Source organism: Periplaneta americana, chromosome 1, assembly GCF_040183065.1.
Source record: "Periplaneta americana isolate PAMFEO1 chromosome 1, P.americana_PAMFEO1_priV1, whole genome shotgun sequence".
NCBI classification, from domain to species: domain Eukaryota; kingdom Metazoa; phylum Arthropoda; class Insecta; order Blattodea; family Blattidae; genus Periplaneta; species Periplaneta americana.
The window spans coordinates 175,063,727-175,186,123 of record NC_091117.1 but is presented as its reverse complement, the minus strand read 5'-3'; the positions used below and the strand labels follow the sequence as shown (position 1 = coordinate 175,186,123).

The 122,397-nt window shown below is 35.6% G+C and overlaps 3 protein-coding genes across 3 annotated transcripts; 1 reads left to right on the top strand and 2 right to left on the bottom strand.

Moving 5' to 3' along the window:
* Positions 1 to 4,395: 4,395 nt before the first annotated feature.
* On the bottom strand, positions 4,396 to 22,642 carry LOC138704434 (uncharacterized). The gene is made up of 6 exons (XM_069832306.1): positions 22,537 to 22,642; positions 22,008 to 22,203; positions 12,922 to 18,272; positions 11,011 to 11,209; positions 7,816 to 8,693; positions 4,396 to 4,592 (listed from the first exon to the last, which is right to left on the bottom strand). Exons 1-3 carry the CDS (start codon positions 22,567 to 22,569, stop codon positions 18,172 to 18,174), a joined length of 330 nt encoding a protein of 109 aa, XP_069688407.1. The 5' UTR covers positions 22,570 to 22,642; the 3' UTR covers positions 4,396 to 4,592; positions 7,816 to 8,693; positions 11,011 to 11,209; positions 12,922 to 18,171.
* An 11,799-nt stretch (positions 22,643 to 34,441) lies between these two features.
* On the top strand, positions 34,442 to 57,686 carry LOC138694842 (glutamate receptor U1-like). Its single transcript, XM_069819001.1, has 8 exons — positions 34,442 to 34,462; positions 35,162 to 35,473; positions 36,986 to 37,089; positions 39,729 to 39,905; positions 42,022 to 42,248; positions 42,547 to 42,764; positions 46,623 to 46,885; positions 57,376 to 57,686. The coding sequence occupies exons 1-8, from the start codon at positions 34,442 to 34,444 to the stop codon at positions 57,581 to 57,583; spliced, it is 1,530 nt and encodes a 509-aa protein (XP_069675102.1). The 3' UTR covers positions 57,584 to 57,686.
* Positions 57,687 to 78,208: 20,522 nt separating this feature from the next.
* On the bottom strand, positions 78,209 to 112,050 carry LOC138694775 (probable glutamate receptor). The gene is made up of 8 exons (XM_069818875.1): positions 111,961 to 112,050; positions 97,074 to 97,376; positions 93,839 to 93,942; positions 91,606 to 91,782; positions 88,628 to 88,857; positions 86,329 to 86,546; positions 80,438 to 80,685; positions 78,209 to 78,592 (listed from the first exon to the last, which is right to left on the bottom strand). The coding sequence occupies exons 1-8, from the start codon at positions 112,048 to 112,050 to the stop codon at positions 78,382 to 78,384; spliced, it is 1,581 nt and encodes a 526-aa protein (XP_069674976.1). The 3' UTR covers positions 78,209 to 78,381.
* Positions 112,051 to 122,397: the final 10,347 nt, after the last annotated feature.

Here is a 122,397-nt window from a genome sequence, read left to right as displayed (position 1 = left end):
ATCAAACACGAATGTTCCCTGGATCAAATGTCCTATTTTAATTATGTAATTACTTTATATTTATTTCTAACGGGTGCAGCGGAGCGCACGGGTATACGGCTAGTAAAAGTAATAAAACACTACAGTATAAACCCCACTATTATTTTCACAAAGTCGCAAAGATTCATAGACACGTGCAGTAGATGTTTGTGAAACAGGAATATTGCAGTGAACAGCGCGGTGCGCATGCGCGACTGTTTCCCCTCCGCCCCGTCTAAGTACTTCAGCCGCCTTCTCCTGGCGTGACAACAGTACGCTGGCCCACCACAATATGCTAGTGGACTCTCTCAAACCAAAGTCTCAGGATACGTTTCTTTTTCAGTATATTGTATGTTTCGTGCCGAAACTTTCGTCTTTTCGTTGTCGTTTGTCTAGTAAATTCTGTTCATTAGTGTCACTGGTTATAGTTTAACTGCACAATGGACTAGTACAGGCATAAGTCGGGAGCTAAGAAGCACAAGGAGAGACAGAAAAAATTGGAATATATTAATATGGATGCTAGACTGGGTGGAAAATATTATGAAGACATTAAAAAAAAAGATCAGTAATGAGCCGAAATATTTAAAACCAATTCATGCCTCTAATTTAGGGCCAACCCCTGTGAAATTTCCTAAATAGCCTGAGGGAATTAAAACTGGACAGTTTATTTCCAAATATTTGGATAGCCATTAGAATATTCTATACAATTCCTGTGACAGTTGCTGATGCTAAAAGATCCTTCAGCAAAATGAAGGAAATAAAAAATGTATTCAGATAAACAATGTGTCAAGAACGACTGAGTAACCTTGGCCTCCTTAGTCTGGAGAGCGATCTTGCTAGGTCTTTAAATTTTGATGATATAATTGATGATTTTGCATCAATGAAGTCAAGGAGAGTTGTTTGTTGATGTTAGACTGCAAGTTAGAAATTACAGGTGTTTAGGAATAATGTTTTATGAATATAATATATTGTGCTAATGTGAAGTTTTGCTAAAAGTTTCCAATGTAATAAAAGTGAATATTTTTTTAAGTTTGTATCTGTGTATGGGATTATCTTTTATTTATTTTGCAAATAATTATTATGGTTAGAATAACTAGTAACTTGTAATTGCTAGTTTTTCAACGGGGATCCGAATACTGTATTGCATAGGGGCCGGCATGCAATGCTGCTTGCGTCAGGTCTGCTGTTCAGTGAAGATACGGAAACGAAACAAAACTAGGCGGTTGGAGATGAGTGCTATAATAGAAGAATTTTGTAGCGAGCAATTCATTAGGAAAGCAGGAAATATATTTTAACAGAAAGAACAACAAATTGTGCATTTGAAACACTTAAAATATTTACAGCCTATGATTGTAATTTGTAGAGATTCGCAAAGCACGCACTCATAAAGTGTTTAATTTTAATTTTGTGCTGAAATTTATATTTTTTCATTTGTTAATTCCAAACTTTAATTAGATCCAAAAGAGCTAGGTTCGTTTTACTTATTGTAAAAATCAGTGGTAGACAAATTCCAGACGCCAGGTAGTCATGGCGATAAAAAATTGTATATGGTGTCTGAATTATTTATTGAGTTCAAAATTTTCTTAAGACTTCGATTTCTTTCACGTAACTACGACGGTTATAGGAATAAATTCGAATGTGCTTTTTAAATTAATATCGTTACATTTGTTACACGTCTCATAGTTCCAGAGTGTCTCTGAGAAGCGTGTGTTGGTATTGCATAGATATTTAATATATTTCAGTAAAAGCATCTTTATCTTAGCTCAAATGGTTTTCTCATTACAGTTTTGGACAAAATGTGGTGGCTCCTGAAAATAAAGGGGCTGACTCCGGATTTTTTTTTTTTTTTTTAGTTTCGTCTATTCTTAGTGAAACTAATCTTTTATTGCACATAAGCTGCCTGTATGTACAGGGACATCATTTTATTTTTATTAACATTTCTAATATTAACCTGGCTATACCTTTGGATCAACGATTAAGAACCGGAAACACCGTTTGCTATCCCCTTCCACGACTGGAGTTCGATGATACTGGCGTAAAATACAAACAAATCACTTTACTAGGTATAGGAGGGAAGAAAAGTAGTTCATCCATTTACGTAAACTAGGAAATATCGCGATTTTGAGTTTGATAATTTTCATTAGGCTTTTGTTTAATCAAAATACAGTACAGTATTAACAATGAGTGTTTTTACTCACGAACTGAGCTTTCCATGCGGACGTATTCATTATGCAGTGTATATTATACTGTCTACGACACATTAGCGTACAATATAGAGAATGAAGTTACATTGAAAAATAATCATAATATGGATATTTAAACACATTTTTGAAAATGGTGGCCGTTCATTTCGATACAGGCTTCAGTTCTAATGTGCATATTATCGCACTATAGACTATAGTACGCAATTCCATTTACCAGGTTCGTACTTCGTATCAGTAACTCATGTTGAAATAATTCTGTATCTACTCTATAAAAGAGTACCTTACGTTCTATAAATTCAATCTTCACTTCTGCCCGATCCGAAAACATAAAAGTACTCAGACATGCTATCTACTGTCCGTCCAGTGGTTACGTCGGAGCGTCGTTAAAAGGGAGGAAATCACATGACAGTTAATTACTTAACGAGGTCCTTTTATTTAAGATATTTTAAACAATTATATGGGTATAATATTACGTAGACGTCCAATTCCTAACAGAAATTAATGTTCTCAGAAAAGAGCTAAGACAGCCCAGCCACTAGCATTTACAGAGAGGCGAATGGAAGCAGGTGGGGGAAACCGGGATGCGACGTAGGCAAATGGAAAATGATGCATTATTGAAAGCTCTCTCGTCACTGGAAAACGCGAACATATTTTTGGAACGTAGTGTTTACTATGACCGTAAGGCTACTATGACTGTATATGCGGTCTTGGTTCTGTGTGGAGGACAGTTTAACTTCATTAGTAGAAGGGGTGGGAGTGAAGTTCATTCAAAACTCAGGTACAATAAAAATTGAAGTAAAAATAAAATGACTGCTTGTCTGTTGGTCAGCATGCTGGCTTCCAGATCAGGAGGTCCCGGGTTCGATTCCCGGGCTAGGCTCTCGGTGAATTTTTATTGAAGAAGAGGAATTCCCTGAGTGTCTAGAGTCTGGAAATTTGTATGAATGTTAGTGTGCCGGGTTAATATAAATTAACCAATCATCACAATATAAAAAAAATACGTCAGGACTGTCGCTGGGCAGTAACCTGAACACACGTTTCAGCGTCACATTGTTGACAAGTAACTCCATCTGTTAACACAACCATAAAGCATCTAATAGATGCTGTAGAGTTACCAACAACGAAAAAAGAAATAAAAGAAAAAATAAAATGATGTCCCTGTATATAATTCGTTACTATTGTTATTAAATCCAAGTGAAATTCCTGTTGTTCATCGACTTGCACACACAGTATCGGTGCATGCTGGAAGATGCTTGGCTCACTGAAGCGTGAATTGTTGACTCACAAGTTGTTCTCCGTACGAAGGTAATATGATCGATGTACACCTAATTTGTATTCCAACTTACTAAACTCAGGACTCTAGTCATCAGCTTTATACCATAAAAACTGAACATACACTATCTACCAAAAAGTAATTGGGCACTGTTTTTGCCCCTTTAGAACCTCGTGGTACCACCTCTTGTTGCTATAACAGCAGCCACCCTGTCAGGCATGCTCTCCACTAGTTTGTGTAGGATATCCACTGGAATGCGTCGCCATTCCTCTTGCAACATGGCACTCAGTTGGACAATGGAAGTTAGCCCCATGTTTCGGAGGCTACTATGCAGTGGTATGCAGACAATAATGTTCACCGGTTGGACTGGCCTGCACAGAGTCCTGATCTCAATCCCATTGAGCACCTTTGGAAGATGCGGCCAACTTCCATTGTCCAACTGAGTGCTATGTTGCAAGAGGAATGGCGACGCATTCCAGTGGATATCCTACACAAACTAGTGGAGATCATGCCTGACAGGGTGGCTGCTGTTATAACAACAAGTGGTGGTACCAAGAGGTTCTAAAGGGGCAAAAACAGTGCCCAATTACTACAGGCCTACTTATATTTTTTAAGGGTCCTCCATTACAGCTCTCGATGGTTCCATAAGATATCAGTCTGATGTATATAGGAACGTAGAAAATTGAAATCGACGAGGTACAGCCTGCTAATGAGTTTTTCCTATTGCCTCCACTTTACTTTCATTCCGAAAAAATTTTTGTTGAGGATTAATATAATTCCTTAAAATTCCAATCAATAATTTGACATCTGATGTCAATCACAGAAACCATGAGACCATCGAGGGCGGTATAATGCTTCTTCATAAAGTATAGAGAAAGCTTATTGTGATTCTACTTACTCTTTGTGACGACACATCTGTTGCAACATATGTCATCCTGCGGCCTTGCTGGAGTGAATGCTCCTGGACAGTTTTCCTGGGCGATGTTTACACAGAAAACGTGCGCACAGAGTCCGAGGTTCGGATAGTGATCCGGCGGCTGAGCCGTAACCATGGCAACGAGGGTACTGGCGAGTAACAGGAAGACAACGCGTTCCATCTGCGACATGATGAATCTCAATTACCTATAATATCACATATGCGAACATCTTAAATAATATATCAAAAACATATTTCTTTTTCAATGACAAGTCTGTTAAATGAGAAAATTATGAGAGAGAGAGAGAGATAGAGAGAGACAGAGATAGGGGGGAGAGGGGAGAGTTGAACAGGGGGATAGGCGGAGATGGCTAGGGAGGGAGGGGAAAGAGGAGAAAGAGAGGGGAAGAGGGGGTGTGGGAGAAGGGGAGTAGGTTGGGGAGGACGAGATGAGGAAGGCCGTGGGAGGGAGTGGAAGAGGAAGGGAGAGGGGGAGTGGGGAGGAGGTTGGGGAGTGTGAAGTGGTGAGGAGATGGATGGACGGGGAGTGGTAGAGAATGGGAGAGTAGGGGAGGGTGGGAGAGATGTAGAGAGGGAGAGGGGAAGGAGAGCGAGAAGAAGGCAGGGAGAGGGGCTGGTAGAACAGAAGCGTCTTCTGTAAATATGCACCACATTGTCCAATACAGATTGTCAGAAGTGAAACCCACGCCTTTCTTTCAACACTGATTAACAGAAGAGAAACCCACACCTTTCTTTCAACACAGATTAACAGAAGAGAAACCCACACATTTCTTTCAACACAGATTGACAGAAGTGAAACTCACACCTTTCTTTTCAATACAGATTGACAGAAGTGAAACCCACACCTTTCTTTCAACACAGATTGACAGGTGTGAAACCCACACTTTTCTTTCAACACAGATTGACAGAAGTGAAACCCACAATTATTTTTCAACACAGATTGACAGAAGTGAAACCCACACCTTTCTTTCAACACAGATTGCCAGAAGTGAAACCCACAATTTTTTTTCAACAAAGATTGACAAAAGTGAAACCCACACCTTTCTTTCAACACAGATTGCCAGAAGTGAAACCCACAATTATTTTTCAACACAGATTGACAGAAGTGAAACCCACACCTTTCTTTCAACACAGATTGCCAGAAGTGAAACCCACAATTTTTTCCAACAAAGATTGACAAAAGTGAAACCCACACCTTTCTTTCAACACAGATTGCCAGAAGTGAAACCCACAATTATTTTTCAACACAGATTGACAGAAGTGAAACCCACACTTTTCTTTCAACACAGATTAACAGAAGTGAAACCCACACCTTTCTTTCAACACAGTTTAACAGAACTGAAACCCACACCTTTCTTTCAACACAGATTGACAAAAGTGAAACCCACAATTTTTTTTCAACACAGATTGACAGAAGTGAAACCCACATCTTTCTTTCAACACAGATTGACAGAAGTGAAACCCACAGCTTTCTTTCAACACAGATTAACAGAAGTGAAACCCACACCTTTCTTCAACACAGATTGACAGAAGTGAAACCCACACCTTTCTTTCAACACAGTTTAACAGAACTGAAACCCACACCTTTCTTTAACACAGTTTAACAGAAGTGAAACCCACACCTTTCTCTCAGCACAGACTGACAGAAGTGAAACCCACACCTTTCTTTCAACACAGTTTAACAGAAATGAAACCCACACTTTTCTTTCAACACAGTTTAACAGAACTGAAACCCACACCTTTCTTTCAGCACAGATTGACAGAAGTGAAACCCACACCTTTCTGTCAACACAGATTGACAGAAGTGAAACCCACACCTTTCTGTCAACACAGATTGACAGAAGTGAAACCCACACTTTTCTTTCAACACAGATTGACAGAAGTGAAACCCACACCTTTCTTTCAACACAGTTTAACAGAAGTGAAACCCACACCTTTCTTTCAGCACAGATTGACAGAAGTGAAACCCACACCTTTCTTTCAACACAGATTGACAGAAGTGAAACCCACAATTTTTTGTCAACACAGATTGACTGAAGTGAAACCCACAATTTTTTTTTCAACACAGATTGACGGAAGTGAAACCCACACCTTTCTTCCAACTCAGATTGACAGAAGTGAAACCCATACTTTTTTTTTACAAAAAATTGCAACTAATGTTATGATATTTGTAAATAATAAATAATTAGCCTACATATGGAAATAGGTATTAGGTCGTAATAATAACAATAATAATAATAATAATAATAATAATAATAATAATAATAATGATAATAATATCAGTCGTGCAACAGCTCATGAAGAGGCAAGGCCGGACTCACGTCCACATGTTCCGACAGAAGTGAACGATCATCCTCAGTACGAGGGTAACGTGTGGTCAGCACAATAATCCCTCTAGACATTACAGCTAGTTTTAGAAACCGGATTTCGCTATCTCTCCTAGCGCCCCAAATTCGTCACAATGCTGGCCGAAATTTCATGAGGATATTCCTTCCCCATGAGGACTGGAACTAGCACTATCTCCCTACCAATGTAAGTGGGGGCATGATATCTTAGGACTTAGCCCATGATGCTGCAGAGCGAGATTACATACAGATTATTATAATATAGAATTAAATATTAATAGTTGGCTAAACTGAAGGATGATTACGAAGTTTGGAAAGTACCTGTCTGCAGATCTTTTATTTTATCTCTGTCTCTGTGCAACGTCACATTTTGTGGCGAGATGGAAAAAGAGATAAAATGTTGTAATGGTTTTTAATACGCCGAAATCCACGATTAATATAGGCAAACCACTTGAAATATAACGGTCACTGCCCGGCAGAGATATAAAGAAATATCTGTATAAGAAAGGTTGTTTGAGGAGAAAGACGACTGATATTATTACATTGTTATTGAATAATTGTCAAATAGGTCCCAAGTCTTATAAGTGCTTATTAAAAATTAAAAAGTGGTAATAATAACAATAAAACAATTCATACTACAAAACAAGAACTAGACCTACTTGTGGAATTAGGAGGAGGAAATTAAAGAATAAGGAAAAAGAGAAAGAATGAATGAAGAAAAATAAGGAAAAGAATGATTAGAGAGACGACAACAAAACATTGAGAAATAAAATAATGAGAAACATGCAGGAAATGGATCAAAAAGCGATAAGAAGGAAGAGGGAAAAAGAGGGAAAATATGTATTTATTAATACTACAATTGGGTATACACCCGGTGGCAGTGATATATGATATACAATAATTACAATTACATGAAATGAAATGAAATAAACGTAAATCTATAAATAGTAGATGCAATAAACCTAGGACTATAAATAAAAACTATTCTATAATAAAAAGAAACATCAAAGACAAAATAAGTTTAATAAGAATGCTTACCTTGCTGCTATTTGAACTCAATTACTATTGTCACTCCGATGATGGTTGCAGAGATCTTGGTGTGGATATCGAAACGTTAGCTTGCCTTGACGTAGCACGAGTAGTGTTGTGGTACTGAGATGATGACAGGAGGAGAACTGAATGCTCGTTTCTAACCTTGACCAGACAACTGGGGGAATAACTATGACTGTGAGATAATTACAGACCCCTTGGGTGTTGGGCGTCCTTGTGCTACAGGTGACGCAAGAAGAGAATCTTTTAATTCAAGAATCACGCTTTATCAACAAAGCGGTCAAAAATCGAAAGATGAATTGCATGCTGAAGTCAACATTTAAACAAATTTGTTATCTAATCGCTTTAATCAGAATTAGTACCAACAGCTGAATACATGCAGGATGGAATCTTTTCGAAAGGAGAATTCATGTTTATTATATTTCTTTTTCTTTGTTGTCCACCACTTTGGCACTGTGGCTAGTGTACATGCATCCCATCCAAGCGGTTGCTGGTTCTGTCCCTGGTATGGGTAGTAGAAGAGATTTATGTTCCGTCTACAGGACCAGGTGTTTATTCCCTTATCGTGTGTCTCAACGGAGGTCCATGATGACCACACGACCAGGGAAGACAGCAGTATGTACCTCTTTAGTGTAGGCCGAAGATAATTTTATTCTCCCCTGCACCGTATTGGATTGTAAGTAGATATCATAGGAAGGGATAAAAAAAAAGGAGAAGAAAGAAAGAATTTCACTTTATTAACTACATTTCTTCATACAGTTGTATGGTCCCATCTCACTCGGAACATATGTCGTTCTTGCACGTATATGGCTTCTCGCACTCCACGATGATGGGAAATTTAAGCCCGGCACAGGATTCACCCTTTCCTGTTGAGACAAGAAGACAGCGTAGCCTATTAATTAGCTTTTATGGATTCAAGAAGCTCCTCTATTAAAGGAAATGTTTATATTATATTATTTAAAATGAAAAAGAAAATTAAAAAAGAAAAACTTTCATATCATTGGTTAAATTATGTGCGTTCAGAATAATTCTGAGTTTTCATTTTCTCTGCACTGCAGACATAGAGACAGAATAGTGATTACTATAATATTTTTCATTTTAAACTTGTGCAAGTATAGATGATCCGGAGTTACGCTCGGGCGTGATTATCGAGCATGAGCATTATTTTATAAATGGAACTTGGAAAATTCAGGTGACTCAAATTTTGTTTGTGGATATCTACGCCAATGAAAGCATATGAATCAGAATTATTTTAACACGATATTTATGACTTTTATTAAACCATCACCTGATCAGTTTTTGGGAACCCTATTCATTTTAAATACCATTTATATACTTTTCTGAAAATTACAGTTCTAGACGATAGAGTAATTTTAGTGTATACATTTAGAATGTAAAAACCGTTAAAATGCAAGAATCCAACATAATTTACTCAAGGCATGTACAGTTTTGGGACGCACCTGAATTCTTCAGTGAGAATGAATGATGTAATTAATTTTGACACTGATAGCTCGCTTGGGAAATAATTTAAACATACAGTACGATTACTTAGTCCTGACAGTCGCCGGCGATCTGCGCCTGGGTCAGGCGAGTCCATTAAGTTACGCCAAGGGATGTTCAGGTTAGTCTGTTGCCTGCAGTCAGAGAGATCGGATGTCTCGTATGCGGTATAGCGTTGTGTTTCCAGTACAGTTGAGCTGTACTGCAGTCCTTTAGCGACCGCTCGCCTTTATCTCTACTCCGAACTCTCCCCACTACTCCTATTACTTCCCCTCTTTCGCGTCGCTGAGCTGTCAGGACTAAATAATCGGGCTGTACGTTACGTCTCTGTTTAAAGAGGCATATAATTATACAACATTGTAGCTCACTCACACTATTTAGCTCTTTCTTCTTTAATAGAAAAATAAGCCTTAAACTTGTCTCCAGCCTCCAAAGCTAAATGATTCAGCAGAATTATTGCCTCCAAACTTAGTTAGTGCTATCTAGTTTTGTAATGGTATAGGCTCTAATACTTTCCATAGGAAAGACGACGGTGTTCGCTGTAATGAAAACAGCTCAGCTTACGTTATTCGCTCGGCGATGTTCGGCAACGTTGTACGCTGGGTGATGATCCTCATAGTGGAACCATAGCTTAAGATTAGCCACTAGAAATTTAACGGTCACTGACCGCCAGAGATATAATGAAAAATCTGTTCGAAATCTTCGATAGAAAGGGACATTATTTGTAGATGATATTTTGAGCATTTTGCATTTATATTTTTTTATTTCATATAAATGTGTGACTAAACTTATACGGCGTATATTAATTACTTTATACTCGACCATGCCGAAATGTAGTAATTATACACCTGGTAGCAGCCCTTTAATGGACCTCATTAAAGTACACCTATTCATTAAAGTTCAGGTGTTCCACCAATCAGAAAATACCATTGTAGCAATATGAAAGCGCAAGTATCGATTATTCTCGGATATGCAATCGAAAGACAACTAGTTCTGTTACTATAATAATTAGCGTTAATTGTAAATAATATTCAAATAAATTCAATTTGTCATCTCGTTTTTCAATGTCTAATTAAATTTCAAGGTTATATCAAGATTAATGTTTATTTTACTCTCTAGATTATATCAAGGTCAATGTCGACATTTGTTTCTCGGAAAAAATCAATACTTTCGCGTCTGCGCATATCTCACAATTTACGAGGTATTGCACAAGGTCAGTTCCGCTCCTCAGTCAGATAGGAATAATATGAATAATTTCAAGTTAGAAATATGGTCGAGCATAAAAAGTCGTATGAAACTATAATGGTAATTAAGACGCTCGTATGAAAATTATGAAACTCTCTTTCGCTCGTTTCATAAACTACTCGCGTCTTAATTACTACCATTATAGGCTCGTTGCATAATGTACTACTATAGATATATCAATTGATCATTAAACTATTCCCTTTAAGAATTTGTACCGCTATTTTAAATTTCTGGTATAACATTCAGATGAAAGGATTTTTCAAAAAGTCCAAAAGCAACAGATTCTACATTCGATAACATGCTGAATGACTGGGCATTATTGAAGTCTTATTACGGTACACTAAAACTCTGCAGTGTTGGATATGGAAGTGAAAAGTCGCGGAAAGATATGTGCTTACATACATAATAGGGGAGATAAAATGTTGAAACGTTACTCACTCTTTGTGACAACACAGCCATTGCAGCACAAGTCTATTTCCGGCTGTGCGGGAGTGAACTTCCCCGGGCAGTCTTCCTGAGGGATATTTGCGCATCCCACGCGTGCACAGAGTCCGAGATATGAGTTATAATCAGGCGCCTGCTCCGTAACCATGACTCCGAGGAGACTGACGAGCAGTAACAAAGCAATGCGTTCCATCTGCGAAATATGGATCTAGCTATTAATTAATCTAAAACTTCAATGAGATATATTTATAATTTTTTGTTCAGTCCAGGCGACGGAAATAATGAGAATACAGATATGAATGTTAATTTTTACAATATAAGTATATTTATTAGAGATACAATTGTGGTTATCTAGGTAACGATAATTACATGAACAACAAAGATTTAAATATATTTTCCACTTTAATTGGCCTGGGAAAATAAAATTAGTATGGAAATATATACAAAGTGGAATATAGGAAATGTTATTAATATCAGTTTGTTATTCTTTGAGATATTTCAGACAAAACTGTATGATGCAATTTTATTCGTTTTTTCTTTCTTTTCGAGATAATTTTTTTTATTATTAGTCCATTTTTTAATTGTGTATATTTTATTCAATTGTCGGTTTCCGGTTTAATTATGTGAATCCTACTTACTTGTAATTAATACTAATATGTATTCCAATGTGTTTATTTTGTATTTTTTATTGTGTACATTTTTTATTGAATTATCGACTTCTGTTTTTGTACGATTCATATTTGATTCTAACAACATTAATATGTATTCCACTATGTTTATTTTTATTTTATGAAGTACATTTTTATGTAACTACCTCTTTTGATCTCATTATGTACCTAAATCGTATCAGTATGTAATTACTTAAATCCTATTCAGCTGTATGTTCAACCCTGTAAGCAAGTTTTAATCCTGGTTGAGTGTAAGAGAAGACCTTACGGCCTTAACTCTGCTAGGTTAAATAAAGCCATTATTATTATTATTATTATTATTATTATTATTATTATTATTATTATTATTATAAAATTTGTTTCACATGAAATATTTCATGGCGTGTTTTGGGAAAACCATTGATTTAATTCTCAATATGATCAATTAATTTAAGAGAATAATATATTATGATAGTAAGTGATTGAAATAATTTTATTTTTGTTCTTTAAATGTTCGGAAATTTGATCCGAACAAATGTAACTTTTTACTGTGCAGAGGAATTTTACAATGTTACATTTGTTCAGATCAATTTTCTGCACATTTAAAGCACACAACTTAAATTAGTCAATGATTTGTTATCAGAATATACTGCTCTCTTAAATTGACTGATCACATTGGTAATTAAATCAATTGCTTTCCCAAATCACGGAATGAAATGTTTCGTATAAAACAATTTTATCTCGAAAGGTAAGCAAAAATGAGCAAAATTGTATTAAAACTCTTTTTTTAAATATCTCATAGAATAATCCCTTGAAATTAATGAGATTATTTATGATTCACTCTGTATAGAAGTAGGTTAAGTTAATGTATAAATAATAATAATAATAATAATAATAATAATAATAATCTAAAATTATATTATATTTATATATAGAAAATCGATGTTATATCGAGATTAAATTAATGTAAATAACTTTGAAATTTGATGTTACTAACCAATAACAAAAATGATAAATGTGAAAGAAACGTAAAATATCGAGAAGATGGGAACGACGAAGTAAATAATAAGGGAAATAAAAGAATGAAGAAGAGAAGGGAAGTAATTAGTAAAACAAGAAAAGAGGAAAAGGAAAAGTAAAAATAACAGAAACCTGAATGATATGAATTATGGAAAGTAAAGATTAGTGAGAAATAAGAAAGAGACGGAGAAGAAGAAGTAAAATTAAAGCGAAGATTAGAAAATGAAGGATGTCTTACCCTATTGCTTTCTGAACTTTTCTGCTACTCCTGTACGTCGAATTATTATAGGAGACTTCAATGCCGGTACAGGACTTAAGCTTTACCTTGGTGAAGTGTTAGCGTGACCGCTATTGTCACTCTTATAACGAAACGTGTAGCGGACCTTGAGCAGGGAATTCACGTGATTGGTTACTCCGTTGCAAACAAATTACAGACATTTATGTTAATGAGAGTTCTTCTGCTGTAGCTTACGTTGGAAGTTAATCTCTTAAATTCGAGATAATCCGCTTCATTAACAGTAGGAAGCATTCTTCCGAAATTAACAACTATTTGTTTATTTAGTGTTTCACTAAATTTAAGCAAATATACTTATTCATACAGTTTCATCGCTTCAGCTTTCTTGAGACATAAGACATTATTGCACACATCACTTACGTTTTCTTGTATTAAAACACGATTTTGTTTTTCTTAGTTTAGGATTCGTCCGGTTCTGCGGACAAAAGAGAAGAGAGATGAAATGCATGATTGCTTTTCAGTCTGGGATATACCGAGTAGATGTCTTAACGATCACCAGATAACACAACCGCTTCCAGAACTTCAGCATGGCGTTATCCAGCGATCCTCAACGCCATGATACTAGTGAGGGACGACAGCAATCGTTCCTCCCCGATAGATTCTATTAACAGTCCTTTGTATGTATGTATTTATTTATACTGCAAGTGGGCAAGCACCCGGTGGCAGTGGTATACACAATATAAACAATACACAATAAAATTACAATACACAATACAATTATACAACACAAAATACAATTATACAATACACAGTACAATAAGAATACAAAATACAATTTAACACAATAATTACAATTAATAATAAAACATCAAATAACTGATTTTACAATACAACCTACATATGTATAGTCCCTACATAAGTTTCTCATTGGTACTTATAATAATCTTTCACTTTACTCTCATCTCACTCACTGTAGTGGCACTATGACGCATTTTACTGACATTTTAGGAGACATTTCACTGACTCTTTATAACACATTTCACTGACACTATAGAACACATTTCATTGACGCTATAAATTATCACTGATCGGAACTATTCACTGCACTGTAAAATCGTAACTTCACTGACTCACCTCGCTTCACTAATACACAACAGCTCAAATAAGACAAATAATTACACCCTTATGCATACTTATAAACAGAACTACATTTAAGGTAAACATTTCTAGTCTAAGGCCCTCTTACACGCCATTTTTAAATAATTTACAATTAAAACCAAGGGAGTAACTCGTCAGGCTAAATAAATACATGTCACGTTAAAAAATTAAATGTTAATGTCACCTTAATTTTATTTTTTATTTTTTATTATTTTTTTTTATTTACACAATTTAATAACAAATTTTCTATCATATAATTATTCAACTTATGTTGGTTTAACTTACACTTACTTCTGGTTTTAGTGCAAGTTTTCACCCTATCGCATTTATTTTTTACACATTCAAAACTTGCTAATTTTAATTTGCACTTTATACGAAACTTTTAAAGTTATTTTTGAATCTCCTTAAGGAAGGACAGCCCTCAAAGACCGCTGCAGGTAGGTCATTCCAATCATTTATATTTCTATTTAAAAATGAGAATTTACCTACATCCGTTTTCTGTTTCCTAAATTTGATTTTAAAATCATGATCGTTCCTACCATAGTACGTTGGCTTTTCTAACCGAACCGTTATGCCTACCCATGCTTTCTGACCTAGATGTGCTCTATACAATGATGTAATTCTAGTTTTCCTACGTCTGTTTTCCAAAGTTTCCCATTTAAGTTCTTTTATCGTATCGTTTCCATCTTCTCTTTTACCTTTAACAAATTTAGCTGCCCTATACTGGATTCTTTCTAAGGAATTTACCTGATATATTTTATAGTGATCCCAACATGTAGTTCCGTATTCTATTAACGGCCGCAACAACGTTAGATATGCTATTTCCCTCGATTTGGGGCTAGCCTTTCTCAAGATTCTCATAATAAAGTGAAGTGCCCTCCATGCTTTACCCGTGACATTATCAACATGCTCTCCCCAAGAAAGTTTGGAGTTTAAATACACTCCTAGGTATTTACAACATTGTTCTTGCGGAATTACAACACCACTGAATTCGTAATTAAGACTAGTTTCCTCTCGGGTAGGGGAAGAAAGCGATCGTCTCCTATTCAGACCAGGAATGACTCTTGATCTACCATTAGGTACTGACCATCAGGCGGTGATAGAGTAGTAAACATTGTAGGTACAGAAAAACAGTAATTAATTATCCGTCTTAACTTGGTATCACCGAAGCTCGAACATCTCACTCTGAAACATATTTTTTATTTCATGAAATTAAGAGTAGAGTGAAATATAATGTTAGTGGAATGAAGTGTGTAATGTGGTGAGAATCGTAAGAACTCTGAGAGAAACCGTCGTTTTCTGATCTTGTCCCCACTAACATCACTCACCCGAACACACGGAATGAGAAACTCTCTCGTTCTAGCTTAAGGCTTCGGAGGGGTAATTATTTATTATGATATACTATTAAATGTGTGGGTACGGCCACACGAGCAGAAAATCTGCGACAAATGTAGCTGGAATTATAGACTGCGTTGAGTTAAATGCAAGCGGCCACATGGAGCAATGTAGCTGTAGCTAGTTTGGCGCATTCCAAGGTCGTGTCGCAACTCGAATGGGTCTGGGTCCATTTCTTCTGCGACATTTGCTGCTGCTGGGTACCCACACGTAGCGACACTGGGTGGCTACACGTGTCGCTGCAAATGTCGCTGCAATGTGCTGTATATCAGTATGTTTGTCATTTCGTTTAAATATTACATCCAGGTCATCATTTCTTGTAAACCCGAAGTATATGACTTCTTTGCCTTTGATTTTCTTCACATAATTGTTGCATCCGAACGTGGCACAGTCTGAAGTTTTTAAATCACATGTAGGAGTATAAACTTTTTTTTTATATACATTTCTTAATTTTACAATAATAATAATAATAATAATAATAATAATAATAATAATAATAATAATAATAATAATAATAATAATAGCAAGCAATGAGCAGTTTCTCAGATTATTAAATTTCGGGGGAGGGTGAAACTGGAAGGTGAATCTTTAGGGTATGTTACAGTCTCAATGTCTCATAAAATTTTTGACAAACAAAAGATATTCTAACGCTATAAGATAAGCGTGGTGGTACAAATTGCGATATCTTATAGCTAATTCGAGAGATAACCATTGCGCTTTCTGTACATAATACAACATGAAGACGATGTCAATACTTACACAACTATCCAATCCAATGCACCTACATAAATAGGGTCATAGTGATGACCAGACTTGTAGGAAATGTGATGTAAGTTGAGTCATCACCTCATATTTTGCTGGATAGTCCAGGTCTAAGCCAAATCAGGCATCGTTATCTCGGGAAACATTTGTGTCCCAAGGAATTTCAGCAAATGAAACTCAGTAGCATCGCAAGGCTGGTGTCGCATTACGATCTTCTGGGTTGATTTCTAGGTCAAGGGGTACACAGCGGGCCATTTGTGTTTAGGTACTACAGTTGAAATATACAATCTTGAATCGTAAGAAGTAGAAGAAGAAGAAGAATAAGAAGAAACAGGCACAACTGTGTCTATTGGGATTATGAGAATCCACATTTGACCATGTAGACAGAATTAAGAGCTTCTGTGTGACTCTTTAGGAGGAAATGTTTGCTGGTGGGCTTATCGGACCATATTTTTTTTTAATCCGGCTATAAAATTTGAAATTATCTCGGATTGCTTGATGAAGTGTTGATAAGAACGCAAAACAGTCCACTCTTTGAACATTTGCAGCCAGTTCGGAAGAAGTTAATTCGGTTGATCGACTTGTGACTAAAACATAAATAGTAACGATGGTGAAAATGAATTGAAGGTTCAGAGCCATACTGGGCCAAGCGCCATTTATCAAAAACGGACAAAGCAAGGGTTAAAGTTAAGTGAATACCATAGTTTAATGAAGATCGACATATCTTTTAATTTGAATGTGTGTACTTTATATACTTGCTATATGTTTCCATTGAATTATGGTGATAACTTCATTTTAACTTCTGTTTTATATGGTTTTAGTGAATGACGGTTGGCCCACTATGGTTCTGCACCCTTCAATTTGATTAAACCTTCATAATAAGTTATGACGTTCTTGGGAAAAATGCGTCACTCATATCTACAATCTGTTTTTGATAGATTGATGCACCTATTTAGGTCAGAAAGCAGAAAAAAAGACGATGTGCTTTTGTTTTTGACAGAGATTGTTTCGTTGTTTTCTTGAGAGCTTTCTATTAGAAAATAAAATTGTTCCCGTAATATCATTTTTTATGCTTGCCATAACATGTGTTAAGAAGTGCGAATTCAATTTACAGAAAATGAGCTTGGAATTTTAAAAAGATTTCTGAAACAACAGTTGAGTGCATTTTCCTTTACACTTGAAGCACTCTGAAGTGTTTAGCAACTTACTCCAGTTCTTTTCATACGAGGAGAGTGCATGGAAGTCTGCAAATACAACAGCAAACACTTCAATGTAGCGAAGAATATTCTAAAATAAGCTATCTTAAAATCAATAAGACTACAACTACCGAAGTTTTTACATTGTTTTTAATTGTAAGATCGTACAAAAATTCAGTTACATAGTTTTTAGTTTTGGGTAACATAATTCATAACCGTTTCCATAAGTTAAGTTTTCTTCAGTCAGTATATCGGAAATTGAACACAATATCCCAGATCACATAAATAGATTGCTCATTCCTATGCTAAAATCGGTTGCACTTTGAAGAGAACAACCGCCAGGATCGCCACCCATCTGCCATAAACGAACACGAGATGGCAGTACAGTCGCTAATGCAATTCAAATGGGAGTAATGACGTGACTCCTTATGTAACAACTAGATGGCAGCATAGTAAACCTGACAAAAGTTGTTACAGTCAAAGCCTATAACGCCGAGCAATCTGGGTATATATGATCTAGATTCTAGGACAATATCCTCTAATCAAAATTTCCCCCAGAATTCTACCGAAATTTTCTTTTAGTTCCTTTCCAACTGCTAGAAAATTTTATGAACACAATTTATTAATTAGTTTCAGTTTTAAAGGAATGGAAGATTGTTAATTAACAAGTTGTAATAAGCTTCTGTAAGGTTAACATTTCGTATGTAACTGGAAAAATTGTATATTGGCCACGATTACTCTTTCAGCAGTCCTCTACGCATGTCCCATTTTTGCAGACGAATGGCTGCTTACACTCCACATAAGTTGCAAAATTAGTAGAAGGTGCACAACTCTCATTGAAATCTGGAACAGAAAAAAAGTCCATTAATAAACAACGATATTTGTTAAGTGTCAGTATCAGACAAATAATGTCTTCATTCATACGCTTGCGTATCAGTCCCCGAATTAAGTTTAGTCTAAACTAGTGCATACGTTATATGTAATTCAACTCGCTATACTGGGTCGGCAGTTGGTTCTGATTAGTTTGGTAGAGGTGTAAAATGAAAGGCAGTTTAAGGGCACCCCTCCATAAGTAATGTTTCACTCCTGTTCTTATATTTATGTGAAACCAACTGATGTTTATACACGGACCAAATGCCTGTGCAAAGTTTAGTTATTATTGCAAACCCAATCTGTCTATCTTCCGAACTGTGAATTATATAACAATTGTATGTTATGAATAGATAACGAAAAAAAAGTCAAATAAAAGCCATGTTTACGGTTTACAAGTACTGTACGCATAGACTATGGCATGAGGTGTGCACACTTCCCAAGTAAGTACAACACGGTACCGTCCACAGAGAACACCACTCGAACACCGAAAACAACTATTGTCATTCTTCTCAGTCAGTCCTCATCCTGAACAGAGAATATTGAGATACGTGAACATATTCTTCATTTGTGTTCAGTGAAGTGATCATAATGCCGAAGACAGATGTTAAAAAACATAGGATGTATTCTTTAATACAAGAATATGGTGTCCACAATTTTAGTAGTGATACTGGTGAAACAATTAAGTGTCGGCTATGTATGTGTGCATTAAAAAGATAACAAAACAATCGATAGAATATCAATGTAATACACAGAAACACATGAAAAGTGTTGCCCGTATGTTAGAAGAAAATAAGGGTTCAAGTTCAAATTCCGCCTCAAATATGAAATATGACTTTTGCCAGGATTTGTGTCGAATGATGATAAGTTGCAATATTCCATTCAAAACGTTGAACAATCCTCACTTTAAAGGGTTTATAGAAAAGTACACAAAATATGCCATTACTATAGTTATATCAACGTACAACCAATATTCGGTGATTATTCCGTGTGTCAATTTACATTTCCCCCGGCCTATACCTGCACGCGCCTTTAGTGTAACTGCTGTGCTTACGTAAACAACAACCCTCTGACGAGACAAATTAGTCGCGTTGTAGTTACCTTCACATCCGGATGACTTTTTTTCCGCTGTCTAGTTATGAAACTTATTGAAACATTATGTATTTTGTAGGTAAAAAAGTAATTGCTCGAGAATGGGTTGACTTAGATCTGTGAATTTTGGGATAGAGTTAAACATATCTGAAAGACTTTTTGTGCAAATATTGCTTTTTGTTTAAAAAAATTGTGACAGTTCGTGCAGGAAGTGTATTCCAGACTGTGTTGTTTTTCCTTTAGAAAAAAAAATTGCCATTTTATAAAATTCTCTTGAGCTTGAAATTTGCGGTAAATAGACCCTGTTCTGCCACTGCCATTTACATCATAACACTGGGAGTTGGTAACACTGGTAAATCAGCTTATTCCCCCCCCCCCCTATTTTTAGTAATCAGCTGTGGAGTTTGCTACAAGTGTGGGAAGGCTAGATTTCTTTATTGAAAAAAATTAAAATATGTCGACTTTCAGTGAGTGTGGACGTGAAGTCGCAGATTATTGGGATGTGGAAGAATGACCTAAGAATATATAACAAATTTATATTTAAATATCCTAATCTTGTCAATTCTAATAGTTATAGTATTAAATTTAAAAAAGTTATGCATGGATTATATAAAAATTGAAAAATTGTTAATTTTAATTTATTATACTATAATTGCACAGTAGACATAAGACAAATTGTATTGTATAATTATTAATTTCAATTCAGGAATCCGCCCCTGAGCACGAGTTCTACTCTTTCAGGGGAGAGCTAAAGTTTTTTCTGTGTATATTATATTTTATGTTACAATTATTAGCAAATAATGAACGAATGAATAAATAAATAAATAAGTAAGTAAGTAAGTAAGTAAGTAAAGAAGTAAGTAAGTAAATAAATAAGTAAGTAAGTAAATAAATAAGTAAATAAAGAAATAAATAAATAAAACTCCATTCCAAAATGCATTGATCAAAGTCAACCCACTGTAGAGTAATTAATTTTTTTTTGCTACAAATTGTGTAATTTTTAACAAGTTTCACAGCAGACAAAATTGTTACATAATCCACAGATAGACAGATTGCGTTTGCAGTAAAAACTTCACTTTTCACAGGAATTTGGTCCCTGTATAAACATCAGGTGGTTTCAAATAAATATAACAGGAATAAAACATCACTTTTGAAGGGGTATTCTTAAACGTTTCGTAAGAGCTGTATATGAAGAAATTGTATAACATGTCGGGAAGAACATGGTCTATTTCCCAGTATTGATCCCCATATGGACTGTATTGGTGCCACGTAAAATATTAAACGAATTTTTGTAATAATTAATACATGTATGCTACAGTTTCATTATAAATCATAACCTTTGCAAAAGCACTGTAAACTAAAATGGCTTACGTAATTTAAATCTTCATATGACATATTTCCTATTTGAAACAACATACCGAACTGAAATCTGCTACCGACAGCACCTCTGACTCTCTGAGTTTGTTGTCTTCCAGAAACAGATTTGAATGGACAGGTGGTAGAAATTGCATGAATAATTAGCTCTCTTATTCAGTTTACATCTTAATTGAAATACCGGTTCAGATATACAGTCTGATCCGTTTGGGTATTGATAATATTAATTTATTATTATAAAGGTATTATGATAGTAGGAAAAACTTCTTGTTGGTTATATTATGATTAAAATATGGGAGTTTCCATATATGACAATCAACAATGCATGATCTGAAAGGACAAATGAAAATCGTAGATTTTTAAAATGGCTGCTACAAATCAACAGCGGGCACAATGTGTTCTTTGGCATGCTAAATTTGAATGTTAAAAGAGTTCGAAGGGAATTTCGACGTGAGTATGGTGTGCGTAATGTACCTAAGTACGATTCCATAATGTTGTGGTATCGAACATTTGTAGAAACAGGTTCTGTGTTAAAAAAAATACATGCAGGAGATCGCAGGCGAAACCCAGTACGAGAAGCAGCTCTTTCTTGGCTTAGTCCCCAAACTCTCCAGATCTCATCCCTCCTGACTTCTTCGTGTGGGGTTTTGTTAAAGACATTGTCTATTCACAGAAATCCAGGAACAATGATGATCTGAGAGTAAAAATTACTCAAGCTTTTCAACAAATCACCCCTCTTATGTTACAACGGACATGGGCTGAATTGCATCGCCATTATGAGCTGTGCAGAGTGCGCAATGGGGATCATGTTGAGCTCTGAGGAATCCCCCATCTTTCAGTGTTGTGTGCACAAAGTTTCAACAAATAAAGTTCAGTAGTAAATGCTTTACGGTGTTTTTATTTTATCCATACCCAAACGGATCACCATGTATTTATATATTTCCTGATATTAAGAGTCCACAAAAATTCCACGACTTATAAGTTCCCATGTAAGAATGTGACACATATAAATTTGCCATGCCTTAAATCAATACATTGTTTTAATTTATGATATTATACAGTGTATTATACAGTGTATAATATCATAAATGAAAACAGTATACACTTTTAATCGCTTACGTCATTCCTGATAACTGCGCACTGTTCTCTACTATCAGGTTCTCCTCTTACCTCTACCTGCTCCCAAGGTTAAACTAGACTGTATACCTGCGCATCAGCCACACTATATTGTTAGCACTGTACCTTTGTATATCACGCAGCGAGTGCAGCATCTGAGGCGATCGACTTTCGGATAATAAACTCCTTCACACTCGCTCTTCTCGATCCAAGGACACTTGGAGTAGAGGCACGGGTTGTCGGTTATGCACTCCGAGGTGACCTGCGTCCTGAGGAGTGTTGCCATGAAGGCGACTGATAAGAATACAGCTGGCAGCTTCATCTGTGGCAGACATTTAAGAATGCACGAACATTTGTCCAAATAATACGCTTAACTCAATCTTTCTCACAGCAAATTAAATTTTAAATCATACTAACTATGACTATTAGAGAATTTAAGTGTAAAATGAACAACCTTAGATATTCCAAATCAATCTTTTCATATACACCAAGAGGTCGTCGGCTTCATTATTGTCACAGGTGAGACACAACAAAAATTGATGTCCAGTGGCGTGACACCTTAAAAAAATGATTTAGGATAAATGCAAACCATTGCCTAGTTTCTCTCTTAGGAATATGTATGATAAGAACTTTCTTGTGTTAAATTTTAACGTACCTTGTTAACATGTTTCGACCTATTTTGGGTCATCTTCAGAACTGGTCGTTGTTGGTCTTGGCGCGTCTTGTTTGCTGTGAGGGTGCGTTCGTAGTGTAGAGTCAAAGATAACAATTTCTCTAAGTGAAGTATTATTACTAGTGAAATGTACAGTAGTGGCAAAAAAAAAACCGGACCGACCCTTGTAGCTGATTTCAGAGCCTTGTTCACTCCAGAGCACGATAGACTGGTAACTAAGACTTTCGTGGTTCGAATCCTGACTGGGAAAGAAACTTTTTTTTGTTCCTTATTCAAATTTATTCCCAATACTTTACGATTGCAGCGATATTTTACTACTTAATTAACTTATTATTCCCAGAACATGAATTTTACCAGCAATCGAAAAGTATTGGGAATAAATCTGAATAAGGAACAAAAGAAAAGTTTTCTTCCCAGGCAGGATTCGAACTACGAAAGTCTTAGTTGCCAGTCTATCGTGCTCTGGAGTGAACAAGGTCGGTCCGGTTTTCTTTTGCCACTACTGTACACTGAAGTGTAAAATTTAGTTTCTCGTGAAACTAGTCAAGTAATGTAATAGCAGTATTGGAGTGCATTTAGTATTTACATGTAAAAGTAAAGATGTTATTACTGCAATTACTTAGAATCAAATTATAAACATCTGGCTGCTACTTTTGTAAACTCGTGTAGCAGTCATCTTGTCACATACTGTACAGCAGTGGTTTTCAAATGGCGGTCCGCGGCGAAAATTAATAGATTTGAATTTTAGTATTAGTTTCTTCCGTAATAATTATACAAAAAGCACTGTTTCTATTTATCTTTAATATCATTTTACAATATTATCTGAACTTACTATGGGGATGGGAAGCTAAACTTGCATATTTAACTGACATGTTCTCTCTTCTTAATGACAAACTTATCCGTTCAGAGAAGTATGGCAAACGTATTTACTCTCTGGAGTAAAATAGATGCATTTATGAAGAAATTAGCTCTTTGGAGACATTTGCAGGAAAATAACTTGGAAATGTTTTCCCGTCTCCAAGAATTTCTAACTGTGGCTGACATAAATGAAGAAGGTATATTTAATATCATAATCCAACATCTCAGCAACGATACTATCCTAAGGGTCATGAAGAAGGTCCTCGGCAAGGGAATGTTTGGATAATTGATCATTTCACTGAGGACGTGGACTTTCATAGACTCATTCTTCAGGAGAAAGAAAATTTACCTGAACTCTCATCTGATATAACTCTTAACTCCAGATTCAAAAACAAGTAAATAGCAACAAAAGGCTCATTGAATCCATAAGAATAACTTTCCAGAGAAACGTGTGATTGTAAACTTTCAAACTTCAAATTACAATGCTGATGTGACTATTCAATTTGTAATTTTAAATGAAGGATTCAGAACCATAGTGGGCCAAGCGCCATTTACTAAAACAGTAGAAAACATGGGTTAAAATGAAGTTATCAACATAATTCAATGGAAATATATAGAAAGTAGTATAAAGTATACACATTAAAACTAAATGATATGTATATCTTCATTAAACTATGGTATTCACTTAACTTTAACTCTTGCTTTCTCCGTTTTTAATAAATGGCGCTTGGCCCACTATAGCTCTGAACCCTTCAAATATAGTTCTATTAACAAATATATGTTGAATTTGTCATTTAAAAAAATCTTCGCCGATTCTACTTACCTTTACAAAATATCTCTGTTCCTAGGCACCAATAATCTAAGTGGAGATGTACAAACTGAACAAACAACTAATGCCACATATAATTTTTTCCTACAGTCCTATCTCCTACTACACAACCGGCTTCATAACGCGTTAGAAATGCCGCTTATCAACTGTCTGCCGTCATCAAACAAGTTTCAGAGTAGCTTCAACCTGTATTATCCGGCCTTGGTTTACACAATCATTAAGACGGAGCGTTGACGTCACATGGAAACTACGTCATGGGTTGGATCCTCGTGTTTGTAACGGATATTGTTTTTGTTCTGTCTGGGATTTCCTGTGATGTCCGAGGTGAAGCACAGACGATGTATTGATCTCACTTCATGGTAGTCCCGTCACGAGTTTGTTTAATTTGTAAGATTAAATGCAAAATTGAAACCTCGTCACAGCAAGAATAAGTAGTAGAAAATAATGTCACTTAGATAACACAATAACACAAACTCTCTCACTATAGGCAACTTTACAGAATTATAGGTGCTTCGCTACAATTAATTTTTTTATACTTACCTATAAAGTTGGTGTTTAATAACAGAAATCTCTTTGCTAAAGCAACGCAAGAACGGATACAAATTTACTTTAATCACTGGTCAATAAAGTAGCTAATTCTTCCAACACAAATTCTTTACAGTTATTTATATTATACGTGCGCAAGAACAGGTCTATGCACCCCGTCGCATATTCACATCGAGAAACACCGTCACACGATCACATGACAGAAGTACGCAAATCCGCCTGCTAACAAGAATAGCATAAATAACTATAAATTTACTTCACAATCAACATGTGCACCATACCAAATTTTAATATAATCTATATATTAAAATAATTGGTAAATCTGTTCACTTTTAACTTGAGCTGAAATATTTCGTGATCTAATGGAGCTACGATAACGTACGTGGGCTAAAACACTCGCTCGGAACGTTACGCTTTATCGATTGAGCTCTAACTTACTTGATTCAGACAATTTGGACCAAAGTTATGGTCTAACTTGTGTTTGAGTAATGTTCCCCTTATTTTCCTTGTCTTCTGCTTATTCTCCTTGTCTTCCCCTTATTTTCATGTCTCCTTATTCTCCTTGTCTCCTTATTCTCCTTGTCTTCCCCTTATTTATATTGTCTTCTCTTTGTATTACTCTTATTCTCTTTGTCTTCTCCTTATTCTCCTTGTCTTCTCCTTATTCTCCTCGTCTTCTCCTTATTTTCCTTGTCGTCCCATTATTTTTCTTATCTTCACCTTATTCTCCCTGTCTTATACTAATCTTTTCCTTATTTTCCTCGTCATCCTCTTGTTCTCCTTGCTCTAATTCTATTCGTCTTGTATTCCTCTTCTTCTCACTGTATTTCCCATGTTTTCATTATATTCTTGTTGTTTTCCTCGCATTCCCCTTGTCCTCCTCTTATTCTCGTTCTCATTGTCTCCGTCTTGTTTTCCTCGTACTGTTTCCATTCTCATTGCATTCTCCATATTCTACTTGCATTTCCTTTGTTATTCTTCTATTATCCTCTTTTTCTTATCTTCCCCTCGTTCTCCTTGTATTAGTCTTGTTATCCTTGTATTCCCTTAGCCCTGTTCTTGGTTCACCTTGTATTTTCCTTGTTCGCCTTGTATTCCTAATTTTCTCTTAGTATTCGTCTTGTTCTCCTAGTATTCCTCTTATGTGATCACACCAACACGTATGGCCCGTTCCAGGAATTTGTAGAGTAATTCACGTATATGGGGGCGGAGTCTATCTGTGCCGGAGTGTATTGCGGGCAGCATCAGCTCGCGCCCGCTAAGGGGTAAGATGCTCGTGGTAGAAGGCAGAGTTCAGATAGAAATGATCCACCAACACGTATGGTCCGTGCCAGGAATTTGTAGAGTAATTCCCGCATATGGGGGCGGAGTCTATCTGTGCCCGAGTGTATTCCGGACAGCATCAGCTCGCGCCCGCTAAGGGGTAAGATGCTCGTGGTAGAAGGCAGAGTTCAGATAGAAATGATCCATTCCCTGCAAGCGATTGCTAGCTTCGTTCAACCAACACCTCCCCCCAGAGCGATCATAGGCCCTAGCCCTCACACATACCACTTGTGCAGAGGTATTGTTTCGTCTTTCTACTCTACAGAATCCTGGGACGGACCATAGTTCTGCGTAAAGATATGCAGCACGGTAAAACTATGCATCTGTGGTTATCCCTTAAATTGGCAAAACTTCATTTCTCACACTAGTTTATTAAACCGTGTCGGACTGTAAAGAAAACAACTATCGCAATGTTCATATTTTATATGTTGTGCAATATTAGAGTATTGTGAAATTTTAATTTTCCTACCATTTTTATTGTACTATTAAAGTAGCCTATTAACCTGTTGTATCCTATAGAATACGTTGCCAATTTAAGGGTTATATATAGTCTATATATATATTTTTTTCAAGACGCAGGTGATAACGAAAGGAGAATTGCGGACAGCGTTGATGGAATGACGAAGGAAACACGGTAGGACCCTGAGGAAAATCATTACAGTCTTGGCTTTGTAAACCAGAAGTTCAACTCTTCACTAAATTTTGAACTCAGGTCCGAGGTCATGGTTAAGTCAACGCTCTATCGACAGAACTGCCGATGCAGTTACTGTGTTGTGGTAGATGAAGACTTGCATCGAACTAATCCCATATATCACGAGAGCCTCACCATGTGTATATCTATTATGAAGTCTAAACGATTCGGAATCTTATTAGTGACATAAAAACCCTTTTAAAGGAATTAAGTTTCGTAATCATAATATGAGGTACTTTGCTGCAGTACAGGTTATCAGATTCTTAACAAACAATAGAGATGCATAATGAGAGGGACTCTCTGATTATGTGGCTAGCATGATGCAATGGTATCGTACCGCTCGTGACAACATAGCACAAACACAGGGAAGTAATTGGAATTAGATCTTATAGAAAGGATGTAGATATGTTTTTACTTTCATACTCAGAATCAACGCGAATCCGTCAAATTGAGACAGGGAGATCAAAAACCCACTAACTCCAATTTTTTTAGAAAATTGAGTTATGGGCTGGATGATGCTTTTCAGTTTGTCCCGCATGCGTGGAAGGCAAGAATACACAAATTTCGACATTCATCTGCATTCGGTGGCTGTTTTAAAACTCGTGAAGGTCAAAACTCCATTTACTCCATGGAATAAGAGAGTTTTTGCATTCCAAGCTTAATTTCCCGGTAGGTGGCAGCACTATCGCTCAACCAGCTGAGTAAAGTGATACGATACGGTATTCAGAATGTCACAAAAATCTATGAAATCCATGTGAGTAAGACTATTAAAGGCACAATATCGAGTCGATTAATTTCCACAAACCCAATAAAGATGCATCATTCCCCAGTCAACTAAAGTACAATTCAGCATTGCCATTGAAAGAAGAAAGCAAAAGGACTTGCAAAATTTACTGCAGGAAAGTAGGATGTATTACCAAACTCTGTTTTCGGACAGTAATAATCTAGATGCACAGGAAGAACATGAGAGTGAGAGAAAAAAACAGAATCTGTAACATGAATGAGACTGTGTTAACATTTTAATATTGTTTGTGGTTTAGTTGTGTGTTTTGATGTGCTTTATGGTAATTTGTGATTTTCCGTCTAATATATTTGAAATTTAAGAAAATGTAGCAATGTTAATCTTAATAATAAACTTCCATTTTATCGTATATTCAAACGTTTCATAAGGGATTTATGATATACTTATCTTTTTTTCTTCACATGGCTCATATTTATTCACTTTTCTTAATTCATACACTGTGGAAGTCAGAAAACCACTAACTCCAGCAGTGTTTATTTCAAATTGTAGCGTAAGATAATTTAGGTTTAAGTGTTTAATGGATAAAGAATGTAATTTTACACAATGTAAATAGATAAATGTGTAATATTTAAAGTTAGCAAGAGAAATAATAAGTTTTTTTCTCTGTCCTCTAAAATTTGGTTTATTGGAGTTAGGGAGTTTTTGATTTCCCTATCTCAATTTGTAACTGTAAATGCCATCTCTAGAACTAAGAGCATCAAAAAGATACAGTTTTATCGGAGAATATTTCGTTTCCAACACAATTTGTGATTTATTGTCCTCAGACCTAATAGTAACACGGAACATTTCATTGTAGCAATAACATTACACATCAGAATAATGTTTCCATCTTGCACATAATTGAATTCAACTAGGATTATATACTGCAGTGGAATTCATCATAATAAAGGAAAATGTGTTCTCATACTCGTACAATATGTTCATAATAGTCTAAACAGAAGCTCTTCATATGCATTACTTTGCGTGAATATACAGTAACAATAAAAGTTATTGTTTCCACTTGTGACAAATGTAAGTATGTTGTTAGGTTAGAAGAAGGCTGCATATGGAACATTGTGTTTATTCGTAAGAAAGTACCACATGTGTACAATATATTAATTTAACTAAAAACAAAGTACATTTATTTTATAATTTAAGTATCGATGTACTGTATGTTACGTATACTTTGTAAACATTAGACCTACAATTCAACTACAAAAATAATATGGGCCAACGAGTACTGATTAATATGAAATATATTTTATTTTATTAAACTTGATATAACATCAAATTAATTCACTTGGTTTCAACTATAGTTAACTTACATTATCTTATATTTCATGTCTTAAGTTGATAGCTCTTCTAAAATTCAACAAAAATATATCATACATAGTTTTGGCTTAATGAACATCGATTCTCTTTACTAGTAACAATTTCTGGAAACTGTTTCATTTCATAAAACCGAAAATCAACAAGCATGTAGAGTTATATTGCACAGTGGAGTAAATTATATATCGGAACTTGAACATCAAAGGTTACAAAACTATTTCGGTTCTTTGTTCTGTAATAGTGATTAAGATTTTTACACGTTTAACCTAGTAGAAGAAGTTGAATTCTACTGTTAATTAAAGCATCTTTATCGTCATGAATTTACTGCTCGTGGTATTTGATACCGTAACATTGATCTTGTTGACGTGCAAAGATATAGAATGCAGTAGATTATCAGCTCAATCAATATCCGCGTTATCTTTACACGTAGAACAGCAATACCGATCACAATGTGTGTATCTATTAAAATCAGAGAACGAAAGTAAGTTTGTAATTATTATTATTATTATTATTATTATTATTATTATTATTATTATTATTATTATTATACAACGTTTATCTGTTGAAATTTCCAATAATGTCATACAAATGTTCTTTATGTAGAACTTCATGAAACTGAAGTGATTATGAAGTTTATGATGAAAGAATCCGTTCCAATGGGAGTTATTGACTTTGGAAGGTTTGCATTAACATATGACTCGAATAGATGCAAACAAAATCTTATGGTAATTTCATTGTATTCGTCGTCCGTACATCATTTAACTAAGAAGGTATTATTATTATTATTATTATTATTATTATTATTACTACTATACTGTTTCGCCTATTTACTATAATGTGTTTGAGTTTAAGAAAAGCAGCAAAACAGTACAACGTGGTCTGTTGTTCTGACTAGAATCCAAGCCCCTGCACACTAGTATGATACAATGTATGAAACACGTTCACGTCTGAGTATTTATGACAAAGTAAATATTATTCAACGCCTTGAAAACGGCGAAAATATTAAGGATATTGCTGGAGAATTTAAGGTCATATTTATTTTTGAAATTATTTATTTATTTATCTATTAATTTTTGATAAATATAGTCCAGGAAATAAAATTAATTTGTGTTAACGTTGTATCAGATTCAATTTTTATAGTGAATTAACAACTCTTAAATATCCATTCCCACATGAAGGATTTTTTACTGTCCATAATATTCCTTGACGTTCAAGCTCTACCTAAATTTAAGATGCTTTCCGATTCCAGGGGCCTTGCACCGCGTGTTATATCTAAGTAGGCAAACATTGGCTTCATCCTATATTGACGGAACAGTGTATTATTATTATTATTATTATTATTATTATTATTATAAAAACAATAACAATAAATTGCTCTATTATTATTTACACAACGCAAAACTGCATGCATTGTACTCTTCACCTGACATAATTAGGAATATTAAATCTAGACGTTTGAGATGAGCAGGGCATGTAGCACGTATGGAAGAATCCAAAAATGCATATAGAGTGTTAGTTGGGAGCAAGGAGGGAAAAATACCTTTGGGGAGGCCGAGGCCGAGATGTAGATGGAAGGATAATATTAAAATGGATTTGAGGGAGATGGGATATGATGATAGAGAATAGATTGATCTTGCTTAGGATAGGGACCAATGGCGGGCTTATGTGAGGGCGGCAGTGAATCTCCGGGTTCTCTAAAAGCCATATGTAAGTGTCATTATCATCATCATCATCATCATCATCATCACTGTCCCGCTACGTAGCCGCTTGTTGTAAGGCGATACGGATTGAGCACTAATTTGAGTTCCCTGAAAGAAGAAATTTGTTTTAGGGTCTAAAGAAATTTTGACCAATGTAGGGTACTGATGCCCACCCATCATAGTGGTGAATGCATTAGGGAAACTACATGAGAAGTGAAATGCAGTTTCGGAAGCCAGCTGTAATGACTTGGGAGAGCATCGTGCTGGCCACACGTTATTCTCGAACTAGTTGAATGACCATTCACCTCTGCTGAAGCTTATGGACGTGAGACCAGCAGTCGGCTGGTCGAACTTAACCCTCCATGGGCTGTCGCGCAACAGATTTGTTATAATTTTTACAATTGTCATCCTGCTCATCCTCTATGGTTCAGCGGTCATAATGCTACCATTGGTCCGATGTTAGCGGGTTCATATCCAGCCGAGGGTGATGGGATTTAAAAAGTGATAAAATCCTAAAGATGGGAAGAGAGGGAAGGGAGGAAATTAAGACAGGGATCTAATATAGTAAATTTACGGAATGCTTAAACACCCTCTCTCCGAGAGGGACTCCAGGTCATATTTTCGTTCATTTGCCACTTGCGACATTGTTACCCGTTGTAAAATTTTTAAGAACATTGAGAAAAATAAGATAGAAAAATCTATAGTTTAATATTTTCAGTTTACTCTTTTAGTGTAGTTCTGTATTTTATGTTCATACATTCCTTTAATTGAACTTGTTTTTGTAAACTTAGCTTTGTAACGTCATATACAAGAGACTTGTCTCCAAGTCTAATAGTTCTAACAGTAAATTAAAAAAGTTATGTATGGATTTTATAACTAATGAAAAATTATAAATTTAAATGTATATATTCTTATTGTGTGGTAGACATAAGAGAAATTGTATTATATAAGAATATATGAATAAATAAATAAATAGATAATTGAATGAATGAATAAAGTGGAGATGGTCAGACCGTTCGAAATTTCAGCGGAAAGTTTCCTTCTGTATAAGAAGAGAGTACAAGGTCATTCCATATCAAATCAACAAGGCGCTCAACCCGACCGACTCAGATTTCTTTCAAATTTTGAGGGTTTGTTTTACCTGCCGAGCTAACTAAAACTGCCGCGTTTCATATGTCCTGTGCTTTTCGTTTTCTGTCAGTGGCGTTTCAAACATGAAGAAAAATCATATTTTTGTAAGCACGCCGCTTCAATTAAAATTATATATCTCAACAACGTCTCCAGATAAATTTACAAAAATTGGGTGATACATTCTTAATATGTGATAGTTTTTATTGCTTATATTATTTTCTGCATGTATTCAATTACACTAAAAAAAACATGGTGAAACAATTTTCATATATTCATATTTAAAAATGCGGGGGTTTTATTTTAAGGAAAAAAAATATATATAGTACGGCTCAATTAGTGATATAATGAACTGATAAGTTTCAACTTGGAATCATCATAGGTTACAAAGATAAAAATTATTATGTCACTACAAGCGTAAGCTAACCGTGTAAGTCGCGATAATTATGTCCCACACATTCGTTATATTTAATTATATTTGATCATATTCTTGAATGTCGCTATGTAAATTTAACATGTATAACATAATTCGAATTTTTAAAATTATTACTTGAAATAAATTATTGTTACATAGATTTTGTTAAACCTGAAGTTCTGTAAGAAATGCTTACCTTTCATTGCTGAGATGAAATAGCCTGGTCATCTTTCCAGACAGGATGCTGCTTTGTTTCAGCTGCATTTTAAAACTGCTTAGCAAATATAATACCCATCCTAAACAGCAGGACTGTATGAAACTTGTGTTCCAGACACTGCGGTGGATTTTGCAAATCGAAGGGCAAGCATTTTTTCCTCTTCAGTATAGCTTTTTTCAGTCACATAAACGGAATTAATGTTTGGGAGATGATCCGTTGTCCAGTCATACAATTCCCTAGGTGTAGTTATTTGTTTGTCGGATGGTCTCTGCAAACTAGCACAAACCGCAAACCTTTTAAGTGTCCCACCTACAACGTAGCATGCTCTTTTGCCATGCGATATGCAAAAATAATGTAATTCTGTTGGAAATCCAAAATCTTCTTCATGTAATGTGAGGTTCAGGAAATTTTTCCTATTTTTATACTGAGCAGAGAATCCTTCGGAGAAATACATCATTTTTGTGGTGAATTACAGATGTTAGTTTTAATGACTCCATTAGATATTTTTTAAACAGATGTACAGCTGTAGTGTCATATTTCGGGCAGTGTGAAATTATTACCACATTTTTAATAGAGGCTGTATCGGGTGATGATTCGTTATAATATATTACGAAAGTATGAATCGTTGTCTGCACATTAGTCCTGTGATATGACTGAATTTCGTCTTGGATTACGAAATAATAGTTTTCAGCGAAGTCGCATAACACAACAAGCTGGCATGGCTGTAGAAATGATTTCATATCACGTAGAAACTTACTTTGTTCAGATGATATAAATGAGCGATTCAGTAAATCACCAAGTTTCTCCGAGAGACAGTCGAAAAATTTGTCTGTGGGTTTCATTATGGTCTCAAGAGTGGATCGGTCAGTCGTCATCCACTGCTTGTAGGTCACTGATTCACTGAAGTTTTATTCGAAACATTTCTCTAAACTCTCTCTTATTTTGAGTGGTTCAGGACATTCTGTATATTTCCTGAACAAGCAATTTATATGAGGAGGATTGCACACTATAGTAGCCAAGAAATGTTAAGTTGGAAGGTATAAAGAAAAAATTTCTTGAAATCCACGTAGACCTGAAACTTTAATAAATTGTTTCCGGCATAAGTTTTACATTCTGATAAGGACACAAACACAGACAGTATAGTTCCACTAACTCCAGCTAGAATAAAATTTCTTGGTCAGGGTTAGAATTTTTTAAACACTGCATATAATTAATTTCTGCTCATGTGATTTACTCCCTGATTCTTTAATCACAACAAATATTTCTTACCAGGCATCATTCTGCTTATCTCGTCAGAACAACAGAATTCTTTAACTTTACCGGCAACAGCCGCGAGCAAGGGTTTTCTAGGTTTCGGATTTAGTGAACACAAAATTCCCTTTCCCTTTGCCAGGACTTTTGCTTTCCGAATTATGTATTCGAAAGCTGAAAGAAACTCTTTTTTATATTATTTACGCTCCAGCTTTTAGGTAGTAGTGTTGAAATGGTGATTTTCTCACTTTTACTTGAATTTTGAAAATTGTCCTGCAACTGAGACAAAATTTCAGAATCAGAAAGGTCCTGGTTCCTCGGCGTCTTTAATATCGAAGACTTTATCTTTTACAATATTTTCAAATTTCTGTCTCTTATATTTCTCTTGTTGTAGACTTTCTTGTTTAATAAGGAACATACCTTGGTCAAAAGACTTGTATTTAATGAACTTACATTTGCTGTAGAGTCGACGTATTCTTCATTACTACGGTCATTATGAGGATTCTGCGTAATAGCATTATATTATATTTTTATTTCTTTGCGACACATAGCGCACACTTTTTGTTCCTGTTTTAAATCAGGAAATACATTAAGCATCCACGATATAACACTTCTTAAATTTTTCCTCTAATTACAATGCCCTGATTTCTCGAAGGGATTGCAGCAAACATAGGCCTATAACTTAAAACGCGACTCCATTACATCGCACAGAACTACCACATACTACAAAAACTAACGACACTGCACTTGAAACAGATCGCACGTTTTGTATAAATTGAAGACTGTATAAACTGCCACTCATGACAGCCTGATAGATCGATGACGCAGCTTATCAGACAAGTACGAACTCGTGCGCATGCAGTGTTGGTGTAAGATGGGTTTAAGTGCTACAAACCAATACATTGATATATTTTTTTACTGATATTCCTGAAACGTTTCCAAAATGAAACTTACACCAAGGGGAGAATACTCTTATCTCTATAACATACATTTTTCGCGAAATAATTTATGTCCCGCATTTATAGATATGCAATGTTAAGATGTGTTTCACGTGACTATTCAATAAAGAATTCATTACTTTGATGCAAACCTATTTTTATTGAAACGTATGATAATAAGCCCAAGTTTAAGATTCTACCTCAATTAGAAGAGAAGTTATGAATTATTTTTGTTGACATAGTATGCGACATTTTTACATTTTTTCTCGTATTGACAGAATTGCTGTATGGATATCGTGCATTATTGAGGGCTAAAATTTTACATAATTATTTAACTTAAGGTTCTTTACCATCCCACCAAATTTAATGAAAATCTAAGGTGGTCGGGTTGAAAAGTCCACTTTTTTGTGTTGATTTGACATGGAATGGCCCTATAGTCAGTTGTCATTTCTTCTGCTGCTACTGCTGTTCTTTTTCTTACTACTATATTGCTGAAACTTATTTTAATACGATAGAATACAATGCATGCCAAGAATGTGGTAGTATATTCGGAAATATTTAGTTCACAAAAGCGCATATTTTCATATTTTCATATTTTCAGTTTGCTAAAGAAGATTCTTGGATAACAGTGAGATGGCTTTTGTTCCTTGACGAAGCAGTGTCGCTGGAGGAATACTTCAAGGAATTGTACATCCCAATCAATTGCGAAGTCTTGGTGGTGCAAGGCCGTGAGATTCCAGACTTTCAGGCATTCCTCACCGAGGTATATCATGTCCACCCGAAAGGAGCACTTCAAATGCACCGTGTAGCTGAGTGGAGGACCTTACGCATCCCCACATGGAGTAGAGCACCGTTCTATCAGAGTAGAGGCAACCTTCAGGGCACTGGAATCAAAGTGGCTTTTATTCCAGAGGTGAGCAAACCTGCTGAAATGTGATGTTCAGCGAAGTTTTTTAATTTTTATTTTGTTAGGCCTATGTATTTTTAATCGGTTATTTTAAGACGATCTATGAACTGCTATGGTTATCTAGTATCTGAATGAGATGAAGGTGATAATGCCAGCGAAATGAGTCCATGGTACAGCTCCGAAAGTTATCCAGCATTTGCTCTTAATGTGTTGAGGGAATACCCAGGAAAAACCTCAATCAGGTAACTTGTCCCAACAAGGATTTGAACCCGGACCCGCTCGTTTCACGGTGAGGCATGCTAACCGTTATTCCACAGCGGTGGACAAGTTTTGTAGGAATTGCTAATATCCTGTAAATTGATTTAAAATAATATCTCCAGAGAATAGCCGTTTTATTATCTGCATCGTTAATTTAGCCTAAGTAGGGTAAAGGTTGATAATATTGTGATACTAATAATATTATGATAGTATTTTCTGAGAATCTTTTACAATTTTACTGAGGGAGAGAAGGACCGGTTTTGTGCAGAAACACGTCCACGAACATTCCCTTAATATGTTGACGCAAAAAAAAAAACTGTCTTCCTCTCGATCAGTAAAATTGTAAAAAAATTCTCAAAAAGAACTATTATAATACGAGGCGCGTCCATAAAGTAACTTCCCCACTCGTCCCACAGCTAGCAAACCATATGTTGCGCGAAGCGACTGCGTGTACGTGATAGAGTAATGTCCTGGCATGGCGCATGCGCTAGCGGAACTTCCGAGTGCTCTCAATAGCTTCGTTTCATTGGTTGAAGATGGACGCTCCTATTCCAGCTTCCGCCGCGTGTGAAGTGCGATCAGTGATAAAGTTTTTGAATGCACAGGGCATAGCGCCGATTGAAATTTATCGTCAGCTGTGCCAGGTCTATGGGCCTAACACCATGAGCAAGCAGATGGTGCGTTGCTCCACAAGGTCGTCTGTGATGATGGTTGGCCTCCCACTGCGCTCTTCGTCATGCACATTTTGGCGTCCTGCTGAACATTATCTACAGCAGCGACGCACCATCTGCTTGCTCATGACGTTAGGCCCATAGACCTGGCACAACTGACGATAAATTTCAATCGGCGCTATGCCCTGTGCATTCAAAAACTTTATCACTGATCGCACTTCACACGCGGCGGGAGCTGGAATAGGAGCGTCCATCTTCAACTAATGAAACGAAGCTACTGAGAGCACTCGGGAAGTTCCGCTAGCGCATGCGCCAGGACATTACTCTATCACGTACACGCAGTCGCTTCGCGCAACATATGGTTTGCTAGCTGTGGGACGAGTGGGAAAGCTACTTTATGGACGCGCCTCGTATTATTAGTATCACAGTATTACGGTACCAATCTTTACCCTACATTCTGCTTACTATAGAGAGATCTTACTGATGTACTTTGCATTTAGTGTGAGGTTATGTGACTGTATTGTGTTTGAGTTAAATTGTCTTAAATGCGATATTTTAAAAGTATTACTGTGTTTTGATTTCTGTATAGGATGGTTTCCTGATTGTGAAAAAGTACGACGGCAACAAACCTGTAGAAGTAGAAGGATATTTGATAGATATTTGGAACGAATTAGAAGAAAGAATGAATTTTACGTGAGTGTTTTAATGGATAGTAGTTACTAATTAATAATAAATTATAAGTTACAGTGAATTTATTTTGCTAGGGCCCGCTCGCGGAAGCTCATGCGCTATTGAACAGCGCAGCTGCCCACACATGTTCCACTGGGTCTTTTGGGACTCGAGATCGAGCGAGATAAGCCGTGCAACGGACAATCTTTTTCTTTTGTATAATTTGAAATTGTAAAAATCCTTACAATTTCAAAAACTATGTTCAAAGTGTTCCCTACATGCCGGGAGGCAGGCGTTGTGGCATTTAAATGAATTTTGATTTACACGTTGCGTCTCTGCTTACGAAATATTGGTTATTTTGTTCTCGTGCGTTCTTTTGTGTCGTCTTCAATTTGATTTCTTGTTCAATACCGATCCCATAGATTTTGAATTTGCTCACTATTTCATGAACTGTTCTACTTGCTGAATCAACCCCAGGAAATCGTTCATGAAATATCCTACGACACTGGGCAGGTAATTCGGTTTTTAAAACGTTACAACAAATGATAATTCTTTGTTCGGTTAGTAAGTCTTTGAACCATGTAGCAAATAGTAGACACAAAGAAAGAAATGAAATCGCATTGTACACATCTCTCAAAACAAATGACTCCTGTGTAAAGGCCAGCGCTTGGTCACCAAGTGAAGAAAACTAGTTAGCTGTGCTATGGACTATAGATGGTAGCTCATACACACGGCATATTCGGTATACTGTAGTCAGCGCAGAAAATACAGAAAAAGAGTGCCGATGGTAACATGGTTAGATATCGATTATCATAAACATACAACCCAACCTACCTTATCTCACTCGATTTTGCATGTTTTGATGGACAAGGGTTATGCCAATACACACATCAATGTATCTCATTTTTAGTATAAACTCGTAACTTCTTTTGAATTTTATTTATTTATTTATTTATTCATTTATTTACTTATTTATTTATTTCAACAAAGACTACAGAATAGAATATCAGAGTACAGAATATAATTACAACAGCAGAAATAATTGAAAGAAGTTTCCCGAAGTATAGGCCTACATTACTTACCAGAAAGGAGAATATTTTCGTTTGAACATTTTAAAATGTAGCTTACATAGAAGGGTACATGGGAATAACGATCAAGGTCCATTTTAGAAAGTTTCGAGAAAAACGAATTTTAAAGTTTAAGCACTTAATACTTTGTTATGTGTGTATTTAATAGAAATCGACGTAGTGGAACGTCAAGAACGATGATTTCTTATTACTAGCTAGACCACATGATAGTACTTCCTTTCCACTATAAGATAGCATTATTAACTCAATTTCGATTTTTGAGTCGACCTGGTTGGCAAGTTGGTATAGCGCTGGCCTTCTATGCCCAAGGTTGCGGGTTCGATCCCGGGCCAGGTCGATGGCATTTAAGTGTGCTTAAATGCGACGGGCTCATGTCAGTAGATTTACTGGCATGTAAAAGAACTCCTGCGGGACAAAATTCCGGCACATCCGGCGACGCTGATATAACCTCTGCAGTTGCGAGCGTCGTTAAATAAAAACATAACATTAACATCGATTTTTGATGGACCTTGATCGTTTTTCCCGTGTACCCTTCGTATGTAGACATTAATTATAGGATTAATGGATCTGAAGAGGACTGTTCAATATTACAGATATGAAATTTTTCAGTAGGAAGAAAAAACACATTTATTCATCCTATGGCAGCCGTACATAGGAGACTGTGAATTCTTACATTTTCGAAACAAAGAAATATAATTACATACAGGAGATTTTATTATTTGCTGTATCACTATTTAAGTTATTTAATAGAGCAAAAATCTGAAAATCGATAAATATGTCACATAGGAGTTATAACAGGTACAACGACGTTATAGTTTTTTTATTGTTTGTGGAAGTGTTACAATACTTTGTTTATTACAATTATAATTTACTATATAGGCTATTTATTTTTTAAAAATAATAAACAATCATGTACGCTTTCTTATATGTTTTGTAAATAATCTTTATTTCCTAAAATAGTGTTTGCAGATGAATACACTAATTTCTTTCGTGAGCTGACTAACTTATATAAAATTATACATACCTAGTATCAGTAATTGAATTATTGTCGGGTCGTTCGTTACTCAAAACAGTGGAGAGCATAGGTGTGTGTTAACTAACTTGTAGTTCAATGTTACCAAACACTGCGCTCTACTCAAGGGTCATGTCTCCTTATCGCGGCGTGCCTACTCGGCTGCTCGTGTAACCGCCGCCGCCTTATTCCGTATAGTAGCGAGCCCAAGCAAAATGAATGCACTGTATTTTACTAATTGACAAGGTTAAGATATTCTTTTTTTACATACTACATTCATTTGTATTGTTTTTTCTTATTCTTTTGTTGATCGAGTGTAAATATGAATTAGAATTTTGTAATTGATTGTATTTACAGATTAGCGTAGTCGATATAACTATAGTGAACCCATAATGGTACAATAAAAAGAAACGAAAAATCATATTAATAGAAGAACCTGTCCCACATTCCCTTTGTCTGCCACACACGTCACAAAACTTGTCAATAATTAAATTCAAGCCTTTTAATGAGAAGCTCTCATTTATGCACGATTGTGAGTGTTCAATAGATGTTTTATTTCACAGGACTGACTTCAACGTACCTCCTGATGGGGAACTTGGAATTCCAAAAGGAGATGGATCTTGGAGTGGCATGGTTGGCATGGTTCTTGCTGGAGAAGTTCAGGTTGCCATAGACGAATTTTCTTTTACAATTGATCGCACATATGCCATCGATTATTTTCCGCCAATAAAGAATGACAAGTAAGCATTCGTAGTGGTGCAAAATTCAATATGAATAATACTTATCTTAACGAACATTGACATAGACATACAGTGGAAGCTCTTAAGTTTAACAGAAAACAAGTTCGACATCCTATAGTTCGACTGCTTACGTAGGAGAATTAGACACGCCCCTATACGGGCACTAATAAATGGGTTTGCATTTGAATGGGAATTGGTTCTGTGTCTTGTAGTGATACTTTTGTTAAAGGAAAACAGAATATTTTTTGATTAGGACATCCATATTTAATCACTGATTTTAAATTAATGAACTCTCCTTTTTCTATTTGAGAATTGTGCCGTTTGTGAGACGGAACTGTCGAAACCCACTGTGGTACTAGAAGCGCATACACAAGTCTCGGGGTGAGCAGGAAATGCAAGTACAGTACTGTATTCGTTGATGGATAATCAATTAGAATTTGTATTCATTTCACCTGCCACATCCACTACCCTTATTGGACTGAACTTTCAATTCTGTTCAGTCGAATTTAGGAGAGTCCACTGTACTCTTAAAAATGTCCATAATTTTATTACTAGTTCTTGTTTAAGTTGTAGTAATAGTAACAGCATTAATTGCAATATTAATATTAGTAATGTAGAGCTTTACATTCGGTTTCCGGCCGGATATTTTTAGTCATGTAAGTTGACAGATAATGGAGAAAAAATGGGAGTATAAGGGTACAGTGCATCAGTTATTCATAGATTTCAAAAAGGCATATGACTCGGTTAAGAGAGAAGTTTTGTATGATATTCATATTGAATTTGGTATTCCCAAGAAACTAGTTCGATTAATTAAAATGTGTCTCAATGAAACGTACAGCAGAGTTCGTATAGGTCAGTTTCTATCAGATGCGTTTCCAATTCACTGTGGGCTAAAGCAAGGAGATGCACTATCACATTTACTTTTTAACTTTGCTCTAGAGTATGCCATTAGGAAAGTCCAGGATAACAGAGAGGGCTTGGAATTGAACGGGTTACATCAGCTGCTTATCTATGCGGATGACGTGAATATGTTAGGAGAAAATCCACAAACAATTAGGGAAAACACGGGAATTTTACTGGATGCAAGTAAGGTTTGGAAGTAAATCCCGAAAAGACTAAGTATATGATTATGTCTCGTGACTAGAATATTGTACGAAATGGAATATAAAAATTGGAAATTTATCTTTTGAAGAGGTGGAGAAGTTCAAATATCTTGGAGCAACAGTAACAAATATAAATGATATTCGGGAAGAAATTAAACACTGAATAAATATGGGAAATGCCTGTTATTATTCGGTTGAGAAGCTTTTATCATCCAGTCTGCTGTCAAAAAATCTGAAAGTTAGAATTTATAAAACAGTTATATTATCGGTTGTTCTTTATGGTTGTGAAACTTGGACTCTCACTTTGAGAGAGGAATAGAGATTAAGGGTGTTTGAGAATAAGGTTCTTAGGAAAATATTTGGGGCTAAGAGGGATGAAGTTACAGGAGAATGGAGGAAGTTACACAACACAGAACTGCACGCATTGCATTCTTCACCTGACATAATTAGGAACATTAAAGCCAGACGTTTGAGATGGGCAGGGCATGTAGCACGTATGGGCGAATCCAGAAATGCATATAGAGTGTTAGTTGGGAGGGAAAAAGCCTTTGGGAAGGCCGAGACGTAGAAGGGAGGATAATATTAAAATGGATTTGAGGGAGGTGGGATATGATGATAGAGAATGGATTAATCTTGCTCAGGATAGGGACCAATGGCGGGCTTATGTGAGGGCGGCAATGAACCTCCAGTAAGTAAGTAAGTAAGTAAGTTTGACACTTTTGAAATGGTGTACATTTTTAGTACCGTAAACTGGAGTTACTTTGAACACAGAGAAAACTTTGAACATTTTTTCAGAAAGTCATATTTAGGTTTCTACATGCTGCACTTGTTATAGATGGAGGTAAATTATCATAAAAATCATTCTCATACTAAATTTACCTCCATCTATGTATAACAAGTGCAGCATGTAGAAATCTAAATATGATTTTCTGAAAACATGTTCAAAGTTTCCTCTGTGTTCAAAGTAACCCCAGTTTACGGTATTGTTAGTTACATATTCGTTTTCCTTTTAGGGTTATGGTGTTTATAAAAGAGCCGTCAATGGAAGACAGAGCTTTCGATATATTCTCACCATTCAAATACAATTTATGGTTCAGTATACTGGCAGCTGTTTTAGTGTTGTATGTCGTCATCTCATCAATATCTTGTGTGTATGGCTGTTACGGTGGCCGTAATGTTTCTGAGCAATACAACTTCTACAGCGCTTGGTTGTATCTGCTTGGGAGTTGCTGTCAACAAGGTGAGTCTTACAAAGAATTGAATCATTTTGCTTATGATAGATATTAACGGGATTATTAATTATTCATCACATTTTTACAAAACACTTCAATTTTTACTCGAACAGTAACTCTTCAGCGTGCATCATTTTTCTGTCAAACAGGAAAGTATCGCTGATCAAACAATTTAAAAATGTTCTAAGAAAGGTTTCAGTAATATTTGTAATACCAATTATTATCAGTTACTAGGTTTAGTGGATGGAAACACCCACAAGCGCAAAACTGGTTTGCTAACGTTACATGCCGCTTTGTTCTTTCCAGGTAATGACAAGGTTCCATTGACGTGGTCTGGTCGCGTGGTGTATCTGACATCGTATCTGACAGTTTTGATAATGTACTTTGCATATACTGCGACATTCATATCATTCCTCAATGTGAAGAGACTTTCATTGCCCTTTGACGATTTTAAAGGGCTTTTAGAAGACGGCACTTACAAAATAAGAATGCCTCATGGAAGTGCTCGAGTCATCCCACTACAGGTGATATAAGTTTCTGTTAATGCAGTTTCTTAGATAGTTACTGTATTGTAGGTAAAGATAACCTACATTTATATCATGTTTTGCCATAAATAATGCCTGACATTACCTAGTGATGTCAGGGATTGTCGGACACTGTCACAGTTTAAAAGTAAACTAGAAAAGTATGCTTTATCTCACGAAATCCGTTTCTGAGAAGTTGCTAGATTTACGCCGAAGTTTTTATGTTTAGTATTTTGGCAATAATTTCCTTTTGTTAGATTAATTGAAGAGTCCACTGCAAGAATGATGGATGTCATTTGGAATACATTTTGCAGGAGAAGCAATTGAAAGTTTGAAATGCTTAGCGCTCAAAGCTTAACTGTGTTTTTCCGATCATTACTGGACAATGACTATCAGTGTTAATGCCATATAACTCTGTATGTACATTCTATATGTCTTAAGCTATGCATTGACAGTCTTGGTTCATTTTCGACAAGAAAGTGACATCCATGATTCTTGCAGTGGACTCTTCAATTCTTTCTCTTGTCTTTGTGCCAGGATACTAGAACAGCTTATTGTCCCTTAGTTAATAACAGTGATGCAAAGTGACACTATTATTTTGTGTCTGTATTTGTTGTACATGTTTTTACTTTTTGTTCGTTCTTTTCTTGCATCATTTAATAAGTTAGACAAATTTTTATTATTTTCAATTTCTATTTGTATGTTCAGTTGTTTTTTTTATATCATATTCATTCTGTCACTCGTTATTACTGTAGATTAATTGCATTGATATATAACTTTTCTTGTAGTTGTATTGTATTTCTGGTGGTGTGGAAGAGAAGGCCTGATGGCCTTAACTCCACCAGAGTAAGTAAATAAATAAATGAATGAATAAGTAAATAAATAAGTAAATAAATAAATAAGTAAATAAATAAATACGTAAATAAATAAATAAATAAATAAATAAATACGCAAATAAATCAATAATACGCAAATAAATAAATAAATAAATAAACACGCACATAAATAAATAAATACGCAAATAAATTAATTAATACGCAAATACATAAATTAATACGCAAATACATAAATAAATAAATAAATACGTAAATAAATAAATAAATACGCAAATAAATAAATTAATACGCAAGTACATAAATAAATAAATAAATAAATAAATAAATAAAATAAATACTAAGTTAAAATAATAATTAAAACTCAGAGAACTCCAGTGCTGACTGCATTTTATGATCCTCGAACGATTACCTTAGAGCCCGGAGCACGAAGGCTTGCTATACCATAATCGGAAACCCGTAATACTCTTGTGTCTTCACCGCTGTCTATTTAGAACTACATATTGCAGATAGATTAAGCTATAGGTGAAATGAGGGAAAGATGGAGAGAGTTGATGGAATGGAAGATAAAATCAGAGACGATAAATTGCCTTACCAGATCAAAAAGATATGTAAATTGACTCCTGTTTGCATGAGCTGAGGTACGTAAATTGCCTCCTCTTTATCCGAGGTGGTGAACATGCCCTCCGTTTTTAAATCCGCCACATAAACCAACATTTCACTTCCTATTACAGTAATATACATGTATAACTACTAGAACGTAAGAAAAACAAATAATATAAAACTAGCCAGCCAATTTTTTCTTGTGGAATAGATCTAATCAAGAGTTTTGCTGAAATTGTATGTCTTATTCATATTAATTTATTAATTTACAAAACATACTCTTATTGAAGAGCAAGTATTTTATTTCTTAAAAATAATTTTTGCATAAAACAGTCTTAAGCCTATTCCTTCCGCCCTTGCTTCTAAGAGATCCATAGATGTTGCTATGTATACTTTTTAGAACTTCAATAAAATTATAAAATATTTGGAAAGCTGGTATTAAAAAATGTTTAATAGTTGTTTGTGGTGCGAGTAATTGATGATTATTCTTCCTACATCACTGGGGCTAAGATATCATCTTGTGAGATGTAAGTGTCAAGAATTTAGTGTGTGAACTCTCTTATTCCTGCGTTGTTGAGTTTAATGACATATCAATGAGTCATTCATCAGTATCTTCGGGTTGCAGAAAATAAGTCCGAAAAGTAACTTAATTCACTCTCCTATCCTATTTCTCGATACACATGCTTAGTCCTAGATGATGAGGCGTTGAATTTCTCAATACTTTATTTTAGCAGATGAATATATAATATTAGAAATTGGTGGATTCCAAGATTCCAGATCTCGCACATATGGGAGTCAATTTACGTACAGAGAGATTACAGGAGACAATTTAGCCCACGTACTTGAGAAAAGGTAAGCGGCCCTATCGGAGGCAATTTGCATCATCCCGAAAAAAGCTCCTCTGCAACTTTTTCTTTCTCTACCAGAAATAAAATTCCCTTACGATCTGCCGGGGATCTTTCAATCTATGAAATACATCAGCTCTGATCTTATTATACCGAGTTTACTTAAATGATTTCCGTATAGGTATTATAAATGCAGTGTTGGTCAAGTCCTTGTATAAGTCTGTGAATTGTGAACGCATGTTGTAAAACAATGTAAGCTTCCGAATTTTACACGTCCACTGAGCAAAAAGTCGAATCATGTTTTTCTCTAATTGTAACCATATTCCCAGATATAAAACGAATTTCTGAAAGTCCTATGTTTTTTTTCTAAGATCAAGGATGAGTAACTCACCTGAGAAAGGGCATAGGACGTGAACCAAAAACTAACAGGACGAGTAGTATTAAATAGTTGATAATGAGTGAAAGTCACTTGCATTTAGGTGAGAATATTAAGAGGTTAGGGACGGCTTACAGCAGTAAAATTTTGGAAATAATCAACATTTTTTTCCTTTATTACTGTATCTTGTACAATAATGAAAATTAGTAAATGTAAAACACTGTCCTTCTGCTATATGAAAAAAAAATTTTGACAATTTAAAGAAATTATTTACATTTTTTTCCAAAATTCAATTCACTGTGCAGTTATGAAGCGTTTCCCACATAACTCAAAAACTATCCAACATTCTTTGATGAAATTTTTTGTGTGCATTTATACATGTCATATCTACAATATGATACAAGATCACTTCTTTTTCTTGATAGATTGTCTGATAAAAATAAATTTATTTTAAAAAATGGTCAAATATCAGTATTTTCTTTTAACACAAAAACATATATTATTTATTAAGGAATGTAGTTGAAAGGGCATGATATTGTGAACATGAGTTTCAGGAATAAAATAAAAGAGAGAGAATATGAAAAAGTTGAGAAGTTTATGAGTTATGAGGGCGCTTCAACACTCCACAGTGAATTGCCAAAATTTTGAATTTCGAAAAAAAAAAAATAATAATTTTTTTAAATCGTAAAAATATTTTTTTTCATATAGCGGATGAACAGTAGTTTACACATGCCAATTTTCATTATTGTACAAGTACAGTAATGGAGGAAAAAAATGTTGAGTATTTCCAGAAATGTTACTGCTATAAGCTGTAGCTATCTAATCCCTTAACGGACTAAGAAGATTTTATGTTCAAAAGATTTATTATGTTCGTTTAATTTTTCTAGAGGCGAGCTGTGTCGTGAAAGGCGTGTTTCTAGTTCATCAAGAACGCTTTCCACAGTGTTGGTTCCTTCATGTTTGGGGTTTGTTGCTATTACGCAGAGTTGAAAACAGTGACTTGACCAGTTGCTACTACTGCTCCCATAAACATTAAACATTTTATAATATTAAAATTGAAGTGATAGATACAAGTAAACTTCATCAAGTTGTTCGTGCTTTGGAATGTCTGTATCTGTATGTTTGGTAGCTTTAATTCTGATGTATTCATAAACCGCAAGCTCTATACTGTATTACATAGTTATTTTCTCTCCTTCTGAAGACATCGCGGGATCCCGTGTTAAATCGGGTGTACAAGAAGCTGATAGAACCGTACTTAGAACACACCTCCGAGTACGGCTCTCAAGGGTTCCGACGTATCTGCGATTGTGACAAATGTGGTTATATCACGTCATATCAGATGCCAAGGTTTGTCGCCAGTACTCTGAGCTGCAGAGTCATCGGCATTCCCCGGGCCTTCTACCCAACCACGTCGTCCATGATACTCTCCAAGAACTGTCCTTACAAGAGACTCTTCAGCCACTAGTGAGTATTAAATACATACCAAGAGTTATCTGGTTTTACAATAAAACACTAACAATTCCCTTGAGTTTAAATTGTCATAAATTATGTGAAAAGTGGCGTATCATTAGCCGAACGACTGGCAACTCGGGTTCAAAACCCGGTGAGCTCAAGTGGAAATTAAAGTCGGTGCCTGTCGGTAGGTTTTAGCGGGGTTCTCCCGTGTCTGCTACCAACATTTCACGGTTCCTTAATTAATTATACCACATAATTCACATCTTATTGTCACCAAAGACAACCACTACGGTGAAAAAATAACTACTTCTTCCGAGCGTCTCTCATACATGGGGACACATGGAGTGGTAGATATAGAATCTGTCTCCAAATTTACGCCTCAAATTCCTATAAGCCTTTGACTTGATAGTTTTCCTCGACCATTCATCTTAGAGAACATTGTAGTGGTGTTCAGATAAGTCAAATATAATCTAAAAATATTTATGCTCGACCATGCCGAAATGTAGTAATTATACACCTGGTAGCAGTACTTTAATGCATGTCATTAAAGTACACCTATTCATTAAAGTTCAGGTTTTCGATTATTCTCGGATATGCAATCGAAAGACAACTAGGGAAACGTCACGGAGGCTGGAAATCCAATACTGTCGCAGAAGGTTATGTTCTGTTACTATAATAATTAGCGTTAATTGTAAATAATATTCAAATAAATTCAATTTGTCATCTCGTTTTTCAATGTCGAATTCAATTTCAAGGTTATATCATGATTAATGTTTATCTTACTCTCTAGGTTATATCAAGGTCGTCGACATTCGTTTCCCGGAAAAAATCAATACTTTCGCGTCTGCGCACATCTCACAATTTACGAGATTGCACAAGGTCAGTTCGCTCCCCAGTCACTTATGAATAATTTCAAGTTAGAAATATGGTCGAGCATAAAAAGTCGTATGAAACTTGCCTATAATGGTAATTAAGACGCTCGTATGAAAATTATGGAACGAGCTTGCGCTCGTTTCATAAACATCCTCGCGTCTTAATTACTATCATTATAGAGCCTATAATGTTGCATAATGCACTATTATACTCCATCATTCAGTTCATTACTCGTTTGGCCGGCCTAACATCTTTCATGTGTTCTATAACTTGCTTCATACTTTATGAACTTTATGCTGTCGTCTACTTTCTTGATTGTTAAAATGTACTATTCTTGCTCTTCTTGATAGTTTAGAAAACACTGTAGTGGTATTCATATAAGTCAAATATATTATAAGAATATTTATTGATTGTGTTTCAGTCAAAATGACTTATCAATATTTAAAAAACAACAAAAAATATTTAGACATATAAATAATTCTTTACACATTACACATACGATGAAAGAGCATTAAATTTCAATATTGTTCAATCACAGATAGGCCTAGATATTTGATAATGTATTCTGTACAGTCATAGAAAACATGCGGGTTGGAAGGAGTTTGCAAAAGTTTCGAGCGATTAATACTACTTTATTAATGCAAACAATATTATAAATATTAAGGCTAAGTTTTGACATGCTTCTAAAAAAGTACGCTTGGCAGCACTGTGTGTAAGAAGGAATTGTAAAAGTCGATCCCATGCCCTCTCTCAACTTGATCTGTTTCTGATCTTCAACGATCTAACAGGCCGTGTGATTTTGTGTTTAGTAGAGCGTCGCGGATATGTCCGAAATGTTCCGTCGATACGGGAAAGTGTGGTTAGTAAGTGGTATTAAGTTCAATTTAAACTCTACTGCAAATAGTGGTTTAAAGACTCGAAAGCGTATCACTAAGTGTAAATGCAAAATACGAACTTTCAGTGAGAAGAATAATATTGTGAGTTTCAGTGAATTAAGCTACAATTACGACCCCATAACCAGACATCTAACAGGCAAGTATTTAGCAATAGTTTGAAAAGGAAATTATTCATACGGCCACAATCTTGCTAAAGTGTCTCCAAAACATAAAAACTTCAAACGAGATGGAAATAACGTCAGCCGCAATGTGTCGTGCAAAACCATCAGCTTTTTACTACTTACCAAAACATTAATGAAGTTCATACAGCAGTAAATAGTACGAAAATTTAAATTAATATTTCTGAAGAATTTGTCATGTTAAATTATGAACAGGAAAACATTATTTTCTCTTGTGCTACAAATCTTACCTTTTTCTGCAGTAGTGGTATATTTCAGCAGATGGAACCTTTCAGTATTACTGTGACTTACATTGTTTTTGTAAACTCTTCAGATTTTATATTGAAAATGGTTGCTACATTCCTGTGATATTCTCTTTTCTTTTCCGAACAAAACCCCCGAAATCTATCAAACACTATTTCTGAAAATTGATCATCTGTGTCTGACATGACTTGATTTTTGAATAAAAAATTGTAACTGTATATTTTAAGGAAATCAGTACTTTTCTAGATGTTGTCAATGCTCGATATGTAGCATTTAAGAAGTTTGGTGAATGTTACTCATGTCCCGCCCACTATAGAAGACATAGGCCGTTTTACACTAATCCTAAACATCTTGACGGGATAATAAAAGCCTAAACTAACCTAACCTAACCGCGTCGGTATCTATTCCAAAATCGGCGGAAGTCGCTCGACTCTCGTTTTACCAATATTCGTTCAGTGGGCAGTGGATACTCTACATTGACCAGAAGTTTTTGCACTTACTCTGTATAATATAATTTTAAATCATGTCTTTCACCTCATATTTCTCCTTCTTTCTCTAGCTCTCCTTTTATATTTTTCTTTAATCTATTATTTATCTTTGCATTGCTACTTAAAGTAATTTTTCATCTTATATTTAATTTGATTGCACAGATTTAATTTTAACTTTATGTGTAGCTGCCAGGATTCGACCCAAGAACTTTTAGATTGCTAATAAGACGCCGATTTGCTAGGCTTACTTTAAAATATCACGCAATATCATTTTTTGTTTATAAATACTCATTAATAGGTGGCGTAATGTTAAAGGCCACTTCGTAAAACAGCTAATGTGGGTGAAAAATGTTTCGTCTTACTTAGCTATATCTCAGCCTAATTCCGAATGTAATTTTGTGCTTGTTTTGGGGGGCTACCAACATTAATTTCGGAGATGGCGACGCTATATTTCCTGTGACTAAAGACAAGTATTTTTTTCTAGATCAAAAATACAAACGTTTTCCAAAATGTTTAATATTTTACTGTTTCATGGTTCATTAACTAACCTCGGGTTTATTCGAGTTTGGTGAAACCAGCCCTGAGTAATGTTTTGGTGTTTGTAAGGGATATACAAACTGTAGAGGGGGAGTTCGGGTTATTTGTCAGTTTATTGAAGGAATTAACAATATATATATTTTTTCAAAACATTACTAAATTCTGCAGAATACAATCTTCTAGTTTCTTACAGTCTAACAAATAAAAGTAATATAAAAATAACAAAAATCATTATAAATTATGTTAATGTAATAATAAAAAGTTAAATTATAATTCATCTCTTCCAATTAAAATTAAATAGCTTTCTTAAGGTATATTTAAAGGTCCAGACTCGTTGGTTTCTATTGTTTTTCTTGAAATGATATAATCAATATATTTTTTTATTTTCAAAACATTACTAAATTCTGCAGAATACAATCTTTTAGTTTCTTACAGTCTAACAAATAAAAGTAATATAAAACTAACAAAAATTATTATAAATTATGATAATGTAATAATAAAAAGTTAAATTATAATTCATCTCTTCCAATTAAAATTAAATAGCTTTCTTAAGGTATATTTCAAGGTCCAGACTCGTTGGTTTTTATTGTTTTTCTTGAGATGATATAATAAATTTTTTTTTCAAAATATTACTAAATTCTGCAGAATACAATCTTCTTGTTCCTTATAGTCTAACAAATAAAAGTAATAAAAAATAACAAAAATCATTATAAATTATGTTAATGTAATAATAAAAAGTTAAATTATAATTCATCTCTTCCAATTAAAATTAAATGGCTTTCTTAAAGTATATTTCAAGGTCCAGACTCGTTGGTTTTTATTGTTTTTCTTGAAATGATATAATCTATATATTTTTTTTATTTTCAAAACATTACTAAATTCTGCAGAATACAATCTTCTAGTTTCTTACAGTGTAACAAATAAAAGTAATATAAAACTAACAAAAATCATTATAAATTATGTTAATGTAATAATAAAAAATTAAATTATAAATTCATCTCTTCCAATTAAAATTAAATAGCTTTCTTAAAGTATATTTCAAGGTCCAGACTCGTCGGGTTTATTGTTTCCCTTGAAATGATATAATCACGTTCAGGGACAATGTTAGTTGGTGTAGGCCTCACAATTGAATTTAAATCATGACTTCTCAGTCTATTCCTTAAACTGACCTTATTAACTGTCATCATAAAAAAAAATCTTTCGCGCTTGTACAGTCTTAGAAAAAAAATGAAATATAAATATGAAGATTCCAAGACCGACGGCTGGCCTGGGTCGTGAATCCGACGCTGACAGGTGGCCTATCTCGTCTCTGCTGCTGGTAGAGTCAGGTTCCATATCGCGGACGAGTAGCATATAAGCCCAAAGGACCCGGAGACCCAAACCCTTCCTATATCAATATCGGAAACCCGTAATACCCCGAAAACTTCACCCCAGTCTATTTCTACTATTGCATTTGGCACATGAAATAAGGGGGAGTGGAAAGTGTTGGTGGAATTATAGTGGGAATTGGGAGTACTCGAGAAAACCCTCTGCAAGTCTGCTTTGTCCACAACAAATTCCATCGTGACCTGACCGGAGATCGGACCCGGGCCGCTTGGATGAAAGATAAGCGCACTAGCACTTCATACACAGACGCGGCAAAGTTTTTTTCCTAAAACCATGGCTATTATTATTATTCATCTGAAATATCAGTTTATTACGACCTTGAAAATTTAAGTCGAAGTCATGTAAGTAGTGCGTAATGTCAGTCAGGAACGTTACATTCTCAATTCAAATGGGGTCATTTAGTTCTGGTGTTTCTTTACCCTTCCGTAACATGAACTTTGCAATATACTCCTTCAAATGAAAGAATGTTTCTAAGGTTTTACTCCGGCTAAACCAGCAAACATCACAAAAAGTATGGAATATTATTAAATTCACAGTCAGCGGAATGTATGAATTCCTTAAATTGCTTAAGGTTAAAAATAATCTTGAATATTATAATTTATATAATGAGTTTTCTATTTCTGTGAGAGACCGCATGATTATAGCATAAGTGTTAATGGAGTTCCGAATTGAAAAAGGTTGGGAATCACTGAATTAGAAGATTATAAAACACTTGACATATATGTATATATATGAGAAGAATTCTAGGAAGAAGAAGATATCAGATGATAGACGACATTAAGATATGTGGATCATATGACGAGACAAATAGGAAGGCAGAAAATAGGAAAGACTGGAGAATGCTGGATTTGCAGTGAAAAACCTGTTCTTGGGCAGAACACTATGAATGAATTATATATATATATATATATATATATATATATCGTAAGGCGAATGTCAGATAATCTATGGAGAATCCTAGGCCTCATATCGCCATATACCATCTCGCTATCACCAATTCCATCGATGCTAAATAACTTAGTTAATACAGCGTCGTTAAATAACAAGTAAAAAATAAATGCTCGTTTTAGCTTCCTTTTAGAGATAAAATTTTTTGTATGAAATATTGAGAAAGTTATTGATTAAATTCGCAATATGATCAATCAGTTTAAAGGAGCAAAGTATTATGAATTTATTGATAATAAATGATTGAAAGAATTTTAGTTTCGTCCTTTAAATGTACAGAAATTTGACCCCAACAAATGTAAGTTTTCGTTGTGCAGAGGATTTTTCCAATGTTACAGTATTCTCTTAGGATCAAATTTCTACATATGTAAAAGAAAAAACTAAAATTCGTTGTCATTTATTACCATAATACACTGCTCTCTTAAATTGCCTGAGCATATTGGGAATTAAATCAATGACTTTCACGAAACACGCTATAAAATATTTCATATAAAACAATAATGTTTATCTCGAAAAGGAAGCAGAAACGAGCAAAATTGTATTAATTTTTTTGTTTGAAATATCTCAAAGAATAACCCGCTGAAATTACCGGCATTACTTACGGTTCACTATATATATATATATATATATATATATACACACACACACACACACACAGACACACACAGACACACACACACACAACTCGCAGAAAATAGAAAAAATTGGAGAATGCTGAGTTTGCAGTGGAAGACCATGGGCAGAACAACTTTGTATGTATGTATATATGTATGTATGTATATATATATATGTATGTATGTATGTATGTGTATGTATGTATGTATCACTTGTGAATTCGGCTATCAGATATATATTTTTTTCTGCAGACAAATGTTTTTTTTTTTTTCCTAAAAATAGGCTATTGATTGTCATTTTCTTACGCTTGGCAAAGAAACATAACTCACCAATCATCATACAGTACTTTATTGTAGCTAGTAGGTACGTTTGTTCTATGTTCACCATGTCTGTACACCCCTTATTCTTATAAACAGCTCGTATGAGATTGGAACGCGTACTGCCAAATGGAGCGACTGCAGAACGGTCACGTAACAGACGCTCCCTCACATCGCTACTCTAAGATTAGTTTATTTATGTATAATATTAAAATGGGGCCAGTTTCAGTCCTTTTGTTTTCGTAATGCCCATAGAATGGCCGCGCTAATATTTTTCATAGCGGCTATTGTGGCTCAGAGCAAGCAAGCTGGGTTTAAAGCCAGGAGGCTTTGGTTCAAATTCTGGTTGATATACCCTGAATTTATAACCCGGGCACTGTGATGACTGAGTGGTCTACGCTTCTAGACGCTAGCGACATCTATGAGCCACGTTATTAGAGTCGAGACGAATAACAGCAAGTTAAGGGTCCTACCATTGCACAGATATATATATATATATATGTTGTACAATCAATGTTAATTATATGTATATATACATATATATTTTTTTTCTTTTCGCTTTAGTTAATAATGCTGTAGAGTAGACCCTACGAGAGAAACATTCCTGCCTAGGGTTGCCAGACGTCCTGGATTTCCCAGGATTGTTCTAGATTTTAATGGTGTGGGATATGTCAAAAAGATTGGAAAAATACATTTCTTTCATAATTTATGTAAAATTATTTTTAAAAATCCTTATTCATTTTTTCAAGACCCTGTTCAATATAGGTTCAACATCGTCATCAACACCGTCTGGACCACCTGTCGCGTTGTATTGAAATGAAAACAACAATACTATAATATGTAACTTATAAGATATTATACAGTATAGTTTATTGTTTACTCTTTTTGGAAGTTGATTTATTATTGATAGGATTTAAACATTGTATCGTGCATTTTTTTCTGCGTAGGTCATGCTGTAATATAACATATTTTTTCAGATTTCATTAATAATTTAAAGGAAATGTCATAATGTAGCAAAAACATAACAAAAATTAAAAGTTTAGGCCGTATATAATTAGATGAAATACATAAAAAAGAATAAAATCAGTTGTATTACAAATTGAATGAATTCAAATCTGTAGCCACATTAAGATAGTATCACAGTCTAGTACAGGCCTGCACAAAGTTTGCGCTCTCCGAACCGGCTCACAGCTCATGAGGGGAATGCAGATATTAGCTGCGCTCTGTATAAGGGTGAATTGGAAGAAGGGGTGATCTCGTACAAAATATACACAAAAGGAAGTGCTATTACGAGTGTTTATGAAATTAATTCCCTTTCAGTGTTTGCAAAACTATCTTGGACTATTATTAATTAATAAAGAAATATTTATTTTACAGAAATAATAGAAATTCTATAGCTACTTAAATGTAAAATATCATTTTGTTATATATTTATTTATCAGTACATCAAAACGAGGTTTTATGCTGTTGGCAGCTGAAAGGAACAGTAACCTACTGATCGTAATGAAACATCTGTTACAGATGTTCGATATTTGCCTTTATTAAAGTTGATAATAGAAAACAGTTGCTCACAAATATAAATGTTGAGCCAAACATAGCAATCATTTTCACAGCCAACCTGTGTAGTCGTGGATATTATTGCTAATGTTTAGTCTTGTAAAACTCAACCAAGCTAGTAGTATTATTCAAACGATCTTTAGCTCTTCGGTCACATTGAAGATCAATAAGTTCGAGCTGTAAATCGTTAAATGTTAAATGCTATGTTCCGTCTTTTAGATTCCTCCATACTGTACTGTAGCAGTAGGTAAGCAACATGAAACAGTTACTGAGAATAGGCCTACACACTGCACTCCACTAGATAGCTGAGTGGTCGTTTCCTCTCCTCTACCTATAGCAAGTCTATGTCATTCTGATGTATCTTCCTCTCCGTTTCAGCGAGCGGCAAACACAGCTCTCCCGCTCCGAAGGAGTTTGAGTTTATGAGGGTACTAGGAACAATAGATTGTGCACGTACTATTCCGCATTGTCTGTAATGACGCGATAGCAGCGATCCTAGTGGTTAGCAACTGTCTATGGATACATATTTAGTATTATTTATTTACTTATTTATATTTATTTATTTAATCTGGTAGAGATAACGCCATCAGGCCTTCTCTTCCCCTCTACCAAGGGATTAAAACTACAATATTAAGAATACAATTACAATTAATATTAAATTTACAAATGCAATAAAAATCAAAGTACTAAAAGATTAACTGATTAATAATAGCTAGACAGTTTATTGTAAAAGTTAAGAAGAGAGAAAAATTTGTTTTCATTAATTAAGTAAAAAGTAGACCTACTCTACGCAGTAAGAAAATGCATAATAAGTTTGCTTTTGAACGCTACTAAATTTCGACAGTCTCTGATGTCACTGGGTAGGGTATTCCACAAGCGCGAGAGCGAGATTGTGTATAATGATGAATACGATTATGTCTTATGTGTTGGTATGGCTAGTATGCGACTATTTTGCGTGCGAGTGAAGAGATTATGATATGATGACAGGTAACTGAAACGGGAGGCAAGGTAGGTAGGTGTAAAGGTGTGAAGGACTTGGAGCTACTACGTATTGAGCTTCGTGACTGTATATATTAGACTGTGGTAGTATGCAGTATCATCACCTGTCCTGTATTCCTGATGAGAGAATCTGGCAACCCTGGTCATGCCACTGTGCGTTCCATCAGTACTCTTAATTTTGTTTATAGGGAGAGTTACAGGAGTATAACCACAGTCTAGGGATGAGGGGGACAAATGGTCTTTAGGGGGTTTTTAATCTAATGGATTCATATATAGGCTTGAAAATAATAAATTAAAACGTGAATAAAGCAAGTTAAAATCTAAAGAAAAGGACTTGGGAGACTTTGGAATTCACCTCTTCAATTTCAGGAAGCAGCCAATGCAGACGATATTAAGGGGAGAGGATGGTATTTTTTGATGAAAAATGAGTAAATTTTCAAAAAAAAAAATTCTTTAAAATATTCTGTGATATGTGTGGAATACATAGCATAATATTTTGTGGGTACTTGTGCCCCAATCGAATGTTGAGTCGACATTTTTAAACTTCCTGCGTTATGGATTTCTAAGTCACTCGCCCACTTTTATTGTTGTTTCTGGTAAATTAAATTTCAAATTTTTTTTCTTTAAAATACTCTTTGATATGTGTGAAATGCATTTCATAACATTTTGTGGGTATTTGTGCCCTTATGGGATGTTGAGAAGTCATTTTTAAACTTCCTGCGCTATGGATTTTTAAATCACACGCCCTCTTTTATCGCTTTCCAGTAACTTCATTTTTTTGCTACATTGCCAGACAAAAATGGATATAATCCCAGAACTATTAAAGATACATGCATGAAATTTAGAACACACATTCTTTAGACTATTAGAAAACTTTTCTCTATAACAGAATTTTGTTAATTGATTTAATTTTAAAAATACGTTCGTTTGTTTGCAAGAAAGGAAATCAGAAAAGTGTTATTAAATTTTAATTGTTTATTTTACAAATGTAGGGATTAATAACAAAATTCTTTTACAGACACTTTGTAGAACATGCTTTTGCAAAAACATTGCACAAAACTGTTTGAATCTATCTTTAAAGACGGTTTAGATATATCGGTTTTAGTACAATTCTGCATTGGGTATATATATTTTTTTTCAAATTTGGGTCCCCAAACAATTTTTTTTCCAAAATATTTATATTAGGTTGAGTTGCTAGTTGCTACAGCTATGAGCTCTCTACATACAAAAAATTAATATTTTACACAAATAGGAAAAGAGTTTTAAAAAATACCATCCTCTCCCCTTAAAGAAAATTTTCAGAAGTAAATCAAAGACAAGTCCAATTGAAGGAATTTGAATTTTTTTTTTTTTTTTTTTTTGCTTTGAAGGCTACATTAAAATGTCCAAACACAGAAATTAAAACCTTAGTTTTAAGTACATAATTAAATTTCCTACACTTAAGTTCTTTGTTTCTATTGCCAGTGTGCATCAAATGATGAGAAGTGGTATTCTGAAGAGAATTTACGACAGAACCATGCCACCGGTAATGGACGAAGTCTCTGAAGATGTGTCTCCAAGTGTAACAGTTGGCACCGTTAAGTTCTTCTTCGTCATTCTTGGGGCAGGTTACGCTGTGTCCATAATTCTGCTTGCCTTTGAGATTTCTTTCCGCAAGATTTATAAGCTGTAATCTAAATGGTGTAATGTAAATGCTCTCACGGTCGCATTGTGTCCGACCTCTGAAACAATATCAGTAATGTGTTGCTGTAATGCGATTTTAGAGGAGAATTAAAAAAAAAGAACATGTCAAAAGAAAACATTACAAGAATCGTTCATTCATCTGTTCAGTTATTGTTTGTAGCTTTGGATTGTTCCTTTATTACTTCTTTTCTTTGTTGGTAATTCATTTCTTCCTTGTTTTAGTTCTTTTTCTTACCGTCTTCATTCATTACTTAGTGGTTTCCTGCCACCTGTGTAGCTCAGGGGCAACGAATGGTTTCGTCGTGAAACGTTTATGCTCTCGGCATTCGATAAATCTAGTCGCAATGAAATTTCTATTAATAGGTGACTTTAACCCTAGATCATATGTAATAGATAGGTCATCGCTATGTTAAAATCGTTAGCACTTTGAAGAGAACAACCGCCAGGATCGCCACCCGTCCGCTGTAAACGAACACGAGATGACAGTAGAGTCACTAATGCAATTCAAATGGGAATTATGACGTGACTCCTTACGTAAAGCCTCGTTCACATTTTTCAAGTAACTTGAATTCAAGTCACGTGATTTCAAGTACCTGAATTCAAGTCGCCGTTCAGACATATTCAAGTTATTTTGTTTTCAAGTAGGATAAAATGGCATCCATGGATGTTGTGCAATTAGGAATTTCTGCAGTAACAAGTCTCCGTGCCAGGGAAATGATAAATATATTGAAGAAATGGAAAACGTGTTGTTCAGTATGGGTCAGGAATTAGATTAATAAGAGAAATACAGATCACTGACTATTACAAATAGAATAAGTGAAATCTTCAAGGAGATTTAATAATTCTTACCGCAAATGTAATAAAATATAAGCGAGTCTGATTTACCATAATTGAAAATTATCTTGAAGCTGATACAGTTCCCCCACAAAAATCTATCAACCACATTGGACCATGCCATTTCTTAATCCCTCTTATCTTCCTCACTTCTTTTCTATCTACAGTTTAATGGTTTTTTTATTATTTTTCATAAGCTATCTCATCTGTGTCCACGTTAAAATCTCTGCTGTTCAGTTCTTCAATGAACTCTTCCTTTCTTTGCAGCTTTCTTTGCATCTCTATTACGAAACTTTGCAGTTTCTATAATCCGCAGGCCTTCGTGAATTTTATACAACTTCAGAAACTCAAATATTTGGTCATTATTTCACTCACTGCTGTTTCCTATTATTTTTACGTTCCCAGTAGAACTGAAAAACAATCGGCTGTTAATTTAACGCTCTTAAAACAGCTGTTAATTTAAATTCCTGCTCTTTTCTCCTTGAATTCAAGTTATCAAGTGACGTTCACACTTTTCAAGTGTCCTTTCAAGTCAAGTAAAAAGTAGAAAGGGATCAAACTTCACTTGAAACTTGAATTTCAAGCCGTTAATTGATTTCAAGTCAACTTGAAACATAGTTCACACTTTTCAAGTTCGTCTTTTCAAATGACTTCAATTCAAGTTACTTGAAAAGTGTGAACGAGGCTTAACAACTAGATGGCAGCGTAGTAAACCTGACAAAAGTTATTAACTTCAAAACCTATAAGGCCGACCTATCTATCTATATTATGATCTAGGCTTTAACTAAGAGTGCTGCGTCACGCAAGCGAAAGAGATTCGCGGTTTCGCTCATGCTGGGAAAATGTGCAGTAAATGTTATGCTTAAAGAAGTATTCAACTTAATTGTAACTTAATAAAAATTGTGATTCATACACAAATGGGGTTTCTAAATAAATTCCGGGAATATAAAGACAGATTTAGTTAATTAAACATAGTATGGCATGTAACTGTGGTATTAGTTTCCAAACGAATCAAATTCTCTGTAATGATCTAATGACTTTAGGGTCTGTTATTGATTACAATTTCAAACAACTCATTGACGTCATATTAATGTGTGAATCATTTCGATTAGGAATGAGGAAGCAATTATGGAGTAGTTACGAGAATGCTTCCCCTTGTTATATTGTCTTCTTTGTAAATAATATCTCTGATTGAGGTTCTGGCTGATATGTATATATATATATATATATATATATATATATATATATATATATATATATTATCAGACAGTACATCTCACTTGACTATATGTGTCGGAGGAAGAACAGTAATATTGTTTGTATGCATCTGAAGTCTGATTAGTGGAATATGTATAGCTCGCGCAAGGAACGATTACCGAAAAACAGTGGTGGCGTTACTGTATGTTTTGACGTGTGTATGTATGCCGAGGGAGAGATAGGTACGGGCCGATGGAAGTACTGCCCCTTCCAAGAAGATGAATAGATGGGGACATCGCCTGTGGAAATGAAGAGCGTAGCAAGAGAAAAATTCGAAGCGAATTAAACGCGCAACATTATGTTTACGAATAAAATAATGATACTCTGCGAGGGGAACGCTCCATCACTACATAATAAAATAAACGCACTTGAAACAAGACACGTATTCACATGCAGTGGAACTGAAACTAAAACCGTAATGTAATTATCACAATGCAAGACTGGTTTTATCGATGTCGTTTCTCTTCCGACTGTACTCTTGAATATCATTCAAGTTATCTCGTGACCTTTCCTGCCGCCCGCTTTCCCTTATCGAATTGTTTCGTTCGCATTCCTGTCGTCGGTAATCCCTGCTTGCGAGACCTATACTGTACTCCAATCAGGAGAAAGTCTCAGGGGAATGAGACGCAGCGGGGTAATGATGTGAATGAGTGTTGATATCATAAGATGTCATGAGGTCACACACGTGGGTACATGCTTCTCCATTGGCTAACTCTCAAAGCACAAACGATAACACTGATACACACATATTTATACTACCCTACTTACAAAATTAGATCACGCTTAATCTCCTGGTCTTTTAATCCCTCCATACAGGAAATAACATATGCAGGAGAGCGCATGTTTTTTAAACTGACGTTATAACGGTAATATTATCTATCTACTTCGCTCCAATAGATGACGCAATAGTAACCACATTCCTTTCACGGTTAATCCCCTGGTTGGAGAACAGTAGCTAATCGGCAATGTATGCATTGGAGGGAGAAAGGAACTGACCACATATTGCCTTGTTAGTAAATAAATATTTATTGCCTTATTTGTAAATACATAACGCAGTTACTCCAATTTCAATGTAAATTGAAAAAGTATATTAATGCCGTGTCCCAAAGTTGAAGTCTATACTACACCCTAATGATTAGCAACTTGTTTCGTAAATTTATTAGTCGACCAGCAAACTGCTGTACAAACCATTGTCATAACTATATATATATATATATATATATATATATATATATATATATATACATATTAGCATGATGAGATTGGCCGTAAATGCTCCTCTAATTAAATTTGACTAGCAACTAGCTAGTAAACTATACACTGGGGAACTTCGGACATTGTATGCTCGAATCACGTAAATTACGAAGTGATGACGATAATTAGCAGTGTTGCCAATACAAGTTCAGGAAAAATCTCCAGGAAAGAATGAAATTCCCCAGAATCCTTATGTTGTCATGTAAAGAAATGTTTCTTTGCACTGTCAGGAGTTAAATAAGCGCTAAACTCTACATGGAAACTATTTTTGTCCGTTAATAATAATAGCCTACGTATGTAAAATATGGTACAACTAATGGGAAAGCCATTAATTTTGCAGCAATGGGACTGGCGAGTGTGTCGTACTAGTGTACGGCTTAAAACGATGTATTTTACATTGAAAATTCGAGCACATTACATTGAAAACTACACATTTCCAACAACTTTTCCATCTTTACATTTTTCGCTACCTGCACTAATAACGGAGTTTATCTGTGTCGCCAGAATTTTGAATCACCCTGTGTAATAGGTCTGTTTTCCACAACTTCAAGACTTTCCACTTACAGGAATGTCTATAAGCCTCCACCAATAATTATTCTTACCTACTATTAGATGCTGCCATCTACTAACTATCAAACTTATAATTTCCATGCCACGCACGCTATACTTAATCACTATATGGCAGCCGTGGCGAAAATGTTATCGTGCGCCGAGCCACTGTGTAACCTGCAACCTGCATAGCATCTATGGAGGGAGGCGGACACCCGAAGGGAAGTGAAACAAATATCTGAATTATTAACGGATTTTTATTTTCCTTACATCAAACACTTAAATATAATTTTATACTGTATAAGGTTACAAACTAATGTTTAGTACGTGTGACGAAGAAAGAAATGAATAAGAAAACATAGGACACATTATCACAACCTAAAATTAACTGTCTTCAGAACGTCTCTGCGACAGAGTTTCAATATCAGGAATTATATCACTTACTGCCAGTCGTAGTTGATCACGAAGTGTTTGTCAGTCGTGATCTAAATTTAGTTTTTACTATTTTCATTGTTGAAAATCATTTTTCACAAACGTAAGTTGTAGCGAACATGACTTCAACAGAGCAAGCGAAAGAAGGAAGCTTCGGATATTTATTTTTTGGTAAAGATTTGAAAAGTTCAACATTTGTAAAGTCCTTACATCTAGCTTTCATTTAACATCACTTAGTAAATCTGTGAGTTTAAATTGAAGATCTAACCGCATTATTCGGACATCTGCTGAAAAAGGATCGACGTACAGAGATGATGTTGATAATGATGATGATGATGATGATGATAATAATAATAATAATAATAATAATAATAATAACAATAACACTTAACCTTTTAATATTTCATGAGTAACATGTAGTATAATGCCGTTTTATGTCATACAGCCGTTTTCCTCGTAATACTTCTGAACAAATGATACATTTAATATTCTCATCATATTGGCCGCAAAAAATGCGTCCTCCCATCCTACTTGAACTTTCGTTTTTGTAGAGGTACATGGTTTCGAGAGAGGCATTGCGACGATACGCCACTCGCAGGTCAGAGACAAATACAAATGGAACGGAGTTTAACTCCAGTGAGTGAGAGGGTGGAGTTGGGGGAGATAGGAAGCAAGAGAAATGGATAGCTATCATTGCGAGACACAATGTACTCGCGAGTCACATTTTCGCCACGGCTGCTCTATGGAATTATAATGCCGATGTGGAGTTAGTTTCACTCCCTTAATTTATGATAAGTAAGCCTACATAATATATTCTATTGCAAATGGTTTTTTAAATGTCTCGAAAATGTGTCAACAACCCTTATATATTTTGTTATTTGGTATGTGTGAAAACTGAAAGTCACACTTTTACACCATTGGTTAATGAATCCTAAGAATTGTAATTTGGAGACCAAGACAAGCATTGGTACCTCATATTTGTTGTGGTACATTTTCAGGCAACTTAAGAAAGAAAATAGCTTCAGAATTCATGATTACTCGTATTAATACAGTTTGTTATAGGCTACCGATGTTATGAACTTGAACGAGATGACTGCTGTAGTCCGGTCAGCTTTCTTAATTCCCTAAGGGTGAAACCTAACCATTTTTCCCCATTACTACATAAGCTAGTGGATTATAGTGATTTTCTAATTTGCAGGTTGAATTTCCTTTTGCCAACTTCGTTTCGAATTTAGGTACTTAGAAATGCAACTGGTAGTGATTTTATAACTGTTATGTTGGCAGCAGTGACACAAGTTGTCAGTTGTTTAAATTCTGAAAATTCAAATTGTTCTAGATTTCTGAGCCAATTACTGGAAGCTAGTGAAATATGAACATACTAATAATTAATTAATATCAGTATTAATATTAATACATAATAGTGATTAGAGTCATATAGGCTAAGTGTAAATAAATATAACATATATCGTGTGATAGTTGCCCTTGAGTAATCGATAGAAATACCATTTAATTAATTTCTTTCGTGTTTAGACTTTTATTATAATAATGGAGTAAATATTCTAAAGCAGGCCTGCACAAGGTTTGCGCTCTCCGAGCCGGCTCACAGCTCATGAGAGGAATGCAGATATTAGCTGCGCTCTGTATAAGGGTGGACTGGAAGAAGGGGTGATCTCGTACAAAATATACACAAAAGAAAGTACTATTACGAGTACTTATGAAATGAATTCCCGTTCAGTGTTTGCAAAACTATCTTGGACTATTATTAATTAATAACGAAATATTTATTTTACAGAAATAATAGAAACTCTATAGCTACTTAAATGTACAATATCATTTTGTTATATTTTATTTATCAGTACATCAAAACGAGGTTTTATGTTGTTGGCAGCTGAAAGGTACAGTAGCCTACTGATCATAATGAAACATCAGTTACAGATGTTCGATGTCTGCCTTTATTAAAGTTGATTATAGAAAAAGTTGCTCACAAATATAAATGTTGAGCCAAACATAGCAATCATTTTCACAGCCAGCCTGTGTAGTCGTGGATATTATTGCTAGGGTTTAGTCTTGTAAAACTCAACCAGGCTAGTAGTATTATTCAAACAATCTTTAGCCCTTATGTCACTTTGAAGAACAATAAGTTCGAGCTGTAAATCGTTAAATGTTATGTTCCGTCTTTTAGATTTCTCCATACTGTACTGTAACAGTAGATAAGCAACGTGAAAGTTACTGAGAATACGCCTACACACTGCACTCCAATAGATAGCTGAGTGGTTGTTTCCCTCTCCTCTACCTATAGCAAGTCTCTGACGTGTCTTCCTCTCCGTTTCGGCGAGCGGTAAACACAGCTCTCCCGCTCTGAAAGAGCGCGCGCGCTCGTTGAGTCCTGTTTGTGCAGGCCTGTTCTAAAGCATACATTTCAAAATGGCATTCGTTTTCGGAATTCATACTAATTATTTCACGTGATCAAACAAAATACATTTTTAGGTTAGGTCTCGTGATTCGTAAACTGTTTAGTCAAAGCAATGAATTTCATGTTGTGATACGAAATACATTTAATACTAGATCTTACACTACTCTACTAACAGCTAACATAATGTGCGAGAGATCCAGGAGAAAAATATACTCTTTCACAAATTACTGAACCTTTTAGAAAACACTTCCCCATCATAAATAAGAGATGTGGTAAATAAGTAAGATATCGTTACAATAACGATATATTATTATCATTATTATTATTATTATTATTATTATTATTATTATTTTTATTATTATTATAGTACATGGCATTGTATGATTTTATCCTATTTTGGTGATATCTAGTATTAGTTGGCAACACTGAAGAGACGGCCAGATTAGTCTTTTAGGGACTACTCTTACGTGATTCTGAGCATAGTATTTGCTATAAAAACCTCAACTGTTACCTTTGAAATAATATGCATTACATGATTTACCGGTAACTATTTAATTTGCGTTAGAATCACAATATATGTGCATATTACACTAATTATCCCGCAGAGCAGAGACATATCCAAAGTAAAGATTCCACAAGCTGTAAACTTTACTTCCAGTTGTTTCACATAACTTAGCAAGGACTTTAGTTCACTTGTAATTTTATGTTCCTGAATTTCCGGCACGAGAAGTTTTAGTATTAGGAATCTGACCCGATGTGCTTCCTGTGCGGTCATGTGGCATGGCACTACAATGACTATTAACAGAATTATGTGAACTACATTAAATAGTGAACAGTTAACTAAAGTCGAAAGGCTAGTAAGCAAACTTGAAAATTCATCGATAATGAAGACAAAAGAAGTTGTAATACATGTTAAGAGCCAACCAACGATCGTGAAAATGGGAAGTCCGAAAGCAGAGTTAATCAGAATCGAGATATCATAAAGTTTGCAGTACATGGCTTTGATATCACGAAGTTTTAATGGCTTCATAATCTTGTTGTGATTTTGAAAGTCGAAATCTTTTAAATTCACATTGCCGGGGTCTTTATGTAAGAATTTCAAATCCATTGGCGGTACAGAAAATACCACACTTTCAATCTTAACTCTGTTCGGATCTGAAATGTGTGCTTCGAAAAACTCATTCAATATATTGTACTTTCTCTTCAATATCAGGACTAGCGTGACGAAATGAATTATGACTAAGGAATTCATAACTAAAGGGATTGCTCCCAAAGACAACAAGAAACAGTTGCTTTCGCAATAGTCGAATACGTTGATGATCCACATAATGGAACTTGCTCCTGTAGTGACCAAAGCTCCAATCAAAATTATCAGTCTGATGTGCTTGTACATGTTAAGTCTTCTGTAATGTTCCATAAACCATTTGTCCACTTGAGAGATACAGAATAAGATCCAACGCATCTTATGTCTGTTGAACGTCATCACACACATAAAAGAGGTGATAATAGACACACTGAGTGGCAGGTTAAACGCTGCAATACAGACCACTTTCCTCACATCACCCTCCACAGATTTAAAGTTAATATTCGTATTAATATACGTAACAAGAAGGATGAAAAATGTATAAGCCAGACTCCAGGAGTAGCTGAACAACCTGAAGTATGTAGATGGTCGTGTCATGTGCCATGGCTCAGGTGCCAAACCAACAACTTTCAGTGCAAGATACAAGGGCTTGAGGGCGGAGTACACGTTAACTTCAGACATGTTTCAATTTAACTGAATTTGGATAGCTGTTGAAACTTCGTTTGTTATGGCAGGACTTGTTGCCCATAGTAACATAATCAATTAGTAAAGTGCAGCACTCGTAGAATCATGTTAATGACATTGCATTTTAATTTCTCTCAATGAATTTAATTACTTAATGGAGTTATTCATCAAATTATTGTGCAAACACCGTGGTGGGAATATAATGGTGAAGCAGTGCGCAGCCTCGCCCGTTCTCCTACTACGTGATGACGTCACGCGGGAAGCATTGCAGACTCTCTCGGAGCTTGCTAGCTTAGCTCAGCTCAACTCCGTAAGGTTTTGGAAGTGGGGTAGGTTAATTGATTATAAATACCAAGAAGCTGTATTAACTAATCCCTTCCCTACTAACGTCTTGTCAGGAACGTGATGCTCTCCCAAAGCATAGCCGTCTAGACATGACGTCTTTGTGACCCTGCGACTTTTATTGACAGTGTTCATTCAAGCTGTCAAATGCAGTTTTTTTCAAGCTGTCTATTTAGAGGGTTGTTGTATGTTGTAAAACGATCTTTCGTGAATAAGAGGAGTTATTTTCCTCTAAATATACGCGAAAGGTTTTCCAGAATTCTAACTGTTTGAATAAAAGTGCATTGAAGTTCTGTCCTACATTCCAAGTGGACTGAACAAAGTTTAAGAAAGGGAATCAGAATCGAGGTTTTGTAAGAGTTATTGGCAGTAAAGTGACATGACAGAAAAGGTCTGTCTACGAAGCACAACATTCACATGGTCAACATAAAGGAAAAAAGGGTAACAATGAAGGGGAATAAAGAGTGGTAAAACTGAAGGGCGTAATAGAGTACAATAACGTTATGTTGTGGGTTGACTGTCAGGTCAGCGTCAGAATGAAGTCTTATATCCCTTCTCCATTATGGGAAAATACGTAAAAAAAAACTACAGAAATGTTTCTTCAATATAATGTTTATGGTACTTTTCAGCTTTTCAATGTCTACGTAATTGCATGTAAGACCGTGAAGGGAAGCAAACCCAGGAAGGAAAGGATCTATACAAATCTTCGACTTGACCTGAAAGCAGGAATTTTATAGAGGGTTAATCAGTGGCGGCTCGTGGGTATTGAATTAAGGGGGATTGCATACAAAAATAAACCAAGCAACTTACTTTATTTAAAGATTAATTCCATATGCCTTATCTTGTAAGTTGTGTTTAAATGAGACAGGCTCATGTCAGTAGATTTACTGGCATTTAAAAGAATCCTGCGGACAAAATTCCGGCACACCGGCGACGCTGATATAACCCCTGCTGTTGCGAGTGTCGTTAAATAAACCATAATTTAATTTTTTATATGCAGATTTGAACCTTAGAAATATCTAACTGGCGATGTTGTAGTTGGTTGTATAATATATCTACATGATACATCAATAAATGAAAAAAATAACTGAGCCAGAAATTGAATTCAGGATCTTCAAGAGCACGCACCAGGGCGCTTACCTCATTTATTGTGATGTTAGATGTTTCAGATTCCATTATGGTTTGAAAACATTCTAGCAATGGCTCCTTCTTCTCATGAACAACATTTACTGTTCTTATTTTAAATCCATCTTGTTGCTCCAGCTGATGGAATTGTCTTTGAAACACATTAATCTAATACAGACTGTGTGGAGATCGAGAGAAGAAAGCAGGGATACTGGATAAATTAGCAAAAAATATGCGAGCCTTTGTATTTTGTTTAGCGGCTCTTTCCATAAAACGTGGACGTAACGCGTTTTGATTCCGAGCTCCTCAAATACGTTCAATAAAGTTTTATCGTCAACATTTTTACATTACATAAAAAAAACACACATCAGTTTTTCATTCCAGTGATTCTGCATATTTCTTTTAGTAAAATGCTCCTGCACACAATTTTAATATCTGAATATTTTTTACACAAATTAAGTCCACAATTTCCACATCTGACATTATTTTCGTAATGTGAACGGCTTTCTTGTTAGCAGCTAGTACTTGAAATAGACCTTGTTTCACCCTCACAACCACTTCTGTATTATCTTCCTCACTACCATTTTCTTTCTTCAACTCCGCCGGTAAACCAGTTTCCAATAGCACTATAATATCACTTTCACCCAAAACATTAAGGCTGCTATTATCCACAAAACAACTCATGTCTATGTTCTGTATCCCTGAATACAACTAGATTTGAATAAACACCAATAAATAAAGAATAAATTTACCAACTCAAGTTTCTACACTGCAAGTAAATGGTAAAGTGGAGAATTGAAACAGTAAACAAATTTAACGGCACTACAAACAGTTACAACAATGGACAAAAATCACAGAATTAAAACTCGAAAATGTTTAAAAGTGTAGGTCATATGAAATGCCAAGGGTGGGTAAAATCTGTCCACTAACAAATACTTCAACTTATTAGTCTGCTATATTTTAAATCTAAAACAGTACACATGTGTGCATACTTTATCATGTTAGAGACAAATATAGTAAAGGTGAAAGCTGTCAGATTTCATTAATTCATAAAAATTTAGAAAATAAAAAGGGTGGGCAATTTTTCCCAACCGTGATAATGCTAGGGTTAAGCGAGAAAATAATTATTTTATGCCCATTGATTGACGCCTTTTTTGCTCCTCTATTGACATTCGAGACAATTGAATCCTTCCATTTACTGAAGTCTTTTCTGTCTGGAAGTTGTTAAAAGATACCACAGCTTTAAAATTTTATGAGACATGTAATTAAGTCCTTTTAGCTTAGAAAGTTTTGAAGAACTATGAGAAAATTATTCCCTTCCGCGGAGCGACTCACATGTGAAACATTTTAACAATATGATACACAGGAACATACTAGTTAATAGTAATTATAATTATATAATTGCTGTAATTACTCACGTTTCGTTATTTAGGTCTAATGCACTATCCTCTGATACATGTTCGTCTGAATTGGTTTTGAAGTGGCCTGAAGAGTACATGAACTATTGGCAATGATGTCATGAATTTCTTTTCTCCTTCTCCGTTTTTCACATCTGTTCAATCTCAGATTATCTGTTGATTTTCGTTTCAAGCAAGACTGCGCCAGAGCTTTTGTGGGTACAGCGTCTACTTTCAGATTACGACTGCTTTTTGGTTCATAATTTAGGAGTTTCTGCTTTAAAGGTACTTCGTAACTTGACTCCTCAAAATGAAGTGAACATATTCGAGCTGAAACAACATTAAGTCTAAAGATTTTTACCCCCTTTCTTTTCCCTCAAAGCAATCTATGGAATAAGTCAAACAATAAGTTTAACATGAAAATATATTTTGCAAATGAGTTGCGAAGCAAATAAAATTTAGTAACATGAGAGAAAACTCATCGTGCTGTAAATTGACTTCATCCTCCCTTCTACAAGCATGCAACCATTCTTGCCAAGTCTTCATTCTTCCGAAACCTATAATATTTTACATCAGTTCCTTTTGTTTTTCGATTGTAACTCAAACAACCAGATACTGCACATCCAGGCATACTAATAGCATGTGTCACATTAATAGCATTACTGATACAAGAATAACATTCAATATAATATATATAAACAAAGAATTAACACCGTGCACGTACACACAACAGCTGTTTGTTTTGTTCCTCAAGCACTGCGGTGCGAATTAGCGCGCCGCTGCTGCTTCCCAAGTGACGACATGCGCAGTAGAAAACGAGTTTGAGTCAACCGTCTGCTACACCATTATATTCCCACCACGGCAAACACCTCCTTTATTGAACAAGCGATGCTTTAAAAAAATAGTATTGTTCACGATCAAACCTTGAAGGGAAATTCAATTTCCAATTTATGATTACTTCTTCACGATTCAGAGTTACAATGTCCAAGAAAAAATGTCCAAAGCTCTTCAAGTCCAATGGAAATTTGGTCAATATGAAAAAAAATGTCCGAAATCAAAAAGTCATATGTAGATAGTGCAAAAATAGTTTGTCCAAAATCAAAAAGTCCATATGTAGGTGGTCCAAAGTAAAAAAAAATCCATAGGTAGTCTCTTCAATGTCAGAGATGAATTGTAGGTTAATTCTAGTAGGTAATTGTTGAGAGTGTTGCTAGGAATTATTGGTCGTCTCTAATTTAAATCGAAATTTATAAGTAAAAGTATGGCATGCTTAATTGATTCACAGAAGAAGAAACAAATTTTGGTGCATGACGGTTTCATATATCATTGGCATTCGGTTAACAGGGAAGAAGGATAAGCGGTGTTGTAAATGTACAGAAAAAACCCGCTGCAATTCTACATGCGCTACAAATTTTGATTTCAATAATGTGATCATAAAAAAGATGGCACAAGTAAGCATCTCCATGAAGCTAGTGTTGTTGAAATTGAAGTGAGGAAAGTGTCACATGTACTTAGGTCTATTGCGGAAGCATGTCCTAATGAAATGCCCTCACGAATTGTCTGTTACATTCTGGGAAATGTGCAAAACTAAGAGATTTTAGCCAATCTGCCATGAAACTTGACATAAAAGTTTCACATTTTAATTTATATTTACAGCATCAGTAACTTAAATAATGTAATATTTATTTATAAAACCGTATGGCCTTAACTCTGCCAGTTCAAATAAACTACTTTTATTATTATTGTTATTATTTAACTTAACAGTGCTAAGTTATTTATCATTGAATGTGATAAATAGATCCATAACCAATTATTAATGAAAACTAATATTTTAATATAAGATTGCAGTTTGTACCTCATAGGGAAAATATATCATATCTCTATGTCAACTGATCGATCGCAACTGGTTTATGACATATCATACAAAATTTCATTAAATACATTTATTGAAATACGGTATTGAAAGATATAGATTGTTCAGTAAGATTTTATAATTTCTCGTGATTAAAGTATTAGGTTTAACGAACAGCACTTACAATGTCCAGGTGTAATATTATGTTCAAAATACAATCTTGCAAGCATATTACTACTGTACATGATAGATAGATGGATTTATTAAGTAATATTATACATACAGATGTTATATTATCATAATTTTCTCTAAAATGAAATGCACCGATCTTCTGACCGTACGTGCTTTGTACCTAAAACAAATCCTACTTTGTAGGTTACACTACCCTAACCTATGATTATATCCAACCACTCCCTAAAAGAACATACAGTACATATTAAAATGAAAATGGCACAACAAAACACATTATATAATATATCCTAACCTAAAACAGACATAAAAGTGTATAATTGGGTAGATACCATTATTTCTTCGTCAGTTCGTATCACAAACTTCAACAGTTGAAGTTCGAATCTTTCTCGCCTTCAAGAGAAACAATCCAGTCTTTTGTTGGTATTCTCTATTCCCCATGATGTCAAGACATGTAAGCGAACTCCTATTCTGACTTAGCTTCGAGGGTGATAGATATTTTCCCCGTACATGTTCCAATTCGACACACTGTAATAAAATATGTCTATAGAAATCATTTTCTCTGCACAGTGGACAAAGGCGCTCTCCTTCTTCGTTGACAATTTTATTACCCTTCCATGCCCCCAATCTTAGCCACGCTAAACCTGCTCTATTGTCTTTGTTACATCAATTTATGTAATCACACCTCCTGCAGTTAAGCATGAGATCTGATTGTAAATGTAGTGAGAACTTTTCCGAACATTTGAACTCAACCTCTTGCCTCTCGATACCAATTAAACGCATATTACTGTATATAACCCTATTATTAACACATAGGCCTACATATCTACTTAGAATATTAGATTAATTATTTTTTACGAAACGAAGCTTGAAATATTATTACAGAATCTTGTTAACTGTGTGATTTAATTACAAGGAAATAATAAATACATGCACACAATTATGATAGTCTACTTGACCTGCGCTATGACAGCCACGTAGGTGCATATAACTCCCACTATACAACATAGAAGAGGTGAATCTAATGTGAAAAATCCGCAGGCTGTAAACTTCACTTTCATACTCTTAAGCTGAATGAACAAACGGTCTAAATCACTTATGCATTCTTCACCTGGATCTTCTGCCAAAATCAGTTTCTGCACTAAGACTGTTGGTTTATTCCCTTCCTCAGTTGCCCATTGACAGGATAAAGTTATTGCCAAGAGCATGAAAAAGCAAACGGCACACAGCAATAAGTCAATGCTCGCAGCAATAGGACTTTGTTTCTCTTCGGAAAGATCTTCCAGTGCGAATACGACACCAGAGATAATGTGAGTTATCAACCAGATGGACGTGGCTAATATCGGGACACCGAATGCGGAGGAAATCTGAAGAGAAACATCGTATAATTGGCAGTATATCTTCCTCAGTTCCATAAATTCCAGTCCTCTCAATTTGTACTTTCTAGGGATAAACTTGAAGTTCACGGGTTGTAAACCCAAACTCTGCCTTGTACTTAGAGACTTATCTTCCACAGACATATCCAAGAGCGAATTGAGAATGCTATACTTATGCTTGAGAGCCGTGACCAAATGGACAAACTGGAGGATTTCAACAACGTTCAGAAGGAAAGGTATGATTCCGAACATGGTGCCAAAGCAGTGCGATCCGCAGTAGATTAAAACGTCAGGAACCCAGAGCCCGAAGGTGACGAGCACGGCCATAACCAGCTCTACCACAATACAGAGACGGGTGCTTCCGTAGAGTCTAAGAACGCCCAGGTTCCTCAACAGTAACTGATCCAGTTGTGCCATATCCTGGAAGAGAGCGCTCAACTTCCCGCGATTTACAGTGAGAGCTGCAAGAATGGTGACGACACTGCAGGTGTACATGGGCACGAAGTAGATGGCAATTCCTATCGTCGTCCTGATGGTATTTGCGTGTGAAATTAATACAGTGGACAATACCAAAAATAGACACACCGCCAGAGACAGGATCCAGAAGATACTCCAGATGTGGAGTGCGATGATCCAGTTCGAAGATTGTGAGCCCTCCCATGGTAAGGGAGAAAGCCCTAAAAATTGTGAAACAAGAGATAGAGGGCGGAAGGCACGATATACGTCAAGTCTCGACATGGCTATGCAGCACTCGGTCGATAATTACCACTAATATGTTGCAAACAAATGTTGAGGTCATGAAGAACCAATTTACTTAATTGTAACTTAAGATCAGATACTGTCTGCTTAAAACATCACACATGTGCTTTCATCTAATTATGTTTCTTGTGAAATTGGATGCAGTCTTGTGTAATTTTAGGGTGCCTTAAAAGAAAATAAATAACTATATGCAAATAATCCCTTTGCACTGCGCACGTGCCATTTTTAATTGATTAGTTTGAATGAAATTTAATTAATTTTGTATGACTGATTCACATTAAACCTTCATTTCTTGTTTTATACATTATTATGCACTATTGTTAGTCAATAAATGCCTCTTTCGTGTTATCTTATACCTAATTTTTTACGGTGCCGCTATGATGTCTTTCCAGTCATTAATCTTTAGACCTATTATTCGCGTTTCCTAATCCCTAAATATTGATCTTTTTTTCCGGAGCTACTTAAATTATCTTTTTTTTTTTTTTTTTACAGAACATAGCCTAACTTTCGGAATTTATTTAATACATTATTCAAATATGTCATTCCCTTTATACTTTATGCTACATTCAAAATCAATGGGACACTATGTGTTTAAAAATGTTTGACCTAGTGAGGTGCCGAAATTGAATTTATATTTATAATAATTTCTTCAATAAACATTTTAAAATTATTCAAGCCTGTCTATTTAATTCTCATTTTTAACTTTCATGTACAGTAGTGTCAAAAAGAACCGGACCGACCCTTGTAGCTGATACAAAAGAATCCTGTGCTGTGTATTGTGTCAAACTGTGGTAATTTCAATATGGATAGTGAAGCCAGAGGTATACTGCTATTTAATGTAATAATACTACTAATACTACTACTACTACTACTACTACTACTACTACTACTACTACTACTACTACTACTACTACTACTACTAATGATAATGATAATGATATTATAATAATAATATTTATTTATTTATTCTGGCGAATACGCAGTTATCTTTGCCGAATAGAGGTAGAAATGTAATATTGATGCCAGATGAAAATAAAACTCTTAAAGATTTTCGTCTGTAAGTTTGAGGCACTGTAGGGAACAAAAGACGGTAAGAATCAAATGCAATAAATTTCATTGTCACAATTAATTATAGAAGATGGATGTGTTTTGTGACTAGGAAAACTTGAATCTGTGATTCTGAAATCAGCTACAAGCGTCGGTCCGATTTTTTTGTTGCCACTACTGTACAGTATTTTTTAATTTTTGCTGATGGGCCTATTTTGCAATGTAAGATAATGCGAAATGAGAATTACGGAATACATCGAAATTGCTTCTAAAACCCATCGCACAACTCTCTCTCGTTTATAACAACCAAACAAGATAAACAGTCTACCGGGAATCGAAACCATACCCCAGCACAACTACAGATTAACATGTGAAAGCGACTGTCGCCTCAGCTACGCCCATGGCTTTGAAAATATTACACAACTGCTTTGTGCTTTATAATTGCAACTGATTGACAGAAATACACTATCCATCCGATCTATAAATAGCAAAAGTATTCACCAGTAACGTAATAGCAAGCGCTGTACTATTCTGAACTTATTTAAAGCATAACTCGACTGAGATGATACACCTGATCGTCTGAGTGCCCAGAATGGTGCGATATGTTAAGCGTCAGTCCCATCGTCCGGATACCGAAAATCGTGAGATAAGTTGATCGCCAGTCCGATCATCCGCGTACCGAGAATCATGCTGTAAGTTGAGCGCAGGTCCGATCGTCCAGGTACCGAGAATCATGCTGTAAGTTGAGCGCTAGTCCGATCGTCCAGGTACCAAGAATCATGCTGTAAGTTGAGCGCCAGTCCGATTGTCCAGGTACCCGAGAATCATGCTGTAAGTTGAGCGCTAGTCCGATCGTCCAGGTACCAAGAATCATGCTGTAAGTTGAGCGCCAGTCCGATCGTCCAGGTACCGAGAATCATGCTGTAAGTTGAGCGCCAGTCCGATCTTCCAGGTACCGAGAATCATGCTGTAAGTTGAGCGCTAGTCCGAAAGTCCGGGTACCGAGAATTTTGCGATTGGATGAGCTTCCGTCCGATCGCCTGTATACCAGATATTGTTCGATAAGCACAGTGTTCATCCGATAGCCTGTGTACCAGGTTTTGTGCGATAAGCACAGTGTCAGTCCGATAGCCTGTGTACCAGGTATTGTTCGATAAGCACAGTGTTCATCCGATAGCCTGTGTACCAGGTATTGTTCGATAAGCACAGTGTTCATCCGATAGCCTGTGTACCAGGTATTGTGCGATAAGCACAGTGTTCATCCGATAGCCTGTGTACCAGGTATTGTTCATTAAGCACAGTGTTCATCCGATAGCCTGTATACCAGATATTGTGCGATAAGCACAGTGTTCACCCGATAGCCTGTATACCAGGTATTGTGCGATAAGCACAGTGTTCATCCGATAGCCTGTATACCAAGTATTGTGCGATAAGCACAGTGTTCATCCGATAGCCTGTATACCAGGTATTGTGCGATAAGCACAGTGTTCATCCGATAGCCTGTATACCAGGTATTGTGCGATAAGCACAGTGTTCATCCGACAGCCTGTGTACCAGGTATTGTGCGATAAGCACAGTGTTCATCCGATAGCCTGCGTACCAGGTATTGTTCGATAAGCACAGTGTTCATCCGATAGCCTGTGTACCAGGTATTGTTCGATAAGCACAGTGTTCATCCGATAGTCTGTATACCAGGTATTATTCGATAAGCACAGTGTTCATCCGATAGCCTGTGTACCAGGTATTGTTCGATAAGCAGAGTGTTTATCCGATAGCCTGTGTACCAGGTATTGTTCGATAAGCACAGTGTTCATCCGATAGCCTGTGTACCAGGTATTGTTCGATAAGCACAGTGTTCATCCGATAGCCTGTGTACCAGGTATTGTTCGATAAGCAGAGTGTTCATCCGATAGCCTGTGTACCAGGTATTGTGCGATAAGCACAGTGTTCATCCGATAGCCTGTATACCAGGTATTGTGCGATAAGCACAGTGTTCATCCGACAGCCTGTGTACCAGGTATTGTGCGATAAGCACAGTGTTCATCCGATAGCCTGCGTACCAGGTATTGTTCGATAAGCACAGTGTTCATCCGATAGCCTGTGTACCAGGTATTGTGCGATAAGCACAGTTTTCATCCGATAGCCTGTATACCAGGTATTGTGCGATAAGCACAGTGTTCATCCGATAGCCTGTGTACCAGGTATTGTTCGATAAGCACAATGTTCATCCGATAGCCTATGTACCAGGTATTGTTCGATAAGCACAGTTTTCATCCGATAGCCTGTGTACCAGGTATTGTTCGATAAGCACAGTGTTCATCCGACAGCCTGTGTACCAGGTATTGTTCGATAAGCACAGTGTTCATCCGATAGCCTGTGTACCAGGTATTGTGCGATAAGCACAGTGTTCATCCGATAGCCTGTGTACCAGGTATTGTGCGATAGGCACAGTGTTCATCCGATAGCCTGTGTACCAGGTATTGTTCGATAAGCACAATGTTCATCCGATAGCCTGTGTACCAGGTATTGTTCGATAAGCACAGTGTTCATCCGATAGCCTGTGTACCAGGTATTGTTCGATAAGCACAGTGTTCGTCCGATAGCCTGTGTACCAGGTATTGTTCGATAAGCACAGTGTTCATCCGATAGCCTGTGTACCAGGTATTGTTCGATAAGCACAGTTTTCATCCGATAGCCTATGTACCAGGTATTGTTCGATAAGCACAGTGTTCATCCGACAGCCTGTGTACCAGGTATTGTGCGATAAGCACAGTGTTCATCCGATAGCCTGTATACCAGGTATAATGCGATAAGCACAGTGTTCATCCGACAGCCTGTGTACCAGGTATTGTTCGATAAGCACAGTGTTCATCCGATAGCCTGTGTACCAGGTATTGTTCGATAAGCACAGTGTTCATCCGATAGCCTGTATACCAGGTATAATGCGATAAGCACAGTGTTCATCCGATAGCCTGTGTACCAGGTATTGTTCGATAAGCACAGTGTTCATCCGATAGCCTGTGTACCAGGTATTGTTCGATAAGCACAGTGTTCATCCGATAGCCTGTATACCAGGTATAATGCGATAAGCACAGTGTTCATCCGACAGCCTGTGTTCCAGGTATTGTTCGATAAGCACAGTGTTCATCCGATAGCCTGTATACCAGGTATTGTTCGATAAGCACAGTGTTCATCCGATAGCCTGTGTACCAGGTATTGTGCGATAAGCACAGTGTTCATCCGATAGCCTGTGTACCAGGTATTGTTCGATAAGCACAGTGTTCATCCGATAGCCTGTATACCAGGTATAATGCGATAAGCACAGTGTTCATCCGACAGCCTGTGTTCCAGGTATTGTTCGATAAGCACAGTGTTCATCCGATAGCCTGTGTACCAGGTATTGTTCGATAAGCACAGTGTTCATCCGATAGCCTGTGTACCAGGTATTGTGCGATAAGCACAGTGTTCATCCGATAGCCTGTGTACCAGGTATAATGCGATAAGCACAGTGTTCATCCGACAGCCTGTGTTCCAGGTATTGTTCGATAAGCACAGTGTTCATCCGATAGCCTGTGTACCAGGTATTGTGCGATAAGCACAGTGTTCATCCGATAGCCTGTGTACCAGGTATAATGCGATAAGCACAGTGTTCATCCGACAGCCTGTGTTCCAGGTATTGTTCGATAAGCACAGTGTTCATCCGATAGCCTGTGTACCAGGTATTGTTCGATAAGCACAGTGTTCATCCGATAGCCTGTGTACCAGATATTGTTCGATAAGCACAGTGTTCATCCGTAGCTTGTGTACCAGATATTCTTTGATAAGCACAGTGTTCATCCGATCGCATGTGTACCAGGTATTGTTTCAGGACAGCGGAGTCGCTCGAGATTGTTATTTTTGAAAGTGTTTAATATAGCATTGTAGTAAGGCGACAAAATTCTAACTATACATATTTTATTAATTATACATTTATAATTATTTATGAGTGATATATACTTCTGTTTGTAGAGGAACACTTATCAACTGTAAACTATCATTACTAGAAAATACATATAACACAAGAAATTTAAATTATGATATCATGAAAGGCGAAAGCAGAAAATAAAATAACTATCTTACACAAACAAACATTCTACTTTCGTATAAAATCTAATTTCACTCGCTTGGACTATGAATTACTGTTAAACTTGTTTTTATATGTACAATTTACTCTTTTCAAAAATTATTTCTATTACTAGAATTATTGTGGATATTATTATACCAGATAACAGAATCATAAAGAAAACTGTGACAGTTTCTAAAGTCACACTAGATGGTGTATCGTCTAGTATTTCGGTCAGCGTAAGAGGTTTGGAGATGATGTCAAGTCTTCTCAATATCCCCGTCTCCTTCATTTCCTGAATACTGAAATAAAGTTTAATTATTAACAATATACACTATTATATTTGTAGAAATGAGTAGTACGCAATTCTCAATCTGAATTATAAAGCTCCTGTTACTACTACTGCCACTGCTGCTACTGGTACAATAGGCGACTCCTTGATTAGATTAGACGGCATTTCGGAAGGCAGTTAGCTTCTATATGCGCCTAGCATTTCTGGTATGTGACGTCACGAGCTTGTACAGTAGAACCAATCACAATCAGTCTATAACAAGCACTTCCCGAGTTCGTTTGTTCACGTGCGAGTGTTTCAATACATTGAATAAGTAAAACTAACATTTACTATGTGTATGTAAGGTAAATAAATGGAAGAAAAGACTGTAAAAAGACAAGTATTACACAAGCAGGAGCGGAAAATAGTGTTTAAGGTGTATAATTATTTTAAAAACGTTGACGAGCAGAACGCTGCCGGCCATCTTGATGCCTCCGAAATCTAACAACAAAGAACTGAATCACTAGCGGACTTTTAGTAATCATAATTACTATTATTTTTATTGATATAGAGTATATTTCATTTGATGCTAGTCTAAGTGGCGGTTAAGACATGCGACATTCTTATAGATAAAAGTAAGGTTACTATGTGTTCAGAAAACATTCATCGCAACATTAATCAAGAAAATGTTATTGCTTAATGTTAGATTACCTTACCTTTCCCATGAGAAATTGATTTTTTTCAAAGACATCTTGCGCTCTTATAATGTACAGTAGTGGCAAAAAAAACCGGACCGACCCTTGTAGCTGATTTCATAGCCTTGTTCACTCCAGAGCACGATAGATTGGTAACTAAGACTTTCCTAGTTCGAATCCTGCATGGGAAGGAAACTTTTGTTTGTTCCTTATTCAAATTTATTCCCAATACTTTTCGATTGCAGCGATATTTTACTACTTAATTAACTTACTATTCTCAGAACATGAATTTTACCAGCAATCGAAAAGTATTGGGAATAAATTTGAATAAGGACCAAAAAGTTTCTTTCTCAAGCAGGATTCGAAGCATGAAAGTCTTAGTTACGAGTCTATCGTGCTCTGGAGTGAACAAGGCTCTGAAATCAGCTACAAGGGTCGGTCCGGTTTTTTTTGCCACTACTGTACATAATGTATGTGTGTTAACTTAAAATTTGAAAATTAAATAAACATAAAGAGAAACAATTTACTAAAAATAATATTCTGAGAATTCAGGTTTTCCAAGAGCTTTCAAAACGCCTTTTTCTCAGATGTAATATTATTGACTTAATGTGTTTTGCTTGTAAATCGAGGAAATATTACTTTCATAAGAAATAGGAAGAACAAATTACTTTTTTTTTTAGTAAGATGAGAATATTATGTTTGCTGTGCTAAAAAGTGCTACTACCTTGCTAAAATAAAAAAAAGTGTAGCAGTATTACAAAAATATGCAATTTGGACACAATATTTTAAGGTTTAAATAATTGAAATTTAATTCTCATTTCTGAAATATAGTCTTTTTTTTTAAATTCTAAATTAACATATATTTTAACACATTTATCCATACTAATTTTGACATAAAGTGAATATGATAAGTTACTATATTTACAAATAAAATTATTTTATCCCTTGGCAGGTGCTCATCGTGTTAAACAACTGGTAGAACTAAGAAGAAAGTTTTACGGTAGAAATAAACCAAATATAAACAGTGATAAACCAAAATAATACAACAACCGTGTTGGAATTAATGAGAGAAAACATTTTCTAGGCCAACTTTAAAGTTACGTTGGAAATTGCTGAAGCAAAAACCACATTTGTCTTACAGTTGTTTTGTTACTTAACTTTCAATGATAACGCATACTCACTAGTGGTTAAAAACTCTCTTGTAAGGACTATTCTTGCAGACAATGTAGGACGTTGTGATGGGGTACTGGGTGTGCGGAAGGCCCACCATCTTGCAGGGCAAACCTGGTGCCATGTAGCGCACCATCAGGTCCGACGTAAAGTACGCCGTCCTGGTCGTCATGCATAAGTTCTCAGTCTCTTGCGAGTCCTGTTCGTAGGGTGCTATTAGTTTCCTGTGCACTTCTCGCAGGACTGGGTTCCTGGAATGCTGACACAACATACAAAAAATATAAAAAGGTGCAACGAAATGTTCGTTTTGGAATCTACACATTGTATATTATACAATGCGAACGCGAATTCGATTATGCGCAATATTCAAAACATACAGAGGTGAGCCTGCCTGGAGAGAAATAAAAAATAGGTTGCAGCCGCCAAATTACTCTTCAAGGAACGACCACTCTTATAAATTGAGGGAAAGAAGACAGAGAACGGACACTGGAAAGTTTTCTTTTCTCAATCGTACTATCAGGGACTGGAATGCTTTACCTGCAGACTTACTAAAGGCTTTACCAATAACCAAAAATGTATTTAAAAATAGGCTTAAGGACTTTACTAATAGACGGTAGTATATTATACACACTATTTAAAGGGTATAATTGATATCTTGTTATTTGAAGTGTTCTATCAGTATTGTGTCAGTGAAGTCTATTGTGTAAGTGAAGTGTGTTTGTGTCAGTGAAGTGGCTGTGCAAAGTATTTTAACAGTGAAATGGTTTTGAAGTGTTAGTGAAATCAGGGTAGAATCAGTGCAGTGAGTTGACAGCGAAATAAGTGTAGTGCCGAAAGGTACTTGCGTAGGTATGAACATGTCACACTCGTGGGTCTTAGTTCGAACTTAGGGTTAAGATACAAATCAGATTTACTTTAAATGTTATTTTAAATGATCATGCTTCATTTAATTTAGGATGCTCCTTGTATTATTATTATTATTATTATTATTATTATTATTATTATTATTATTATTGAGCCGTATTCATAGACATTCTTAGCGCGGGCTTCCGGTGGATGCTCAGCGAACTAACGTTTTTCGTATTCATAAACCAGTGTTAGCGATATGATATGGTATGAATCCTGTACAAGTAATCAGTAGATAACCGGGGCTAGTTTAGCACGCTCATAGCGCGGGCTAGCGAAATGTCTATGAATAGCACCCATTATTATTATTATTATTATTATTATTATTATTTATCCTTATTATTAATTATTGCTTTTTTATTAGTTGTGTTTATTATTAATTGTCATTACTGAGTGTAATTAGTTACCACTGCCACCGGGTATATACCCATTTGCAGTGTGAATAAATAAATACATACAATACATACAAGATGATTTTGTGACTTTGTTACAAACTTCAAGAGATTCTAGAAGAGATCAGTATGAACTTTCATACAGGAATCTCCACTAGCCTATACAATATCAAAGTTGATGGGATCGTGTGGTACATCAATCTCTGCTATTGCGCTTTACAAAAATTTGCCTTTCCGCCATTGAAAAATGTGTTAAAACAGCACGTTCTAAAATAATTCTCGCTCCAGGTAAACCAAACATTTCATTAGCCCCAGTTGTTGGGCGTAAAAGGAATTCCTAAGGAAACGGACATTATTGTAAAAGGTCTAGTTATTCTGTATGCTACAGTTCGCCCAGAATGGTTCCAGTCAGATAGGCACAAAATGTGAGAATTAAGTCCTCTTGATTTTCGAGTTCGTCATTTTTTCCGGTTATTATATGCTTACTTAAGTTGTGTTAACTCTCGCTATGGTTTTATATTTTATTTTATCCATCTTAGTATTTATTTTATTATTGTAAATATTTTTGTTTGATCACTAATAATAATAATAATAATAATAATAATAATAATAATAATAATAATAATAATAGTAATAATAATACTATTATTATTATTATTATTATTATTAATGAATTATTTTGTATTACTATCTTTGTACCATATCCGTCACGATTATTCTATTATTATTATTATTATTATTATTATTATTATTATTATTATTATCATTGTTGTTGTTATTATTATTATTTCTATCATGAGCATTATTATTTGATCTCTGTAAAATTTATGTAGACTACTGGACTGTACCCGACCACGAGCATATGCTCATTTCGGGTATTTATTCATATGTATTCATTTCAAATGTAAATTGTAAATAAATTTGAATTTGATTTGATTTGATTTGATTTGAAGTCCAGGTGTCTAAAATTGGCAAGGTCCAGCCTTTCTCAGAAAAGTAATTTATTTAAAACTGGGAATTTCTTACCAGCTCCTTTAATAAGGTATGGCCAATGAGGCGCGGAATATATTGATTAAAGTGCTATTAAGGGGAAACTATGGCGAAATAATTGTAAAAAATAAGAAATTGCACTTTTTTCTGTTTTTATGTCCATAATAATTATATTTGAACTTTCTAGTTTCATAATATGGTTTCATTTCCTATTTAAGAGCCCTTCAAACTGTCACGAGAATTTTATATATTGTAATAGAGAAAAAAGAAATTGCAAAAAATACAAAATTCTCTCTGTGGCTATACGGACGAACCACGTTCTAATACAAATCTTCACCGTTTCAACGTACCATCCCATAATATAATATAATGCGTGAATGAGTTATAATATTTTTTATGCTCGACCATGCCGAAATGTACTAATTATACACCTGGTAGCAGTCCTTTAATGCATGTCATTAAAGTACACCTACTCATTAAAGTACAGGTTTTCAGCCAATGATAACTCAGCTTACATGTGTTCAGCCAATGACAAGTCAGCTTTGTACCGTTATAAAACCGCAAGTATCGATTATTCTCGGATATGCAATCGAAAGAGAATTAGCGAAAAGTCACGGAGGCTGGAAATCCAATACTGTCGCAGAAGGTTATGTTCTGTTACTATAATAAATAGCGTTAATTGTTTTTCAATGTCGAATTCAATAATCAAAGTTATAATATTATAATATTATCAAGTTTAACGGGATTATATCAAGGTCAGTGACATTATTGTTCCTCGAAAAAAATCAATACTTTCGCGTCTGCGCACATCTCACAATTCACGACTTAGAACAAGGTCACTTCCGATCTTGTCAGATTCAAATAAAATGTATACATCTGAATACTGTAATTTCAAGTTAGAAATATGGTCGAGCATAAAAAGTCGTATGAAACTCGCCTATAATGGTAATTAAGAAGCTCGTATGAAAATTGTGAAACTCGCTTGCGCTCGTTTCATAAACATCCATACTCGCTTCTTAATTACTATCATTATAGGCTCGTTGCATAATGTACTATTCATATTGTTTTCTCGAATTTAAAATTTTAACGAGTTTCTTGAAAAAAAAAAACTTCTTGCAAAAGAATTATTGTTACATTGGTCTGAAACTTGTCACAGAGATCAATTAAATGGTAATGAATAAAATTTAATTAGCATTTATATGAAATATTAATATTAAGTTCTTTCGGGGCATATTAATATCACACTTAGACTAAATGTTACGCTGTAATGGTAAATTCATGACATTAAAATAGTTATTATGACTCTCTTTAGACTGAGTTCAAAAGCTAATTAATTTTATTACAAAGACTATTTACAAGCGTTTGAGTAAATAAGAACGAAACATTTTGAAAATTTTGTTGCAAGCAACCTTTTTAGTGACGTCAGTATACAATATATTTAAAAATATATTTTCAAAAATATTAGCCCTAATGACGCCAAATTTTGTACAGATGATAGTATTGTAGACATGTTTATGTAGTTTAAAATTAATATATTTATTTTATGAAAATTGTATAAATTTTAAAATTTAAGCGTCCCCTTAAGCGCAAGTATTATTGCGACCGCTATTGTTAGAGTGTCTTTGTTACTCTGAAAACGGCACAAACCGAAAGAGTGGATGAAATTAATGAAGTAATTCTCAAACAAGTACACTCCCAGAAACAAAAATATCCCGACTCTTGAAGCTCCTTACAGAGTACGATTCAACATGGGTTTTCAATCCAGTGTTATTTGAATAGTATTAGAGGAAAAACTAATGCGAAAAGCTCGAAATTAATCTTAAAATAAGATCAAATTACTGCCTAAGAGTCATTATTAAACAAACGCGAAACAGTATGACAATTAAGCGCAAGCATTCCGATAGCTCTGTGCTAGCGTGCTTGCTCGCAGACTTCAAAGTTCAGGGTTCAGATACTGTTGAGCAAAGAGTTTTTAATTAATTATACATGTTACTTTCGTTCACAACCATACTATTTTAGTGTACGATTTAAAAATATTCATCTACTATTAAGAATAGATCCATTTTCATCGCATCCTTCCAAATGCCCTGCACGTTACGACAACAATCGAGGTAAAATGCATTTCAATAATTGCCAAAGCGATCTCGTGTGTACCTTTGCTTTAGCAGCGTTTCTCAAACTATGGTCCGCGGACCACCTGTGGTCCCCGAGGTCTGCCCTTGTGGTCCTACAAAAAGGACAGAATAAAAAATAAAATTCAAACGAATTGCATGTCACACTATAGCTGAAAATCTCAGAGTTTGGAAATGACACATGGCATCACCTTTCACTTTTTTCCCAGTACTGACATTTTATAAAATGTATTACCCTACCTGTCTACTGACTTGCCACTCTACTCTCAGCAACAAAAGAGAGATTTAAAGCACTATGAACGTTGTGTTTCTCGCCATCTTTTCCCTAAACATCAGCTGATGACATGTGGCTAAGTACATATACAAATCTTCCAGATGTATTCTCAAAACTAAACGAACTAAATCTCTCTCTACAATGCGCATGAGAAAATAGCGTTCGAGAGGAAACTTGTTTTGTGGGTCAGTTCCGTAAAACAGAGGATTTTTTTTTCACTATTTTCAACTCTACAGTTTTTTTTAGTTCAAAATGATTTCGTTATTGGAAAAGAATTATGCATTGACATATGTTCGCATCTCGAAACTCTGAGGTCACAATTTGAAACTTATTTTCAAAGTAAATATGACGAATTTTCATGAGTTCGTGATTCCTTTCATTGCGATATTGAAACTAACAAACTTCCATTCAGTGAAAGAACAGTTAATTGAAGTATCGAATGACATCAGACTTAAAATGAAATTCCAATCGGAAGGTATGGTTAATTTGTGGACCTCATCACAAGTGAAAAGAGAATATAGTGAACTGTACAATAGTGCTTTACAGATTATAATATTCAGTTTGCTTTTACGTATCTGTGTGAGAAAGGTTTTCATCACTAACTCTAATAAAAACAAAGTACCGAAATCGACTCGATATATGTGACGATCACCGACTTAAGCTTACCAGAATACATCCAAATATGGAACAACTGTGCAAGAATCGGCAGACTTATCCATCTCATTAATGTGAGTACCAACATTTATTTATTTTGTTTAGTTAATAAGTTAAAGATTATCCAAACTCTAATAGCCTTGATTTATTAAAAAACGAAAGTGATTTTTTTTCTATTAACATTAACTTACTTGGTTAATACTAATATAAAATTAGAGTGGTATTAAAATATGTTACAAAATAATAAATTTGCTTTCGAAGGGAACAAGAGTAAGGTGGTCCGCGGAACTGTTCTGACTTTAAAAACTGGTCCCTACTTCCAAAAAGTTTGAGAAACGCTGTTTTAGAGGACGGAGCAAGCTATTGCGTTGAATGTGGGAGTTTGAAAATTCAGCCGGACCATTTTTTTCTGAAACTGTACTTGTAACTACGATCATCTCTGTACCACTTCATCATTATGAAATAAGTCTCATCCTTTCGGCAATTATAAGGGTTATACACCAACACTAATCATCCACAAACATCATCTCGTGGATGCAGTTCATTCGACGTACCTTAAAGTAATATTCGAGGCCGCTCTCGTGAGGAAGCTCGATCTTGAATGTGCCGTCCTGCAACATACCCTCGAAGTCTGTGAATGGCAGGTCGAGCTTTCTGACCATCAGGAAGGAGACGAAAGTGGCGAAGTACACTCCGAGCAGGAACACAGCGGTGAGGTACGCTGTCATACACAAGACGCGGCACGACCGAGACCTGGGGGAAGCGTGGTAACCTGCGAAGTCGGGTCAGAACATGCTTTTCTTGGGAATCATAAATTACTTTGTTTGCAAAAAAAAAAAAAAAAAAAAACATTTATTTTCATTGTTGCAAAATAGAGACAACGACGTTATTATAAAAAAGCGTCTGTGGCTGAAGTGCTAGAGCACTGGTCTTCTAGTCAGGCGGCCAGGGTTCGATCACCGGCCAGGTCGTGAAGGAATTTGTGGAGAACAAAACAGCATTTGATTCTCGAATGCCATCCAGAGCAACTGTCGACTTGGACAATTATTGCATATACTGGCAGTGCATACGTGTCAGAAGAGGAACAATTATTTGTATGCACCTGCAGTCTGACTGGTATAATATGTAGCTAGTTGTTGACAAAACAACAACATGGAGCAAAATGGACCAAAGTAAGTCTAAGTGCATGGATCTGCCCCAGATCCATCGCTGGGAAAGCCAAGACAAACTATTTTATATGCATTTATTCTTCCACTCTATAAAGCTGCATATTATTATTACACAATTTTAAGAGAAATTTGATAAATTAAAGGACAATTTTGGTTTATTCGTCATATTTATATTAAAATGTGCGCTTTATAAAATAATTTATAACAATTTGAAATCTTAGAATACCAGTAAAAGTAGCCAAAATTAATTGCATTATAAATATGACAGTCTTGATATTATGAAAATACGTGAGTCATTTAATAATTACTGGCAACATTTGAATTAAGAACAAAGAAAAAAATTTGGAACAGTCGCATTGTTGCAGTGTTCAGAAGTATTCTCCTCCAACATTACGAAACTGCCTCCACACCTCAGGGAGACGACGGATGCCATCCACAGCGTCTTGTTGTAGCCTACTAATCTTCGAACAGACTGCTCTGCTGCTGCTGCTATAATTACCTAGCGAACTCCTCTAAGTGGTAATTTCATTCTCGCGAAAAGGTCAAAATCACATGGGCTCATATCTCAGGAGTATGGAGGATGCTCCAGAATTTCCCAGTTCCATCTGCGAAGTAAATTAACCAAAGGGTCAGCTATGTGAGAGCGAGCACTATCATGTAGAGTAGGATGAGAATTCAGGAGATTTGGACATTTACAGCGCACAGTTGGTCGTAAATGGTGTTCCAGAGAGTTCCCACATTATATGCTGTTATTTTTGTATACCATTATTCCGGACATTCTGTATATGTGCATATAATGAAACATTTTAAAATTACAGTATATTTTTAATATAGGTTACTATTTCTATATAAAGTTCTTCTTAAACTGCAAAACTAATTCAGAGTTTAAATATTGGCAAACCGAATACACGACTTACTATGTTATAGGTATCCTACAAACAAAATTCAGCTTAAACTCCTCGCTGCGCCCATGCTACACCCCTCTTACCCCCCTGCAGTAGGCGTGAGAGCATGCTGGGAACGGGAGCTTACATCATCTGCGCGAGACAATCACGCCCGCTGTTTTCTGCGCACTGAGTTTTCCTTGTTGGATGTCTATATACTCTTAGGTTAGACAGACGTCATGAATTTCAAATCGATATCAAATCGGCAGGTTAGGGATATCACAAACGAGATTTCAGATTGGATTATACAAGTTGTTACAAGAATCGACAAATAAATTTCTATAACATGTTATGTTGAAAACAATTCTCGGAAGTGCAGAGAAGATTTGTATTTTATGTCTTTTATTTTTATACAAGTTATCCATTATCGAGTTGGTTATGACGAATCCTTATTCATTTATTGGAAACATTTTTATAGATGTTTCGGCCTTGTTACGTTGAAAATCTGAGTTGCAAATGTTGGAAGAAGTACTGTCAGTGGTTCTATCTGTTGTGAAATTCAGGACGATAAAATATCAACCAGTGACAGACAATTCAGTAGGGAATTTTTAACTGCTTAAAAACTGCGACTCGGAAGTTTACCAATGGAATTTCTTGACAAAATATATTACGTATAATTATGAAACTTAAATAAAATTAAGTTGAGGGTCACTACTATCTTTCTCTTTAAACATCTACGAAACAAGAATAAGCAGTTCGTTGTCGATTAGGCACTTTAATACTCATAAAATAGTTGTTACCTTGCTGGCAGAAAACACCAAGTGTGAAAGTATAAGAATGTAAGATGTCGTAAGGCTCTGGATCTCCGTGAGGAATAATGTTGTTGTAGACGTGGCTAGTTGTGGACAATAGCAGTATCAGGGACGCCAGCAGTAGAGCGAAGAGCCTCCAAACGCCTGAATTGAAAGGTGACAACACATGGCTGAAAGTACTGTCCGCCATCCTTGGTTCTTTAACGAAGACCATCATCCTAAAATCAGAGATGTTTGTAACATTTGTACCTGTATATAGAGAGCAAATAGGCTAAAATTAGATCATTGTGTTTTTCATTGTGATCTTTTGTCCCACCGCACCGTATTATCGCCGCGGCCTCATGCTTAACGTGTCGTCATCATACATTAACGTGCGGTATGCTTTTAAAACATAATTTTGCCGACCGATTGTTGCTCTGTAGGTTTCACTCTAAGCGTCACGTAGTCACGTCTACTTCCTCGATAAGAATAAGCACTAGTTTGTTATATTGTTAAATGGCTATTATTATTATTATTATTATTATTATTATTATTATTATTATTATTATTATTATTATTGTCACTTTTGTTGACGTCGTACAAAATTTTGTCCAATATTCTTTTGAGAAGATTAACTCCGCATGTAGATGAAATTATTGGGGATCATCAGTGAGGTTTTCGGCGTAACAGATCGACTATTGATCAGATTTTTTTGTATTCGACAGATAATGGAGAAAAAATGGGAGTATAAGGGTACAGTACATCAGTTATTCATAGGTTTCAAAAAGGCATATGGCTCGGTTAAGAGGGAAGTATTATATGATATTGTTATTGAATTTGGTATTCCCAAGAAACTAGTTCGATTAATTAAAATGTGTCTCAGTGAAACATACAGCAGAGTCCGTATAGGTCAGTTTCTATCTGATGCTTTTCCAATTCACTGCGGGCTAAAGCAGGGAGATGCACTATCACCTTTACTTTTTAACTTCGCTCTATAATATGCCATTAGGAAAGTTCAGGATAACAGAGAGGGTTTGGAATTGAACGGGTTACATCAGCTTCTTGTGTATGCAGATGACGTGAATATGTTAGGAGAAAATACACAAACGATTAGAGAAAACACGGAAATTTTACTTGAAGCAAGTAAAGCGATAGGTTTGAAAGTAAATCCCGAAAAGACTAAGTATATGATTATGTCTCGTGACCAGAATATTGTACGAAATGGAAATATAAAAATTAGAGATTTATCCTTCGAAGTGGTGGAAAAATTCAAATATCTTGGAGCAACAGTAACAAATATAAATGACACTCGGGAGGAAATTAAACGCAGAATAAATATGGGAAATAGTGTTATTATTCGGTTGAGAAGCTCTTATCATCCAGTCTGCTGTCCAAAAATCTGAAAGTTAGAATTTATAAAACAGTTATATTACCAGTTGTTCTGTATGGTTGTGAAACTTGGACTCTCACTTTGAGAGAGGAACATAGGTTAAGGGTGTTTGAGAATAAGGTGCTTAGGAAAATATTTGGGGCTAAGCGGGATGAAGTTACAGGAGAATGGAGAAAGTTACACAACACAAAACTGCACGCATTGTATTCTTCACCTGACATAATTAGGAACTTAAAATCCAGACGTTTGAGATGGGCAGGGCATGTAGCACGTATGGGCGAATCCAGAAATGCATATAGAGTGTTAGTTGGGAGACCGGAGGGAAAAATACCTTTAGGGAGGCCGAGACGTAGGTGGGAGGATAATATTAAAATGGATTTGAGAGAGGTGGGGTATGATGATAGAGACTGGATTAATCTTGCACAGGATAGGGACCGATGGCGGGCTTATGTGAGGGCGGCAATGAACCTTCGGGTTCCTTAAAAGCCATTTGTAAGTATGTAAGTTATTATTATTATTATTATTATTATTATTTCATATACGAGTACGTTGACATTCTTAACTCTTAATAATAACTCTTTAATAATAATTTTTAATCACATACCTTAATGTTCGTCCTCAGCACAAGACATTGCAACCTCGGTTTAAGTCCACGTGGATTAGACAAGTAGATGTCATTTAATAACGGAAGCAGCGTATTGGTTGCAATATTGAAATTGGGGCGAGTGATTGGAGGGCGACATAAGACATTGAAAACAATAATACAATTAAATTTCAAAGACCTGCCGAATGTTATGCACGAGGCCGCTCAAAGATCTGCCGAATGTTAACCATGAGAGTGCGGCGATAATACTCCCTTTTATTTCTCTAACAGCTGGACTTCTCTTTTCTCATTCCTTTTTACTATTTTCTTGTTTATTAAATATCACTCCTAAATACTTGCATTTGTCCCACACCTTTAATTCTCTCGTGTTATAATTCCAAATCCTTTAGTTTTTTTCAAACTCAGATTTTGCAAAATTAATATTTACATACCTTTCTTTAATTTTATTACTATTATTAATATTATTATTATATATTATTTGCAACCCATTAATTTTGTTAATAATAATAATAATAATAATAATAATAATAATAATAATAATAATTTTTAAATTATTTGTGAATCAAAAACGTTATGTCATTATCTCGTGAAACCAAATGCATCCGTGCGCCATAGGTCATAGTAAGATCCGTAGAGTGGGGTAAGTAAGCTAGCTAGTTGCAAGTCAAAACGTAGCTAGGAAAGGAAGCTTCTCAGTCTAATTTTTTCCTTCTCCTCACGCGCAGGTAGGTTTCACGAGATACCGAATGGCCTGTACGTGGCATGGCACAGAGCCGAAAGACACCACACCAGAGATACATAATCTGTTTCAATAAGTGGAGGAAAAATTTGTTTTGCTCTGTGAAAAAGGTGACATCAGTTCTCTAGATCGGCAAATGAAAGCGCTATCATTGAATCCACATGAGAGGACAAAACAGAGAATATATTTATATAATTATATTTGTTTGGTCTGTAAAAAGGTGGCCTCGTTGTAGCTACATCGAGTGCTGTTACTTCAGGTTTCTTAGCGGGGTCAAAAAGTCGACCGCCTCCATTCGCTCCGGCGTGAAGTCGAAGTGTCCCAGACCGACGTCCATGCGACAGTCGGAAACCATGCCCATCATGCCGGTCCAACTGCCGTTCTCAGTCTTCGTCCCATGTCTCTTGTCCTCCGGTGTGTAGAATACAACTCTGGAAAATGCAGATCTTCTGTAGAAAAGTTTTAATGCAATGCTGCTTAAAATGAGAACACAAACAAGTTGCTTTTCATGTTTTGAATAATGACTCGAGAAAATACATTATGATTGGGAACGCAAAAAAATAATCGAATTGTTGCGAAATTCGTAATAAGTATAATGGTAGAATTTGTGTCATTTCCATGGCACCAATTTTGTAATATGACTAATTCTTCTTGCTCAAAAAGAAATGCGTAGCCTAAAATGCAATTTAACATACATCTATGATTTAGGACTTAAGTAATATTTGCGAAGTTATTAGTAGCATTAAGACTTTAAAACGTGCAAGGAATCATGATTTTACATTATTCTATTGACGTGTAACGTCTATGTGTTTGGCCTACATTGATAAAAAAATGAAAAGATTTTTCGAAACGGAAATTCGACTTTGGTTGTCAAGGAAATGCTTAGCTACATCATATCCGATAAAATGACATTATAAACGTGTGAAAGAGTCTATTCCTGTACACAAGAGGAGTCCAAATGTAGGCCTATACATAACTTACCTGGGAAAGTTTGTTGTAATCCGTGGCGAGGTTGTAACTTATTTTTAATTGGGTTATTTAACGACGCTTTATCAACAGTTATGGTTATCTAGCGTCTGAAGGTGATAATACCAGTGAAATGAGCCCAAGATCCAGCGAAAGTTACCCAGTATTTGCTCTTAATAGGTTGAGGAAAAATCCCGAAGAAAACCTCAAGCAGGGAACTTGTCCCAAGCAGGATTTGAGCTCGGGCTCCTTCGTTTCACTGTAAGACGTGCTAACCGTAAAGCCTTGCTTTTTTTGAACCGACGCATGCGACGTGCTAGGCCCGCCTCGCGCAAATCCGGACTACACGAGAGATAGTGAGTGGTTTCTATAACTGCGAGATCTGCGCACTTTACAACTATAGAAACCACTCACTATCTCTCGTGTAGTCCGGATTTGCGCGAGGTGGGCTTCGCATGTGTCGGTTCAGAAAAACCAAGGCTGTACTGAACAGGTGTGGACTGCAACTTATTAAAAGAAAGTAATGTTATTCAGTTATGCTTTGAAATGGACGCGAAACAGATGAGCGCACAATACATGTGTAACTGTAGAAAGTTAATACCGTACAAGGATGGCATAACTCACATAAAAATGGATAAATAACAATAACACTTGGAATATCCTATTGTGTTTATATACAGTATACCAGTAATAATTAATTGTCTATGGTTCAAAAATAGGTGTTTGTTCTCATAATACTATTACATTTTGTTTTAATGCTTTATTAATATTCTTATGGGAGGATTGACTGTTATTCGTAGCTTATTTCATTCCGTGCATTAGACACACTTAAATCTTAAACAAATTGTATTTATTTATTCTTATTGGTGTTACTTACGAAGTGCAAACCTGTCCTCAGACAGTTGACTAAACAACAATCCAAACTGCATTACGTATCCTAATTCCTGTATAGACGTTACACGCAATCCCCTGTTACTTTTTCAGGATGGTCAGAGTAAAAATGACAGTAATAGGTAATGATAATAATAATAATAATAATAATAATAATAATAATAATCAGTGCTTTTTTCTGGAAAAAAGTTTACCGGAACTCTATCACTCGATCACACCGGAACTCTATCACTCGATCACATTATACAACAAAAACGTAGGTTTAAAAGTATTAAGCCTACATACCTTATATTACAATAAGTTCCAAACGGAGGTAATCGATTTTAAGCATAACGGAAATTTTGCGATTTCGAGCAATAGTTTCAGGATCAATAACGGAAGATGGCAGCACTAGATTGCATGAGTTACTTTTGCATCAACGATAATAATGAGAAAGTGTAAACTCTTGGACTCGGCAGTTGTGGCAATTTTAATTTTCAATTTCGCTTATAAAATATATCTCGTTGGAATTTGTAATGGCAAAAAGTTTACCGGAACGCGTTCCGGACCGTTCCAGCTGAAAAATAGCGCTGATGATGATGATGATGATGATGATGATGATGATGATGATAATAATAATAATAATCTTACGTGAAGTTTATCCGTCGCTTTATCTCTGTCATTATGGCTTCCTCATATCCTTCAACCTGATGAATTCGTGTTCCTTGGTTTTCCGCGTCATCTAGATCAGGATTCTGTTAAATTAAAGAACATTAATTTTATTTACATACCTAGGCAGTACTTCTACACATATTTCAAAGTGATCTTAAATTTATTGAGTATACTGTTTCTTCAATGAGTTCCTGATGTCATCTTGGCTTAACTACAGAGAACGAGTCTGTTTTTATTGCCGTCTCGTGTGCAGGCAGAAGTGAGTCCGTAGACAGGGTGTCTTAGAAGGAATGTAACATACTTCAGGATAATGTAGTTTGGGTTAACCTAAATCGATTTAACGTGATATACATATATTCGAAGTGTAACGGTTGGGGAGAAATACTGGAACGTCTTGAGGTTCCGTGTAGTATACTTGACGTGTTACGCCAGATCTTTTGCTCACAGCAGGGTCTGAGCACACACAACAGAATACACGTTCATTTGTTATTTATTTCTGAATTTAAGCATAGCAAGCATTTCCCTTATAAATTCTGCGTTTAATTTCCTCAGGAGTGTCATTTATATTTGTTATTGCTGCTTCAGGATATTTTAATTTTTGCACCTCTTCAAAAAATAAATTTCATCTATCATCTACAATAATTAAAAATAGAGTATGGCGTAATCTAGGGATAACACAGGTCCTCGATTCAGATATAGGATTTACGTGCTTGGGGCTTATCAGTTACTAATCTGGGCCTAGAACCTGGCTCTGTCAGGACTCGTACTTAGCAACGAATTCTCTAATAGCACCCAGACCACTTGCCGGACAGGAGAGTCATCGCATATGTAGGGTTCACAATGGGGCGCATGAACCCATGCCGGGTACGGGTATCGAAAACCCATCCCAAGCCATAAGACCGTGAAAGGTAAAGGGAAGAAGGAGAGAGTGAAAAGGAGGGAGGAAGAGAGAGAGGGAAGGAATTTCTTATAACATTCAAGTAAATTGTAACAAAGATTTCCTTGTATTTTTGCCAGTTTATGTAGGTAATGGAATCAATTTGCAAGGTTCCTGCCTCGTAATTTATGGGATCATATTTTTAATGTTGTTGAATTGAATTGAAAGCGGAAAATCGGGAGGACAAATTTTAAAGGTACGCAAAACGCGTACCTGCAAGGGGTTCGGGGCTATAAGAAACTAAATATGTGAGCTCCAAGCCTGTTGGCCACTAGTCTCACTTCGGGTTACGCTGCTCCACTGAAGGAGCTCTAGGAAATTTTTAAGGGGAAAAACCCGAAAATGGACGTAACCTCTTAGGTACCACATACGCGAGGGAAAAGGAAATGTGATCAAAGTGACCACGGGACGGGACGAGGAAGAAATGGCTGGTGTAAATCTGCACATTGAAATGAGGAGGAGGAGTCGAGAAGACTCTGTCGTCTGTTGTTCGATGACAAGACAGGTGAAGACCGCCAGGAGAGACGCCGTGAATTCTGAATCTGCAAATTGAAAGGTTCCCTGTCCTTTCGCATTGCGACTACATGAGTGACCTTGCACATGTTAACACGTAATTTTATAGACTCTGAACCAGGGCATTACGTCGTTGTTAGAAGAGGAGGGATTTATGGGGAAGGGCATATAGGTCCGTGGCCCATTTCTCTTAGGGCTCATCCCGATATTTGTCTTAACGCCATAGGAAAACCACGGAAAAACCTTAGGCAGGATGAGTTGTCTCAATATAACAAAAATAATGATTGTCACAAATTGTACTGCAGTATTTAAATCTAGTAAACTTCAACACTTTGTAGCCATCACGGTGATCTAGTGGCTAGAGCGCTGGACTTATAATCCTGCGGACCCACGTTCGATCACCGGCGTATCCTCTATTTATACTAAATTGTATTGGACAAGCTCATTGTCCAAGTAACACACGGGTTTTCTCCGGGAGCGCTGGTTCCCCTGTGACATCCCAACAAATCATCTCATCTCATGTCATCGCGATTGTAGCGTAGACTAGCCTCCTATGGCGCACCCTGGTCAACGACTCTGTCGGTAAATTGATCTACAGTAGTGGCAAAAAAAACCGGATCGACCTTTGTAACTGATTTCAGAGCCTTGTTCACTCCAGAGCACGATAGACTGGTAACTAAGACTTTCGTGGTTCGAATCCTGCCTGGGAAGGAAACTTTTTTTTGTTTCTTATTCAAATTTATTCCCAATACTTCTCGATTGCAGCGATATTTTACTACTTAATTAACTTATTATTCCCATAACATGAATTTTACCAGCTATCGAAAAGTATTGGGAATAAATTTGAATAAGGAACAAAAAAGTTTCCTCCCCAGGCAGGATTCGAACCACGAAAGTCTTAGTTACCAGTCTACCGTGCTCTGGAGTGAACAAGGCTCTGAAATTAACTACAAAGTTCTGTCCAATTTTTTTTTGCCACTACTGTACACAATTGGTTTCATGTGGGTGAATGTCGAACAGTCAAGTACCCGCCATCAGAAAAAAAAAAAAAAAAAAAAAGACTTCGACTACTTTAGCCCTGAGCTAACAGGATCTGGTTAGGTTTAGTGTCTGCTTCCTCCGATAGCTAATAGAAGTTACTAGGCCTATATGATTTACTGCCGTGATTTTTTATGTATATTTCGGTTTGTTAAACTAAAAATTAAATTTAAATTAGTTTTATTTAACGACGCTCGCACCTGCCGAGATTATATGAGCGTCGCCTGTACGCCGGAATTTTGTCCCTTAGGAGTTATTTTAAATGTCTGTAATTCTGCTGACATGAGCCTGTCGCAATTAAGCACACTCACGGTACGATTACTTATCCTGACAGTCACCGGAGATGTGCGCCTGGGTCAGGCGAGTCCATTTAGTTACGTCTAGAGGTGTTTGGTTTAGTCATTCGTTTGCCTTCGGTGCGATCGGATGTCATGCGAGTGGTAGAGCGTTGTGTTTCTAGTACGGTTAAGCTGTACTGCATTCCTTTACCTACCGCTCGCCCTTATCTCTCCCCACTACTACTATTACTTCACCTCTTTCGCGTCGCTGAGCTGTCAGGATTAAATAATCGGTCTGTACATGCCATAGACCTGGGACTGGATCGAACCCGTAACCTCGGGCACAGAAGCCAGCGCTATACCGACTGCTTACCCAGGACGACTCTTAAATTAAAATGTATCAGTAATGTTCAAGTTAGAAAATACCATAACTTTGACTTTGATTTACCAGTGAAGTAGTAACGACTTTGATGCGAGTGCCTAGAAGATTTTTCCTGCGCCGTAAGAGGGAGATGTAGGTGGAAGAGAATCCATCCTGTGGACTCCAGACATTCATCGGGTGAATCTGAAGGGAACTGGATGGGTACAGGTGGAACACTTCCGTAAATGATGCTCCTGAACTTGAGAGCCGTCCTACAAGAAACTCGCAGTCAAATGGGATGTAGACTCCATCAAAGACTTCCTCCAAGACATCTTCCTGCTGCAGTATAGCGATCCAAGTCCCAGTGGACAGGCACTTGTTGGTCCACACCTGTCAAAGTTGTTTAAGTGATTAGTTTCCAATGCTAGAGATAAGGTCTTTCAATTTGAATAAGGCGACAGTAGCGCCCCTAAGGACTGTGGCGAAGCTTGACGCTGAATAAATTTATCAACAGTAATCTCACTAGAGGTTTTGATTTATCTAGAGAAAAACAAAATTCGAGTTTGATTTAATTGACTATTACACGATTAGAAGGAACAAACTACTCCAATACAATAAAATATTAATAGACTTACGAAAATACAACTGTCTTCAAATGTATTATTGTACCATCTGAACATTACAAATATTACGCTAGATGCATGCTAATTGGCAGTGGTGTGTTATAATTATGTGATGTTATCAGGTGTGCCAACTATGGAATCTTCATTGAACTCTGTAGACGGTAACTAGTCAAGAAGGCTTTGTTGATTCAGTTTCATTTTTATTAAAACAGTTGCATTCCACTTCAATTATCCGGATCCCAGTAATCACCGTCACTTGACAGATGATTTTGAATAAATCTTAGTATTCAACAATCTCTGATACGTGACTATCCATAATATCATATAGCAGAAGCTGTAACATAACCTAAATAATATAGAAAAGTGTTTTAATTAAAAGTTTTAATTAGGGATGATGAAATAAACAAGAAAAGTTTTAATTAACGATGATGACATAAAAAATAAAATGAATAATTTTAAAAGAAACAATTATTGAATGTTTTGGTTGTTGGTGTTAATGTTTTATATTAGACGTGTGCGTAAAAGAAGTGCAACTCGTTGATGTACATGGTGTATTCCTCACCTTATTCAGGATTTCCGAATGGTGCTCTTCATTCATTTGTAAATAGGATTTCAGGGAAGATGCATAGGGATGACCAGTGATCTTTATTAATTCTTGTTCTTGAATGCCAATGCGAGTCATATTTTAAACTGCTGTGCATCGACTGGAGTGGTTTGTAATTTTCTGTTTTTTTTTTTTTGACGTCCAGACCAGCGCAGTTTGAAATGTTGGCAAACAAAGAAACAAATGAAAGGGACGCGATAAAATTAAACAAATGCTAGGGACGCGATAAAATTGTGCGATAAGCAACCATGATTGGTTGAAATACGTCCTTTCGTACCGTTTTATTGGTCAAAAGTAGTATGACGTAGTAAAAGTGTAATAGTCATTGTAAATTCGAATCTCTTCCAAGACTTAGATTTTCTGTTGTCAATATATCTAAAACCAGGATTACTACTACTGCTACTACTAATGCTACTGCTACTTTGTTCCTCCAAGAAATTGAATTATTCTCAGTTTCACTGGCTTTATCAGTCTCATATACAGGCTGAAAAGTAATTAAACGGACAAACTCCGGAATGTTGTATGGGACACCAAAACAAACGGTTTTCTCTAATAGTACATTTTCTTCGGAGGCTTTATTAAAACAACAGAGGACGTATGCGTTCTTCAGTTCATGACTAATCTTCAAATTCACATTTTGTTCTACGTCTTGACCCAATTCAGTGCTTTATTAAACCGGCAGAGAGCGTATGCGTTCTTCAGTTCATGACTACTCTACAAATTGACATCGTGTGCGTGAGTACTTGAACAATTTCCAGGGAGGTGGATTAGCAGAGGCGATCCTATAAATTGGCCTCCTCGATCTCCTGATTTGACCCCACTGTTTTTTTTTGTGTGAGGACAGATGCGTAATCTTGTTTACTCTATCACAATTGGTGATAGCGAGGTGATATTTGGTGAGATGAGGTAAAAAATTCGCCATAGATTACCTGATATTCGCCTTAAGGTTGGGGAAAACCTCGAAAAAATCCAACCAGGTAAACAGTCCAAACCGGAATCGAACCTACGTCCAAGCGCAAGCAGATCAACAGGCAAACGTACTACCACCTGAGCTACCCGTCGTTGTTACAGAAGTCCCGTGGTCAAGTAGAAGACGTCGACACCGAAAACTCAAACGGGATAGACAACTGACAAATACATCGTTGATCTGGTCCGTAATGAATGTGAAATAGATCTACAACTAATGACGTAGAATTACTGCAATCTTTACCTGTTTAAGGAAGCTCTGCATTGCTCTGTGAGTTGATGATAACAGAATGTGAAGAGGACGATTTTCACTTCCTGTGCACAAATTTAATTTGTCCTCCATGTACGATGATAAAAATGGGATTAGTTTATTCGCCATCATAGCAGTATATTCTTTCTTATGAAAATTGTATTTTCCTGAAACGAAATAAAACACATCAGAGCTTTTATAACTTTCAACAATTCTTATATTTATCATGATGTCGATATATCAGGGGCGGTTATTCAGGTGAAGTAGGTGAAGTGTCACTTCACCTATTTACGTGTAAAACAAAATTTTGTCTCTTATTAATAATTAATTCTAGTTATTACCGGTACCGTATTTATAAAATAAAATAATTTTTTTTCAGTCATTATGAACAGTGTTTAGGTGTATAAATAGCATCTGTAACCGTCCGCTGAATAGAATAATGCCAATACTGTTACGAGCGCCGAGCGGTGTCTATTGGAACTTACAATACTGTAGAGGTGAAATTATTTGGGCTCCCATTCTCATACAGCACTTGGTTTCCATGGTAACGTGACGTCACGCACTAAAGAAAGAGTATGAGTGAAGTGCGTTTCTGAGTCTTTCAGTTACGGCGGTCAACTGTCAGACTTGTAGGTGGAGTAACCAGTTTGCAGATCTGACGCTACTAATAATGGAGACGGGTTGAAGTTGGTCTCCAAGGCCTTCGGCTATTGTTTAAGGGCTGTGAAATTTTACAGTGACTCGAGAATAGTATCTTCATTCGTTGCGTCCAAGCAATTAAATAAATAAATAAATAAATAAATAAATAAATAAATAAATAGGTACTGGTAATTCTAAGACAAAATAATCAATATTAATAATGTAAGACGAATAACAGACAAATTAAAAATAAACATCGAAAGAAAGATGAGTAAGCACTTTCTTATTGCCGTAAGAGCTTTTCAAACACAATTTAATTATTTCATGAACTTAAACACAGGTCTCACAAAACATGATAATTATAAATTATACATACACTACACTGTTCATTTATCACGGGTCCTTTTTGCTGTCTATTTATTCTGTTCCTTTCATCGAGTTTTCTTTGGATTAAGATTCGTGGAGTGTTATCTAACTTTGGAGATTATTTTCAAATTTTTCTCGCCTTAACTACTTGGATTGGTCTTGTAGACTTTCTAGGCCGATCTTCTTCATCAAGAGCAAGGCTATGCTTAGAGATGGGATGTGATCAGAAAGCAGCAGCTCTTGAATGTCCAGGCTGTCCCTTTCTTGTATTTGGATGTTGTAATAAACATTATTTCACGTAAGAACTCTAAGAATACGAATTGTAGGGCGTCAATTTGGAGTCAATTTACACGTTTCAGGTTACCTAAAATATCTGTTTTCTATATGTCGAGGATTCAGAATGACAAGGTTCTATCTAGTGATCAGTCAATTTTACAGGAGAGCATTTTAAAAGTTTAGTTGTTGATATTAATGAGTGAGTGAGTGAGTGAGTGAGTGAGTGAGTGAGTGAATGAATGAAGTGCATTTATTGATATATAATAAATTATACAAACTCATGTACGCAAGATCCTTCGCCCGAACCCGTATGACCATTCGTGTTACAACTATGCACAGTTTGAATCTTCAAAGAAAACAAAAACAATACTACTAATAATAAAATAGTAAAACAACAGTTATTATTATTACTACCGTTATTAATTATCACAATTACAACTAATCTAACTTCATACCAAATTTCACAAAAATAATAAAAATAAAATAAATGTAAGATATGAAAGGAAAAAAAAAAAAAAAAAACAGAGTGAAATAAATCTATACTAATATTAAATCTGTAGCCGAACTTTTTCTGGTAATTTTCGATTTTCCAAAAATAATTGGTCCTAACATATATAATTAACCACCCTGAAACCGAAAATCGTTTTTTTGAAATTTTTGTTTGTATGTCTGTATGTTTGTTACCTTTTCACGCGATAATGGCTGAACGGATTTCGATGAAAATTGGAATATAAATTAAGTTCATTGTAACTTAGATTTTAGGCTATATGGCATTCAAAATACATTATTTAAAGGGGGGGTTATGAGGGGACCAGAATTAAATAAATCGAAATATCTCGCTTATTATTGATTTTTGTGAAAAATGTTACATAAAAGTTTCTTTGAAAGTAATTTTCGATACTTATTATTCCTTGAAAAATTTTGATAGGACTGATATTTAATGAGATAAATTAGTTTTAAAATTAAAATAACTGCCATCTAAGGCCGTATAATGAATTAAAAAACAAATGACTTCGTCTATAAGGGGCCTTGGACAACAACAATCGAAAGCTATGAAAGATAGCCTACAGAGAATGTTTCTGTGTTTGTATGAAGTAATGTCGGATGTTAAATTAACCGATTTGTATAATTAATTATTATTTCACCACTGGAAAGTGTAGTTTATCTAGATGGACATAATGCTATAATGTTATTAGAGTAACTTCTGATATGATTTAATATAATATAATATAATATAATATAATATAATATAATATAATATAATATAATATATAATATAATATGTAATATTATATAATATAATTTAAGTTATTTGAAGGGTTCAGTACCATAGTGGGCCAAGCGCCATTTACTGAATACGTAGAAAACAAGGGTTAAAATTAAGTTATTACCATAATTCAATGGAAACCTATAACAAGTAAAATAAAATATACACATTAAATCTAAATGATGTCAATGTTCATTAAACTATGGTTGCATGTAATAAAAATTAAGAAACATGTTAAAGGAATTGTCATTGCACCAAATGAGTGTCTCTGGACCAAAATGATCGCATTTTAATTATTTGGATGCAATTTAAATTAAGTAACATATTAAACGATTTATCCTTCTATCAAACACGAATGTTCCCTGGATCAAATGTCCTATTTTAATTATGTAATTACTTTATATTTATTTCTAACGGGTGCAGCGGAGCGCACGGGTACGGCTAGTAAATAAATATAAACAATTCAATTCCTTATTGTAACTGCAACAAATAATCCAAATAATAAATATGAAGGCAATACATAAAAAACGTACGCACGCAATAAAAATAAATAGATAAAAACACAATAAATACAGAAAGAACATTATCCCCTAATTACCTCATTCGTTCAGTGTTGATACTACTCATTACAACACTAATAAATAACTCTTTCCCTTATTTCCTCGACTCCCTCCCCCTCGGCCAGTTCCACCCTCAACTGTCGAACTTTTTCCATAAATTTTCCCACACTGTCATAGAATTTAGCGTTATTTAATATATCGTATGTTGCGAAGTGCCCCCTGCTAGATGTAATGAAGGACTCTGGCAGGAATCGTTTCCTCAGAGCTACTGTGGGGCGTTTATGGGGTAGGAGAGAAGTGGTGGGGATTAGTGATAGGACCGGAATAATTATTGGGTTTCCGGAGGTTCCGGAGCTGGACGCAGAGATTTCACGGGGAGAAATTAGAAAAGCGGTTTTCTCTTTGAAGAATAATAAAACACCAGGCTGGGATGGTTGTTAATATAATCAATGCAGATAAGAACCTTTTCAAAAGTAACTTTATCACGCAAAATAATTGAGATATCAACATATAATTTATATGGTAGATAGCTATGAAATAGCAGAATTCAATGCAACAAAAATCTCAATTTTGCTAGAAATGTCGGATAGAACCTTGTCATTGTGAGCCCCAGCTGTGTCAATTTTGCTCATACATACCTACTTTTTGCCTAAAATGCTATTTTTTATGCTTTCTTACCTTTCTCCCCTTATTTAGTAAATATATTCTATACACTTTCATATCGAAATTGGACAGAAAAATTTTCTCGCGCAAAGAATTGAAGCAGTTATTCAAAGAAAGACCCAGCTCGTCAGTTTAAAATTTCATAGGATGAACAAAAAACTGAAACTCTTAGTATTAAATACCGACACAAAGTTAATTCTTTAACATTATATATATATAAAGCACTATCAAGAAAGTATGATATTATTTTATCTTTCTGTGACTGCTTGGAAAGGCTTTAATTATAATTTGAAAATGACACATTTGGCCCTTCTTCTAGTATACTTCTATTTTAAAAATAAAATTCCTTTTAAATCCTTATTATTAATATAATTTGAACAAAAATAAAATTCTGTGCTATTACATTAAGTAAATTCAAGCACATGAGACGTCGCTCTAGGAGAACTGGAACTCCAAACTACAAAATGTAGGTACTGAGTTATATAAATGAAATAATAGTCTTATGAATCGAAAATGTCAGAAGAAGGGCCCAATTGTAAATTATTCTACAAACTGATTGTATTGTTACAATAAGGCGCCGAAAGCAATACTTGGGCTTTTTTTCCACCAACCGATATTCATTAGGCCTGCATGTTTTTTTTCAGGGCCTTCTTCTACTGAACAAATGCACCTTCTAAAGAAGTACGATAAAATAAAAAAAGTTATTTTTTGAAAAAAAAATTTTAGTTGGGCCATTTTTTGAGCAGCCGCTTCAATTGGTTTTTGTAACTTTTTGGCCATATACATCAATCAATTCTCTTCCATAGTAGCAGACTAGCCACCATATCGCGAAGCAAGTAACGTATCAGCGTGGCTGATCTGGAAAGACTGAATGGTTTGGGAAACAACTACAAGATGGCACAGTGATCGCAGTTCCACAACAGTCGATTACATTAGTACAGTCGAACTTCTATAACTCGATTTTTCGACATCTTGAAGTAATTTTTAATATCCCGGCAGAATCTTATATAATTTACATGTAACTTAATATTATTTCTATATATCGAAGTTCTATTACTCGATTTTTCGATATCTCGATGAATATTTATCTTACCAACAGAAAATACATTTTTAACTCGATTCTAAGGTGGAAATGAAGTTATGTAAACACGTATACGTAAAATTGAATGAATGTGATGAAATACCATAACTTTAACAAACATTTTAGGCTACATTAGTATTTTCTTTCTTTTGAAATAGTCCTTCTTCAGGAATCAATGCATAATTAGCAATCCTACTCCTGCAGTCACTACAGGCAAGTATCTGTACCGTAACGTTATAGCACAATGAGCACCACTGTCTTTGTCTCAATCTTTGTTATGAATTGCTAAAATCGTAGTCCTGAAGAGAAAAGGAGAAGTGTAAGTATATAGACAACCTCGATTTCTATATGTTGAAAGTTAAGCGGTGGTACTTTTGATCAATAACACTTCATGGTATTTTCTTATTTTTTAACAACTCAAATTTTCGATAAGTCAAAGCATTATCAATTTCCGAAAGCACTTCGAGATATCGAAGTTCGATTGTATAATATGCAGACACTAGGCATCAGCTCGTATTGGAAAATTTATAGAAGTATGTTTTCATTGACTTGAATATTGTGACTGCGCAAGATCTAAAATAGGCAGCCTTCTTTGGATCAGATGGCATATTTTACATGTGTATCAGTAAACTGTTTGTATTTATTGAATTTATTTACTTGAAGTATCTTCGATTAAGTCTTTCTGACATGCCCAGAATTAAAGTTTTCTATGTTTACCTACGTTCAATATTTTGTTGCCCATTTTTAAATATTTTCAATTTTTTACCTATTATACTTTGTTTTTGTACCTAGGAATTCTCAGCCTGTTGACGATAAAATAAATTATTTTCAAACAACTTCCAATTTTGTCACAACCCTACCCTGAAGCACAGTCTAGTATATACAGTCACGAAGCTCAATACGTAGTAAATATGCATCCATAGATAGTTGCTAACTACTAGGATCGCTACTATCGCCTCATAGTACCTGCACAGTCTATTGTTCCTAGTATCCTCATAAACTCAAGCTTCGTGACTGTATATACTAGACTGTGCCAGAAGTACAGTTGTATGTCTGGTAGGCCTACTAATCCCCATTTCAGTTTGGTTGATAGGCTTTCCCCTCTACTCACACTCTTTACCGTCAGTGAAGGGGAAGATGCTACTGTCTATCTTATTAACGTTTGACTAATTGACTTTGAACATAGTGAAAATTCTTATTATTGAAAACGTTTACCGGTAATCTAGATCTCGAAAATCTATACTAAGCGTTTATATTTCATTTCATTGTTGTTTATATCAACTGGCACATTAAAAAGCTACTGACAGCAGAAGATAAATGTTTTCTTCACTGCTAGTTGCTACCCTACAGCATAAACGACGGAACAATCTGCACTGTGTCACTCCCCCCTGACTTCATAATACAAACTAGCATCCCTTTATTTAATTAATTATTAGTTGAAAATATTGTAAAAACGACACTAAAATATACTTAAACATGTAATTGTCAAACATCTGTGTCACTGTATTTTATATTCATTTATATACTTTATTTAATATGTTATTTTCTTGTATGTACAACTTGGGGGGTGCAGGTATAAGAGGTAACAGCTACCGGTCTGTTATACTGACGGACTCAGGGCAAGTAGAAGGGGAAATAAATGCCTTCGCATCCTCTCAACTTGTATTAAATGTCGTTTAGTAATGCGTCTCGGTTCATGCGCATGCGCTTTTGTCTTGCTTTTATATAAGTATAGAAGATAGTAAATTTAGTCCTCATTGTGAGGTTTTGAAAAGTGGTACGGCAGTCTAAGTTACCACAGAGTTTCTCAGGTTCTCGCACATCGAGCACCATAAAACGAATATTTGAGGTTATCAGTACGTGTTCCAAAGCCTTCTCGAGGAGCAGAAATCAATGTTCTCACTCGAACGTATCCCCTCTTGGAACACCTTCCTCTATCTATAGCAAGATAATGTAGAAGTAATAGATTTTTCTTAAAGGATTGTTGGTCAGTAGTAGTAAACCCTACGATGGTTCCAGGATGATTGGTCCACTACAGTTATGTCCATTTTTCATCAAGTCCAAGGAAAAAAGTCCATAATCACGTTATGTCCACAAGCGTCTTGTCTACTGAACGTAACGTCCATACTGTTCTCCAACCAGGAGATCAACCGTGAAAGGAATGTGCTTACTATTGCGTCATCTATTGGAGCGAAGTAGATATTATCGTTATAACGTCGGTTTAAAAACCATGCGCTCTCCTGCATATATATGGAGAGATTAAAAGACCAGGAGATTAACAGTGATCTAATTTTGTAACTAGGGTAGTATAAACATGTGTGTGTCAATGTTATTGTTTGTGCTGTGGGAGCTAGCCAACAGAGAAACGAGTATCCACATGTGTGACCTTATGTCATCTTATGACATCAACATTCATTCACAGCATTACCCCGCTGCGTTTCATTCCGGAAAGACTTTCTCGTGGTTGTAGCACAGTAGACGTCCACAAGAAATTTTTGTTTAAAAATATGGGACATAAATTCAGGTATGTATTTCCCACATGTAGACAATCAAAATAGTTCATTACAATATGTGTCCGGAAATGCTTTATTTCCGAGTTATGGCCTTCACAACATTGAAATTCACCGGAACGTTTTTCTTTTCGCAGGTCGTTGCCGTCAAAAGAGACCTTAAGAGGGCACTCTGACAGTTCATTCCGAGGCGAAGGTTACATTCAGTGTTGTGTAGGCGTTAGACTTGTGCGACATGTATTCAAATCAAGAGCTGGCAGAGATACACTTCATGTACGGTAAGGCGGACGGCAATGCTGCGCTGGCTCGTCGTTTGTACCAGGAGAGGTGTCAATGTTCCTCATACGACTGTCTGGAGACTGTTGAAAGAGTATCAATTGCATCCTTATCATTTGCAACGTGTACAGGCCCTGTCACCAGCAGATTACCCTGCACGAGTTAGGTTCTGTCAGTGGTTCTTGCAGCAGTGTGGTGTAAATCCCAACTTTCCTGCCTTAGTATTATTTACAGATGAAGCACAGTTCACACGAGATGGCATAACAAATTTCCACAATCAGCATATATGGGCGTATGAAAACCCACGTGCAACTGTTCCATCTCATCACCAGGTGCGGTTCTCCCTCAAAATGTGGGCCGGTATCATTGGTGATCGATTAGTTGGACCCCATGTACTTGTAAACAGATTCACGAGGCAGGCGTACACAAACTTCCTGGAAAACACCATACCTCATGTTTTAGAAGACACTCCACTGATCAATCGTCAACACATTCACTTCTTGTATGATGGCGCTCCTGCACACTTCAGTCTTACGGCTCGCCGGTACTTGGATCGAAGGTTTTCTGATCGATGGATAGGTAGAGGTGGCCCAATTGCTTGGCCTCCACGCTCACCTGATCTGGACCCTCTCGATTTCTACTTGTGGGGCCATTTAAAATCATTGGTTTATTCGTCTCCGATGCCTGATTTGGAATCCCTTCGCAATCGAATTGTGGCATGTTCTGAGGACATACGCATCGGGATCGTGTTCGGGATCGTGTTCGCAGGTCAATGAGACATCGATGTGAGGTCTGTATTCAAGCAGGAGGTGGACATTTTGAACATCTTCTGTAATGACAACGAACAGCGGAAAGAAAAACGTTCCGGTGAATTTCAATGTTGTGAAGGCCATAACTCGGAAATGAAGCATTTCCGGACACATGTTGTAATGAACTATTTTGATTGTCTACATGTGGGAAATACATACCTGAAATTATGCCCCGTATTTTTGAAACACCCTGTATACAATGACTTTTACTGTCAATTAAGTATAATTCAAGATACATTGAGGAAATTGTGCGGAATTACCATGTATATAGAGAAAACAGTGACGTTGATAGATATCTTAGAGGCATTAGTTAGCGGTTGAAACTGTATGCAGAAGAACTTCCTTATGATGAAAACGATAATGAAGCAAATTAATGGTATTTTTATAATTGAATAAACATATGTTACAGTTATTATGTAATATCAAAATTCTAAAATAATGTAGATCTGGTTGACACTATTACTTCCATCGTATTAAAAGTAGGCTTATGATATTTGAAATTCGTTATTCCTTCAGATTTGTGGATCTTTTAAATCAGGTATGCTCAAAATTGTAAAAGCACTTATTACACGGATGATGCTGCACTGCATAACACACACTGTGTATTAACTGGGCTCCGCAACTACTCGTACATTGCAGCACCGCTCGTGGCATAGTTCTTACACTCTTACAAATGCGGATAATAAACTGAATTTGAAAAAGGAAACAGTATACACTGTAATATTCAGTTATTACATTATTTATTATATTTAATATAGTTATGATATTATTATATCACAGATAATGTTATTATCATATTCCACCTTACATTGCGGTCTATTCAACATGTGCATTCTTTCCTGCAAGTAGGCCTAATCGGAAATCTATTTCCAACGAATTTACTGCAATGCGCAGCTGGCTCAAAAAATGCTCAATGTTAATCGGGATCTATGTTTGGATTTAGCAACCTTCATTCTCTAAAATAAAATTGTTCGCACACATGTCGAGGCGAAGGTAGCTAACATAATGGCAGCGAATTAGCTCATCTTGGGATATTTCGTCTTGTTCATTTTTTTAAATAGTTCTGTGCTTGTCAAGTCATATTCTCTGTATTTATTTATGAACTAGCTTAAATTACCCGGCGTTGCCCGGGTTTTAAATTTTGGTCTATTTCTAAATAAACTGTTTGTTAGACTTATCGGAGACCTCGGCAAGGGAACTATATAAAACCAAAACGAACCATATTTACTTATGTTTTCTCCTCCCTAGTGACGAATATTAAAGAAAGTGCCACTAATATCCAAAGAAACTGACTAATCGAAATAATTCCATCTCACCTATGAATAGAGTTTTAACAACATTAAGACCTTATGCTACAGGGATATTTAAGATATTTAACATTGTGATTGACGATAATATTTATCGTACCACGGCATTATGCATTATTAAGCCTTTCTGCCCACAATATATTTAATTTCCTTCAAGGCCAAACTACAATCTGTAACGGATGGATTCTATCAAATACATGGATTTCAGGTGTTTTTCAGTAACGGAGACTATACTCATCAGAATTCACTCTCCTGGAGAAGGCAATGTAGAACACTACCACAACAGAAAATCATATTTTTCTATAAACGGCCAAGTCATTAGTGACCATAACTTATTAATAAGAGACGGGTTAACAATAACAGTAAAATAGGCTCTATATTATTATTGCAATATTATAATATTGTAATATTATCACAAATATTACTATAACTTATAATAATTGCTTAAAATCGATTGGCTGTAATAGCAATACGTGGGATAAAAACATTATCGTCTTTCGTTTTTCCAGTTAATATTGCCACTCATATTACGTTTCGCATGAATTTTTGACACAAATTCTTGTTAGTGCATAATTTTGGTGAGTCAATATTTCGCAATAGTAAGTCTACTGTGGCTATTCAATATTAAGTAAATTATGTGGTAGCAATCCTTGTAGTTTGAAAGAATTCTAGAATTCAATTGGATAAAACAGTCTGCTCACTATCTACAAAACTGCATCGAGGAATTCATAATACGGTCCTGGACTGCGTAAAGATACTTATTGCATGAATTATCTAGTTTTAGCCTTCATGATGTGTAACAACAATGTAATTTAATTTCGTGTTAAAATTTCCAAGGCCTCGTGAAAGTCTATGTTGAATACAACAGACAATAATAAAGAACAGTTGACTGTAGAAGATTTTGCATTTTAATATAATACATGAATATTTGATCTATTTATTTTTATTTTTTATATATTTAATTAATTTAACTTCCATTTGCACAATTTTAATGTAGCCTATGTTCTTCTCCTAGTTATGAAGGTTAAATGTGCAAACTTTGGCACATATCGGTCAAAGCATGTAGATTTGTATAGAGAACACACATACATACATACATACATACATACATACATACATACATACATACATACATACATACATACATACATACATACATACATACATACATACTGGACATGGAAAAACCGGTGCTTACTTACACAGATTCAAGCTGAGGGACAACCCGTCGTGTACGTGTGGAGCAGAGGAACAGACCGTCGACCACCTCCTTTTCGAGTGCCCGAAATTGGACAAAGAAAGACTAGCGTTCCAGCGGGAAATGTTAAGGAAAACTGGCAAGTGGACTTTCACAAAGCTTAAAATAATGCAAGAACATGCGCATACATTCACAAACTATGTCAATGTTATAAATTTAGACGAGTAAACGTAGGATAATTTAATCTAGGATAGATAAGAGTAGGCAATAGATATAATGAAAGACTCAAATTTTCACAACAGAATAATAGACCTACATACGCTTAGAGAGTGACAGAAACGAGACATAATGTGTTATATTGTAAACATACAGGTAGCAAGGCATATAGTATTACCTTTATTGTAATGGGACATGCCGTTCAACTAATATTAAAAAAAATACATACATACATACATACATACATACCCACATTCAGTTTTATATATTAAGATTCTACGTTACTTTGTAAATCAATTAACTCGTTCTGGAACTACACTCTCACGGATTGCACTAAATTTGCTATGAAAGGATCAACAAAAAGATTAATATCACTCTCCATACGTCTAAAATCACTCAATCTATGTTCTGTGAATTCACATTTGAGCTGATCCAGTAGGCTACAGAGATATAATTAACTACATTTTGTTCAGGCACCATATATCTCTTTACAAGTTCACCATCCGTAAAGGGTTTTAGTGCCTTAGCTAATTCCCAACATACTACATAACTTGCTCCTAAACATGGATTCTGAATTGTTCGATTCTCTTCAATGTTTGACCTTTCATAAAGTGCTTTCAATTCTTGAAGCTGTAGTGCACGTTGCACCCCTGAAAAATTATTTTATCAAAACACGTATTTCTGCTGGAATAAAATCACAATAATAATAAAAATAAAATAATAATAATAATAATAATAATAATAATAATAATAATAATAACGTTGGTATATGAATACATATTACAGAAAACAGCTTGTCACTTCGGCATGTTCTGGGTGGCAGAGCCTATAAAGTCGTTTCACATTGCTCAGTCGTATTCCTGACAGTACCTTACATCATAGTAAACACTTTACGTTTTCACTGAACGCAGAACATAAATATTCTTCCTCCCGCACTCTATGGAATGATCGTTTGCTTACAGAAGGGTTTGATTGTCATTGTGCCGCACTGTTTGTACGTTTACTAAGTACTTGAACTGCCTTCCGCAGTCATCCGTGGAGCTTCGAACGAGGAACAGCACGCTCTACATTGGAAGGTTGTGATTACAGAACGCAATCGGGAGTCAGAGAATGAGCATACCTGTTTTAAATTATGGACAAAGCATCTGTGGACACAACTACAAATGGACCTGTAATGTAGTGGACTTTAAATAACTGGACCTATAAATTAATGGACTTTAGTGTAAAGGACAGAAGTAACTGGACATTTGGACTGTGGACATAAAAAAATGGACATTTTGTCTGTGGACATAAAGAAGTGGACATATCACCCGTGTATCCCTACGATCTTACCAGTGACGTAAAGATTCATAACGTCGCTTACATTTTCATGGTCGTGAACATCACTAAGAACAAGTTTCTTCTGGATGATTATCTTCATCTGATATCGCAAAGTCTCGCCGCACTTTCCCATTCTTTTATGAACCTTAATTATATTACACCGAGAAAACCGTGAAGTGGAGAACGTTGGTTGAACGAAAGTGTAAAGTTGAGGGTAACACGAGAACGGCAGACCACAGACCGAGTCTACTAAAAAGTGTCAGCGACCCGAGTCTTCGGAATTTTATAAAATCTGCTCTTGCACTAACAGTAAGGGACATCTTTGCGACTCCATACAAATTGTTGATTAATGCTAATGTTTTTAAATAATTGATTAAATGGTGATCTTACTCGTGTAAATTGTGTAAGCATGTGCGGCTTACAGCTGTTTCGGTGCTTCTTCACACCATCCTCACAGCCTACTAGATCTCGGCGTCATCTCGAACTTCGCTGCCTGTTGTGTGGGTGCGTTCGATTGTTGAAAAGTGTTGAAATGTAGTGTCAAATAGTGTGTGTGTTCTGAAATTTATCTGTGTGTTGAGAATTTGATCAAGGTGTGTTTTAGTGTGTGTGCATATTTCATATTGTTCTAGTGTGTTGAGTTTTTGGTTTTTGGGTTGTATGTGTAGGATTTCCACATCTGTATTTATGTTGTTGTATGTGTGATTAGCATTAGTTATGTGTTCGGCATATGTAGATGTATTGTGTCCTCTGGTTATTGCTTTAATGTGTTCTTTATATCGAGTTTGGAATGATCTGCCTGTCTGTCCAATGTAGAAACTGTCGCAACTATTGCATGTGAGTTTGTATAAGCCTGTGTGGTTGTATTTATTTGTTTGTGTTGTTTGTGTGTTGAGATGTCTTTGTAGTGTGTTTTCTGTTCTGTATGCAATGTTGTATTTCTGTTTTCTGAATGAGGATGCGATCTTGTGTTTTTTTGTTTTCGTATGTTAGTGTGATGTATTTCTTGTGTTCGTGTTGTGTTTTGCGTGTTTTTGTGTTAAGTTTTTGTTTTGTCCTCCTTATGATGTTGTTTATTATGTTTGGATTGTAACCGTTTTCTTGTGCTATGTATTTGATTGTGTTCACTTCTTCATTGTAGTGTTGTTGGCTCATGGCTTGGCATTTGTTACGGTGATGTCTAGGAAATTTATGGAGTTATTCTTTTCGAGTTCCAGTGTGTATTGGAGTTTTGGGTGTATTTTGTTTATGTATTGGTGTAGTTTGTGTATTTGTCGTTTGTTTCCTTTGTATAGTATGAGTATGTCGTAAGTGTTAAAAGTAGTGTACGAAAGATTCAACATGGGCTAATGTTTCGTTAAAAAGAAAAAAGCGGAAAGTGATAGAGACAAAATGAAGTAATTGGATACCAATACATGAAAATTGCAAATAATAATAATAATAATAATAATAATAATAATAATAATAATCAAATCCTTGCATAAGAGTTATTGCACTTACCTTGGTCATATCTGGAGAAGAATAGATGAACCATTGTTGAGTGATATTTGCCAATAAAATCCGTTGCAATATTTGCCATGACATTGACTGTAGTTCTATTTGCTTGTACAGAATTTGTGAACACAATTATACAGAAAAACAAATTGTTCATTTTAGTCTTCATTATTTATGAAAAATTAATTTTGGAATAAATCGAATCTCTAAATCTGTCCACGAATTTGTTAAAAAGAAAAGTAGCGCGAAAAAAAGATAGCTTTCTATGTGTGCTGATTTCTTACAACTCTTTCTTGATAATGGACTCTGTATTCGTACATACTCAAGTATGTGTGTAAAAGACTCTTTAAGAATTTTCGAATAAGCATGTATGGAAAATATAAACGAAATTAAAACATAAAGAACAAATAAGTAAATGTGAAAATTACAAATACATATTATAATAGCCCTATCCCCAATTCTTAACGGACAGAACTTACTGCAAAAATGCCTCGCCGTGATTGCGTATTCGGCCTAGGACTGATTGTTCATTATCTATGTATATTTTGGGTTGTTATAGCTGGGGACTAGGGTTTCTATGCATAGACATTTCGCTTGCCCACGCTACGAGCGTGCTAAACTAGCCCCGGCTATCGACTGATTACTTGTACAGGATTCACAGCGAATAGGGATTATAAAGAATGGACACTTCGCGTCGGTACCTTTGATGTAGCCGGACTGATTTCAATGACCTTCAAGCCAGCTAAAGCATGAGATTCTGCTTTCTCCCTAGAGTTGGCGCTGACATCACACCAGTTAGCAGTCGACACAGCGGAAATATAACACATATAATTAATACATCTAGGTACATTATGTACTCAAATAAAATAAATTGGATCCATAAAATAATAAATCCGTCATTAACTGTAATGTCTAGACTCTAGAGTTACTTTATAATGAGAGTTGAGACGTTGACTCCAACAACAATTAAAATATGTAATGATGTGATAGTGCTGAAAATGGAAAAACAAAACTCTTATGAGAAGTAAAACCATATACCTATATTATATTATATACAAATATTGAACGAATTCGATACTTAATTTTATAATATGTTATATTATTTTAAAATGTAATTTATTATATCTGAAATATGAAATATTATTATTACAACTAGTTTGCCACTGAGAAATAAGGAAAAGCCGTTAACTTGAATTTATTTGAAGCAAAGCGTTACTGGGTTATGTAATAAGGCAGGCGATGTTTGGGTCCTGTCTCTTAACTCTATTCTCATTTATTATCTTAGCTTATGCTCGATTACACTAACCTCTAGCGCTTGAAAGTGGAACTATACGCTGGCGCACAGAGAAACAAAACACAGGAAATTTCGCTCAGTGTCCATTCTTTATAATCCCTATTCGCTGGGATTCATATCATATCGCTAACACTGGTTTATGAATACAAAAACGTTAGTTCGCTGGTCGTCCACCGGAAGCCCGCGCTAAGAATGTCTGTGAATATGGCCCTTAAAGTCTTACTAGCCACACCACCACAACCAATGTGTATTTTCTAATGTCAAATGAGAAAATGAACATTCTAATAGCCTATTTATTTGCACCAAGTCTTAACCCCATGCTGTAGCGGTGACACTAAAGAAAGATTCTTTCTGTAACCTTTTCCAGCAATTTTAAGGGAGTCAAACCGAAATCTTCCTCACACTCAGGTTACACTTTAGCGCTTAATGAAGGCTTGGAACATTCTCAAGGATTTCGATACGTTCCTCCATATGCCACTATGCTACTGATATTTTAAATTCCATTTGTTACATAACTGCCTAACAGTGCCCTTCGTTTATTACCCACAATCAAATTGGTTCTATTATTTTGCTTGATGCGGAATTACTAACTACAACACTTAGTCGACAAAGTGACATTTGATACACGTCATGGTATTTCGAGTATTGTAACTAAGACTCCTTCCACTTAACTCGTCTTTGCATAAAATACAAATGTCACAAGTTTCAGCTGATCTAATTCTCACAGATTCGTTGCGGTAGATTTTCGTACTGTCATACTAATAGTCTATGTAACTCACTAATATCGCAACCCAGTGACAATTTTGGTATGATATATTACCTTCGAAACCAGCTTAAAGGGTTAGGTACAGCTTACAGCAGTAAAATTTTGGAAATATTCAACATTTTTTCCTCCACTACTGTATCTTGTACAATAATGAAAATTATTATGTGTAAAACAGTGTCCGTCTTCTATATGAAAAAAAAAAATTACGATTTAAAAAGTTATTCACATTTTTTTTTGTAAATTCAGTTCACTGAGCAGTGATGAAGCGTTTCCAACATAACTAAAAAACTATCCAACATTCTATGATGAAATTTCTTTTGTGTATTAATGCGTGTCGTATCTACAATATGGTGCAAGATCACTTCTTTTTCTTTGATAGATTTTCTGATAAAAAATAAATTCATTTTACAAAATGGTCAAATATCAGTATTTTCTTCTAACACAAAATAAACAAAAAATTAATTATTAAGGATTGTAGTTGAAAGAGCATGATATTGTAAACATGAGTTTCAGCAATAAAATTAAAAAGAGAGACAACATGAAAGAGTTAACAAGTTTATGAGTTATGAGGGAAACGCTTCATCAGTGCACAGTGAACGGCACAGTTTGAATTTTGAAAAAATATATACTATGTAATTTTTTTAATCGTTATACAGCTTTAATATCAGACGCAACCGTGATTCCCTGGCACACAATTTGGATTACTCCCACTCTAGATGACAAGGTTTCGATTTTTAATGATTACATTACACAACTTTACGATAAACACGCACCACTGAAATCGAAACGAGTGAAAAGACCAGCAGCCCCATGGTTAACTTCCCCAATACGCACTATGATGACTGAACGTGACGCAGCTTACCGCAAATACAGACGGACCAGATCTGAAGACAATCTAACTGAGTACAAACAATTACGTAACAAAATTACCCAAGAAATAAGAAATTCGAAACTTCGACACATGCATGACATTATTGGACCATCTTCAAACCCATCAGCACTATGGCGAGACTTGAAATCAACGGGCATCAGAAGACAAAATGACCAAGTAAACGACTTTTCTATTTCACTGGACGCTCTTAATAACCATTTTACCACGATACACTCACAACCAATTGACCCCAAGGAGAGAGAACAGACAATGTACGAACTACTGTAAGCGACCTGTCAAACGAGCGAGAAATTTTACTTCACATACGTAACAGACTTAGACGTAAAGAAAGCTATAAAACGGATAAGTACTAAAGCTGAAGGAGTCGACTGCATCAGCATTGTTCTACTGCGTAAGTTCATAGACGTAATATTGCCAACTGTGACACACATCTTTAATGCCTCACTTATGACCTCGACATATCCCAGCCTATGGAAGAAAGCTTATGTACAGTTACCCTTAAAAGGAATGAGACGACTCTTGGTCGTCGGAAGTTAAAGTTCTACAGCGCGGTTCACTCGATATCGACGTAACGATACATAACATGAGAAATACAGTAAGAATTGTTACGAGGACCACAACAAGGACAAGGACCAAAATAATAATCACGAAGTAGACTTCCATTTAAGGCCACGATTTCACAACATAGCTAGGATCACAAGCTATCATTGCTTCTCTGTACCGAATGGCAAATGCCTGCTATGGGATCTACATTCTAGACTGCTGTTGTCACTGTCTTGTCTCGGTAGCTCATATAGTAGCGTGTCGGTTCCACTGCTTAACCGAAACGTCTCGTGTTCGATCCCAGGTGAAACTTTTTTTTATTGAGGTGTAATTAATTTCTTCAGAGTTCCTAGACTATCTAATTTGTCGAAAAATATGAATAATTTATGCCCAATTTCTGGGTCTTACAAGTGGGCTGAACCTCGTCAAAAAAATAAATCTTACTTGAAAGTTAAGAGTATTTTTCCTCAAACAAAAATCACAAGAAACAAAAAGAGACCTGTCAACTTAAAATCTTGTCCACATGCCATCAGCTTCTATTACAGCTCTAAGTCGGTCCGGCATGGATGTCACGAGATTGTGGAATAAATTTTAATCCCCGGTTTCAAGAACTTGATCCCACAATTCGTCTCGATTTCGAGGGCATCGGTGGGCATAGGTGGCTATCCTTCTCTTTTTCAATTCCGCCCATAAATTTTTGATGACATTCAAATCAGGTGACTTCGGAGGCCATGCCAATTAATGATTTCGATCTCGGGTCTCCTTTGAAACCATCTTTGAATGCTTGCGGCATAGTGCACGGGATGGTTATCCTGTTGGAACAATGTTCCTTCCGGAAAACGTTCTAGGGGCGGAAGGAAGGAATATATTTTCCAGAATGTGCTCGTAAGTTCCCGTATTAAACCGGCCATCGATGCGTTCTATAACGCCAGGTCCATCGTAAGACATCCACCCCAACACGATATCACAGTCTACTGTATACAGTCAAGAAGCTTGAGTTTTGAGGGTGCTAGAAACAATAGACTGTGACGGTACTATTTTGCATTGCCTGTAATGAGGCGATATTAGCGATCCTAGTGGTGAGCAACAATCTAATGTTTGCATATTTACTACGTATTGAGCTTCGCGACTGTATATACTAGACTGTGACAATATGCTAAAGCGCCCCGATCTTTCACGTCGGTGCACATAGCGCTGATCATGTGGGAGACCATCCTCACGATAGACACGGACAGGACTTTCGTAATCACTCGAGATGGTTGTTTCGTCGGAGAAAATTACATTTCTCCAATCAAAATCCACTCGATTGGTAACGAAGGCAAGACGGTCGACAGCTTGTGCTTCCCCCAATATTTCCATTTGCGCAGCCCTCCTGCTCCTAGTACCGTGGTTCCTCAACCTGCTGATCACAGTCTGTGAAGAACCGGGAAAGTTATATGCTGCTCTTATTTCGTTAGCAGTCCGAAAGGGGTTCTGTCAACTTCCTCGAATAAGAGAGCATCCTCTTCCAATGAAGAAATCCGGGGACGCCCAGGAATAGGACGATTTTCGACCTCCCCTGAATTTTGGTAACGATGAACCCACCTCTCGGCTGTACTTCCAGAAACACCGACCAAACGGCCAGCAGATCTAGCCCCATATCCAGCCTCAACTAGAGCTATAACTCGCTGTCTCATGTCACGTCGGTTCACCATTAAGATGAGAAATGAGGGATGATGATAATACTTTAGTGTAGACAATGACTATTTAACGTGATATAGAATTATTGAAATAAGGGTCATCTTGCACAGTAAGAGTTAATAAATCAACTTTAACTTAAATATTTAAATAACAGGATATAACAGGAAGTCCAATTGTTGCGAAGCTAATCAAATTAAATCTAATTACATTAAGTAAACAAACCCCAAGTTATGACACCACATTGCTACACCTAAATTGTAGGTTATTAACATAAGCATTGAATAGGTCCGTGCTTATGTTGGACGACAAAACCAAACATCGAAAAGTTCGAATCTTGCCGAGGAATGTAACTTCTTGCTTTTTATAATGTAAATCAGACTTCTAACTACAATCATTCATATTTCTTAATATTTATTAATATTTATAGCCAACATTGAATATGTAAAGAAAAGACTTCAGAAATCTCATATGGAATTTGTGATCTGTAGTGACATAGACATAGATTATCTCTCGGAACTTTTCCGCAAAAGTAAATTAAATTCACTCCTTGAAACTAGAAATCTTAGCCGTAGACTCATTTCCCCACCAGCATACAAGCTGAAGTAGCACAGCCATTGATAAAAGTTTTGTACACTGAATTAGACTGAATTCCTATTCGGCAGCACCTATAATCAATGGCTTGTCTGAACATGATAAACAAATCCTGTTTCCAATGTTACTGAACAATTTCAAAATATTAATTTAAAAACTAAAAAAGGGTCGTAAAAGCTGTATCTAGTGATTATTTACATTTATGTCTACAAAATGAATCTTGGAAAAACGTATATGTTACTGGTACTACTGATATTAAGAGTAAATGTATTGTATTTTTCACTTCATTTCAGAATCACTTCAGTGGATGTTCTCCACTCAATGTTGTGAAAAAATTCAAAAGTAAAATCATGTAGATAATGCAGGGACTTAAAATCTCATGTATTAAAAAGAAGAATCTATGTGTAATGAGCTGCAATGTAACTATCCTCAAATTCTTAAATACTACAAGAAGTACAGTGTAATTTATCAAAATTTATGAAAGAGGGAAATAGAACACATCTGAATAGAAAAGCACAAAATCCAGATAATGCAATTAAAGCTATTCGGAATATTATTAAAGTTAAACTTGTAGATATCCTAAGAAAGAAAATATTTTTTCATTAAAATTAATGATTATAAAGTAGAGGATTCCAAATCTATTGCAAATTCTTTTAACGTCTTATAGTATATAGTACAGAAATATTGACAACTTAAACATTCAAGATTTTGCAAACGATACTGCAATTAGTTACTTAACACATGCATTTAATAGTTAGTATTAATATATGTAATTAATCAATAACTGCAACAGTGCTTATACATTCAATCATAACATGAATTAAATTGAATGCACATTAAATTAAACACGTAGATAAAATAGCTCAAATCAACTGAAGGGGTGATAATTACATAATCCAAAGCCACACTTTTAACAAAAATTGTTTTGTGCGAGTGCATTTATTACACATGTGGGAAAGCTACTAATAAAATATCGTAATAATTACTCGACAAATGACATGGCCTAAGGACTCTAAACCTTTGTAATAGTTTGTCTGTGTGGCTTAGGAATATATTTTTAATTTCATTTTAATTGTTAGTTTTTAATAGGCCTATATATACAGTATATATATATATATATATATATATATATATATATATATATATATATATATAATATGCATTTACATTGTATGTGTGTATGTGTGTGTGTATAAATGCATTCATTAGATTAACGTTTATAATATTATAACTTGTAATTTCTGTGATCATTAACACTTAATCTGAGGACTCTGTAGAACTCTATTTCAACGTTATTTAGAAAAAAAAATCGTTGATATAGACTAAGAATCGAACTCGCTCTCTTCTACTCAACAAGCATAGATCTTAGCGTCTGAGCTATTGCAACGACACGAAAGGTTTACTTTCTGTGCGGAGTGTCGATCTAGTCATGAAGGTCCATTGTCGATTTAACTACACGATTTATGTATATATTTATCTCTTATTTACGTAATATTATTATATTTTTTGCAGTTTTTGAAGTGAATTCCGGAACGATGCTAGTAACAAACCAAATTGCTTGAATCTAAGTAACTCAATATTCGTTATCTTGTGTATCAGTGCTCTGGTCTCCGATCATGCGCAGTGTTTTACATCTGAGACTTAGGAATATTCAATCGTCTCATTCCTTTTCAGGGAAACTGTACGTCCCCTTCCTAAAATAATAATCCTTCAAACCTAAATGACTATCGGCCTATAAGCATCCTGCCCACCCTGTCGAAAGCACTGGAACGCATTGTTCACAAACAATTGACGGACTTCTTGAACGAACACAATTTACTTGACGAGTATCAAACAGGCTTCAGAACTGGACATAGCACAAATACAGCAATACTTAAAGTTACGGAAGACATATGGGAAGCCTCCGATAAACAAAAATTGACCATTTTGACACTTCTTGACTTCAGCAAAGCCTTTGACTCAGTTGACATAGATCTGTTACTATGCAAGCTCCTAGACCTTAATTTATCAGAAAGTTCAGTGTCGTGGTTTACCTCCTACCTTCAAGTACGCCAACAATGTGTGCGGGTCTGTGATCGTTTTTCTTCCTGGCGTACCGTGGGTGCAGGTGTACCACAGGGTTCAGTTCTTGGACCTCTACTTTTCACGATCTACATAAATGACATCACAATCTATTAAACACTGTAAACATATTCTATTTGCTGACGACCTACAAATATATATCTCTGCACCTACATCGACACTAAATTACGCAATAAATGAAGTAAACAATGACCTAAAATTAATTATTTCATGGACGGAAAAGTTTGGACTGAAATTGAACTCTGAGAAATCACAGGCAGTCATAATGGGACATCAACGACTTTTAAACACAGGAGACTTATCTCCTGTTAAAATGAATGAAACTATTATCCCTTACAGTGATAGAATAAAAAATCTAGGAATTTATATGGACAATAACTTAAGTTGGAATAGTCAAATCACACACATATGTAAAATAATTTTTATGAAAATTCACGCACTAAAAAGAATTCGAAATATCCTTCCGTTGCTTCTCAAGAAGAATTTAGTGCAGTCGCTCTTGATATCTCATTTTGATTACTGTGACACTCTCTACACTGATCTTAACATGAAATTGACAGACAGACTACAGCGTGTTCATAATGCATGTGTTCGATTTATTTGCAACGTCCGTAGATCTGACCTATCACACCTTCATTAAATATGCTGTCCTGGGTCCGTCTCAAAGAGCGAAGAAGTATTCACTCTCTCACTTTACTCTTCAATATTTTTCAAAACTCTAACCCTAGCTACTTAGCTTCTCGTTTTCAACATTTGTCTTCATATCACGAAATAGATACTCGCTCACAATACCATATCACACTCTCCATTCCTAAACACAGAACATCCTTCTACTCTTCATCTTTCACCGTCTCTGCAGCTCATCTCTGGAACTCTCTACCACAACATATCAGAGACTGTCGGACATTGTCTAGTTTCAAAAATAAATTAAAATTGCACCTTTTCAACTCAGATTCCTTTCAGTTATAAGCCTTTCTCTCTGCGATAGATTTGTAAAAATATAGGCTATATATTTCTTTTCCTTCCTTTCCCCTTTTTGTTCCCTTTATCAGCCGACGAACTTATTATCATAGCCTTTTATTGTGAATTTTATTTAATTTTATTTCTTTTTTGTTTTTTCTTTTTTATTATTTTATTA

What these genes read in the sequence shown, in the direction of transcription:
- LOC138694842 (XM_069819001.1), top strand. Translation starts at nt 34,442, where the DNA reads ATGACGCAGCTTATCAGACAA. An exon ending in TGACGCAGCTTATCAGACAA is followed by an intron (nt 34,463 to 35,161) that starts GTACGAACTCGT and finishes TCATATTTTCAG; the next exon opens with TTTGCTAAAGAAGATTCTTG. An exon ending in CCGCCAATAAAGAATGACAA is followed by an intron (nt 39,906 to 42,021) that starts GTAAGCATTCGT and finishes TTTTCCTTTTAG; the next exon opens with GGTTATGGTGTTTATAAAAG.
- LOC138704434 (XM_069832306.1), bottom strand. Translation starts at nt 22,569, where the DNA reads ATGACCCAAAATAGGTCGAAACATGTTAACAAG. An exon ending in GGTCGAAACATGTTAACAAG is followed by an intron (nt 22,204 to 22,536) that starts GTACGTTAAAAT and finishes TGTCTGCCACAG; the next exon opens with ATGAAGCTGCCAGCTGTATT. An exon ending in TCGCTGCGTGATATACAAAG is followed by an intron (nt 18,273 to 22,007) that starts GTACAGTGCTAA and finishes TTTCTGTTCCAG; the next exon opens with ATTTCAATGAGAGTTGTGCA.
- LOC138694775 (XM_069818875.1), bottom strand. Translation starts at nt 112,050, where the DNA reads ATGGGAAAGTGCGGCGAGACTTTGCGATATCAGATGAAGATAATCATC. An exon ending in AAGTCGTTACTACTTCACTG is followed by an intron (nt 93,943 to 97,073) that starts GTAAATCAAAGT and finishes TTAATTTAACAG; the next exon opens with AATCCTGATCTAGATGACGC. An exon ending in GCCTCGAATATTACTTTAAG is followed by an intron (nt 80,686 to 86,328) that starts GTACGTCGAATG and finishes ATGTTGTGTCAG; the next exon opens with CATTCCAGGAACCCAGTCCT.